General features: G+C 33.2%; 7 protein-coding genes across 9 annotated transcripts; 1 reads left to right on the top strand and 6 right to left on the bottom strand.

Moving 5' to 3' along the window:
* Window positions 1-2,977: 2,977 nt before the first annotated feature.
* On the bottom strand, window positions 2,978-15,937 carry LOC133177013 (UPF0764 protein C16orf89 homolog). Its single transcript, XM_061312092.1, has 7 exons — window positions 15,709-15,937; window positions 13,398-13,565; window positions 11,259-11,409; window positions 10,261-10,378; window positions 9,851-10,010; window positions 9,051-9,176; window positions 2,978-3,259 (listed from the first exon to the last, which is right to left on the bottom strand). Exons 1-7 carry the CDS (start codon window positions 15,905-15,907, stop codon window positions 3,102-3,104), a joined length of 1,080 nt encoding a protein of 359 aa, XP_061168076.1. The 5' UTR covers window positions 15,908-15,937; the 3' UTR covers window positions 2,978-3,101.
* An 11,977-nt stretch (window positions 15,938-27,914) lies between these two features.
* Window positions 27,915-48,726, bottom strand: LOC133177036 (protein rhomboid-like). 2 transcript variants are annotated; one of them, XM_061312121.1, is made up of 7 exons: window positions 48,473-48,726; window positions 33,841-34,065; window positions 32,414-32,556; window positions 29,932-30,044; window positions 29,338-29,438; window positions 29,008-29,062; window positions 27,915-28,169 (listed from the first exon to the last, which is right to left on the bottom strand). In XM_061312121.1, the coding sequence occupies exons 1-7, from the start codon at window positions 48,545-48,547 to the stop codon at window positions 27,937-27,939; spliced, it is 945 nt and encodes a 314-aa protein (XP_061168105.1). In that variant the 5' UTR covers window positions 48,548-48,726; the 3' UTR covers window positions 27,915-27,936. The 2 variants fall into 2 exon arrangements, with proteins under 2 accessions (XP_061168105.1, XP_061168106.1); XM_061312122.1 differs by lacking the exon at window positions 48,473-48,726 and adding an exon at window positions 44,417-44,498.
* A 3,140-nt stretch (window positions 48,727-51,866) lies between these two features.
* On the bottom strand, window positions 51,867-54,621 carry LOC133177027 (Ig-like V-type domain-containing protein FAM187A). The gene is made up of 2 exons (XM_061312111.1): window positions 53,648-54,621; window positions 51,867-52,711 (listed from the first exon to the last, which is right to left on the bottom strand). The coding sequence occupies exons 1-2, from the start codon at window positions 54,619-54,621 to the stop codon at window positions 52,291-52,293; spliced, it is 1,395 nt and encodes a 464-aa protein (XP_061168095.1). The 3' UTR covers window positions 51,867-52,290.
* Window positions 54,622-60,788: 6,167 nt separating this feature from the next.
* Window positions 60,789-76,672, bottom strand: LOC133176991 (sodium/calcium exchanger 3-like). Of its 2 annotated transcripts, XM_061312065.1 has the most exons (10): window positions 75,974-76,672; window positions 69,894-70,129; window positions 69,349-69,551; window positions 68,906-69,138; window positions 68,140-68,372; window positions 67,439-67,459; window positions 63,336-63,441; window positions 62,489-62,667; window positions 61,989-62,318; window positions 60,789-61,125 (listed from the first exon to the last, which is right to left on the bottom strand). In XM_061312065.1, the coding sequence occupies exons 1-10, from the start codon at window positions 76,647-76,649 to the stop codon at window positions 60,883-60,885; spliced, it is 2,460 nt and encodes an 819-aa protein (XP_061168049.1). In that variant the 5' UTR covers window positions 76,650-76,672; the 3' UTR covers window positions 60,789-60,882. The 2 variants fall into 2 exon arrangements, with proteins under 2 accessions (XP_061168049.1, XP_061168050.1); XM_061312066.1 differs by lacking the exon at window positions 67,439-67,459.
* A 10,689-nt stretch (window positions 76,673-87,361) lies between these two features.
* Window positions 87,362-95,178, bottom strand: LOC133176988 (sodium/calcium exchanger 3-like). Its single transcript, XM_061312061.1, has 10 exons — window positions 94,478-95,178; window positions 92,855-92,910; window positions 92,403-92,570; window positions 92,002-92,186; window positions 89,641-89,870; window positions 89,138-89,370; window positions 88,945-89,050; window positions 88,667-88,845; window positions 88,238-88,567; window positions 87,362-87,996 (listed from the first exon to the last, which is right to left on the bottom strand). Exons 1-10 carry the CDS (start codon window positions 95,151-95,153, stop codon window positions 87,757-87,759), a joined length of 2,403 nt encoding a protein of 800 aa, XP_061168045.1. The 5' UTR covers window positions 95,154-95,178; the 3' UTR covers window positions 87,362-87,756.
* A 6,449-nt stretch (window positions 95,179-101,627) lies between these two features.
* On the bottom strand, window positions 101,628-105,670 carry LOC133176983 (NHP2-like protein 1). The gene is made up of 5 exons (XM_061312055.1): window positions 105,539-105,670; window positions 105,153-105,270; window positions 103,576-103,679; window positions 102,439-102,472; window positions 101,628-101,999 (listed from the first exon to the last, which is right to left on the bottom strand). The coding sequence occupies exons 1-5, from the start codon at window positions 105,539-105,541 to the stop codon at window positions 101,875-101,877; spliced, it is 384 nt and encodes a 127-aa protein (XP_061168039.1). The 5' UTR covers window positions 105,542-105,670; the 3' UTR covers window positions 101,628-101,874.
* A 506-nt stretch (window positions 105,671-106,176) lies between these two features.
* Window positions 106,177-112,743, top strand: LOC133177005 (meiotic recombination protein DMC1/LIM15 homolog). Its single transcript, XM_061312085.1, has 13 exons — window positions 106,177-106,249; window positions 106,378-106,422; window positions 106,648-106,698; window positions 106,816-106,911; window positions 107,037-107,119; window positions 108,132-108,226; window positions 110,097-110,169; window positions 110,404-110,495; window positions 110,682-110,755; window positions 110,865-110,979; window positions 112,031-112,091; window positions 112,326-112,442; window positions 112,539-112,743. The coding sequence occupies exons 1-13, from the start codon at window positions 106,196-106,198 to the stop codon at window positions 112,606-112,608; spliced, it is 1,026 nt and encodes a 341-aa protein (XP_061168069.1). The 5' UTR covers window positions 106,177-106,195; the 3' UTR covers window positions 112,609-112,743.
* The last annotated feature ends 15,016 nt before the right edge of the window (window positions 112,744-127,759 follow it).

Raw genomic sequence — 127,759 nt, 5'->3', positions numbered from 1 at the left:
CACAGGGGGTACTCTTTAAGGTTCCTTATACCTAGCTCTCATTTATTCCGATGGTCGGGTGGCCAAATTTCCTCGTATTGTCGGCTGAAAAACATAACCGGCCGACACTGGTATCGGGCGACGCGGAGCAGTCACATTAATTCTTTTAAAAGAACACCGATAATTTTCAAAAATTAAATAATTGTAAGTCGACCAACACTCGTCAGATTATCGTACGCTAAGCCGTAGTTTGATTTTTCACCGTCGGCCGACATTTACGAAAACCCATTTCCTATATGTCGACCGACCGACGACTTACTTTACGAACGGTCTGCCGATGGTCGGACGATGATCGAAGGTTGGTCGACGGACTATTCAACGACTGCTCCAATTGAAGGAATCGGCCACCGATGCAGAAAAAAAAAATTGGTCCGCCCACGAAAAAAGAGGTCAAATCGGGCAAGACAACGGCCGATGAACAGCCGACAGTCGCCCGAAGAATCCTATTCCTCAAAAACTGTCCGCCGTTTGTCGTTTTTGGAAATGTGACTGGGTTTTACCCTTCCTCAGTATTGTTTTTTTTCTGGTGACGAAACAAGGCGAAAAAATAGATGCTTGAAAATCGCACCCGACCCAGGGACTACTTGATGGTATCCTTACAACCCCAGTCTGAGAGTTGGGAATGATAGTACCCTAACACTGCCCCATCATTTTTTTATGCACACTTCAAAGAAAGGGTAATACTAGTCGATCTTTCACTCCTATCTTAAAAATGCCCCTGTATAAGTACCAAAGACCACTCCCAAAGCTGATAAAGGGATACTCCCCAATGTCCCCTACCTTCCCCAGTGTTCGGATTTCTTCTGGTGATAAAAGATTTTGGAGAAATAAATGCTTGAAATATGCCCCTGACCCCCGGCACCACTTAGTTGTACCCTACAACCCTGATTTTTTTATTGTTCCTTTGCATGTCCTGAGCCAGGTCATCGTCGGATACCCATGGGTGATCTCAGACGAATCCAAATGAATGTGAATAAGAGCCTCTGATCATAATCTACCTTTGTTCCAAGTTTGAGCCTCCAGCCACTTTTAATGCAAAGTTATACAGTGGAACATAATTCTATATCTATGACTTTGTTTAAATGACCTGGGTATTACCATATCTTTTTCTAATTTTATTGTCGAATGAGAAATCTCAGCGTTGTTAGCTTGAAACATTATTACTAGTGTTTAAGTTAAACACTGAAAATCTAAGGAATTAAGACAAATTTGGGAAGTTTAGAAATATTTATTCATTAAAACTGAGCATCATTTAGTGTTTCTATCATATTTTTGAAAATGGGGCGTGAAAGAATGCAAAACTGGATCCTCAAAGAAAATGAGTGCTTACAGTAAAATACAACAAAGACAGTTTTGCCAGTATGCATTTTTATTATCGTTATATAGCTGAGAGGTCCCAGCAAAAGTTACAAATCAAACATTTAGATCAATGGTCAAGTTTTTGTTAAATTTTTTTTAGAAATTCACCCTTCCAGAAAATCATCCCTCATTGATATACCTTTGTATTATGGGTAAAAATAGTAACCGATGTGTTCTTTAGGAAGTTCAATATAAGGTGACAGCTGACGTTTTCTGATTCAAGATATTGATTCTAATAATCATTTATTCTTTTATGGTTATGACTGAGAGACTAATATTACCAAGTCCTAAAGCAAATTTGTATTATCTGAACAAATTAGATTATCAAAATGCTGTCTGTTCGCCAGAGAATTCACAGGTTGTTAGGTACCTGTACCAATGCTGCAAATTCTATCAGAGGAACATTTTATTAGTTAGTTATACATGTACTTACCAAAATTTAAAAAAAATACTGAAAAAAAATCTTAAAATATTTCAAAGTTGAATGTTATTATTGTAAGAAGTTTGGATAGCATTTATTGAATCTCTTGTTCACTTTTGCTCTCTACTTACTCGTACCTATATATATTTAATTTTTATTTATGAATTCAAATTCATTAATTGTATAATTACATTTTCATTATGAAATAAAGATGAAAAATGTGGCAAACAATTTCTTTGGCCCTAATAATGAAACATAGACTATGCATTGATGCATCTTCTTATATTTAAGTTAATCTAAGGCATTTTTATCATCTATTGAATGAAATTACAAAATTGTAATTATTATACCTCTGTATAATTTTTTCTAAATAAAATTATGATGAATAAACCAACTATTTTCTCTAAACAACCTCTATCGTGGAATAGTTTTTGTGCTATTTGCCCATGGTTAAATTCTATCTAAAAACTATTCATCTGCAGCATTCCATTTCCCTCGCCTGTTATCTTGGAACTCATCTGGTTTTATCCGGATCGTCATGTGACACAAGTAAAGTCTGCTTTGGTATAATAAAACACCTATTTACTGACTATTCGGACAATAGCAAGTTTATTTTCCCTCTCGACAGCAACTACAGTGGAATCATCAAAATTAGTGGGGGCCAATTTTCGTAGATTGCTTAAATTTGACAGGTTCCTGGAGACATAATTTCGTTATTCACACATATGTACACAAGGAAATACAACTTTGAAATCCTAGTGTATCAATTCGTGGAAGATGTAAATTCGTGGATTATGGGTACCCACAAATTCCACGAATATTGAGCCACCATAAAATCTAATAATTCCACAGTACTTATTTCCCTCGGCTGTGTCTCGGGAAATATATGCAGTCTTGGGGTACAATAAACTTGGTTTTGTCCTCATAGTCAGTAAATAGGTGTATACTATTTATGGGTATTAAAAGCTCTGTGTTTTGTTTCTAAATTAACTTCTTATGCTGAAAAGGTCCATTTTCTTTTATCATATTTTAATATTACATTTTCTGAGAATTTTTTTCTATATACATTGATGGTAATCTGTGTACCAACTGCTGCTAGAGTAAGACTTTACGATTTTGTTGAGTGTGGTATTGCACCGTCTCTGCATAAGGTTATAATATAAGTGTATCATAGTTTTTAATATCATCATGCAAAAATTATAAAATTTGAGCATCTGCAGTTAATTCGCAATTCATGGAGTTTTGAATGATGTTCAGTGGGGTTGACACCATTTAAGTTGTTTCACTGTGGCATGGTCTCCAAGAGTTGGATGTATTCTGAGATGTACCGAACATATTGACCTAACGCAGCCAGGGCAACTGTCGTTCTGTGACACAGGCAACCATGGTCCAGGGGGCGCTCCTCTCGCTTCCGACGATTATTTACTCCAGGACGAAGTTCTAGAAAGAGACGAAGAAAATGCTCAAAAATTGATATATCACATTATTATTTTAATTAGTCCCTTTTCAGTGAAAGCGATTTCCCCTCTGTCTGTCTCTCTGTCAGTCATTTTGTCCCACTTGATTTTCCAGCTTTTCTTCTACACGCTTGCAGATACTGAGCTATTTTTGGGTATGTTAGTCTAATAGAAATTTTGGGTATGTTAGTCTACCTTGATGAGTTAAAGATCAAGTTTGCATTTCGATCCTCTTCATATAAATAAATTGTAATATATATATAAAGGGAAAGCTTAGTGCTAGGTACCAAATCTAAGACAGTCACAGTTTCCTTAACTACCGTTTCGAAACACACTAATTACTCATCAGAGTGGGATTGTTTTCTCCGTCTAAGGAAATTAAAAATTTACATACGCATTTTCGTTTGAGTTCAGTTTGCTTTCATCTAATATTAGTTATAACTAAATATTCGTATCCAAAATCTAAATCCTAGCGGCTTGGCGAACTATAAGTTCAGTAGAACTAAATATCTATCACTTAGCTGCTACAACCTTGAACGCAGGCCAAGGCTGCGTTCAAGGTTGTAGCAGCTAGACTAGCCTCAAGGTTAAATATCTACATGTAGCTCTATTGAACGCATTGTATGAATTCACTATTCGTCCCTTCGCAGTTCCTATGCTATCATTAATTAGCTCTCTGTAGAGCTAAATAGCCGCTACGATCTTTCGTCCTCTAACGGTGAAACCGTGGTGGACTTTAAATAGCATCTACTTCTGTTTCTATCAGTCAGTTTGTTCCACTTAATTGGTTTCCCACCATTTTCCCATGTCTGATAATCAAGATATTCAAGTTTAATTTTTGGTATGTGAGTCTACCTTGAGGTTTGAATTTCGTTTCCCTTCAATGATTACTGACGGAATTATGGCCAATTGAATTTTAAGGATACTAGTATCGGACTATACATGTTGTATTATATACGGACTAGTATTGCTTATGGATAATATCAGAATGCTCGGAAACTTCCCTCACAAGACAAAAATAGTTTAACGAATTGTGAATAAAAAATTTATGGAAAATAAAATTACAAGCAGGTCATGCTGGAAATTAGCATTTATTGCCATCCTTTTCATTTAGAACTACCGATTTAACATAACTTTTATTTTTCTTAAGAAATACTCGATGCCTGTTGTAGTAGTTTACAATATTATTCGTTCTTTTTGAATTATTCAGATAACATGTACCTAATAAATAAGAGTTTAAAAATAAAACGACTGAAAGTACTTGTCTTGTTACACATTCAACTTTTCATCATGAAAAAATTCGCTACAATCGTATTTGATGGTTCGCATAATTATATGCTTTAACATGGGGAGGAAGCTTAACATATATATAAATAATACAAGAGACCAATGGGTCTTACCGATTACCTGAGCATAATACAACAAAATTGACCTATCTATTACATTATTTACTGTAATTAATTATAATGAGTAAATATCATAGGGGAATAAATTCTCTCAGTAGAGTTCCCTGCAATATCAACAGAGCCCTGTCCAGCATCAGAACACTTCAGCCAATGGTCAATAATTTCACAAATCTAGATTAAAAAAACCCACCCTGTTCATTAAAAACTAAGATTTTCAAAGATTTTTCGCATTTTCACTGAATAATCAATAGAGCCCCAACCTAAAACTCTGACCATGGGGCAATGAATTAGCTCAGTCTGGTTCTCTGTCCTTGATTCTAGTCGCTGCGCATGCCACTAAAAATTACAAGGTTTTTCAGGGCGCCCGTTAACCAATATCAGGAAACTAGTGTAGCCATGAATTCACCTATTTTGAAAGAGGATTCATTGTTTATCATAACCATGTACTATAAGTTTATCTGCTTAATACCCAGGAGCATAGAGGAAAATTTTGAATGAAATAATGCATTGTCACTATACTTTCTATACCCCCCACAAGACTAGAACCCCTAACCCTGCGGCCATGAATTTCACAATTTCAGAAGAGGCATCCTTGTTCAATATAACCATGCACTTACTTTGTTTGCTAAGAACCCAGGGGCAGAGAAGAAGATTTTCAACAAAAATGAATTTTCAATATACAATCAATAGAGCTGTTGACCCTAACAAGAGACCCTAATACACAAGAATCCCTAACCTATGGGCCATGAATTTCAAACTTTTGGAAAAGAAATCTTTGCTCATTATAATCATTTACTCACTTTGATTGCTTAATACACAGGAGCAAGATTTTCAAAGAATTTATGCATTCTCCCTAAATAATCAACAGAACCCCGCACTAACACGAGAACCCCTGACCAGGGGGCAATGAATTTCACAATTTCGAAAGAGTCGTCCTTGGAAATCATAATCGTGCACTTAATTTATCTGCTTAATATCCAGGAGCAGAGAAGAAAATTTTTAATTTTCAAGGTTTTCAAGATTGCATCAAATTTGATGGTTTTAGCCCCACTCTTCAGACCCAGAGGGGCGGGGATCATGAAATTCACAAGTTTTGTTCCCCTTTACCCAAAAATGTCATATGCTAAAATTGGCTGAAATTGGTTCAGCGGTTTTTAGAAAAGAAGCTGAAAATTTTCAAATATTAACACACGGCGGACGACTGACGACGCACGACAACGGACAAAAAAAGATTGCAACCTGAGTGACTCAGGTGACCTAATGACTCATGATTTCAATGGGACGCAATTTTTATATAAAAGGACTCCGACAGTAATGTCATTAGTCTTTCACAACAAAGATTAATATCACAAAATGGCAGTGACGTCGGTATCTTTAGATCATTTTGTGTTTAACTGTTTTGAAATGGTTCTTGTGAAATAAGAGCTTAATTCAAAAACTTACAAGATACCGTAGCATAATCATGTTTGTCTTATTCTAACAAATCGGGGTCTTCTAATGAAAGCAGTACCTCATAGCACAAAATCTATAAATGAGTGGAAAATTAAAAACATGAAACGAGAAATATGATATATTGACAACAATGTCTTCTTGGAAAATCATTTGTTGGTCTTTTTTTGCGATTAAGTACCGTAATGATTTCTAATATCAAACCACAGAGATCAAGTTGACAAAAACGTCCCTTGTCTTGTTCTCCATAGAATTTCCACAACTATAAGCGATGATCAGAAAGCACTTATGGACCTAAATACGCACATGAAAACACAGATTAAAAAACAAAAGCACCAAGCTCGATAAATCAAAGTCGAAAAATATGAAGACATGTTTACACCCTGTGCGTTAAGAACTGAACTGCACGAAATATGGTGAACGAAAATTTACACGTTTTGTTTTTCATATTAGATTTGTCATGAAATAACCCAATTATGAATATATTGTCGCGTTTTTAACCAATTCACTCATAAATTATTTATTGCAGAACGTGTCTGGGAAAAATTGTCACACAATATGAAGTGCAGATTTTTCATCTATTATGGCATTTTCCTCGCACATGTGAAAGAATTTAATTTTTTCTAACTTCTTGCATATTCTATCAGAATATATGTCAATTGACGCAAGTTCCTTTAAACTGAAATTATGTGGTAAAACATACAAGATAGCGGAGTTTTTTCTTTTGCCAAACACAAAATAAGAAGTCTCTTCAAAAAAAGTATACTGTTAGTCTTTTTTTTAATATAATAATATAAATGTAGCTATTGGAAATTGATTTTGAATAATATAATTCAATTGATTTTGTGAAAAGACGAAATTAAGATATTTTTATTTTGTGATTCTCTTTTCCCCTTGTATTTCGTTTTTTTTTTTTTTTTTTTTAAATCCATTGATTTTTAATGTTTTTGAGTAAAAAATTATTTTTCACTACACACATTTTTTATTAATATACTACCGCATCTCATATATATGTCCACACAAAGCGATGGTGATCTAGGAAAAATTCTTTCTTAGTTATTCGTTGATGCTATGGGAATAGATCAGACCCTCCAACTTGTTATCAAACAGCCCGATACATGTTACAGAAGTCGAAGCATCTTGACTATCAAGTAGCACTGACTTCTCCAGAAAGGGCACTGTAAGACATGATATGTCACTGCCAAGGAAGCAATACATTCCCAGGATGACCCTATATGAAGTAGCAAGGATTTTATACGATTTTCTTTATCAAATTCCAAGAGTTGAGGGTTCATAACTTGGGCATCGATGCTAATTCTTCCCCAGCTGGAATACCATTGTCAAGTATGATTAAGAGAAAAGGAACTATATAATGTATACAGTGGTCATTGTGGTCAACAAATCGGACCGGAGTATGTCCAGAATAAGGGCAAAATTTCAATTTGTCAATTGAGGTGAAAATGATCACATTGCATTGTTATGTCGTGCAATGATTTAGTTGTGACCGCAGCACCAACATTTCTACTTAAAACATTATTTTGCACATTAACTGCTATATAACCAAGGAGTAAGTTGTTTGCTATGTACCGGGTACTTTCACTGTTAGTTTATCCTTATAGAGAGAGAGAGAGAGAGAGAGAGAGAGAGAACAAAATCGTCTCGTTTATTTGTCGAAGTCTTAATTCAATATTTCGAACAACTATAAACTAGACGTTCCCTTTTACACATTATCTTAAATTCAATTGTATGTCCTCTCCAATTTTGCCTAAATCAAAAATGAAACATCTGATTTTGAAAACAGCCTTTTCAGATGTGAAATTGGAATAATAACAGATTGCGTGCAAAATTATTAATGTATTTTCCTCTAAACGTCAACATGTAGACTGTTATTACCGCTGATTGAAGATCCACGTTAAGCCCTGAAATCATAGAACTTATTTTCTTTGTAACTTCATTAAGAAGGGATTCTTTATAGAGCTAAATACGCATCAAATCCATTAAGGAATCGTTCAATTCTGAAATAGCACGTTAGAAATCTTAATGAAAATCGACATCTTTGACAATCATAGAGTTAGATTTTAAGGATTTTAAGGATTTTTTTTCTTCTATGGATGAACGAGCGATGTTCTTTATCAGGAAATACTTGTAGTACATCTATTTACGGACTTGAGCAGACTCATTGACAAAAAAGATTTATCTATCCAAGTCACCAAACTTAATTATCAATTTAAGTTACTATAAGCGCGTGCTACATGTAATTTGATGAGAAAGGGGGGGGGGGGGGTCAAAAGAATCGGAAAGTTTTTTGACAAATATTTTTTTAAGCTGGTCTACATGATACTGGGGGTATTTTAAAACATAGAAGTTTTAAAATTACATTTCTTTCCATGTACCGATTTACTTGAGGTTAAATACTTGTACATCATATATAACAATACACAAGAAATGAATTTCCTATTACATGTAGTATTTTGGAGAGAAATATGTTTATAATTCGATTTACATTTACTTGCTGGGGGATATTCATTTAAAAAAAAATTGTAGGATTGTTGATGAAACATATAATTCAAAGATTTTATTATTATTATTTTTTGCGTTGAAAACAGTAACGCAAAACAAACACTCTCAGGATATCCTTGCATATCCCGGGGTTTTATGGTTTCTATAATAAAAGTACAGGCATTTTTCCTAACTCAATGCATGCCTCATTAACTCTATTATTGGGCTAAACTGCAGTTTGATTGTATGATTTCATCTAAATCTATATTCTGTGTTTAGACACTCTAAATTTTTAAAACTTATTTACCGGTGGTTAATATTTCAGCCACATTACAATGAGGTCATACTATGTATATCCCTCCCTAAAAACTGTCTATTTTATTTATGTTGTGAAATAAAGGACATTTTAAGTCCACTTACTGACTTCGGACTCGAATACTAATTCTCCTTTATAACATCCGTACAATTCATCCTGCCAACTGAGGATTGGTGTTAACCAATCAGAGGTGAAGAATTCTCTGTATCCAAGGATACCACATAAGGCGGCTGGAAAACATCCAAATGATTTCTTTTCATGGTTTTCAAGATTTATAATATCATTAAAATTGTCATGAGCAATGGCAGAGAAAAAATATTGTCATTAGCAATCCCTTTTTTTTTTTTAATTTCATGCTTCATATTTCACATTGAATACCAAGCAATTATATAGCCATGCATTTTTTTAAGTGAATCGCGAATAATAAATAAATAAATATGTTAAAAAAAACATTAGATGGTGTAAAAGAAAACGAAGTATTAATAATTTCTAAATATACAGTCGAGAAGTAAAAATATGTTGTTGTTTGTTTTTTTTTTCAAATTGGACCTAAAATCGACAGAATACTCATAATTAGTTTGGTCACAGAACTGTTATTTTATTATGCAAATCTGTCCAAGGATTTATTGCCCATAAAATAGCTTTATCCTATGTACTATAAAAATCTCACTTCATCCTTTTTTTATTACATGCTCCCCTATCTCGGAAAAATAAAGAGTATTAGTTTTACCAATATCTGCAGCCTTAAAAGTACTGCCTTGTACAAAGTGCGCCTTACCTAACATGGACCAGTGATTTATAGAACGTTGGACATTCAATTACATGTAGTAGCAACTGTTGCAAAAGTGCGATAGCTTTTTTGTTGATGATGTTTAGAAACAATTTATCAAGTCTGCAATACTACCTTGCTCCATAAAAAGATCTTGTTTTCGTTGTGGAAACCCGTTTTTCGCAATGATAACTGCTTCATTCAACATGTTTTTACAGAATTCTTCCTGTAATTCGTTAATTGGTTTTTGGTGTTTGAGTAAATTTTTCAGCAACATTTGTGCGTAGCACCCAAACTGCAAATTTATAGATATTCATACTCAATAATATTCTTGGAGCTGATTCATTTAAAAGGTCATTAATTTTAAATCAAAGACATTACTTTCCCAATAAATGATCACGATTTTACATGTTAACCATATAAGGTAATCATTCTTCCAATTTGACTTTCTGTACTTTTGCACTTTTACACGTTTAACATATAATGTACATGCAATCATACGTCTTTTAGTTAACACATTAATTCCTTCCAGAGAAGGAAGTTACCTGTCTTCCTATTTCCAGGTAAAGGACCTGATGAGACAGTGAGTAAGAATTGTATCCTGGTGACGTCATAAAATCCCAGCATTCGTCAGATATTCTGCAGTGCTCTTTTGATTTCTTTCTAAAATGCAGAAAAAATGTGAAAAAAGTTATATTTAACACCTAAAAGCTTTTACAATCAAACAGGGAAACTATTTTGTGACACTTTAATAGATTTTGACGACAATTTAATTGGTAGATGGCTTCAATTATCGGAAGCAATCAGCGAATCCAGATTTTATGTTTTGTGGTTTTGGGTCGAATTGGCGACGAAAGCATTTTTAAAAGGATTACGGGTAAACCCTTATTCTTATCCCGAAACGTTTCTGGAATGCCCAAACAGGATAGCGTTGACACGTATTTTGTTATCTCGGATCCCTTGATTTCACTTTATGACCACGAAGGCTGATTTCATTAGCACAAAGAAGCAATACCATAAAAATTAATTGACTTAACGGAAACAGAAGCTTTGCTCATAAAATCACAACACCTCACCAGTCACAGAGTAAAGCAAGGTATTGCTTAAGTATCAGCCTAAAGTTGACAAGGTTTTTGTTAAAATCTTGAGAACGGTGAATCTTTGAAAACAACAAAAGCTGTTAATGCATTAATGTTTCTAAAAATATATGTTGACTGAAAAAGATTACAGAGGTGACTTTACAAGATTTCAAATGCAGTAGAAATAGGCTTTGGTCAAAGAATTACCACCAAACGCCATTAAAAACAGAAATGGCTAGGAAAAACTATAATATTAGTGTAAGTATCAACTGTAATCTTAACAATATATTTTTTGAAAGCTTAAAACTTTTCAAAAGTAAATGACAAAATTTGAGTCTATTGAAATTATCTTTTTTAATTTACCTTTCCGAATGTAACATTTCAAGTGGCTGTTCTGAAACAGCAGATGGACCATCCTAGAAAAATTAAATTCCACACATAATGCCAATTTTGCTTAAACTAACCCTGTTCCAAAGAACTCTGCTAAACAATCATCTGATTTTTGTTCCCTTAGGGATTCTCCTTCTCGATATTGCCAAACTTTAACATCGGGATCAAAATCCCGACTTGGATAGTCCATTTCCCAGAATCCTCCTTGTATAACTGGACCTATCTCTAAAAAGGAATCAGAACAATATCAGCAAGAAAACTTGATGTTGCCATCAATTGAAATTTGAAAGCATAATAAATAAAACTGGTTTTTCTTATTTAGCTATAAATGTAAATGTGTTAAGGCACGGATCAATGTCATCGATGCTCGTCGGATTTTCGGGTACGTTCGGAAGCGTCTGTAGTTGAATATCAAAATATCACTGTTCCACTTTTCCGCGGGGAAAAAATTGCATTCCCGCGACAAAAAAGGAAAACATAATGCTTTTTCGTCGATTTTTTTTTTAAAGTTCCTGTTATGTTAGAAAGATAGAACCTTTTATACCATCGTTACCACAGGGAGAGAAAGAAGAATTTAAACCAGAAAAGGTCTTAACTTTTAGGAGACAATCCGCACAAATGTGACAATTAACGCCATTAAACGTCAATTATATAAATAATTTTCTGTTTAAACAATTCTGAAACTGTTAATTAGAGAAGCAAAATAACAAATGAAAAATCGAAACAAAACATCACACTGAGATGTAATTAGAAATTTGGCAAAGTTAAGGAATTCTACATTTCAAAATTTTGACGGCATATTTTTCTGAAGAGGAATGGTATAATTTGCCATAGATATTGCGTACAAGTAAGTCCTTCAAATATAGGGCCTCGTTTTAAATTCTTCTATTGAAGGAGAATACGAATTAATTGTTGGAATTGATTTTTGTAGCAATCTCACAAAATAGATAATGCATGTATAGATACAATATAGGGAGTTGGCAAGATTCTAGATTGGCCCCCTTGACCACTTACTTTCCTCACATTCGCCTTGGGAAATCTTTCTCTTTAGAAACCATCTATTATCTTTCTGATTCATTCAACGATATATGTTGAAACTATAAAATAGCGATTTTCTGAACTATGAAATGGCACCAAATACCATAAGATTTCATCTGTTTTACTCTTTAGATTCAGTCTGTTAATTTTTTGGTTGCTTTTTTGGCCGATTGATGTGGTTGAAGTTCATAACAAAACTTACTGTACTTCAATATTTTCTTGTAATATAGGTACAGAAATTCCCTATTCAAATGTTAGAGTATTAGTTATTTTTAGGTCGTTATTCTAAATAAAAGTATCCTTATAAAAGGCCATGGGCCACGGCACTCATCTTTTTTAAATGTATTTAAAGACATAATAACGTAAGGTGAATTTATAATGGATAAAAAGAAGCCATAATATTATTGCCAAAAGTTTAACCGGCCGCCACTATTTCTGTTTGTTTATCTACAGCACAATATGACATTTGTACATGTATGACATTTGTACTTGGCGATTCTTCAGTTCACATGCATCTGTACTTTTTTTTTTTAATCTTTTATACCATTACATCCCAACTTCAGATCTCTAGCATGGTATTGCATTGATTAAAACAATTTTTCATTAGGCTATATGGAAAGCAGGCAAACTGCCGTTATAAACTCTCTCAATAGTACAAATGGTACCATATGATGCAGGGGCCAGTTTAAGATTCATATACTAGTGTTCTTCAGTCTTCGTTACATGGAAATATTCTGCACCATTCCATTAAGTTTTAACTTACCTGTAGTAATTAGTAAAACAAGTTGGTAGAGATTTACTGTATATAAGAATCAATGTTCCCCATTATGTCTGTGATTGTGTACATATCTGAAGAGGCTTTAACATGTATGTTTTGTCATTTAGGCTTTCGAGAATTTTTTAAAATTATATTCATTTTATCTTTAATCGTTGACTTGAAATAAAATGAACAAGTGTTCCTCTACTTTGATGTTTTAATTATGTTGATAGACTGATAAGTTTTGAGAAATCGATAATGAAAAAATACAGAATTAAACTTTGATCAGAACGCTCACTACTCGGGTATGTTTAAAAGTACATATGTTCTGAAGAATGTCTTTACTTTGAGAAGTCTCGTTGTATCAAAGTTATGCATATTATATGAAGTAGCGAAATGATATCATATATAGACATACCGTTATAATATTGTGGAGTAAAGGCCGCTATATAGGGCAGCGCTTCTTCACTAACGAGCCCAGCAACCTTCTGCAACCTCTCTATTCTTGCAATCGTTGGGTTCCAAATTTTGTTCGCATCATTTTCGGGTCGGGAATTTAGTTTTTTGAGCAGAACTTTAAATTGTCCTATTTGAAATACAAAAAGAATACAATAATTTTGTTTCATTGCTTACTTTAGCCTACAGTTTTATAAGTCAATTTATAGATAAACATTTTTCGTTTTCACAAGGTTTTTCAATTTTGAATTGAATGGGATGCCTATAAAACCTTATCTTTAGGATTTGAAAACGTTATATATATTATGATTTTTATATGCATGCATCTGAAGCTAAAAGCATTCTGCACGCCTTGTTCACCTATCTCCTTGGTATTTTCAGAGACAATTAATAGATTATGTCTCTGGTATTTTGTATAGCTCCATAAAATATTTTGTCATTGTATCATATTTTTAATATTAGTTTTCAAAGAGCAAGGGCCAGTAGGGCCTTTTTTGGCCGTGTGAGTTTATGAAAAACCGAAACTGCTCAGTTTTGTTTGACAATGCAGTAGGCCTATTTATCCCATGTTTACCCCTTTATCCCGTGGATATGACTCATTGGATAAATTTTTCATAATCCACAGTTGTGACGTCACAATGGTTTTTGAGTTAGCGCGATGAAGTAAAATAAAGTGGAGTCCTATATAAAACAGTGTAAAACATTGGTTGTGAAGTATTAAACATGGGATAAAAAGAATCTCCCATGATTTGTAGTTGGATATGACTTTTGTCCAACTCGTTGTGTGTTTTTATCCCCTCGCCAAGGCTCGGGGATAAAAAACACACAACTCGTTGGATAAAAATCATATCCAACTACAAATCATGGGAGATCCTATATTTATCACTTATCACTATTTATCACCTTGGTGACCGAGTATCTATTGAACATGACGTAATTTTCTCCATAGTCAATACATTATGACGTCATGAAATGCGTCACTTTTTACCATATCCTGTAAATTCCTTAAAAAAAATGGCCAAAAGTTGGAGAATTTTTTCAATATTTCATATAGAGCACAACCTCTGATCCAAAATATGCAATTACATAATGAAAGGTCTGTTTCTTAAGATCATAAAACATGTTTCAATTTTTGGATCGAGGGCTGTGCTCATATTTTAATTCTTTGCTGAATATAGTCAAATATGCCTGTTTTCTGCAAAATTCAAGAACGTAGCATTTTCACAAAGCCTGTTTTCCAATACCTGAATTCTCCAAAAGAAATTTTCATAGGAAATGAGAGCGCTAAGTCTCTTTATTTTGATATATGAAATGGGACAGAAGGCCATAGTCAATTAATTGATACAAGAACAGGGCCATTTTATGCAGAAAGTGAACCTAGCTATTTGCCACGTGCTGTTAATTCTTGCAAAAGCGTTATCGTCATTGGTTGGATATTTCTACCAAAACTACCAAAAATTAAACACTTAATCATATTGGAATGATGTTCAGTAGACGATATTCATAGTTGAACCATTGTGATAGGTATCATCTACAATTTTTAGGCATATTTTCCATTCGTCCTTTGAAATCGCATTTAGCTCTATTAGTATAATTATTATTTTGTCACAGATTAGTTTCTTTTGAGAGTACCGTACAGTAACACGCCATCAAAAATTTACCTGCACACAAATGACTGGTTTACCCTATGATATACAATGTAAATGTCGACAAACAGATTTTTTTTAGAAGAAACAGGAAAATAATATTTATTGTTAATCACTTTCTAAAACAAAGAAAATTCGGAATATTCTTGAGGTAAATTACAGTATTAGAGCATTTTCTATTTTTTTTTTAAATATATTTTTTGAGATCATCGATTCTATTGTCTGTGATCACGGCTCCACCTTAACAAATTCATTAATCTAATGCAAATATTGGATTAAATGGGTTCTTTTAAGTAAGTGAGGTTCGTTTTCAGCAATTTGGTAAAAACTAACCTAAAGCATTTTGAATGACTTACACAAGATCTAACGGATTTCCAATCGACATTTTAAAATACATGTAGATTTATATCGTCTTAACTAGCATTCGTACTGAATGTGATATTTTACTACTATAGAAAATACAGGTAGACTTACATCATTTAGACCGAAGTTTCCAATATGAATATAATTATCTATTTATGTAACAAATATAAACACTTATAAATTAATGTATGTCTTAATAAATTAACAAACATGTCTGGAAAAATATCATATCTGCAAAACAGATCAAAACAAAGATAAACTTACCTTCAACCATTCTTGTTCCAATAACAGCATCTAGATTGAGATTAGGATGCTCCTGGTGAAAATAATTGAGTGCAAACTCTATAGCATCTAGCGTTTTAGTAAGAAGCACCAAGGAATCGTTAGAATTGGAAGCGTGTGCAGCTAAAGACAGTACTGATACCAGTAAAATCCCTGTCAAATAGGAAATCAAATATTTCATCTTATAACTTTTTATCCCCTCTCGAAACTGTTAGTTCTTTGGCCTCTGTTGAAAATCACCGTCATTTTGATTTTAATAACCACAAGAATAGCGTAGGATTTCAAGCGCGCTAAATCATTGGTTGGCTTATTAGCTATGATGCACGCGTTAAATACTAGTTATCTTTACGCACATATACAGGGTTAAGCATATTGTTTCTTCTACTGAATAATTTAGAGCGATTGCGATGATTGCAATGATAGTTGCTTTTTTAAATTATCGGTATTATATCGTTCCTATGCAAAACCAAATAATTTAAGATGGAACTTTAAAAAGACCATTGTGAATTGACATTTATTTAAAAAAAATTATTGAAATTCAAGTAATATAAGTTTGTTTCACAACATGTTACACTATTCATGAATAAGTTCTCTCTCAATCTACGAATTGCCACGTTTAAAAAAAAAAACAAGAAGAAGGAAACATCGTTGGTTCTGATGGAACACGATCCGTAACAATTCTGGCTCAACAAACAGAGAAAAAAAAAAGTTATAGTGGAACACATGAATCATTAAGTATGTGCTTTGGCAAAGCGTTTTATATACTAGGGGATAATGCAATGCAAAACTGGAGGAAATGATAATCAAAATTATTTGCACACACAAATTTCAATACTTATTTCAACCGGATCGACGTTTAATTGCAATTCAAATACCCCCTGTAGTTTAAACTTTGATGACGAAGTTTCTATGATAAATGGAATCGCTGACTATACGTCTAAAACATTTTCATACCAAAATCCTGTAAAATACCATACATGTATTTAATGTTTCTGTTTATTATTTGATATCTTGAATAGTGTCTTTGAAACTTAGCTAAAAATAAATTCGATTTCAAGTTCAAAGGAAAGGCCAAGGTTAAAAATGTCGATGTAGTTGTATAGCTCTCACCAATATATATCAGCATATAAAGTTAAAACATCTTGAATAGTTTCTATGACACTGAGCTTAACACAAATTTGAAAAAAGGGAGGTCAAGGTCAAAGGAAAGGCCAGGGTCAAAAAATGTTGATGCGGTTGAACAGCTCCCATCAATATGGATAACACATAAGGTTTGATAAAAAATATCTTAAGTTTCTTTGAAATTGAGATAATCATTTAAGAAAAGTGAGATTAAAGGAAAAATCAAGGTCAAAATTTGATGCAGTTGAATAGCTCTCATAAAATAATATGCATCAGCGTGTGAAGTTTTATAAAAGTATCTTGAAGAGTTTCATTGAAACTTAGCTGAACACAAATATTAAAAAAAGTGAAGTCAAGGTCAGGCAAAAAGTCAATGTCCAAAAATGTAGATAAATGTTGATAAAGTTGAATGGTTCTCACCAGCATGTATCAGCATACATTGTTTGATAAAAATATAGTACATGATTTCCTTGAAACTGAGCTAAACACTAATTTAAGGAAAGGTCAAAGTCAAAGTAAAGGTCAAGGTCAGAGAATGTTGATTAAGTTGAATAGTTTTCACTAGTCTGTATCAGCATACGAAGTTAGATAAAAATATCTTGAATATTTTTTTTGAAACTGAGCTAAACGCCAAGTGTGACGGACATGACAAACGCTAGTTTCCCCGGCCATATTAATATTTTATTCATTCATAAAAAGAGAGTAAGAAACTCTATAAAATAAAAAATAATAAAAAAAAAAAATAACTACAAATTTTGTTATTGCAAGCAGAGCATAAGTATGTCAACCCGAACTGCCCTTAACGGTGCAATATAGGAGCTGAAAACAGATTTTGCATAATGATAAATTATCAGAAATTATCATTGTATCGACCATAGAACTTACGAAATGATGACTTTAAACGACACTGCTGATATTCTTGTTTCATCAACTTGTTTGTCAATAATTTACCTTGTTTTAGAAATTGTACATACGTAGAGCATGCTCTTGCGTATCGAATCAACTGAGAGATATAAACCCTGTATTTGAAAACAAATTTTCATACCAAAATCCTGTAAAATACCATACATGTATTTAATGTTTCTGTTTATTATTTGATATCTTGAATAGTGTCTTTGAAACTTAGCTAATGATTTTAAAACATCCCTATATGTTATATTAAGCAGAAAACAATGTATAGCGTATAAATATCTTAACTTCCGACGATAGTGTAATGAAATGCAGTACCAATTATGCTCACTGATTGTAAGATCTACGTTAAGAATAAAAGAATTACTAATACTTCAAAATACAAAACATCTCAAACTAAAATATAGAATCTGATCCAATATTCATAGAATACTATGGTAAATACAGTCACGAAACCGGAAGTGACGATCCGGGTAAAGTATGATGGCTACCAAAAGTATACCCTCTTTTTCCCGGTCCTTCTAAACAGAGAACCAAAGAGAATTCTAGAGAACCCTAGAGAAATCAAAGTTATTTTGGTGAATTCAAATAAATATTATGCATAATTGGGTTGCTTTTTACTTTAAAAATCATATTCTATCTATATAGTCAATAATAAAGTTATTTTATGAATGTTTTCCGCCGAAAATAGTTGAAAAACGTAAACAGGATTGATGGCGAAATATTTTTTATGTCATCCCGATCCCGATTGAATTTCAAAAGCGTTTATTGAAATAATAATTTTATCACATAAGTTTACAATTCTTTTTCACATTCTTTTTTATCTAATATTATTTCTGAAGTTATGTATAACTCTTAGTCATTCGCTTTAATGTAAAACATATGAAAAAAATAATTTCTTATTACTTATATCATGAAAGGTATGATAAAAGTCTTCAGAGATTAGTAATCTGTTAAAATTATGCATAAAACGTGTCAAAATGTTTTTGTTTCAAATTTGATTTTGTTTTAGTTTTATATATTGGTTATCTTATACATAAAAATTTCAGTTACAGACCATAAATAATTCAAAATCATTAAGGTTCTCTAGGGTTCTCTATTTAGTAGTACCCTCTTTTTCCTGATATTATTAATCCTACGATCTTACATGAAGCAGCGACAGGTGAAATATGATGATAAAAGCTAACACTACAGTCGCATCTAGAAAAACTGACATATTATTTTCAAAACAAGAGGCCCAAGAGCCTTAACGGTCACCTGAGTATAATACAAGAATTTAGAGGATCCATAGAGTATAAAATGAACTGAAAGGTGAAGCTTTGTTGCCCAAAAGCAAGAGAAATAGGGTGATCAGGATCAACAAAATTATTAGTCTAGTATTCATTAACAGTTCATAAATTAGGTTCTAATCTGTTCCCCATTTATCACTCTCACTAGACAGTATATAAACTAACAATCAGTGCTTCTGTACTCTTTTAATTCCTTGTTGAAATCTCTTACATTGGCCTCTCTTGGTCTTTGATGAACATTTAATAAGACAAGTTATTTTTGTCTCATTTTTATTTATCTATTACTTACAAGTCTACCTGATCATTAAAACTATGAAAGTGCTTTTTGTATTATACAATAAAAATTCTTGCATAATTCTCTTATTCTATCAACCTTTCAAGTACATTATTTACAGTAATTAATTATCACAAGTAAATGGCAAAGGGGAATAACTCCCCTCAGTAGAATACAAATTAATAGAGCCCTGGCCTGGACCAGAACACTTGACCAAATGGTCCTATGTTCAAAAATCTGGTAAAAAATACCCTTCCTTATTAAAACTTTTACTCTTTTTGCCTCTGATATGCCCAGGTGCAGAGAAGATTTTTAAAGCATTAATGCATTTTCACTATATAATAAATAGAGCCCCACCCTAACATCAGAACCTCTGATCCAGGGGTCATGAAATTCACAATTTTGGAAGAGGCATCCTTGCTTATCATAACCATGTATTTGTTTAAATAATACCCAGGAGAAGAGAAGAAGATTTTCAAAGAAATAATGCACTTTCACTATATGATCTATATAGCCCCGCCCTAGCACCAGAACCCCTGACCCTGGGGCTATGAATTTCACAATTTTGGTAGAGTCACCCTTGCTTATCATAACTATGTATTTAATTTGTTTCAATAATACCCAGGAGTAGAGAAGAAGATTTTCAAAGAAATAATGTACTTTCACTATATGATCTATATAGCCCCACCCTAGCACCAGAACCCCTGACCCTGGGGCTATGAATTTCACAATTTTGGTAGAGTCACCCTTGCTTATCATAACTATGTATTTATTTTGTTTAAATAATACCCAGGAGTAGAGAAGAAGATTTTCAAAGAAATAATGTACTTTCATTATATGATCTATATAGCCCCGCCCTAGCACCAGAACCCCTAACCCCGGGGCTATGAATTTCACAATTTTGGTAGAGTCACCCTTGCTTATCATAACTATGTATTCAATTTGTTTTAATAATACCCAGGAGTAGAGAAGAAGATTTTCAAAGAAATAATGCACTTTCACTATACGATCTATATAGCCCCGCCCTAGCACCAGAACCCCTGATCCTGGGGCTATGAATTTCACAATTTTGGTAGAGTCACACTTGCTTATCATAACTATGTATTCAATTTGTTTTAATAATACCCAGGAGTAGAGAAGAAGATTTTCAAAGAAATAATGCACTTTCATTATATGATCTATATAGCCCCACCCTAGCACCAGAACCCCTGACCCTGGGGCTATGAATTTCACAATTTTGGAAGAGTCACCCTTGCTTATCATAACTATGTATTTAATTTGTTTCAATAATACCAGGAGTAGAGAAGAAGATTTTCAAAGAAATAATGCACTTTCACTATATGATCTATATAGCCCCGCCCTAGCACCAGAACCCCTGACCCTGGGGCCATGAATTTCACAATTTTGGTAGACAATGCTTATTACAATCATGCCAACAGTTTGACTGCTTGATGTCCAGGAGCAAAGAAGAAGATTTTTAAAGATTGCATTAATTTTGATGGTTTTGGCCCCACCCCTCAGGCCCCAGGGGGGCCGGGTCACGAATTTCACAATTTTTGTTCCCCTTCACCCATAGATGCTATATGCCAAAATTGGTTGAAATTGGTTTGCTGGTTCCAGAGAAGAAGCTGAAATTGTTCAAAAGTTTACGGACGACGCACGACGACGGACGAAAAGAGATAGCAATAGGTCACCTGAGTGACTCAGGTGACCTAAAAATCGTAAAGGAACAACTTCTTTTCGCAGGCACATGTAGATTTATCAAGAATAAGAACCGGGCGACTACATAATACTACATTTAAAATGAAGTGATATATTACAATATATCGTTGAAAAAAAAACAATTCTTGTCCAGAAACTAGCAACAATTATAGATCGTTTATTTTCGTAGTGCCTCAGTATACGATCATTTACCCAGTGGACGTTGGCCGGGTCAGTTCTGAGCTTAAGAATATCAAAACTCAAAGTCTATTATTCCAGTGATTTTCTAGACAAGCAATGCCCATAGCAAATGACCAGGATATCCTTATCGTGTCATTCTTTGAGTTCGGTGAATTTTAAATAATCAGTTTCTAAATATTCTTGCAGCTTCGCTTTTTGAACATCTGAAACTATCTGCTGTTTTCAGAGAAAATTTTAAGAAGATGAACTAAGAGTTGTGAATATTTTTCAACATGATCTGGAACGATCGTAACCTGACATTTGTGGCTTAAATGTACACAGCTTTCAAGTTACTAGAACGCCTTGTTCTAATCTTGGGTAAAACTGCAACATTTTTTCAACCCTTATGTTGATGTTACTCAAAAAATGTGCTTAATTATGTATTTTATTAGTTATTAATGCAAAATCAATGCTTTTCAAGTGTGAAACAGGAAGTATGTCATATAATTCTGAACATCAATGAAAATTTTTATGCAGAATAGTAGAACACAGGTGGGTTGACAAAGCCCCAAGTCTTCGTTTCTTGGGGAAAAAAATGAAATCCACATATAATACTTCAAACTATGGTTTTCTCTCTCTTTCGTTTTTTCTCTCTCCTCATCTTCTCTGACTGCGGTAATTCGGTTGAATGTTTGTGAAATCGATGATTGCAGATTTAAGCATCTGAAATTTAAAAAAAAAATTGTCTTTCATTATAACTATAACCAAGAGAGTATATATAGCCAGGTTGGAGAAGAATCATGTTAAATATGTCCTGAGAAAAATAAATGTTTCGTGTTTGAAAAGAAAAGAATATCACTTCAGCATGGGCAATGGCATACATTATATTCGTAGAATTTAACAATGCGACACGTGCGTGTTGTCATCCATTGTGGTCACATTTTTCTTGCAGTAATAGAACTGGTGTGTCCTTTGGCACTGTTTCTTCTACGTTAAACTTTTGCATATTGGTATGGAGTAATCAGCTTATTTATTGAATCTTTCCAGAAGAAGATCAACTCCATTCATGACACGTTTGATCAGATGACGCCAAGAAACTACTTGACAGGGAACCCAGATTTCTGGAGATAAACGGATTAATTCAATAAAGTTCGACAAAAGTCTTATTAAACTCCAACTTCATCCATTTCTATGGTCATCCAAGAAACTTTCCTTGAACTGAGATTTGAAACATAATGTTAACACCAGTCTATGCTTAATTGAACGTGAAAAATAAGAAAAACAAGTTTCCAAAATTGAAACAAAAATTAATTAAAAAATACTTTTAATTTTGTTGTCCTTTGGAAACCCTACTTTAAGGATAGTCGCTGAAATCTTAACGTGAAGAAAATTATTGAAATGAATTTCCTCTCTTTATTCGAAAAAAAGCCTTGAAAGTTGCCGATACAGAATGCTTGATATATCTAGCTAGTACATATATTCAAAAATCTCTAACACTGACATTAACAGTCATAGTTTTTGTTTTAAAATGCCTCCTCTTAATTTGTACAGACATTTGCTCTAGAGAATTGCATTTTGAGGAAATGGTTCGATATTTTAAGAATCGTTTAATCGCGAGTCAATGCAAAAATTGATATTATAAATATGATCTAATTCATGGCAAATTTAATTTTTATTGATTAAGTAGAAAGAGAATTTTTAATGCGAATAAAATATATATACATGTAGATTCATAAGCCAGTTTCATGGCTTGTGGGTGTTTGATATTTTTTCATTAATATTTCACCACACTCTCAAAAAAAAAAGTTTGGATTACCAATATACATTCATGATATTCTCCATTTTGATCCGAAGGCAGAGAAGTTATAAAGGGTAGAACATTTTTATATTCACCGGAAATTATCATTCTTTAGTCGACTAAAGAGTCTTTCAAGAACTTCGCTGCACTGTTTGAAGCCTGCACAACTTCAGTTCATCAGCTTCAGTTCATCAGATTTCTTACAAAGCAAAATGACATATCATTGATTTTAGTTAGCTCTCACAGACTAACGTATACACTACAGGTCATCACCCATTAGCAGTAAGACTTACAACCCCCCACCCCCACCCCCCTCCCCCCATTATCTTCGTTTATGGGAATGAAAAAACTTTATGCTTATACGTTATCACGGTTGCTGAAACACTTTTCTATATCCCCATTAATGTGAAATAAGCTTGCTTCATTTTTTAATAAAGAGTCATATAGATGCCAGTATAAGTACATATACTTATAAGTTATAAAATTAGAACACTAGTATATTATTACTATTGGTTACCAAAATAGGCTTATTGTCCCCGCTTTCGCAAAAGCGAGGGGGCATTAATTCTCATTCGTCTGTCAGTCTGTAACAAAACTTTAATCTTGATCATAACTTTTGTATCAGAACTTTTGAGAGAGAAGAGTTAGGGTTTCATATTTCACAAGTACATTACCTGTGAATATAATTTTCCAAATATGCTACGATTGTTGACCCCATGACCTTGATCTTGAAGATTGACCTAATTTTCAAAAAAATTAGCATTACTTTTATCGTGGTCATAACTTTTGATTGAGAAGATACAGGATTTTCATATATCACATGTACATGTACTTACCTATGACGTGATCTTTCCAAATGTACTTTGATTTTTGATCACGTAACCTTGACTTTGAAGTTAGACCTAATTTTCAAAAAGTTAAACATTGTTTATAACTAGGTGGAGCATTCATATTTGACATGTGAATCACATGTGACAAGTCCTTTCTGATCATGCTGTGATATTTGACCCCATGACCTTCACTTTGAATTTTGACCTATTTTTCTAAAATTTTAACATTGGTGATAACTTTTGAATGAGAGAAGATAGGACATTCATATTTTACAAGTACATTACCTGTGACAAGAAGTTTTCGAATTGTTATGATATTTGACCACGTGACCTTGAACTTCAAGTTTGACCTAATTTTCATAAAAATTATCATTATTATTATGAAGGAGAAGATAGGGCATTCATATTTGACATGTGCATTACCTATGTCAAGATTTTCCAAATGTGCTGTGATTTTTAAAACCCCTGACCTTGAAGTTTAACTTAATTTTCAATAAAAAAAATACATTGCTGATAACTTTTGATTGAAAGAAGATTGGACATTTATATTTGACATTTGCATTGCCTGGTTCAAGACCTTTTGGGATAAACTCTTGGGTTTTTTTTTTGTTTTTGTTTTTGTTTTTTGTTTTTGTTTTTTTTTTTTTTTTTGACTCCGTGACTTTGACTTTAAAGTTTAACCTACAATTCTTTCAGTTTTTTTAATTTTATATTTTTTAAATATTTTTTTTAATTATTAATAATTTTTGGATGAGAGAAGATAGGGCTTTCATATTTTACACAACATTACCTATGACAACATCTTTCAGAAATGGCCTTCATCTAAACTTCATGACCTTCACCTAGAAATTTGAAGGGCACACAAACAAGACAGTTGCAATATGCCATAAATAATCGATCCCAACCACCAAGACAGCAAAACCGGGGGACCATAATTCTTTGAATTTGCTTGTTAGCATAAATTTGAACTAAGTCTGCTTGTGAGGTTTTCCATTTAAAATGTTCAGGTTTGTTTCTTGGAGTGTTTTTCTTCACATGTTGGAGCTAAATTGTTACACTTCTTAAAGTTCAAGATCGACTAGTTTCGTATTTCGTAAAGAAGCATAACTGTGTACATCATAAAAAAAAACAACTATAAATTGTTTCCACTCCCCGGGCTCGGGTGATTTACCATGGGAAATAAAATGTTAAATGCATTGGTGTCGTTTTAAAAGTCTGAAGCTGAAAAGGAATTTAATTGATGAGGTATCTGTCCATGGTAAAAGGTTTGTTTTCGTTCAAATATGCATCCTTTTTTTAAAAAATTCTTATTGAAGTACTGGAGAACTCTTAGTAAAATGAGATCGAAATGTGATGGAGAAAAGATAGTTTTTCTTAGATTTTTGTATCGAAGCTTCGAGAGAATGAAATTTACTTCATTCATCAAAGAAAATAAAACTAAATATACAAATAAAAGCAATCAGAAGATAGGAGGGCATTGGATTTACTTACGATAGCGTCTAATTAAGCGATTGATCCTCCTATATCATTACTTTTGTCGTATCAAAGAAAATAGCTTATCCGGTGCTTTGCATGACGACACACATTGAGCGAAAGAGCACGCATTAAAACAGTCATTAGCCAATAGAAACAATTACAACGTTCAAATAAAACGTCTTTTATCTTAATGACATAAACGAGAACTTTATAAAACTTCAACGGAAGAGCGTGCTGCAACGTTAGGTATAGCCCACTAAAAAGGACACCCCAAATCTTTTATGAAAGAGGAATGGTTCCATCAACAAAACAATAACTCTGCGTCTCCATTTTGTATTATGTGGATGGCTAAAAGTTTTGAGGACGTGACAAATATTGAAGTACACAGATCCCTTTTCATTGAAAGGGTAGGCAAAATGGTTTTGTCGAAATTCATAAATTTAGTTGGAATCTGTGTTCTAGAGGCGTCGGTCTTTTTTTTTTTCTTTCTTTCTTTTTCCTTTTTTTTTTTTTTTTTTTTGATAATTAATCAACATCACGATAGAAATTTAAATCAGAACATAAGATATACAGAAGTTTTCATTTCTTGAAACCTTGCACATATTTTATGCCTATTAACATACATATTTATAGCCACTCCCAACTTCTATAGACTTTGTGTCAAGCTCAAAAACACCTTAGAATTTGTTCAAATGTTAGAAAGCTTTTTTTAAAAAAATGAATAGATCATGTTCTACAGTGCAGTGTGGTTCATTAATGCGGGGGGCAAACACAATACATTTGCTTAATTTCATGTAGTCATTATTGTTGAGCATTTTATATTAATCTACTCTGCAAGCAAACATACATGTAAATGTTTTGTGAGTTGTAAAAAGGACGTCAATGGGTGTCGCCTCTAATACAATAAAAAAAAATACATGATTGATTAATAACACAATTGTGACGTCATGCGAAAGTCAATTGTGACGTCACAATAAGCCGCAAGCTTTCAAGAAGCCAAAAAGCGTTTCCACAGCAAACACAATTATCTTGTGTAGTATTTTAATCAGCTTTGTGGGATATGGACAACAGAACAAATTTTAGATCCGCCATAAAACGGTTGATTACTTGTAGCACTTATTGTGAACCCGAACAAGCAGGACAGCAGGAGGACTTCTTTCAGAATAGAGATACCTGCGAGACATTTATCGCCATGGACCCCAGACCTAAGAAAGGGTTCACACATCAACTTAGACAAGTTCAAGACTTCTTTAGACGTGTGTTCCACATCGAGAGGAAAGTGAAGATTTTGAAGAGACCCTCTTCAAAGTTAGAAACTGCCAAACCAGCAATACTGCTGTATGCAACCAATCCATTGGTTAGAAACCCTAACTTTAGACATCTGCACCATGCAATTATGTTTGGAAGGGACGAGCCAGAAATTGAACGCTTTGCTGTTAAATCTCAGCTTCCATCCCATGTGATGCCGAGCAGAGGTAACATATCTTTGAGAAAAACCATCTCTAAAGCACCAATCACGAGTGATTTAAAGATATGTGTTCTCCATGTACCAGAGGAAAATGGCTTCGTAACAGAACTAGATGATGTTGACGAAAATGATGTCATCCATCTTTAGAACTGAGCAGAATCATATTAGAATTTTATCTTTCCGAGACTAGGAAGAAAGAAAATATTTGTTCCTGTTCACTTACATCAGATATAAGATTGGTTAAGTACGATTGTGTATTATGCCAAAATATTAAGCGTTTATAATGAACGTATATGATTTATAATATATCACAGTTTCCTATCAAAGAAAACCATGTATTTCTTAAAAAAAATGAATTAAGACTTTTTAATCATAACAATTGTACTAAACTTGTAAGCCGATAATGTAAGGAAATGTATCATGTAATATACACATTATTAAAAGAAGTCTTAAGTAACGAGTATTTGTATCTGTCTTAGTATTGCATAAGGTAAAGAACCATGACAAGTTTCCTAATGAATTATTCTCATGATCTTTTATCAACGTTGTAATGAAACACGCCACAAATTCTGAGAAATATGTTGTTGTTACCTAATTAATTCGCAGCAAAAATTTTAAATTCAATTGATTTTATAATTGATTCTAAAATATTTTAGCGTATTTTATTCAGGTTAAACTGAAGTACGAAAACATTAATTGACATCAGAGGAAACAAGACATGTCTGTCTCATCAGCGAACAGGAAGATCACATTGTTAGAATGTTTGGTTTACCGATTGATTTACTTGTGTCATATTAATTCATTTCATATTTTGAAGACGAAAGATTAGTTTTCTGATAGAATGTTTCATCTTAAGCACAAAAATACTCACATGACATATAGTGGCTAAAAAATATAAGTGTAGAGAAACTTCAAAGTATCAAAGTTGTCCAACATATTTGCAATGATTAAAAGAATTCATTAATTGAAGCACAAACTGGTTATGGATATATGACAATTTGAACTTAAATTGCTTTGAAGTACCTATCATGAATTGAATCATCGAAGCTAAACGCAATCACCAAGAATTTTCATCTTTATTTTACAATATTAACAAACAACAAAAGAAAAAATATCAAAGATTCAACAATAATTATGGAAACTAAGAGAAACATCACTTGGAATTAGTAATAAAAGATATTCCAGCATACAGCGAAAACTGTCCAACCCATATACACAGCGAAAGCAATCCACCACAAGTATTGTTCGTGTAGCCTCTGGTCAAAGTTCTTGAGCACTAGAAGCCCCACGGTCAGTCCTGCTAAGGACCCCATTAAGTGGGCAGTATAGCTGACCTGGGGGAGTAAATCTTTCTCCAGCAGCCTGTCCCATACTGCAAATCCCACGTCCGCACTGGCTACAACAGGATATAATATTGTCATTTATTAAAGCACTTCATCAGTGTATTTTTTTTTGGCAGTAGATTTATTTGACCTGAGAGGAGTAACTTCTACTTATCTGATTACTTTACGTTTCCATGTTGTATAATGCGTATAGCTAAAAGTTTGGGGGAGTCGACAAATGATATATCTTCATTGACCCCATTTATTATGAGCCTATGAATTTTATTTCTATACTGTCATTTATCTTGTTGATAAAATACTTGCAATTTTTTTTATTGAATTCATTGAATATCTAATCCTAGTTTCGGATAAAATAAACCACTGGATTTCAAGCTGCAAAAGTGATATCGTAATAAAATACTGTAAACCAACTTTTATTCGCGTGCGAGAAATGTTCGCGAGTTTCGCGACCTACTTTAACTAATATTAATCACAGCGAACCATTTATTTTGCTTTGTTTATGTAGAGAATGTTTCCTCATTCGCGAAAATTAATCGTCGCGGATTGATTTCAGACTGACAAATCGCGAATAAAAGATGAAGCGATGAGTCAAATTTGAGTCTAGTAGAATTTAAAACCAATTCATTTTCGCGGTTTTGTATCACCGAAAATCCGATGATGTCTCTTCATTTACATTTAAGAGATAAATGAATTACAATTTTTATCTACAGTGTGTTGATTCTTATAATCAGCTTTAGAAATTATAGTCTCGCTGCTCTTGATGAAGTCTATGCATTGGGGGGAGGGGTGGAACTTGTACATCTATTTTTACAAAAGTCTTTTTTTATACAGAAGAAATCGGACTGGTAGTGGATTTATTTTATAGTGACAATACCACTAAAAAGTCTTTACCTATAATTAAAACAGCACCAAATTTAATGAGCCCGAATTCCATTTCAGAGTAATTCTACAATATACCAAAATAATAAAGATGTATAAAAAATTGTAACAATCTAAATCTGAATTCAACACTTTAAAATATGAACATTTTATGACAAAACAACGTCTTTGTACGTTATTATCTTTGAACATGTAAAAACAAAAAGAAAATGGCATGTTAACGCAAGTTCCTTACGTGATGAAACTAAAACAAATATGATATTTTCTTGCTAATGAGAACAAACTACACATCAATAGAAGATACGTGACAAAGAGAGAAGATCATAATATGTTGTTACAGACCAGCATGATGTTAGCCAGATGAGCAGCAAGTAACGAGTACACTCCCCCTGAGGCCCCCACGAGGTACGCCTTAGTATCAAATACAGAGGTACCCAGGGACCCTGAAACACAATACACAAAACGGATGTGAGGGAAACCACGGGTTATCAGGTACATTAATCTACAATGCATTTAAGAAAATCTTGAATCGTATTCTGCCATGCATAAAGTTTTACTCGATTCACTGTTCGACAATTTGAATGCCAAGGAGTGGAAGCAGTATTAGTTTATCTTTCTGAAGACGTTCAAATTTTCTCATAAAATATCATCATTTTGATTGTGAATTTGTCAAATTATGGTTGCACACGCAAACATTGATTTTTTATTACATTACTGCTAATTTGTTATCGACAACCTTATAACATTCCTGACAAATATCTGCAGTGATATTTCTACACCGTCTCCTAGCACTAAAAATCAAGCAAAATTCTAGGAGAACTTGCAAGAATTATAATATCTCAATTTTTTCATATGCCAATTTCGTTATGTATACAAGGCAATTTGAATTTTGACAAGAAAATTACTTAGTAAATTTTATTTAATTACTTATGATACCTGCTAACACTCCTGTAATGTACACTATCATTACTCTTCCTGACCCGTGCACCATCTCCAGGGGAAGACCTACCAGGATCTGTACCAGCATGTTAAAGAATAAGTGAACCCATCTTCAATAAGAAAAAAAGATTAAATTTTAAATGAGAATAATTTGTTTCTTATGTTTTCTTATCAGTTCCTCACTTGTTTATTTCATGCATTATATTTAAAAAATGTTTCTTCTTTATTTCATGCACTACTCGTATATCTAAAAATGTTCCTTAATTGTTGCCAATTTTTCTCTCCAATGATAGTTTTATGTGTCAGGAAAAATGTATAACTCTATTTTGTCAGGGAAATATTGTAGGACATTCTGAGTAAATTGCAAATTCAATAAAATAAATCAATATTCCTTTCTTGAAATCATTGAGTTTGTTTTGTTTTTCTTCGAAATATTCACAAATCAAAGTGCATAAAAATTTTCATTTATCAAGAATTCATATTAAAAAATTAAAATAAGGCCCCATGACATTTGCCACAATACCTTAGAACAATTGTATAAAAAAAAAAAAATAAAAATAAAAATGAGTGCTATAAGAATATTGTCTTTAAGTTTATGACAATGTCATTATTACATGTATATACTGCATAAAAATAAATAGGCAATTATGAGAATAAAGATTAGAAAATATATTGTTTACCTATTCTTAGACTTGTACCTATACTTAGAAGACTTGTTAAGGACCCTCTATACACTAATGAAAAATGTTAACTGGACAGTTAGACAATTATATTTTGTAAAGGTGCTGATATTGAGTTTATTCATTTCAATTTCAAGATAGGGTACCAGCCATTTACCTTCAAGAAAAATGTTCAAAGACAATTAAGTACTGATGAACATAGCTTTTGCTTACTTAGTGTAGAGAGAGCTCTTAAGCATATAGTACGAACTATATTTTTTTATGCTACAGAAATCTTTGTAACATACAAAGAGTACATATATCTCTATAATCTAACAATAATTTTTTTTAATATATATTTGTACATTAATCACTGCTTGTATACTTATATTAAAATAGGAAGTAAGAAGTGATGTAGAGCGAATATAGATACATGTATATGGATTCACATAAATTATATAATCAAAAATATCATGATGCCTCACTCGCGATCAATAACGGTCTTTCTATGATATTACATTAGATCAAATGATAAGAACTTTCAATTATTGGTTGATTTAATTAGAATTGCACAGCTTTGCACTAATGTGAACATACCTACAAATAATTCAAAAGGAAACCTGCATTTAATATGTACTGAAAGATAAAAATCGAATTCTGATACTCTGTATCTTCTACTGAACCACTCAGCTGGATTTGACACCAGTTTTCTTGGTAGAGAGGATTCGATTTTTTTCTTATGAAAGAATTGGTAATAAGGTGGAGATGCGGAATGGGTTTAAAATTCTAAACTGATTTGCAAACAGTACTTATGATTGTTTAGCGATTGTCCAAGGGATAAAGTTGGACTTCTGCTGGGGTTCAAAAGGGTTTGTAAGAATTATAAAATTATCATCACAAAATCAAAAAGCTACAGTCTGTCACGCTGGGTCAATCAACCATCGGTGTCAGATGTTGTTCAAATCAAGGCGATACTAGGTACAATATTTGATATGAGAGAATATCTTCAAGAACAACAAAATAACTAGTATAAGTTGTCAAATTTATATTTAAAAATAAGAATTTTATCAATGACTCAATATTTGGAGTGCATCCTAAGTGAATACGTAATAGGGGCACAGTATTTTCTGAAAAGGTGACCAATATCGACTTTATCTTAAAGTTTGTAACTTAGTTGATTTTTTTATGCCGACGAATGAATATATTTCTCAATATTTACAATTTCATAAAGATGCTAATTTATGTTTATGAACAATTTTTTTTTTCTACACTGCGTACGTATTCATAATTCACTTCCTCTATTTCACTGAAAATATAGATGCAAAGAAATTTTTGTCTACATGTTAATTCAAATTCGTTTAAAAATTATTTGCTAGTTAGTGAACTTAGATAAAGACCTGAGATGTACCAAAATGCTTTCCCAGTGCATGTTTTTTTCTTCCAAAAATGTAACAAGGTTTGCCTTACTTACAACTGTAAATTGATATCAAAATGAGATATGCTGCATATTTTTCCATATTAGTGTATTTTTAATCTATTGTCAGAATCTTATTCGAAGATCACTTTTATGAGACTTTGTATTCAGAACAATTTATAAAGTAGTTACCCTATAGAGAACATCCTTATAAAATATGCAAGACTGATAGAAATGACATTGAATCTTTCAATTAATGTTTCTATCAGTAGAACAGATGGCAGATGTGGTAAAATTTAAATATTGTGAAACAAAACAATTGTTGTAAAACAAAAAAATAATCCACATCTTTTATCAATAATTAAAACCTTTTTCGATTTTTGCCTGGTAGAGTTATAGTTCTTACCCTGCGTGGATGAGGGTGTACATGATAAATCGCCATAACTGAATTCTTTTATCTGGTCGGTAAATTAGAACACTTTCCACTGGTATTGGTCCGTTTGCAGAAATAACCCCTGCGTCCAGACAATGATACGTGAAGAGGCCGATCTATTTTGATATGAAAATATATAATTTAAACGGTTACATGTTCACTTGAAACAAAATCAAATAGGTAAATTCAATATCCGAAATAAAGAACACTGTATGTTGCATGTAATTTCATGCGAACTGATCCGATATTTTTGCTCTATACGCATAGCAGAAATATATTTTGAAGAAATATAGAGTCCAAGGACAAGGTACTTGCTTTTCTATCTACTAAATATGGTGACTCTCATATTGACTGCCAGGCTTGGGGGGAATTACGACAGTACAAACGCTTTAATTTAATCACATTTTAAGACTTTAAGAGATCCACCGTCTATTTTTCAAATACATTTTTATTTAATATTTACGACCTTTTTTGTACATTATTTAAGAAGGTATGAAGACAAATGTGAACTTAACACTTCTTGTAAAAAAGATATTGAACGCTAAAGTTCTCTAGACTTTTAGTATTTTTTTTTAGTTATAGACTATTCATTAATTATTTAATAAATTCATTTCTTGATTTTCCTTAAAGCCATGAAGAGTCTCTGTCGAGTGAGAAATTCTTCATGTGTAGCCTTTTTCTCTTCTGAGTCTTTGATTCGAAATTGAGAGACTTTCTGTACTAAACTAATATAAACGTGCATTAAAAGAATATACAGTTGTATATACATGTACTAGTAATTATTAATATTGCATTAAGTTATTCTTCAATGAGCAAATTTATTATTTCCTCAGTTTGCTGATAAATTTATGTTAGCAACAAACTCAAATATGATTTAACCCTAATGTGTACATTCTATAAAACTCTGTGTTTTACACTACATTTGACTATTAGGCGTTAAATATGAATAGCTGGTTGAGATTTGGTTTATACTTTTCTTCCTACCCTCAAATATTTTAACCATTTCAATATTTGTTAAATATGCCTCGATAATTTAAGATTTACATTCCTTTTCTTGTCATATGACATTGATAGGTAGAGAAAGATAAGTAGAAGGTGCATGCATTAGACAAAATCTTTTATATATTTCCAGAAAAGAGCAAGCTTAATATATGAACCATTTTCACTCCTAAATCAAAATAAAGACTGATAACAGGTTCATTTCCAGAGGAAATATAGTTGTAAACATATATAAGCATGTGCAGAATTCATGTTTACTGATTCTTAAGTCTATAAATTTACATCTTTTATGTGTGGTGGAAAAATGTCAGGCCTTTTGATTTACTAATTTTTGTCTTCATTCGGTACTACTAAATTCGTGATGTTGAACAATATAAGTCCGGATTTGTATGGAAACTTACCTCTGCCAATGTAATAATAGGTATGAACCACGGAGGGGGACAGCAAGTATATCTGTCAGCATAATATTGTCTGTCACTCTCCTTAGTCAAGAAGCCTTTGGCAACGTAACGCACCATCATCTGAAAACATGGGGATTTCCTGCGCCTGCGGAGGAGACGTGGTCTTAGGTAAGTGGTACTACTGTTGTCTGTAGCTTGGGAGGAGCACGGGGACTCGGCATTCATCTGTAGTGTAAAGCAAGGTAGGAATCGACCACTTTTTAAGTGGATACAGATTGAAAAGTAAGTGTAGAGATTGTCATTCAGTGTATAGTCTTATTATAACAAATGCTAAAAAAGGAGTGTTTAAATTCAAGCATATGCTTTATACTTGTTCATCATTTAAAACCATAATAGGTTTATGGTTTTACATTTTTTTTCGCAATTAGCATTTATCACTTGAGGTATTAATAATACACAAAAATGTAGTTTTCGAATGTTTATTGTAAAAGATCAGGCTTAGCTTTCATACGTCGTGAATTGATAAACAGTGATTATGTGATAAAGGTTGCACCTGTTCAATATCCAAACCCACTTTACAAATTTAAACCAGAATTTAAAAAAAATAAATTGACATACATTTCAATTAGTTTAAGACTTAAGGTCAGACGACATGTTCCTCAGTAATTATAATATATAATTTTTCCCAAGAATTTGTCTATATTGACAGGGTACCGGTGTGATAGGTCACTAAATCTAAGAGGGGCCAGCTATTTATTTGCTGGTATATGCTGGCATGCTGGTATTTAAGTTCATGCATAAGCTTGCAAAGAAAAAAAAGTATCCATAAGTTTGCGATAGAAAAGCATTATCGTAAAGTGAAAATAGTTATATGATTCCTGAACCCTCAAAATTAAAATGAATAATGAAATTGAAATTATTAGAAATAATTATTTATTATTCTATTCAACAATCCCAGATTCGTAACTCGAAGGAGATTTCAGTCTGTCTTTACTGCAATTGCCACTCTACAACTTTATTGCAAGCTCTCTCGAGCACTAACAACTACAATAGTATTTTTTAAAGGAATACGCTTGCTCGAATTCATGGTAGAGCATTCTGGGAAAAGACACCATGTCTGTTTCGTGTTATAATCCGAAAATACAAATATCCGAGGTTTTGTCGACTAACTTGTACAATAAAGTATACCAGTGACTTAGGTTCTATTATGCCAAGACCACAGAGCTCAGTTATTTCAACAATTGATATCAAAAGTCTACCTTTTCTTTACTACCTTCTCGGGTCTTTCTAAACAATGTCTTATACAAGCGTTCATGACAACACCCTGTTCACAACAATTGAAATCCTCTTAAGTTTTCTATATAAAGTCTGAAGCTAAACTTTATTGAATGCAACGTACGAACTATAAACCTAAAATATAGCCATATTGTCCAGCAATATACATAACCAAAATATCAGATCCATACACCTTATGGTTCTCAAGATATATATATATAAGGTAGACGGAAAGAGGGACGGACAGACAGACAGACGCTGGGTAAAGTCACAGGGGTCGGTAACATACTATGCTAGATTTTACTTGATCACAATAGTATATACAAGAGATGTTTGTGAAACACTTATCTCCCCCCCCCCCCAATAATTGGAATTTTTCTCAGTCCAGGGGGCATTACTCTGTCAAAAATTGCTCGATCGTACACTAAACAGAACTTGACTTAGATATTTTTATGATAAATCTGTATACCAAATTTCATTTCAGTATGTGCATCCTCTGCGAAGAAAATAAACGGAAACTGCAAATAATTGCAATTTTTATAAGTCCAAGGGGCATAACTCTGTCAAAAATAAAAAATAAAATTAAAAAAAAATGAAAGATATTGTATTAATTGTCAAACTGTTGTTGAAGATGAACATCATTTTTTATTTGTATGTCCACTTTATGAACAACTAAGAAGTGAATTTTGTACACTTTTTAACAATACATGTATATCTTATGAAATTCTTAATCCAGCAGATGTTAAATCAACAAGAAATATTTGTAACTTCATACGTGATGCATTTAATATAAGAAAATCTGTGTGACTATATATTTGTTTACTGTATGTATGACTTGCGCCACATGTGGTTTTTGTCAAATTGAATAAATAAATAAAAAAAAAAATTGCTCGATCGTAATCAAAACAAAACTTGACCTAAATATTCTTATGATAAATCTGTATACCAAATTTCATTTCAGTATGTGCAACCTCTGCGGAGAAAATAAACGGAAACTGTTGGTGGACCGTCAGACCGACCGACAGACAGCAGCAAAGCAATATACCCTCCCTTCTTCGAAGGGGGGGGGGCATAAATATATATACACTGTAATAAACACATAAAATCGAGCATAGTATGTTACCGGCCCCCTTGGATAAAGTGATCCAAAAGTTTCTGCTCTGTGGGCGACAAAAAAAAAATTTGCACATATTTCGAATGTTCCTTTGTTTAAGATTCTTCGCTGAATTTATATATGTATACAAGGCCGGTCTGTCGCCCGCGTGGAGCAGTGGTTAGAGCGTTTGCTCTAGAGTCGCGGAGTAAGGAGTTGATCCTTACGTCGCGGGTTCGAATCCCACTGAGGCACGTGGAGACCGTATAAACCGGGGTCCCGTGTCGCAGCAGGTGCTGGCACGAAAAAGATCCCTCACTGCTCAATGGCCCTCAGTGCCGAGTATAGGTCAAAATTTGCAGCTCTCCACCGGCAAGTGTTGGCGTCTCCATATGAGTGAAGACGTTAAACAACAAACAAACAAACAAGGCCGGTCTTGTATAGCAGGCTTTCCCCTCTAAAATCTTTTCTCCTGGAAAACTGGCTTTAGAGTAGGATTTCCCCCACGGAAAAATGACTCTAGAGTAGGATTTCCCCTAAGGAAATTCCACAACAGATTCAATTTCCCGGGAGGAAATCCTACTCTGTATAATACTAGTAGTTATAGAGTGCGATTTCCCCCAGAGTCAACCCTCCTCCGATAAAATATCTTGGCTGTATGTTTGGTGGAGGGAGCAACATACAAGTGTCCCTTCTTCAAAATGGCTACCAGTTCCATTGAACATACGAAGTATGAAAATTGAAAATTAAATTTCATTTTTCTCAGTAACTACCCAACCAATTCTTTTGACGCAGTAAAATCTTATTCTTTTGATCAGGTCAAACTGATTACTGAAAAAATATAGGTACAATATAATTGGTTGGACAAATCTTAACTGTATTCATGGAAACAAAAATGGAATTTTATTTCAATTGGATTTTTTTCTACAATTGAATTTCAATCTAAATATTCATAACATTGATGTGCAATTGTCTCTTCGAGATTCTGGTGTTTAAATATCCAAAATAGCTCCCGTTGCCATGGAACTAAATATGGGTCATTCATTTCTAAGAAAAAATTAATTTTGCAAAACTTTAAGAGAGTATTTGCTCTCTGTCGAGGGGACATAGCTTTGGCGTGCAAAAGAAGTGTTTCTTGTATTGTTTTGTTTCTGGTTTTGGCTTTTAAAAAAAGTTTCCCTTTGAAGAACTACTCGATTCAAATACCCATAAATTGGAATATGAAACCTTTCAATAACATAAATTTAAGAATTTTCTCACACACTCTTTGTAAAAAGGATCAATCCATAGATGAAATACTGGGCCTGCAGAGGGCAAACAAATTATCAAATCACTAAAGGTGACCTGATATACATTTTAAAATTCGTGAAAAAAAAACAGGTAGCGTTGTGCCAAGAGAGGGTGTTGAAACATCGAGTTTTACGATTTTTTGAGTGACAGTTGCCTATATGACTTTAAATTTTGGGTTGAGACTCGATGAATTGAACTATATATATTTTAAGATTTCATACTAATTTCGACAATTCTTGGGTCGAAAACACTCATCTTTCCATTAAAAAAAAATCAATTGACTTTCATATAAACTTTTAGTCAGAATATTGTCGATGTGACTCAGCATTGATAAAAGAGGGGAAATCCTACTCTGAGAAAGGAAGAGGGGGAAGTCTGGTTCTATAGTGAGATTTTCCTTCGGGGGGATCCTACTTTAGAGTATAGATTCCAGGGGAGGAGGACTATCTATGGGGGAAATCCTACTCTACAACACCGGTTTTATATTAATTATTTGTTTTTAATTGAATTTTACTATAAAATTCTATATCACACGATACACATTGAGAAAGGAAAGACAGCGAAAAGAGGAAAAAGTTGAGGTTTCAAAAGAAATAGCGGTGAGAGGCGGGTTGAAGTTTCTGCCAAGTGCTGACTGACACTGCATACAGGTGATATTGCCAACTGTATTCTCTTTAACAAAACTGTTTAAAAGTTGAATTTTAGTTTTAAAAAGGGTGAGGATCTCGGAAAGGAAGGGGATATTTCCTCAGGACAAGGAAACTTCTTAACAATAGTCAAAAGTCTGCTTTGCGTGGTTGGACTGAAAGGATAGACTCTATTCTACTAACGACAAAGAAAATTCTGATATATGAAGGGGGCACTCTGAGGTAGAAAGGGGCTAAATAAGATAATCCCTCAAAAAGGTCCTGGTCGCCCGCGTGGCGCAGTGGTTAGAGCATTTATTCAAGAGTCTAAGTTGATCCTAACGTCGCGGGTTCGAATCCCACTGCAGGACGAGGAGACCGGTCCTTCGGTGAGACCGTATAAACCGAGTTCCCGTGTCGCAGTAGGTTTAGTTTATTGTTGACCACAGGACTCTTGTGGCTCATAAGTACACAAATATACACAATACAGGCAAATGACAGAGGATTCGAAACGAACTACAATATATAAATATATGGATATAATGAGTTTGTAACAAAGATAGAATCTAACTAACTGAAATTTGAAACATCATTAATGATATTCAACAAATCAGTGTTTCCTTTTGTTTTGTAGCTTTCAATAAACATTGACAAAGTTTCTGAATAGATTTAAAATTATATGCACTAAAAAGTTGAATGAGTTTGAAAAAGGAAGTTTTTTTTTAATAATAATAAGGCTTAATATATTTTTTTTACGTAAATCAGAAAATGCAGGGCATATCAAAACAAAATGAAATTCATCTTCTACTTCTTTCATCTTACAAAATAAACATTTGCCTTCATTTCGGGGAAGGCTTTTATACCTTCCATTTTCAATATTCAAAGAATGTGCAGAAATTCGATATTTACATAACGCAGACTTTTTTTGTACGTCAATCGCTTCACAAGATATCATTTTAAATCAAATGTGCCAATTATTTTTTATTCAAAATACATTTTGACGAACCTTCAAAAGCACTGTAACAAATTTGTATAAAAGCGTCGGTAATACGCTGTTCTACAAGAAAAGAAAATTGTTTAACATTACTTAAAACCAAATTGTGCATCACTCACAACACTGTTTTCCTCACTCCATGACAACAAACGTTTATTCAAGAAAGATGTGAATAGTTTTGATAGATGACTTATAATTATCTGGGTTATTTTTATCACCCTTTTTTGTAAATAATGCCTTGTGATCAAACAGATGGATAACAACCTTTATTTAATATAAATTAAACAACTTTACCAAAAGAGGCGAAAAAAAATGTAGAAAAGCTTTTGAAAAAAATCATTAATGATAGTATCAAAACCTGGCGACCTATCTGCCTTTGAATCAAAAAATAGCACTAACAATTTCATCAACTGTAACCATAATGTCTTTTTTTGTTTTTGTTTTGTTTTGTTTTTTGTTTTTGTTTCATTGTTTAACGTCTCTCTCGAGAATTTTCACTCATATGGAGACGCCACCACTTGTCGGTGGAGAGCTGCAAATTTTGACCTATACTCGGCACTCAGAGCCATTGAGCAGTGAGGGATCTTTTTCGTATCAGCACCTACTGCGACACGGGACCTCGGTTTATACGGTCTCATCCGAAAGACCGGTCTCCACGTCCCACAGTCCCGCGACGTAAGGATTAACTCCTTACTCTGCGACTCTAGAGCGAACGCTCTAACCACTGCACCACGCGGGCGACGGAATCGGAATGTCAAGTTCCTGGAAAGTCGGCGATTCGGGGATTTCAAATAAGACCTCTTCCTGGTCTGCTTTATCACTCGCGTTTTTTTTTTTTTTTTTTTTTTTTTTTTTTTTTTTTTTTTTTTTTTTTTGAAATCTTCATAAAATTCATTTTTCGTTAGAGTTGTATCAACTTTATTTTTCGGACCTTTGAAAACGCGATAAAATCCTTTTGGGTTGGATAAGCGGAGCAACTCCAGTTGATTTCCCTCGTGTCTTTGATATTGTCTTTTAAGGACAGATGATACAAACAAAAATATGGATGCCTGGATTGGTATATATTTTTTGACCTATTTTGGTTGTAAATGATGTGACTAATAAATTTCTAAAATATTAAGAATTTGTAAACTTTCTTTGATGTTCAAAACTCAACCTTTCTGCAACCATCCTTATTAATTTATACAATTTTTTGTCACTTAGATTCCCATTACTGTGAAACTTTGAATGAAAAATTAAAATCTGTGCGGTTAAACTTATTCATTTTACTCATATAAATATTACTTAGTTTGTTATTTTCAGGATTTTTGATAAAAGTTTGTTTGTATCATCTGTCCTTAAGTCGATTTTCCACTGTTTTATATTTCTTTTCAGCAATAACAAGTTTTTCGTGATTCTCTCGTGTTTTAGATACATGTACCTTGAAAGACGTCAAAAATTTGTCCTGTATTCTTTATATAAACCTCAACACTCATCATCAAACCATGGTTTGTCCTTTGTGTTTTTGTTATGTATTGTTTCTTATTAGGGTTATATGTGATTTCTTTTTCGCAGAATTTTTTAAACGTATCCAATATTGCATCTGAAAAGTGTTTAAATCCTCTGGAGATTCGTCGATATTTTCCAAGGAAGATATTATATTACAGTTGTCTACAAGTATTTAAGTTGCATCAGGATCCCATGATATTTTTGTCGGCTTCATAGAAGGAAAGTGCTGAGTATTGTGGTTCTCTTTTTTTTTTTTGTTTACTTTTGTATTTAATGTAAGATAAATAGGAGCGTGATCCGAATACATATTAAAATCGCCAACACAGAATAGCACAATTCGCCTTGCAAGAAAACATCTTCAACTACGACTTAGTGGTCTATTAAACTAGTTCCTCTCGCACTACAAAATGTTACTTTTCCTGTTTTGTCATCAGAAGACCGACCGTTTAGAATTCTTAGCTGCGTGGATTTACACAAAGAAATGAGGACCCGTCCATGAGAATTAGTACTAAGGTCCTCTGTTTTTCGTTTCGTCATCTGGAATATAACTTAGTACACTTAGATATGATTCTGTAAGGTTTATAGATAATATCCGATTCGATAAAATCCACTGCCGTTCCACATCTACTATTCAAGTCTCCCATAACAATAACATTTTCACGAGATGAATATTTAGCAATACTGACTTCTAGAACATCAAATATTTCAATATCATATACTGCCTTCAGGTGGAATGTAAGTAAAGGTCACTTAAAGATCTATTTCGGAATCGAATAATTGCCTATTTAGTTTTAACCAGATGATACTATCATTAAAAATCTCAGAAATAGACAAAAAAGGTTTTCACCAGTGTTTCGATGTACAAAACAACCCACCGCCTTTACGTTTACTTCTCTGTACAGGTGGGAAAATGTCAAAATCACACAATTCACAATCATTACTTTCTAACCATGCTTCACTTAAAAAAAATCAAATCATTTTCTCTTAAAAGATTTTGGAAATTCTCATCCTTTATCTTTTTTATCTAAAGATCTCTGAACGTTTCAGCTACATATCTTTAAATGACGTTGACATGAACCTTCGCTGCTGGCCTAAACTGTGTTTGGCTTCTTTTCCATGTACATAAAGTTTATTCACCACTAGATTTGCTCGTTGGTTATTTTTCTGGCTTCTTTATGTAAAGGATATATTTTTTTTTCTGGTTTCAAGGACCTCCGTAGGGAACTGTTCCCGGACAAAGAAGTTTGAATGGGGTCGAACAATTTCTTTCTCCTTATGAAAACTAAACTTTACTTCAATTTTCCTATGGTTTTTCTTTTCAACAGGTCCTGATCTATGAACCTTTTCAAAGCTGATTGTTTTGGTCAATTGCCTGTCTACCTTCATGTCATTCTCCGTAAATTCATACAAAATTGCTTCTGTGTCCTCGGGTTTTTCATTTGGCTTTTCGGGAATATTGAAAAATACTGAATTGTCTCGCATTGTTTTGGTTTTCAGATCCAGAAGCTCGTCTTTTGTTTTAGCTAAATCACTTCTGATTGCGTTTGTAGTGCCTTCCAAAGCATCAGAGCTTGATTTACACTTAACTACTTCCTCTGCAAGTCCGTGGACAGTTTGTTCCATATGTGAAAACCTCATTTCTGAGTTATTTAACTTTACTAAAAATTTACCAAGACAGTTCAACTTTAACAACTTAGTATGGATATCTACTAAAATGTTCTGAACAGGGGGAGCAGGAAAATGAGGATACCCTGGCGGGACATAGAATTGGGGATGCTGCTGGAGATTTAGACTGGCAATGGCGGCCTTCGTCTGTTATGGATGTGTTTGCCATTTGATTTGGTGACTGTTGTGTTTGATTTGACTCGGGTCCAACATTTAGAACCTCATTTGAATTAGCAATTATTTCACCTGTGGAGCTTAAGGAAATGCTTTGATGTGGGTTACAATTCATTGGAGAGGGTGTATTATTTTGAGCGTACATGTTGTGTTTTCGTATCGAAAACAACTCAGTCAGTTCCTGTAGACTCACTCTGTAGAACTTCTATCCGAGCGCCTACGCTTGCTACTATCACCTTTATTTATATTTAGTCTTTTCGACACTCGTAATTTTAGTAACGTTTGCCATACACTACCCACACGTGTTATCGTTGTTTACTTCAATGTCACGCTTCAATGATTTGATATTACTTGTGTGAGCTTCAGGTGAATATTGTTGGTTTATATACACTTTACGAAAACAAACTCCAAAGCTTCAAATTTTCAAAATTATCAAAAATACTTGTACATACACCTTCTTATTTGCTGTCCACACTTTTTTGTTCCATTCGGTGGCTCTATATGCCACTACCCGAGTAAACTGCCACTGCCCGAGTAAACTTCCTCAGCCCTTCTGAACAAGTCCGCCATTCGCCATTATTCGTTTAACAGGTCTATACATACACCCATCTCTTCTGTCGCTAAATTACTCCCCCCTCCCATTTCCAAAAAACTTTGAATTATTTTGCTTGTCAGGGACTTTTGGACAATATAATAATCTATAGGCATGAGCAGTTGGTAGTGGCAGTATTTTTAATTGTGCATTAGATAAATGAGTTAATTTAGCTAATTTCTGTTGCTTTTAAATCCTGATATATTGGTCAAAATAAATCTCATAACTTTGAAATATGTAGGGAATAAAAAGTGACAAAATCGAAATTACATGTACTCTCAAAGCTTTGAAATAAGTGACAAGATTAAAATACTTGTAACTACAAACTGTATCTTTTAAATTTTAAACATTATATTTTAAAATTGTAAACAATACACAATTTTTTAGAAGTGAAAGAGGATGGGCGAACAAGGCGAGCGAAATGCCTATGAATCTCAATTATTACAAAATTTTCTTTGATATTTTATCTAACCTTAAAGTATACTTTAGAAAAATCACCTCATTTTGCAAAAATCTCACAAAGATTGAAATTAAGTGTCTTTGAAATAACATACCCACACCAAAGAGGACAAAAAAGGATCAATTTTTCCAAATGAGTGGGTCTTTACTCCATTTTTTGGAAAGTTTATCCTCAAAGTATGCGTAAATATATACATTTTTTGGTAAATAAAAACATGGAGCAAAGACCCACTATACCTTAAAAACACACTTTTATGACACAGCATTCGTATATCTCCGAGAAATACATGTACTGGAAGTCCATATAGTCAAGGGTCATTTAACAAACATGATTTAAATGCCACGATTTAAACCAAATTATTTTTTTAATAATCGAATAATTTTTGCCGATAAAATTTTCCACAGAAAAGTTTTGTCATAATTTCGCAAATTTCAATATTAAAAACTTTACTCTAAATACTAAATTCACAAATTCAATATAACTTTTATATATCTGAAGCTACAGGCATTCTGCTCGCCTTCTTCTCCCATCTTCTTTTACGAAAACAAGAACGTGTGTTTTTCTTCATTCATTTATATCATAATATTATATAATAAGGTGAATATTTTCATGAACTTTACAGTGTTTATTACAGTGTTTATCTATATATTTCAGTGTTGATTTACATTTTGAAATAAAACATGTTATTAATAAGTCTTAATTGTATCTTATCATTCTAAGATAAATTCAATTATCTCACTACAAACTGAAATGAATGACTTCAGGTATACACTGGAAATATAATTATTTCTTTTGTCATGATTTTAAAGAAATTTATATACTGTTTACGTTAAAAAACGCGCAAAATACCCCAATGAAAGTTCTAAGAAGCAGAAAATAGACTTAATGTTTTCATCTGGAAGATGTAAATGTGACTTACATGAGCCTTTCATTTCCTAGTTTGGATGCTACTCCGAATGTTTTCGTTTTCATGATATCCTAAAGATCTGAATATTTCTTGTCGCATAGAAATTGGTTTAAATGTAGTTCTGAAAATTTGATGACATATAGCGTCATTATAGTGGCCGCGTCCATATTGGGTAAATTGCTATAAATATTTGATCACTTCATTTTAGCTCAGTAACAAAGGAAGGTATCTACAACCAGGCATCGCAATGAAATATTAATTATTCAAAAATAATTATACGTTTCTTTTGAAAAAGACAGAATTTAAGGCCCAGAAATATAAAAATGAAATTTGAATCAATTACGATATAATAACTTCACTAAAACAATTCCTTTGGGAAAGTTTTGAAACAATAATAAGAATATGTAAAAGAGAAATATTTTAAGTCACATCATCTCATTTTCGCAGCTTATTAATTTCTTTATGTTTATTTACAAAGATATTCACTGAAGCGAAGTAAACGTCGTGTGCCGACTGTTCAGTTCCGGCTAGCAATGCAACAGCTGCCGAAATTCAATATGTAAATTTTCTGTCTGCCTGTTTGACTTTTTAAGTATTTATACCCACTATACAACAGTCAAAAGGCGATTTAACGTAAAAGCTGTCGTTTAAATCACTCCACTACTTTATTGAAATTCTGTCGAAAACTGCTTAAATCATTATATCATTCAAAAAAAAAAATATTTATAACATAAAAGGTCAAATAAGCAATGTTTCCTTTTTATAAAAGAGGCCTATAGGTCATTTATTTACATTTTGACTGAATTCCTCAACAACTCGCTTTCAATACGAAAAGACACGTTAAATAGCGTCTTGAACACGAATTCGAAAGCTACATTAAATCATGCACTGGGTAGCACAAGTCGTGACAATGTTGAAATTAATTAATTACTACGGTAATCATTATTACCCTACAGATAAAAGTCAGCATGTGTGATGAATCCGTTCAGGGGACTCTAAGGTTACTACCTTCAGTAACAAAAGTAGGTACGAGGAATGGAATACAAACGGTAGTTAAAAAAGTACTGTGGGTAACAACGCTCACCCGAACTCTAACAAATCAAGTCAGAAATATATTCCATGTTTTTCACCAATACATGTACACACTGTATGAAGAAAAGCATCGAGACCTCCATATTGATATTCTAAACAAAAGGAAAACGAAAAGAATTTTAATGCTTATAACATGATTTCTAGAAAAAAAACATGCGATAGTAAATCATGCAGAAAAGTTTGAGGCCGGTGCGTTTGCGAGTCCTTGTAAATTAATCGGGGTGATTTTGATACTTTCATAGACTTTATAAGAAAAAAAAATCTATTTCGGCAACGACCTGTCAAAAAGTGATCATACTAACGGTTTATTTTGTCGAATTTTACTGTCACATTTTAATACGAAAAAAAATCAGATGACATGATTATTAAAGAAGTCGCCAGCTACCGTTAAGTATATAAGTAATATGCATGTTTGTTTTATTTTACCAATATTTTAAAATGTATTGCGAGCTTCTATTCTAATCATGGGAAGACTATGGAACGCCTTATGTGGTTATTTCATGAGAAGATGGTGCTTTTTTATGCTATGCTGTGGTTATTTCATGTGAAGATGGTGCTTTATCATGTTATGCTGAGGTTATTTCATGTGAAGATGGTGCTTTATTATGTTATGCTGTGGTTATTTCATGTGAAGACGGTGCTTTATTATGTTATGCTGTGGTTATTTCATGTGAAGACGGTACTTTATTATGTTATGCTGTGGTTATTTCATGTGAACATGGTGCTTTATTATGTTATGCTGTGGTTATTTCATGTGAAGGTGGTGCTTTATTATGTTATGCTGTGGTTATTTCATGTGATGGTGGTTTTCATGTGAGGGTGGTTTTTTATGTGAAGGTGGTTTTTCATGTGAAGGTGGTTTTTCATGTGATGGTGGTTTTTCATGTGAAGGTGGTTTTTCAAGTGTTGGTGTTTTTTTATGTGAAGGTGTTTTTTTATATTTAATGTGATGGTGGTCACTCGGAAATCCTAATATTTTGAAGACTGAGTTTAACACTGAGTTTAACTGCTATTATCTTGAAATTTTGAAAGTGAAACAAATAGTCAATATAATTAAAATTATTTTAATACACCATTGCTAGTTCCTCTTTTTTCCATAGGCACTTGGTTTCAAAATTGTGTATTTTGTGTATTATGATTTTTTTTTGTAGGTGTGTCTGAATACACTCAAAAACATAAAAATAAAGAAATAATTAGCACGTTTAAAAAATGTCATATTAGTCTATATAGTAAGAGTGTAGGTACAACAGTTGCCATCTTCGGAAAATCTAGGGAGGTCAGAAACCGCGCCAAACTTGTTCTTGTAATTCTGGGACGCCTCTACATTTTGCTTGGTTAAAAATCGTCACTTCCATTGCTTTCACTTTCAGTTCTAGGTATCAGGACGTTTTTGTTTACTGCATACTTTATACGGCAAGTTCGAATTGGCAGAGATTGAAAGGCGTTATTCAATCATTTTTAAATGTAGATTTCACCCGAAACCCTGCCCGAAACTGGTAGGAAGAGTGTAGATCTATATTGATTAAAATCAAGTGTGAACCGAGCCGGGCATCACGTAAAATCGAAGATTGCAACTGTCGTATCTTCACTCTTTTTTATATAAAGTAATATGACGTTTTTAAAACTTGCTTAATTTCAGTGATTTTTTTTATTCTTACTTTAGGTTATCGAGTTTATTCAGACATAGCTAGAAAAAAACATAATACACAAAATACACCATCCTGAAACCAAGCACCTATGGAAAAAAGAGGAACTAGCAATGGCGTATTAATATGATTTTAACTATATTGACTATTTGTTTCACTTTCAAAATTTCAAGATAATAGCAGTTAAACTCAGTGTTAAACTCAGTCTTCAAAAATATTAGGAGTTTCGAGTGACCTCCATCACATTAAATATAAAAAAACCACCTTCACATAAAAAACCACCATCACATGAAATCCACCTTCACATGAAAAACCACCTTCACATGAAAAACCACAGCATAACATAATAAAGCACCACATTCACATGAAATAACCACAGCATAACATAATAAAGCACCACCTTCACATATAATAACCACAGCATAACACAATAAAGCACCATGTTCTCATGAAATAATCACATAAGGCAGCTATGGGTTCCATAGAAGACAGTGTGCGTCCTCGTATTGTGATATATTCAGTTGTATAATTATGTAAGTATCACATACACTGTATGTGGTAAGTTATGGACTCTTGCAGGAGCGGATCTAAATGAGGTGCATATATTGTGGTGAAGCTGGGACCGGCCTAACAGTAAAGAATTATCAACTTCATGAACAGGACCAGATATAATTTTTTTTAAAAATTCTGCATAGCTTCAGTTGATTTATTTTATCGATTTTTTTATGTATTGTTCTAATAAACAGTTTAAAGTTTATTACTATGTGTGTACGACTATAAATTGCATCCATGATAGTTTAGTTCACAGAACAACGAGTGAAAGGGTAATCAAACCTTGGCATTTTGAATCAATAGTGAAAAATAATAATTTTTGAAATTAAACATGGCTTGTTTAAACATTTACTACATGTATATGGTGTCATTTGAATGTTACTGGTAAGGAAGACTCACTGATGTCCACATTTGCTGACTTCTATGATAATAATCACCAAATATCTGTTCAGTTTATCTAGTACTGTAATTGAATTTCCTAATTAATCACCTGTCCGCAAAATGAGGTCATTGAAGTGTAAATTTCATTCATGTTTAATTAAACTTTCCTTAAGAAGCCGATTAATTGTCTGTGGTCGATCTATCTCCTGTTTACCTCTGCCTTATGTGATACGACTGCCAGGTAACAGAATACTTCCCACTTTACTGTTAAAGATTTACCGGAAACAGCAGATTTACAAAAAATATTTAGGCATGTTTCGTGATTAATACCAATGTACAAAGTCCAAATATTGGATTAACAATCGAGTGCAAAAGTGTAAATAAAAATTCCACTTACTGTTGCCACTAGTCTTTGGAATGACTCGTTATGGCTGTCGGAGGCTTCACATTGCATCTGTAGGGTTCCGGCCATTCTTAAATTCCTCAAATTGTGAACAACTGGAGGAAGAAACAATTGAAGTCTTCAATTTGGAACTAGGTCGTTGCCATGAAAATGAAAGATATCGTAGTCTTCGCTTCACACCTCAAAGCAATTCCCTCTCTGGTATACTTTTTTTTTTCGTAAACTTCGCTTTAAACCCATTAACATGAGTTTCAATTATTGACGTTCATCCAATCCACTGCCAAATGTCTTTGTTTAAATTGTTCAACATCATTCCATGCAAGCATCACTTTTCGACGCTATCGAGGACTTTTTTGTGGAATAATTGCATTAAGCAACAACTGACTAAGCCAATAAACGTCATGGGTTACTTCGACATTATTGGTGATGGCTGAAATATCATCAATATTGATAATAATTGAGGATGATTGTTTTGAATTTTCCTCTTTGCTTTGACTAACAATTAAACTGTTAAAAATCGGTAAGAATGTTTTGTTTGGTCAAGCACCTAATGCTATTTAACCCCAGGAATATGACCATGTGCTACTTTATTCTCAACTTTTTCTCTACCATGAAGATTTTTTCCCATTTATTTCTCTGTTTTAAAAGATAATACTTGCTACTGTTTCCAGAATGACTCGTTAATGGTTTTAAAAATATCAGATTACCTTCAAATCCTATGATGATTTTTTTTAAAAAAAATCATCATTTAATTTTTTTGATCACCATGCAAGCGAATAAATATATAATCCAAAGAATCCCTCACTTTTATTATGGTACTATCAATCACCACAATCACGAAAACAAATTTTTACTAACTTCGCTTTCAAAATCAATACAAGAATTTTCAAATTGTAATTACTTTACGTCAAAATAAAATTACCTGTGCCGATACTTATCTTGGATAAATGGGACACCTTATTTATTTTTTTTTTTTTTTTTTATGATTTTCAAACACAGTGTGAAGAAATGCTAATGTATCACACATATTGGTCATGTAGATGCCCAATTTAATTCAATTGAACCAACTGTCCTTGAAGGACACGGTCTATTCTGAGAACAAGATGTGTGGTTTTTTTTTCTCCAAAGGAGAATATCAATACCAGTCCAAGACAAGAATAGAAGACACTTTGCGTGCGAAAGAGAGAGCAGTATAATGAAATTTCACAGGAATTTTGGGGTAATTGAATATTTTCTAGATCGAATTTCTGGAAATGCAGTGGTTAATGGAACAAGATCGAAGTGACATTTCGTAAAAACAATTATTTAATTACACAAAACCCTTATTTTAAACAAAAGACTGTCGTCAAATTACATCTCACCCAATCCCAAACTTCTTCTATAAAGCCCCGCAAATCTGTACAGCATCAATCACATGTATTAGGTTTACAAGTAATACTGAAACTGACACGTTTTCGGGCCGTGTATGTTTACCCATTTCAAACCTCCTGTTCTGTCATTGTCCTAACCTTGAGGAATACTAGAACAGTTTCGAGCCTTCCGATACTGAATGACGTTGTATAACCGTGTTACAGATCGACTTTGAACTTCCATTCTTTTTAACTATTTTTTAGAAAGAGATTTAGTAATTGTAGAATTGCCTGGTACTTGCAGACTTCTATAACTCCATCTTACAACCTCTCAACAGAATTGAAAATTTGGGTAGCAAAAGCAAAAATTAAAAAAAAATATAGTCAAGGCTCCATTTTACCATTTTAAGAACAATTACATGTACAACAATTTTTCATTTATGGAATTACGCCTATGTAGGTATGTACCCTATAACACCCCCCCCCCCCCCCAACACACACTCGCGCACCAACCATAAAATTACTCCATGTCAACAAGTCTTCCAGGAAAGATTCTGTTGTTAACGATGTATTTTAGGGGTTCACATCTAATATAAATGTTGGATTGATAGTTCAGTTTTGACTAACAGGAAGTATTCCCTGAGTGCTTTTTTCTATGAAAACTTTTGAACTTCGTAAAGAACAAGAAAAATATGTCCATTTAATTTTGACACCGTCTTGAGCTTGAATATCTAAAAATAAAAACAACAAGATGTGTTTGTGAAACACCGATGCCCCCGTATTGCAGCTAATGGAGAAGGTCAAAGTTTCTGAAATGCAAGTCAAACTCCAGGTCAAAAGTTGGTACCCCAAGAAAGGCCTTGTCTTAAGGAATATACCTGTGAAATATGAAAGCCCTAACACCAACCGTTGAAAAGTTATGGCGAAGGTTAAAGTTTTTCAAAAGTTAGTTAACATCAAGGTCAAGGTCAAATTGTGCCCAAGGGAAGGTCGCGTCACAAGGAATACACATGTACGTGAAATATGAAAGCCCTAGAACCAAATGTTCAAATGTTATGGCCAAGGTGAAAGTTTTTTTTAAAGAAAGTCAAACTCCAAGGTCAAGGTAAAAATTGTTGGTATCCAAAGGAAGAACTTGTCAAAAGCAATACATGTGAAGAATGAAAGCCTTAGCACCCATTGTTCAAAAGTTATGACCAAGGTTAAAGTTTTTCAAAAGTAGGTCAAACGGTCAAGGTCAAAGGGTAAAAATTGTTGGTATTCAAAGGAAGGTCTTGTCACAAGGAATACACATGTGAAGAATGAAAGCCCTAGCACCAACTGTTCAAAATTATGGCCAAGGTTAACGTTTTTTTCACAGGAGGTCAAACTCCAATGTCAAGGATCAAAGTTGTTGGTATCCATAAAAAGGTCTTGTCATAATGAATACATATGTAAAGTATGAAAACCCTAGCACCAACTGTTCAAAAGGTATGACCAAGGTTAACGTTTTTTCAAAAGTAGGTCAAACTCCAAGGACAAACGGACAAAGTTGTTGGTATCCAAAGAAAGGTCTTGTCACAAGGTATACACATGTGAAGTTTGAAAGCCCTAGCACCAATTATTCAAAAGTTATGGCAAAGGTCAAAGTCTGATAAAATTTAGCAAAAGTGGGTCAAACTCCAAGGTCAAAAGGTCAAATTTGATGGTACCCAAAGAAAGGTCTTGTCACATGGAATACACAATCATGTGAAGTATGAAAGCCATAGCTCCAACCAATCAAAAGTTATGGGCAAGGTTAAAGTTTTTGCAGACAAACAGATAGACAGACAGACGGACGGACAGGGCAAAAACTATATGCCCCCGAGTCTTCGATTACGAGGGCATAAAAATTGTAATTTGCATGCATTATAAACGAATTTAATGAAGCTATAGCATACTGAGCTATACAATTCAATTATTCGTCATAAAGTTACATTTTTATTGGAGTTGTCAAGCTACAAGACCGTTCGGTATAATTGATTAATCGAATTAAATGTATACAAATGACAATTTATCCATTTAATTGTACATGTATTTAATCAGTATAATAAAATAAAAACATTTTATTGACTTCGATTAAAATATCTTAGTCCGTTTCATGCAAATAGCCAACGTAGCGGTGAAATATCATTAGTCAATCAAAAGTATTGTGCTAATAAACCCACTTTTGATTGTCTAAGGTGAATTTTTAATAAAGAGTAGATTAAATATTAAAAAAATACATCTAGATAGCATTTCTACATTGATTGAATATACTTGTACTTGTTTTACATACTTATGCTACTTCATTTTTTTTTTTTTTTTTTTTTTTTTTTTTTTTTGCAAATTCCCAAAACTTAGATATATTTTCTCGTTAAAAAGAATTTTGCAGGAATCAATGGAACTTAAATACTAGTAAAGATATCTATATCTAGTACATGTAGGCCTATCTTTTTTTCAAATTCACTTCTTTCTCTTTTTCTTCTTCCTTCCTTTACAAACAGTACATATCAAAATACATGAAATAGAAAAAATAGTCAGACCAAGCCCGGTAAGAGTGATGTATTCTTTTATCTTTATGTCGTTATAAGCCTCATGGACGATCACTTTAATGGTTGCTAAATGAACAGTTGAGCTCCAGCAGTTGTATGGTGCTGTGTCGGTCATGCGCAGGCGCCGGATGTGCAGTCTGTTTATAGTATCAATGAACACTCGTCCTCTGGTTTGTCGTCTTATTGTCAGGGGATTTAAGACAATTGTGTTATTTTGCCATCGTATCAAAGCCTTGGACTTCTGACTTTTTGGACATTTAAGAATAAGATGTTTGTTTACAGGTTCGTAAAGAACTTTGCGCACGACCATAGGTGGGAGAGTCGGTGGCTTTCTAAAACACCAGAAAAAAATGGAAAACAAATATAGTTGTACTCAAGTCATTCTCTCCACAGCAATCCTTTCTTTATATCACTTAAATTATCGTTTTAAACAGATACAATTTGTTTGCTGATGCTGTTCATCAAGAAATAGAAAGTTTAAGTAAGGATTTTTTTTTCTTTGTAAATAATCAATAATAATACCTTTCATAGTTTTTTTTTTTGTTCTTATTTTAGAATTAATCTTTAAAAAATCAACAGGAATATAAAAATTATCCTAACGGAATATTTTAGAACTTTGGTATACATAAGTACCTGCCGATAATTAATCACATATTGACTGATTATCACACAAGATGCCAATTTTATATCTTTTCTAGCATCTGGCAGACATGCAATGATACAGCTTGTATATTTTTCTAAAGTTATTCAAAATTACGTTGCTTGAAAAGGTGTTTGTATCGAATATGTATTATTTAGAGAACGAGACGGGTTCTGTATCGTAAATGCTGTGATGTAAACCACATTCAATTAGGCCTAAGGTATTTTTCCGAGCTTGCCGGAAAAGCCCGAGAAGTCCGAAATATCTGACGTTTTCCAAGCGTTTTTTACGGTTTTAAAATTTTCCTAGCACGTCAAATAACAAAATCGCAAAAAAGCCTGGAAAACGTCAGTTATTTCGGATTAAAGCCCGAGAAGATGCAATTGTGCAGGCAGCGGAATTTACAAAATATGATGGATTCCTTTCCGATCATGGAAATACGATATTTTTAAAAACTATTTACATGTATTTCAGCGATTTTTTAAAATTCAAATCCATGTATTCAGACAGACAAACATACAATACACAAAATACACCATCAAGAAGCCGAACCCCTATGTACTTAATCACACAGGCGAAAAATATTAGTTTAAGAAATAAAAACTTTGTTTTAAGAAAAATGGCTTACTTGAGTGAGTAAAATCCAGCCTCTACTGTTTCAATAACTTTGCCATTCTTGTCTTTGATGAGAGTATAACCCGGCGTTGTTGGACAATTCTTGTAACAGTCTGCCAAACAGACCTCGCTACGCCTCATTTTGATACGCTTCACTGAAGCCAGATCTTTAGACAGCACGGTTGACCGACAAGGCACACCACTGGGATAAAGGTCGAGTACTGGAAGGTCATAGGGCAAAACAGGAAGATTCTTATCTATTTTATTGACCATGCACAAACCCACCCTCCGTTTGATACTTTTTTTGTTACAATCCTGACAGTCAGTCCATTCAGACCAAGCTGTGAATGTTCTGATGTTGCGATCCTTGAGCCAATATTCTCCAAGAAACTTGTCTTTTCCCTGCGCAATATCTTCGTATTTCGTCGTCTTAAGTCGTTCTTTGAATAACACATCAAGTTGATAGATTTCCTCATATTCTCTGTAGTAGGTGTTTATGCAAAAATACTGACCTGCATCCAGAACATCCACTGCATCAAAGATAAGATCACGAGTACTCTTGTCAATTTTAACTCGTCCATTTTCGTGATCAACGAATACAAAATCGGAGTCTTGCCGTCGAAGTTGTTGCCAGTCTATTATCTGCAGCTTGGCAAAGTCTTGGTCAGGTCGTTGGCACAGATTGCAACTAAGTCTTACACTTTGGCCCTCTAACACTAACAACCCCCGAATCGTATTTTTTCCTTCGTTTCTTTCTTCCTCTCGCTTCTTCAAACATTTTTCGTACTCTTTAAATTGTTCCTCAACCATCTCTTTCTGATTTTTCTTGTGATACACAAATACATTTCTCTTAACCCTAGAATACATTGGTTCTCCTTCAAGTCCATTAATTTTACGCAGTAAATCTTTCAAACCTGGTTCTGTAAAATGCTTTTCTTTAAATGCGTGCACATTCATTAAAATACCCAGAATTATCAAGATATGCATTTTACTACAACTTCGGTGTTTTTATATATACTGGCATGGTAAAAATGACGTCATATTGTGTTACGTCATACATCAATGCTTAATCTGAATGTGTCAGACTATGCCATATACGGATGCTCGACATACTATGTCTACTCTACATTATTGGTCCTAAGGAAAAATATAACTATCTTCCTAGTAGTTAACGATTTCAAATCCACGAGTAGTCTTTCTTGGCATGGCTTACTTTTAATTTATAGAAGGGTATTCTATCATCATGATTGAAAATTTTACTGGGCAGTCAAGCCATGGGTCCAAGTGTTAATGCGATGCTTAGAACTACCTTAGAAAGCCTTTCCTTTTTTTACCTTGTCAGATGATTCCAACCATAGCTCTTCTCGAGTCCCGGGTGGAGCACTATGTACATGTATACTAGAAGCTATGCATATAAAAATGCCCCTCGTTGAAAAAATGTATATTTATTGATAATTTCAAAAATCTAGAGGAGTACTCAGAACTGATACGATTACGTGAAAATATTCTACATTTACGAAATGTAATGATTCTGAATAAATTTTGCTTTTGTGTTGTTCAGATTTTGCTTTTGAAGTTTGTTGTTGTTTTTTGTTTGTTTTTGTTTGTTTGTTTTGTTTTGTTTTTGTTTTTTGCCATCACAAAGGTTTTGATTCATAATTTGTAGTAATTATTTATAAAATGTGAAATTTCAAGTTTTATACATGTAGTTTTCCTCTGTTTAATCCTCTCCATTCTTGTCCTAGTGTATCGAAAAAATAAATTATGCATCCATATATTCTTTGATATGAACTGTTTGTTGTCCCCCGCTTTCACGAAAGCGAGGGGACATTATAAATTTCGTCTGTCAGTCTGTCTGTCACAAAAACTTTAACCTTGGTCATAACTTTTGTATGAGAGGAGGTAGGGCTTTCATATTTCACTTGTATGTTACCTGTAACAAGGCCTTTCCAAATATACTATGATTTTTTTACCCCTTGACCTTGAAGTTTGACCTGCTCATATTTCAAAAATCGTGAAAACCCCGAAATAATCGTTCCACACAAAAATACCTCTTTTATAATGTGTAGTGGGGTATTTTTGTGTGGAACGATTATTTTGGGGTTTTCACGATTTTTTCCTATGGTACACATGATGAATAAGTGCAATAAATATAATTTGTGAAAAAAATGTCTAACAAGCCCCGGTGTTGAACATTGGGGGGGGGGGGGGGCGTCCACAAGTACCTGTGGTTCATATTTGACAAGTGCATTACCTTTGTCAATTTTTTTCCGAATGTGCTTTGAAATATGACCCTGTGACCTTGACCTTAAAGTTTGACATAATTTTCAAACATTTCATCACTGTTGATAAGGTTTGAAGGAGCGAAGATTGGGCATTCCTATTCGACACGTACATTATCTGTGACAAGCATTTCCAAATGTACTAGTATGATTTTTAATTTCATGACCTTGAACTTGAAGTTTGACTTAATTTAAAAAAAGTTAATATTGCTTTTAACTTTTGATTGAGAAAAGATATGGCACTTACATTTGACATATGCATTACCTGTTTCAAGGCTTTTCCGATTGTGTACTCTGGTTTTTGATATATTTTTATATCCCCTGCAAACGAAGTTTGGGGGGGGGGGGGGTTTATATAGGAATCACCTTGTCCGTTTGTCTGTGCAAACGTGTCCGGTCCATATCTTTCTTACGGAGGAACATTAGAATCTCATACTTCACACAAAGGTTGCTTATGACCTGGAGGTGTGTCATGACCTTGACCCAAGGTCATATAGGCAGTTCAAGGTCACTGAAAGAAAACGTTCATAATTCGTGTCCAGTCCATATCTTATTATGCATAAACTTGGTGAGTTCCCATTTTACACAAGATTGTTCATGACCTGAGGGTGTGTCATGACTTTGACCCAAGGTCATTTGGGCAAGTTCAAGGTCACTGAAAAAAAAATTCATAATTTGTGTCCAGTCCATATCTTTCTTACGGATAAACTTGGTGAGTTCACATTTTACACAAAGATTGCTTATGTCCTGAAGGTGTGTCATGACCTTGACCCAAGGTCATTTGGGCAATTTCAAGGTCACTGACAGAAAAAGTTCATAATTCATGTCCGTCTGTATCTTTCTTATGGAGAATAATATTGGGATGTTGGGAGTTTCCACTTCACATAAAGATTGCTTATGACCTGAGGGTGTGTCATGATTTTGACCCAAGGTCATTTGGGCAAGTTCAGGATCACTGACAGAAAAAGTTCATAATTCTTTGCGCGGTCTGTATCTTTCTTATGGAGAATAATGTTGGGATGTTGGGAGTTTCCACTTCGCACAAAGATTGCTTATGACCTGAGGGTGTGTCATGATCTTGACCTATAGTCACTGTAGAAAAAATGGATAAATAATGCATCCATACTTTCCAACAGAGAAATACTTGAAAAATTGTTATTTATTTTTTCAATGTAATAAAAAATGTTATTATAAGTATTGATGTTTTATTAGGCTGCGCCTTAGTTTCATTCATTAAAAAAAAGTTTAATGAGCAATTACCAGTAAATTTTCCCTCTAAATGTTTAAACAAATTGTGAACACCTCTTAGATCCATCAAATACTAGTATTAGTGACTTGGCACCCTCTCTGAAAACCCTGCGGGGGGGGGGGGGGGTATTTGTCCTTTTTGGACAGTTCTAGTTTCACATGTGCATTACTTGTAACAATACCTTTTGGGGGATTTTATTATATTTGACCTCATGACCTTGGTCTTGAAGTTTGATGTAGTTTTGAGAAGCTATACTCTTTGTCATAACCATCACGATAACTGTTATTAATTCAATAATTAATGTCTTTTTTGTATAATGCACAGACAAGACAGGACACACAAACAAGACAGTAACAATATGCCATAAATAATGGCATCCTATCCACTTGACTAAGACACCGAAAGCGGGGGACCACAATTCTTTCAATTTGCTTGTTTATTCTTAATTACTAATTGTGGGATGAATTAATATTTTATTTTTCATTAGTAGTATAGATAAAGAAGTTTAAAAGTCTACGAATATACAGGTAAAAAGTTATTTTTCGTGAACTTGTCAGCACATTTTTTTTTGGGGGGGGGGTAAAAATTTGATTCTCACACCTTAAATTATGTATAGACCTTACATTTAATACAACAGACTGTATGCAGAAAAATTTATAAAAGCATAATTTTTGAAAATCTTATTCATCCATAAAACCATATTCATCATCTTCATTAATTGACATTTTCTGTTTTGCAAGTTTATACAATTTGTACTTCGGTACTTTTTCTACTTTGATTTTTTTCTCGGATTCTTCCTTGTGGAAATACTTTAAAATGCTAAATATCTTTCGCGGCCGATTTGATGCTTTGCATCAATTTAACTTGTTATATTCATGTAGTGTTATAATTGCCTCGGGTTTTTTTCTTTTAACATCGGGTTCGATGTCATCTGAAGTTCTAGAAATTTCCATGACGATATAGATGTATAAAACTAAGATCGGATACTGGCGAAAACGATTTGCACATTTTGGTTTTTAATCAGTAATCATAACTTACTTCTTCTGTATCACTTAAATCAGGTTTTCACTGAGTAATTCATTAATGACCTTTTTTTTAAATAATCAAACGACTGTTGTCGTCAGTTTCAATAAAAATTGCTAGTAACTTAGATCCGCCAACCATAACTACCACCGTACTCTCTGTTTTACTATTTCACGGCTGTTTATCGAAAAAGAAAGTAGACTTTTAACTAAACTTACGAAAATTAGTATGTAAATGGAATCTGAATATAGTTTGTGGACATCATCTCATATCTAGTGGAATAATAGACATGCGCGGATCTAGAGGAAGGGGGGGGGGCTGGACCCCCCCCCCCCCGGAATTTGCAAAGTTATTAAAAGTTTATACTGAAGCAAATAAAAATGACTTGGGACCCCCTCTCCTAGAAAACGTGGAACCCACCCCCCCATTGCCACCACGAAATAGTTTTTTTCTTTTTTTTAAGGAGCATTAAGGGAAGCCACTCATGGCTGAGTAGATTTGAAATAATACATGGACAAGATCCTGATAATATATTATTAAAATTAATAAATGATGATTGTATTTGTGTTGAAACTTTTGAAATGTACTACATTTTGGACAGATGTTTTAGAGTTTTGGCTGTTAGTAATGTTTTAACAAGTTGAAAGTTACACATTCTGAAATTTTATCATCTCCGTGTGGTTCAACGCTTCTGTTAAAGTAAATAAAAAGTGTGGTTTTTTTGTTTTTGTTTTTTTGTTGTTGTTGTTGTTTTTTTTTTTTTTGTTTTGTTGTTTTTTTGTTTGTTTGTTTGTTTGTTTGTTTTTTTTTTGTTTGTTTTTGTTCTGTTTTACTTTTTTTTGTAATAAAGACTGGTATATAATTGATGATTTCTTATATGTCATAAGTTCTTTTTTGTCTAGAGAGAATTTAATTTGTGGAAAAATTCCAAATTCATCAGTGCTATTTCAAAATTTTTAAAGCAGATACAATTTTCCAGAGAAAATTTTGCAAAGTTAGAGCGTCCCTTTTTACCACTGTTACATAAAATTATTGATATTGACTGATAAATAAAATAGATAAATAAAACCTATATATAACCTATATATGAAAGTACTTGTATTAACTTGAAGAATGTGAAGCCTACTGTGTTAATTCCCTGAATAGAATTCAGATAGGCTTACCAGAAATGGAGTTCAAAGATATTTTTAAAGTGTGGTTTCAGAAATCTCCAAATTCCGATGTGCAATGGTTACAGTTTAGAAGTTTACATAAAACACTAGTACTGCCTGTAAATCTACCCTAACAAAATGTGTATGACAAGTATGAATTGGATAACATAAAATATAACAATCTGAAATCCATAGTCAAAATACTTTGATTTACCATTGTAAAATTTTTGATACAATAGTAAACTATAGTTTACTATCATAAACAGAAGTTACAAATGTACCTATTAATAGATAGTATTTTTCTGTTAAAGACCATCTTAAAAAAGAGAAAAGAAAGCGACAATTATCCTTTTTGTAACAATGAATGTGAAACTATTTTGTATGTATTTTTCACAAGCAAAGATGTATCGCATACACATGTATATAGAATGAACTATATATTTCTAATACTACGTTTTAATGTTCAAAATGTAATTATTGGAGAGTTTCCACCTCTTAATTCAAACTTTGCCATAAATTTTAGGATTTCATATGCTAAACGGTATACTTTCAACTGTTTAAAAATGTGCTAAAATGGCAAACTAGCGAGTTGAAATGTATTTTAACGTTGAAAATACTGTTTTAAAATTAACTGGGGAGGTTGAGTCTCAATCTCCGTGGGTACAGTGGAAACACGTTGGAAGTCAATTTTGTACATTTTCTGGTCCCCGATAATTCTCTCTCGATATTCGCTTAAGAATTATCAAATTTATTTAGGTTGATGATATGCATCGCTGGACCTCCTTCCAAGAATTTTCAGACCAATGAACTATAGATCTTCAACTAGGACTTGTAGAACCTGCTTATGTCTTGAACATTAAATCCATTGCAAGATTATAAACCTCGTACGTATAAATTGGAGTACGTTTAAATTGACCTTAAGTTCATTGCAAGTTTATATACCGCTTATGTAGAAACTGAACCTTAAATTCATTGCAAGTTTATGAACCGAATACATATAAATTGAACCTTAAATTCATTGCAAGATTATAGATGCTAAGTGTACAACCCTGACCTACGATATATTGTCTTAGGCTGGAAAAAAATCAATTCTTATCATCAGAATCACATGGTACATCGCTTTAATGATTAGTGTATGCAAATATTTTAACAAAAAACGGACAACTCATCATAGCATTTCCCATATTTCTAATGATCGATAATCGTTTCTGCAATTCTAACCTGTATATTGATTGTAGCTAGGGATATAAAATATGGATATCGGTTTCTGTAAAATGATTTACTTTGGCTTATATGTCGAAATGGATTAATATTCACTTTATCGCTAGTAGAGAAGTCGTTCTAGGTCTAAAACGTTGAATAGATTATCACACATTGACAAAAATGTCCCCTAAAACATGGAGAATTGAAAAGCAAAAAGATGTAATATTATTTATATGAGAAAAAAAATAACATGAATAGCAAGAGCCAACAAAAACAACAACGTATCACAGATTTAGACGAAAAATGTATCACAGCCTACAAATGGCGGACACAACCATTATTATATGTTAATGTCTATAACTTTATATGCTTGTAGCGATGACATTATAACATAAAAGAACCACAAAGTCACTAGAAATAATCCAGACGCTATCTTCAAACCCTTTGGTCCGCCTAGTTCACCGTTTCCAAAGGCAGCAACCTTCCGCCGAACCAGCAAAACCAAAATGGCTAAAATTGCACAGGAAGAGTACAAGATCACACTAAATACCAAGGTGTCAGCAGGTACCGTAAAGCTTTCCCCCTGTAAAAGAAAAAGGTGTAAAACGTCATACTGAATGATTACAAAGGATCAGTTGGTTCAATTTTTTAATCATTATGTGATATGATTGTTAAGAGTGCAGGTATGCAAATGAAGCTTCTACAGTCCTTGAACGTTTAAAGCCTTGAAGATAATAACTGCACAAAGGAAGTACTTTTTCGCGGACCATTATGAATGACGACATCTTTTTATTACATTTTTGGTGAATATCGTTTTTAATTCAATTTCTTTTGGTTTAAATGACAGGATAAAACCAAGCAGAACTCTCTTTAACTTTTATTGGGTTATTTATGTCTCCTAATAAGTAAAATATTTCAAATTTCTTCTGTGATTTTGTTAAACACTCAATAAATTGAATGTTGATAAATCGGGGAGATACTCCAGCTTTATTTATTTCAGGGCGTCGGTGCCATTTCATCGCATGATCTGCTAAATGTGAGCAAAATATAGTGATTTCGGTTGAGAATCAAGCTGTCATATCAAGCTGACCATAAATTTTGATATAGAAAGTCCCCTCCCCCTTACCCCCGAAATACACGCACAAAAATGACCCTTTTGCTTTAAAGTTTATGTCAATAATTTTTACCTAAAGCCACAGAGTTTTGGGGGGAGGGATTTCGTTTTAATGATATATATCATGATTGACATGTTGTCTAGCATCCTCACAACATCAGGGGTCCTGAGTCAACACGTTGCCGTTGCAGCGTGTTGACCCAGGGCCCCTGACGTTGTGAGGGTGGTTGTCTAGACAAACCACAGAGGTTCAAAAGTGAAGTTTTTTTTAGCCGAAGGTCTGTAGCTCACTAGTCTAAAACATGGGTGAACACCAGACGAAATTCACAAACCTTGACTTCCCAATATATGGAGGCAATCAGCCATGGGAGCCCCAGGCCGAGGAAGACGTTCACAGCGTTACTTCCGTTGATGTTGCCAATGGAACTGTCGGCGTATTTTTCGTTGATTGCCGCCGTCTTGCTGGCAAATGTATCGGGCATACTGGTGCCCAAGGCAACAAATGTGATAGCGACTACAGTCTTTTCTAACCCAATTAAACATCCGAATATGCTTGCTAAGTCGGATATTAAAGCTGTCATGAGACCAATCAACGCTAGAGACCCAAAAAAGGTGAGATAACCACCAGCAATGGAGGGCGGAGGAATAAAGGCAAACAAAACCTAGAGAAATACAAAGGAAATAGTGTAAGTCGTTTTTCATGTAATGATCATGATATGAATGATTCAATGTTCAAATTTATAAAAGGTATCTATTTTGTAAATCAGAAAACTTAAACGATAAATTGGGAGAGTCGTTATTAAAGTGTGTTTACATTTATAACGTGATTTACCTTCCAGAAAAATGAGATGAAATGTAATACGTAGTCAATGAGTGTGGCGTTCTCAATGTCCCCGCCATTTACATTCATTGCTTCATTAAACTGCTCTTTCCACGAGGTCGTATCTAATCGTAACCCATCCAGATTTTTCTTTGTTTGATTTGCAATTCTCGATACAAGACCATCAAATTCTAAAAGGAAAACACTGAAAATCAAATTCACGAAAAGAAAACTGAAAGGAGTAAATTCGCTCCAGCTATACATGACATTGGGTAAAATGAAGGTGTGTTCCTATTTCGCTTTAACTGCGAAATACAGGTAAGAAAAGGTAAAAAAAAAAAAAAAAAGCACTAAGGTGAAATGGGAATTTTATAACAAGAATATTGTAAAATCAAACCTTGAAAATTAATGAGATGTTTTTATATGCAAAATGAAAAGCACATTTCACAGTTGACATGGCATTCTTGCTGTCCAATTTTAGTTTGAATCAGAAGTACATGTAATTTGACTTCTGAGAAAAAAATGGTCATAAATATATCGTGATAGAAAATTCTTAACATTCTAAAAATCATAAAAATTCAGGTTCAACCGCACCAGACCTTTCAGGTGAACATTTGATTTTTTTAATTGTACCAAAATTGATTGGGAACTTCCAAATTAATACGATTGGTTATGTTTATTTTTGTTGTCCAATCTTGCTGCTTTTGTCAAAACCCTACTCTTCGGGTAGCTAAATCAGCGTATTGCCCTTAAAAAAGAATAATTGTGTAATATTGTCTAACAGATTCTTGATATCCAATGCTAAAGAATTCACAACCGTCACTACTACCACTCTCTCCCAGAAATATTAATTACTCACCGGTGTCATTGACGAGGGTGACTATCGCCTTGCTGATCTTTCCTAGGGAAGAACCGGTTGACGGCGAAAATAGCTCTACCTGGAAACTGTGATCCCTTTCCAACACCTGTACAAGTAGGTGAAATAATAGTGACCTACATCGTTTTTCTATAAATTAAAAACAAATTTAGAAACAAATTTTATTGTGTGTTAGTTTTTATTTTTCTTTCTTTCTGCTGTGTGTACATGGAAATGTCCATAATGGTAATCTCTGTATAAAGGCAAAAAACAAAGGACAAAGCAATTCATGGAACAACAAATCCTGCTTACCTGTAACCTTAGTTAAACCATCATAAGTCAAGTTCATTTTTAAACTGTAAGGTTTGGCTTCTATGCACAAATGATGACAAAAACTTAAGACAATGGATTAAAATTTGTATTCAGAAACCAAACTTTACAATTGAAAAGAAAATTCAGTGCTTACTACATTCAGTGCTTGCTACAAAATCCTAAGTTGTACATGGGTTGTTATGTAAATTCTAAACGAATGGTATTTACATTGTACAACATTAAAATATTTAAAATGCTACGCTAAATTTCTATTAATTAATTCTATCATAATTTTCTTTAAATATATTTACAAAGCAGCAGATATGTATTCAAGTGGTATTGTTTTTATCCTGGTCGGTTGACTTGTTACTGGCTAGATCAGTGCTCTTAGATCACCAGTACTAGAAGTACAGTTACTATTAACAGTAGTTGAATAGGACTGTGGTTTGTATACAACTTGTTACCTTAACGAAAAACTATATCTAAAATCAAACATGGGACTTTTTCTTTGTTTAGTTGAAAGAAGAAATTTCGGTATGAATAAAAAAAGTGAAAATAATAGCTTTAAAAAGAAGTACCTTTGTCTTGGACAACAATTGGAAATATTCTGATGGCATAGTTAGAAATGCATTAGTTATTCTGTAACCAAAATACATGCATTACACATCATGAGATCTGAGGTTTGATTTATTTTAATTTTAAAAATCACATCACTTGAAACATACATATTGTTAAGCCATTATTTACACACTGTCAGGCCATTCCAAGTTTTTTCTATGTTTAGCGTCCGCGTGCGCCTTGGTTTTTGACACCACATATCACAAAAAACAAACAAAGTCATGAGTCCTCAAATTGAATATTCTGGTCAAAATCACTGAATTCTGTCAATTTCTCAAAATATTTGTCTACAATATGTCAAATTAGGATATTGTAAGCATTGAATACCTTGATTTTGCTGAAGAATAGGTTTTTTTCTGCGAGAAAAATAGAATAATGAAATCAAATCCTTTGAGCGACGTTATTTTTATGACTACTAGACTTTGACACATTCATGTTGTAAGGTACTTTTGAAATAAACAATGAATGTGAATATAATTCTGGGGGTTTTTTTGTTTGTGTTTTGTTTTGTTTGTTTGGTTTTTTTTTTTCAAAATTTTTCAAAATTGTTGCGTAACGGCGTAGCGCAGAATGGATTTGATCCCCAGTTAGCTATAAATCAAGTCTTGAGTTCGAATCACGCCGGAGCTTACATAAATTTCACCTTTCCAAACAAATTTAATAAAAGAAATTATGGATATTTATTGAAAATATGACATCAACAAAGAGTTGAGCACTGCTGATACATATCAAGCAAAGTAATGAAAATGAAGAAATGTACTAAGCTGGTATTTTTACACAATCAGTTATTAAACTTACGGTGTAAAAAAATTTGTAACAATTTTAACACTGCAGGTCTCAGCTTGTTCAAAATATGACCTCAACAATAAAAGACTTAAGCACTACTAATACATATACTTTATATATACACAGGTAATAGACATGTATATAATCTGTAAAAGCAGAAATGAAAATGGACAAATGTGGTACACTGGTATTTTTACACAATTTAGCAGATGTGAAGCAGAACAGATTATCTTGCAAATACCCCCCCGCCCCCCCAAAAAAACATACTGGTTGTTCAAGAGATCATAATAAAAATTATGAATATCAAATGTACTTTATATATGATATAAGAAAATGCTCTCAAGACTGTCTGTTTTGATAAAAGTTAATGTAATATCCTTGAATTAGTACATAGAAAAAGTAATAAAAATAGAAGCTTAATTGAGAAAAAATAAAAACAAAATTGGTAATCTTCAAGTACCAATGATGTTTAAAATATATAAAACAAAAACAGTACTCTTCCGATTTATCAGTATTAAAGGCCAAAATTCAAGTCTATAATTTTAATATAGTAGTTATTGTAATTTTTGGCGGAAAAAGAATGCCTACTTCACTAAGATGTGATTCTAGCTGGAGTTGTAACCCCCCCCCCTTCCTCTCAAAAAAGCATAAAAGAAAGGAAGGATAAAATAAAATCGGGTAGTTTCATTAATATTGCTCATACGATCATGAGTTTTTTGCCTCCGTTGAGATGGCCAGAGACATAAATAACATATAATAAATGTGTCTCCGAGATGGCGAATGATTACCCACGTGGCCACAATATCACATTTACATGGATAAACTCAGAAACGATAATACAAATACGTGTAAATTTTCATTGGAAATTTGCTATATTTCTGTTCATATATATTTATAATTTCTTATTAGAGAAATCATAAAATAACAAATATATATCTACTTAGTATTTACTTTCGTCTTCTCTGATTTGAGCACCGTGATTTAGCGTGAATGTAATGTGCAATCGCAAGATTGTAAAATCCAAAAAATCCAGATGATTTCCGGAATTTTTTGAGGAATTTTCGTTGATTATTAATTAGCGAAGCTTAATTGAGAAAAAATAAAAACAAATTGGTAATCTTCAAGTACCAATGATGTTTAAAATATATAAAACAAAAGACAGTGCTCTTCCGATTTATCGGTATTAAAGGCCAAAAATTCAAATCTATAATTTTAATATAGTAGTATAGATAAAGTTTGTGTTTTATTTTTTGGTTTGTGTGTTTTTTGCGAATAGGTAGATAGGTTTTTGAAAGATGGGTAGACGCTAAACAGAGAAAAAAAAACTTGCCAATGGAATGGCCTGACTTGTCTACGGATTTTTCGTTTGCCCGATCATGACAATAAGCACACGCCTGCATTCGGCAAACCTCGGCTGATTCCGTCACCTTCATCAAACATCGGCTGTACTAGGAAACTTGATATGCGTCTCCGCTTAACATTTGTGATAAGGCTGCCTGTTTACCGCTTAGGGAAAACGTAACGCTTTGAAAACGATAATAAACATGCATCTGATATACGATGAAAATTTTCAAAAGCATACAGGTTACACTAAGAATAACACTTACCAAGAAAAATGCACTTAGTTTCTTTACATAATCACATGTTTGTTAACGGATCGAATTCAGCACTGTGCACGTGTAAATGTAGGGCGCAGCCATATTGCGTATAAAGTAGCTCCGGCTCAATGGAGGTTTACATGATACAGCCGAGGTTTGATGAGGTACGAATCGGCCGAGGTGTGCCGAGTGCACACGCCTGGTGTGACCGGTGGACAGGGGATGCTTACTTCCCCATGGCACCTGGTCCCACCTCTGATATTTTTAAAGGTCCTTTTTTGCTCTGCTCCAAATTTGTATTATTTCAATGGACTTTTTAAGCTTGAATACCTTTCGTTTTCTACATATTTCATTACTAATCTTCAACTTTCAGATTCCCTTTCATTGTTTTATTCTGTTTAAGTAAAGAGTAACTAGATTGACTCTTTTTTTCTGGTATACTGCCGTCTTTATTTGGTTGCCGTTTTATTGCGCCATGGTGTACAAGTCTTTGAAACCATTTAACGCGGCACGAATTCTTCCATGGTATTTTCAACACATTGATGTGGTTTCAGTAGATATATTAAAACTTCACTGTCTACTTGGTGTCTATTGAACGATAATAACAAGGTTTTTTTTGTTCAGCTTGGCGTGGGAATTGGTTGCTGTATTAGGGGATAATAAACTTGATAATATTCTCGAAACAGGTAGTAACTTGGATCTGACAACTGGAGTCCAGTCGGATACAATACCACATGATTTCATATCGGTAGCTCACACAAAATATATTTCGGAAGTGACGTCATATGTTACCTGTTCTTTTCCGTCATGAATCTGATTGAATTAGAATAATAACCCACATTAAGATAATTTAAAAATATCAGGAAAAAAAAGAAGTGAAGTGAATTCAAAAATACTTATTTTTGTTTAAATTTTATTCATCTATATATTGAATAAAAATATATAGCGAATTTTAAAATATTATAAACTTCAATTCCAATATGCGATTTCAGGATAATAATACACATTGTATTTTAGTTAACCTGTAAACTTCAAAAGTTATTTATACTTTCAATTAAGACAGAAGCTCAAGATTGAGTCCCATGAAGCCACTAATGAACCACTGAAACGACTCCTGTGATTAATCGAAGCCCCGTGTTTGTTACGTTCGCAATAAACTACTCAACTTTGAAAATCAATCGATATCTGTGATGTGTAAAACTCACCATTCATAGAGTAATAATCTATATTACATTTAACATTAGAAAAATTGATTCTAGATGAATATGAGATTTACTTTGAAACTGATCATGATATTAGTTGTTGCAATTGCTTGTAGAATGCGAGCGATGCCATCTATGATATTTGCATATGGATACTTAATAGGGTAATAAAAACATGATAAAATATAAATTGTTTGGATTATTGAAATAAGAAATAAACCTTAAAAGGCGATCAGTTGTCATTTATAGGGACCACAAAATTTTACATTTTCAAACGTAAAAAAAACTTACATCAGTCTCGAGGATTTTTAGATTGATGGTTTTGCTTGTCTCCCCATGTTCAAAAGTTAGCGTTCCTTCTCCTCCTGTATAGTCTTTGTTGTGAACCGCTGTAAGATCTTTGGTGCGCCACCTAACGGTGACTGTACCGTCTGCTCCGTTCACTCGGTTGACAAAAATTTGAGCACATTCGTTGCTTTCCCGGATAATATAGCTGGGTTTTGAAAATTCTATTTTACCCGGTTCTACAAGAAAGACAAAAACAGTCAAAAAAATTACGCTCAATATTGGAGAAGAGTATTTTCCCTTTAAAATCGTTTCCTTTATAACGCTTTACCAATGTTTTACTGATGTTGGAGCGCTCGGTAAGATGATGAACCGCTATGACATTCCTTACGTCAGAGTAGGCGGAATCAGCTATATCTTGTTTGCATTTTGCGGGTAAACGAAATATACATCACTTTTATATTGGCCTTTCCTAATCTTTGAAGAGCATTTAATGCACTAAGATAAAGTATTTTTCTTTAATTTTTATTCATCTATTATTTATAAATTTACCTTGCCATAACATGGTATTCATCGCAAAAATGGAAGCTAGTGCAGGATACGTTATGATAAAAAGTAAAAGGTATTACATAACAATTATTGACTTTGGTTTGGGTAACATGCATTTTGCCGAATCCTCGAACCTAGGGACTTGATTTGTTCTTTGGTCCGATAAAAGGCATTCTGCCCTCAATGTATATTGTATAGTGATTACTATTTTTGTAATATTTACCATCATCATTTATAATGGTAATTTGGTTAATTGCCATTTTTCCTATCACGACATCTTTTTGTTCGTGAGGTAAACTCAGCTTGACAAAGAAGATTTCATCTGGTTCCCATTCGTCGTCATCTATGATTTCAATGTAGACCTCGCGTAACCTCTCATTGACGGCGAACGTAATATCTTCTTTCAAAGGCTTGTAATCGCTTCCCTCCTCGGCACTTCCGTCGATTGTTTCTACTCTGTTGACGAAAAGTGCATAATTATTGACATAAAAGTTATTATCTTATATTTGATGTCAAAGATCGTATAATATACACTGTACAATTATACGCTCAAGCACACATATATTGGAACGTCTTGGTGTTTTTTTTTTCTTCTATAAAATGAATCCTTTTGATATGATTTGTTCAAAATAAAATCAGTGAATACTTTATGACAAAATGACGTACCTGACTGTGACAGGGATGTCCACTTTGCCGTATCGCCTTATACCCACTCGGACTTTCCCCTCATTCTCCAATACTGCAACAGAGGAAGCCGTAAATTCCACCACAGCCCGCGTTCCACTCTCGCTTAGATCCACCGTGGATACATCCATATTTTCGTTCATGTGTTGTTCCATTTCTTTTTGTCTATTTATTTTTTCATAGAGCTGAAAAAAAATTATTTAGCTGTATTATAAGTATGTTAGATAAGTATGTTAAATATATTTTAAATATCGGTATCCTCTATGACACAACACAACTAAAGAGCTAATTAGCATTTTTTTTTAATCTAGTCAAGGAATTTTATCACATTTTAATTTTTGTATTTGCCATTTTCTGGGAAGATAGACTTCCGTATCAAAATTGATATTCCTACTGCACATGTAGTACAAAGGCCTACTGTATTTTTCGTCAGTGAAGGAAATGATACATTTCACTGCTTAGTTTTTTTTAATGGGCAATGTTTTTTTTTATGTTTGTTTTTTGGTTGCTTTCCACTACATATGTACCTCTTTCAAAGTGTGGTTAATCTTGGGAAGAAGTCGGTGGCCGCCAGTAAGGCCCCTGACGGCGTGTACCCGGTACCACCCCGCGTTGTGGTGGTGGTGTTCCTGTAACTGTTTAGTCAGTAGAAGTGTTGCCTCGTCCTCCGTCAGTTCTTTATGGTTCCTGCTCAGATCCTTCGCCATGTGAATGATGTCTACCGTGGCTTCCGATTCGTCGTCTGCATCAATCTTGCTAAATTCTAAAATAAAGGGTAAAAGTTGTTCCAAATTTTCTTGCATTATAGATAAAATTGTAAATTTCGACTTGTGTCACATTGAAGGCCTTTCTGTCTATACTGCATCTGTTGATTATGCTTGATTTGCATATAGGATAACACTTGGCAAATGTTCAAAAAACCAAAAAGTAAAATCTAGTACTGTATTGATTTAAAGGTTCGATTGATGTATAAAAATAAGGAAAACCTTGATAATGGAATCGACATTAAATATTTATTTGCAAATGATAAAACGAAAGACAATAGTGGACCAAATGGTACATAAAAGATTATATCAGGAAACGTGATCGATGCTCATTTGTCTTTCTCAAATAGTTCATACACTTTTAGCATGGTGTTGCTGTTAGCTATACTAATATCTGTCTATGGGACATGATAGATTTACATATTAATATTTAACATGTTTATACAACTAAAATATGAGAATGCTTTTATGAAAAGTAACACATTAAGTAAAAATGACAAAAATAAAGTTCATGGTGGCCAGATATAGTCTCCAAAGCAAAATATATTGTTTTTCTTATATTTACAATGAATTTTTCGTTGACATTCTGGTATTTAAACTTCAATTTCCCGTGCTTCATAATACAGGTAGTTAGAATTTAAACAGTACTCTACACTGAACAATATCCACCGAAAACTTTAAGAACCATTTCTATGACCTAAACCACAATTTAGTAAAAGTATATTACAATTTATTAAGACTTGCTTGCTTTGCTTTGAATGTGCTTATGGATCGCGCAATGTTGAGAAATCCCAACACCCAAATAAGTAGCTTTCAGTGTCAGTAAATGTGTTGGAATTAACTTTCTTTAGTGACAAATTACTCTCTCTCAAATCTCATGAGAATATAGAAACTGTATGGCTCGTTAAATATTTCACTGACGTCGCCATGTTAATTCTAATTAGGTAACATATTGTAGACATTGGCAGTGTCCTTTGGGAAATTTGGAATTAAAGTTCAATTAATTTAAATTATTTAGAATTCAAAAAACGTATCCTTTCAAGATTAGAGGTAGCTCAAAAATTGATAGTTGCTTTGTTTAAGTGGTATAAATTCTAGCATGTCTAAATGAAAACTACGTAGGAAAGGGGGACATCACATGAAATACATTTTATATAGTTGAACTTTTATGATCTTTCCTATTCAAAGTAAAATTCATGGTCATGTAACATCTAATATAATATATTTATGAATACTAAGCACCATCCAAACGTCCTTAGTACTTTGTCGAATTAGAGAAAATGAGTACTAACCCGCCTCGATAACCACCCCCCCCCCCAAATCATCTAAAATTACTATTATTATTATACAGTTAAAGTATATCATTGAGGGAGTTAGCAAGATTCCAGTTCTCCAAGGCCAGGACTATTTCCCGAGGCGAAGCCGAGGGAAATAGTCCTGGTCGAGGTGAACTGGAATTTTAACTGTTTTATTATGCCGATACAAACGTAAAATTTAGAAGATTCAGATAGCGTGATATCATAACAGGGATTAGCTCACTGAACTTACACACGGAGATTAGTCCATTCACATATCATACCAATGTAAAAGTAAATCTAGAGGATTACGGATAATCTGGAATTAGCTTTTGGTGCAGGGATTAGCTCACTTGACTAACGCACGGAGATTATTCATAGTCCATTCATAACGATTTCTAGGGAATTGGTCACATCTAACGATCTAATGTTATACAGGGAAAATTCAGTAGAGGTATAATAAATAAAACTAACATCTAAACTACAGAATACGCATTTATTAAGCTGAATAAAGACCATCACAAATAACAAAACAATCATCTTTAATATAACATTTGCTTCATATGTTAGGATTTTTTCCCCCAACTGCTATGAATAACGTTAAATCTTATAAACCAATCAAATTAAAATAAGTATTTGATTCCTGAATCAAGGAACGGAACAGACATATCCCTTTCTCAGACACTCCTTTCAAAACTTTAATGTAAGCCCCGCAGACCATAATATTGACCTATACTATACGAAGACAATTTGATTTCTTTTGTCTTTTTAGAAAAAAAAAATTTCTTTGTCGACGAAATCGGATATAGTGATTCGTCTGCCTCCTGGTGTATATCTCCGCCATCTTTGCCCTTCCTCATATTTTATACAAAGACGCCATAATTGGTTAGGTAGTAACACAGTAGCGTAGCAAAGAGTGTTAAGAACTGGACTTAAAGTCACTTGAACAAGATCACAGACTGGAACAATAAAATTCTTGTCTGGTACATAATTTTGTAATGGAGAAATTTTCAAGGCTCACACTTTACACAAAGTAAGCTTATGATCTGAGGGTATGATGTGACCTTGACCTAAGATCGATTTATAAGGTAATCTCATCGAGATATGTTGGCCTACCTTTTAACTTTGAAATTGGTTGATTAATTATTTGTTATTTTAGGTCCCCTCCAATATTATTTCACTCCTATGAGATGTCACAGGATTCCGGCGAAGGGCCTTAATTTACTAGGCATTCAACATTTTGGTTTCATTATTATACCAACGTCCTCTCAATTTTAGAGGTCTCATCCGAAAGACCCGCAACTTACACTTCAACAGTGCCGTGCGCAATTTTGTAATGGATAAACATTACTACCTCATGTTTGGTACAAGGAAAGTACTAGTGTATGATTAGAGGGTATGTCGGGACGATGACTTAAGGCCATTTGATTGGACGGGATCAAGAGCACATGAATTGGAAGCATTAAATTCATACCTGGTCCAGAATTTTGTTATTAAGCAATTTTAAGTGGCGTAACAGTTAATCGAATCACTCTCGTTTCTCAAGCTGATATTAAATATGACTTAGATCAAGTTAATCGTATTTAAATATTTTCAAGAATCGAATGAAATGAACTTATATTGACTTATATGAAATGAACTTATATTGACTCCAGAGTGGGGAAAAAGTGACTCAAAAGACCGAAAACAAAACTAGGCGAACGGTGTTGGAACGAATTGTCATGTCACCTAAAACGGCAGATACATATATAGTTTCTATGGTCTCAATTATGGTCTCAATTTCAGGCAGCTAGATACATGTGGGGAATGTTTTGTTGTAAGGTACTAGAACAAAATGTTAATTTCACACGTTAAGTAACATTTTAGATTGTAGCTTAAAAATACAGAGATAACCTCGAACCAACGTCAGTGTGTGTGTGTGTGAGGGTGTGTGTGTGTGTGTGTGTGTGTGCAATCTATACTATTAAATTAATTAAACTTTGCAAATAAGCTCCGAAACGCCTGCATCAGAGTTCATACTTACTCCTCTAAGAATACACTAGGTAGGAGGTGATGTCCGTAAACTATATTTGGATTTCACTTGCATAGTAATTATCGTAAATTTAATTAAAAGTCTACGTTCTTTTTCGATAAACAGCTCAGAAATAGCAAAAAAGAGAGTACGGTGGTGGTTACGGTTGGCGGATCTAAGTTACCTGCGATTTAATGAAACTGACAACAAGCAATCGTGTATTTATTTCATAAAACGTCATTACTGAATTATCCGATCAAAACTTGAATTAAGTGATATAAACTAAATAAGGTGTGATAACTGATAAAAAAGCAAAAATGTGCAAATCGTTTTCGTTATTCACCGATCTTAATCTTGACGGAAGTTTCTAGAACATCATATGACATCGAGCCCGATGTTGAAAGATAAAACGAGGCGATTATGAATATACAAAAAAGCTTTGGTGTAAATGGGCGTGGAAATAATGGTAAAGCAATTGAAAACACTATATAAGTTGTGAATATATTTATGTATCGAAAGATTATTGGTAGGATATACTAATAAATTTATCAGTAAAATGTGCATATTCGCCACTGAGAGCATCATGGCAACGAACCCGAAGTACAGTTTGTATTTCTTAATAAACTTAATTACATGTAAAGAGAAAATGTCAGTTAATAAATATGGTATTGTTTAAATATAACTTAAGCTGTTAAAAGTTTTTGCTCTAATCAATACATTTCAGCGGGTTTTTTTTTCTTTCTGCAAACAGTCTGTTTCAAATACTAGGCCTATACCTAAGGTGTTAAAAGCTAATTTTTACAAAAAATGTGCTGAAAAAGTCTTTATCAGTTCTTATGATTTCTAGCTCTATCAACAAATGTCCATTTTCAGCATATGCTGATTATGATACAACACTCGCTGTTATTATATTGAAAACCTAGTTTAGTACTTGCAGAAGCTTTCCGGAAGTTTTGGAGTCGTTCGTGCGATATTGGTAATCGGATGAAAAATCAGTCTTCATAACAGGAAGGATTGGTAAAAAAAATCCAGAGCGTTGACCAAGAAAACCTCGTTAGTCATCCTTACAGCAGGCGCGTAATGTTGTTAATGTTCTGTCATAACGTCTAACAGGCCAATAGACAATTAAGTATCCAATATGATGGCGCTAAGATTAAGTGTTCTATCAATTTAGTCAATATTAACTACACTGTTACACGACAATTTCAAAATTGGATTATCTTATGCACATGTAAACAAAATGACTTTCTTTGTTTTTTTTTTTCTTTTCCAGTTTACAAAATGGAATCATATAAATTTAATCATCGATTTTTTTGTGTTGACCTTCATCGATTCTAAAAAACAATACCACTCGAATCATTTGTTTCCAACATAAATTTGATGGTGAAATAAATATTTAATCTTGTTTATCTTCCGTAAATATATCACTCATTAGTAAAGTGCGTCAATCATGTTCAATTATATGAAACCTGCTCCTGTTCTCTTAAGTAATATTCGAGCCTTAAAGTTTTGATACAGCTATTCTTTGACGTAATTTAAGATGCACCATCCTTTTATTTCCGACGTTATCGTATTACGTCAGGTGGTCGAGTGAGCACGATTAAGGTTGTGGTCTAACTAATAACAAAGAAATTATTTCTAAACAATCGACAGAAGAGATTCGATTATTCTGATAGCAACCAAAATCGAGACCATGCTAAATCATGATATCTGAGCTTCAATTAGCTACAGATTTGTAGCTCGCTGGTCTAAAAAAAAATATGGGATGCACGACAGAAAGCTACGGTGCCAACCATAGAAAAAAATGTATATTTATCGCGCACAAAAAAGTTGTGCTCAGTTCTGGATTTATACCTCAACCACACCACACAAAAGCTCAGTTTCAAGATAATCCTTAGACCTCTGTCAGCTTGTCTGTAGTCGAAATCTGCATGAAGAGCGTTGGGCAGAACTGTTGGTTATAGGAAATGTTTTGATGTGGAAATAGTGAGAGATATGTAAGGAACATACGATTAGTAATTTTTTGAGATTGTAGTTTAAATACACGAGAAATAAATCGAGAAATAGCGCACTTTTTGTGCGCAATAAATATGTACTTTTACAATGGTAGGCACTGTAGCTCTCTAGTCGTCCATCCCATTTTTTTTTATTAGACCAGCGAGCTGCATATCTGCCAGGCCCTTAGAACGCAGGGGGGAGGGCAGGGAGGCACGGCCCTCAATTTTTTCTGAGTAAGTTATTTTGCTATAGTAAACTTTCATTTAGATGCTGGTTGCCCCCTCCCTACTTTCTGTTGCTGTAAGGTCGAGCACTGGCAAATTACAGGATTTGGGCAGTTATTTTTTAGGGGGGGAGGTCCCCCTCCCACTTTTGAAAATGTTGCTACGGGTCTATCTGCAGACAAGCCTCAACAGACAAACGGATAACACTTACTTTGACATGTATACCTATTTCGCTTACATAAAGACCTATTCCGCTTACTTTGACTTACCTATTCCGTGTATCATGATATACTTATTCCGCTTACTTTGACTTACCTATGCCTATTTCCAGTTCTGAGGAGGTTTTATTTCTCCGCTTGCACCAACAACCTTTGTCCACACCAAACGCTGTCATAAGAAGAATGGGGAACATACAAAACGTTATCACGCTCTCAAATATATCAACAACGCCCGGTGTCACCCACTTTAAAACCACTACCATCCAAATATAGGCACACATACTAAAGCAAGTACACGTGATATATACAGGCATGCTTTTAATTTTGCGAATTTCTCCATCTGGAATGCAAATGACACAAATTCCTGTAATAACTAGAAGATTAAATGCTGCTGAACCGACAATAGTTCCAGGACCAAGTTCCCCTGCTTTGAATTCGTTTCCGACTATTTCTATAACAGACAATAAAATCTCTGGAGCACTTGTACCAAAAGCCATCAGACTCAGATTGGCCACTGTATCGTTCCAGACTTTGACTTCTAACATTTTATCTTCTTTTTTCTCGGCATTTGGAATGCGAATAATTTTTGTTTTACTGGTTATTTTCTCGATTCCACACATGAAAGAGTCTGCAACTATTGATGTGCCCATGAAGCACCAGAACATCGCTATAAGATAGAGGAAGATCCGCACCCCTATCGGCCACGTGTATTCACTCATAACCGGAAGTAGAAGTCCCTCGTAGGAACACGTGTAGTTGTAGAGGTTTACCATGTTTACCCTCTCTTTTTTTCAATTGACAACTACCTGAAAATAAGGAGTAAAATAACAATTAGCTAAAAATGCATCAATCACAAGTTCGGGGTGTATCGCGTCATACGAGCCGATTTAATCAATTATCTAGTGTATTTTTTTTTTACTTGGCAACACTGATACAAACTTAAAAGATTCTGATGGAGAAAGCAAACTTGCTGTTTCATTGTACAGGAAACCGAAATGCCATTATGGAACCGAATTTAACACAGGAAAAAATGAATGTCTGAATGTGTCATCAAAGAAATTAGAACAAACGCATAAAATTTCTAATTTAAGCTTCTGTACGACAAATTCTTTAAACTGAATTTCAAAGTAAGGTAAATCCGTTCGATATCAGAGCTGCAGAGAAAACTTCTAGACAGACTGCTTGACATCAATTCTAATCGCGTAAATTAACACCATAAATAAATGAAGCATTGATTACCCGTCTATTTGAAATAAAAAGTGATGACCAAATCATTAATAATAATATTTATATAGCCCAAATGCTTAATTTCAGGCTCATTTAAATAAGTAATACTCATGCTTTGTTGAAATGCAATGAACAATATCAATTGTCAATTCAATTCTTCTATATGTCTTTTACATGTATTCATACTTTTAAAACTCTAAAACGTAAACATGAATAATGATTATAAAAAGTAAACATTTCTATTTATACTGGACCGATTTTGTTGCACTATCGTTTTGTCCTTTCGATTATTTTGCAGTTTTCTCTTTCAATTGGAACACAATTTTCATTGCTATCTTTTTTTTTAAATGATGTTTTTTCTTCTCTTTCCTATATCAAAAATATATAAATTTGAAAGTATTGAGGAAAAATCAAAACGTACAAACCGTGGATTTTTGGGAATCATAATCCATTAATTCTTGTATGTATAGATATTTTACAGTATACTTGTACAATTTATATAAAAAACGATATTCTTCTAAAAATGACCGGACACCTAAAATGTCCTCGCAATTAAAGCGACGTGTGTTACGAAATAATCCAAGGATTACTATAAACCATATTTCAATAACGTGTCAAACTGAACAATAGTGTGACATAATTGTTGATTTAAACTTCATAAAAATATGATTTCTCCTGCATTGACCATTGTTTTCCAGCTCAGTAGAAAATGCCCTATTGAAAAAGAGAGTCCGAAACGTAGCACTGTCCAGGGAAATATGGAATTATGCAATACCTAGTAAATAACATGGAAATATATATAGAAGCAAAATCAAGTTTTAATAATTATTCTTTTAAATTTTAAACATTTTAGATTTATATTACACAAAGTAAGACAAATATTTCTATATGCATTTAAAGGACAAATACTACATTCGAAATTGGATTGGATGATCTTCTCTCCTTTATGTTATATACGCCTTTCATTATTTATTAGCTTTTCTGTTAAAAATCTTCAGCGGTGTTGAAATACTGATTCAAATTTCTTAAATGATTTATATTTTGATATCATTTATATTTATAATTTTATTGCGCACATGTCTTATTGTTTTACTATTAATGTACTAATTTCAGCCAAAAGCTCATTATAAATAGCTTGTGTTGTCTTTTGACTGCCATACTAACTTTAAATAAAGCTTATCTTGCGGGTACACGATGCGTTTTGGACAGCAATTCTGGAGGGTCGGGGAATAAAACAAATCAAATTTATGTGCCTTCAAGTAATATTTCTTCAACAAGAAAAACAAAGAAACGACAAAAAAAAACTATATTTGGCCTATCCATGCATAAACGATTGATTCCTATTAATAAGAAACTGAATTTGTTTAAATCCCACTTTCCCATTCACCGCGAAAGTTAATCCTTCAAGAGTCACACAGTGTGTGTCATTCAAAGACTGTTGATTTGAGATGAACATTCTTTTTTTAATCTTATGAATTTCATACTAATTCTAAAGTTTGGCTTGTCATAATTTCAGATTATATTGACACAACTATTACATTAGAATATTTTCATTATTGAAAAATCTGATTGAAAATGCATGGGATTAAGAAAGATCTCGCAGACCATAAAAAAAAACACCTTGAGAGACATACTTCATAAAAACCAGAAGTAATTGCACTAAGTCACATTGCATCGGACATTATCATCAAGGAACCTCGGGGATTTCCGGGAAATCAGTAATTTAGATTGAAAATCATATGTCATCGCATTGAAATCAAAACAGCTTTTTTTTTAAAGTTGATTTTTGTGCCATTATCTTTAGCAAAAGAGAATTACAAACCTCTTTTTGAACATATCTGTGCTTCCTAAAGTAATTACTTTGTTTAATATACTTTGTTGCGTTTTCTATCATTTTCAGTTTTGAGTGATACAGTCACTATAAGAAAGGAAAATAAGCATGCATAAAACTAATACAATGTATGTGTATTTATTCATTCTTAACCGCATTACATAAATAGCTGAACTTTTAGGATATTTCTTATTAAAGAAATGTACTAACGTGTATTCTTAGGTGAGAGGAAAGCTCTTTTTACAGTGTAGTATATGATTTTTTACTAGACTTGCTTCTTTTATCCATGTTGGTTTATTGCTTTCTGTGTATTTTTTCTTTAAAATTAAATTGGAAAAAATTATGACGCTAGCATATTTACTTACGCCAACTCTCTGAACAAAATGACCTATAATGCAATCACAGACACCTTTCTCTTCATAAAAAAATTACCCTTATATTTAGGGGAAAAAAATGGAAAAATAAACTTTGAACTAGCCATGAAACTAATTATGGGATGGGGAGATGAATTCGCGCCTTCCGTTTGTATCATGCCTTTCCCATCTACAGCAAAAAGATAGTCATGCGAGGATTGTGTGGAATATAATACATAAAATAAGATTTACAACGGTTTTGATTTGAAAAAAGTTATTTACAAAAGACATGGATACTTTGACATGTTTTGCAGACTCTAGCAATAAAATTATAGAACATACGAAAAAAAAAATATTCGCAAGATTACGATCATTTAGTCACAACGCACATAACATAGTCAAGTAATCTCTCCATTATCATTAAAAGATAACAAATAATAATACGTGCATCATTTTCTATCTCAAGACATTTCAAAAAATAAGAAAATGACATTCTGGTTCGATTAACAATAAATATAAGCCTACGACGGTGATGTGTTGCCGAGGAATTCACCAAGAACCCGCGTGATAACATTAAAAACACCGGATTCTTTCTGCTGGAAATTGAAGCGAACACGAATCTTGATTTTTTTTTTATTTTATGCTATTCAATCTTTTTTATTTTACATCTTAGCGTTGGTATCAAATGACCTTGGAAACACAATAAATTACAATGTTTGTGATTATGATAGTTCGATATCGAAACAATTAAGTTTTATTTTTGTTTATCGATAGCGAGAGTATTTCTTAGAATAGATGGTAATGGAATATATCATTTAACAAACTAAAGCACAGTTAATCAATGGCAGGAATTTGGTTTTGGTCGTTGACAAATGTCGATAGCAGCTCTTTACGACTTCTGCTCTGGGCAATGAATGGCTAATTTCTGACACGGAGACAAATGTGTTAAATAAATAAATTCGGTCACAGTATACCCAAAAGCAAATTCACAGAGAAATATTTTTTTAAAGAAAGTAATTTCGAATTTTTACTCAATATTTTTTTTTGGTGGGGGGGGGGGGGGGATTTAAAGAAAAAAAATATGAGGGAAAAAAAACTGAATAAATAATTTATCTATATCAGATATTATGTTTCATCTATACATGTATTTTTAATTTAAGAAAGAAAAAAATAATAACCACAAACAAACAAACAAACAAACCAATAAGCAGACACAAAACAAAAAAAATCTTACCTTAAAGTAGGTTTTGTTTGTTATACCCATGATCCAAGAAGTTTGAATCCTCGCCACGTCAAGCTTTCAATGAGTACATGAATCTTTAATCGTTCCGTCTTTCACTGCGGGCCAATGTTAACAGTTTCAAATAAAAATTTAAATGATGCAGAAGGTATTATGCATAATGTTGATGGACTAACCATAGCGACTGATTTCAGTGAAAGTAGCAGATCGCTGTTCATCGTTCCACGCAGATCGATGAGAAGTACCCGGTTTCAGCATATTGCCCTTACTTACTTCGTACAAATATTTGATCATTGGCCGAGGAGCCTCCACCAGGTTATTTCGTCATATCAAAAGATGGCCAACTTTGATACAGAGGCGATTTGCAAATGGTATCACCTAATCAACAATCGATTAGGATCCCAAACACTATTATCGATCAAATGAAACAGAATAAATGGCAGAGGTGACTTGAAGAATTTAGTATTGACAGCCATTTGAGAACCTCAGTTTGCAAATTGATTGATTTGAATCGTTTTAAAGCCGGTTATATCTTAAAAGATAAAGATGTGGATGTTCAATATTCTTTTAATATAAAGCCCCATGAGAAGTACCGTAAACATCTGAAGAGGTTGTAACCTTGGAAAAACATAAACCAAAGAGAGCACCAGATTTCCGGTAGATGGTTATTAAAAGGCCATAATTCTATTAGAAGTCACAGCAGATATTGGCAGATCGCAAAAATATTCCTAAATTAAAGAGATTAATGTACACTATGTTTATTGAAATGGAAACAAAAATTCTAGTATTATAAATCATGAATAATTTGTTACAGTTTGTATGTTGTTTAATTAACGTCCCTCTCGAGAATTTTTCACTCATTTGGAGACTCCACCACTTGCCCATGGAGGGCTGCAAAGAACCACGCACCCTAACTCTCGATTCCCGCCTACATTTTACATCCATTTAATTCAATATAAATGGCAATTTGGCCATGAAAACTTAATTGAATGGAAAGAAGAGTTCATTATTAATTGATTAATAATTTTAAAACTAGTGTCAAACACTTAATTGCTCTTATTTACGACTCTTTTCATAAAACTTTAGCTAATGTAAGAAAAAAATTACCTGGGCAATTATTATTCCCACATACCTAATGTAATTAAATTCATGGAACTAATGTCAACTAAAAACGAAAAAATGCTGAAAAAACTATGTATGTTTATCTTAAAAATTTATGATGCTGTCTGTCCTCCTTGATATATTTTTCCCTCTCTTATTTATTTATTTTCTTTTTCAATCATCTGTCATGTTTTTTGTTTTGTATATGTACCTCTGACCAGATTGTATATAATGTATATATGTTATTAATGAATCCCATGTACCAATATTTTGGTTTGGGTGAATAAATTGAACTTGAACTTGAACATAAGGGGGGTTGAAAAACGCAATTTCTACCAAAATATAAGAGTTATATCTCTTTTTCCCAAATAAGTTATGTTTTATGAAAATTCACAAAAATATCTATATAAATATGAAAAAAATCATTCAAATATGTTAACTTTTCTTTTGAAATTTGACTTGGAGGTAGGCGGCACTTGTGGACAGACCCCCCCCCCCCCTCCGATATTGAACTGCAGGGCTTGTTGGACATTTTTTCATAAATTATATTTATTGCACTTATTCGTCATGTGTACCATAGGAAAAAATCGTGAAAACGCCAAAATGATTGTTCCACACAAAAATACCCCACTTTACAATGTACGATATACATTTTGGGGTTTTCACGATTTTTTCCTATATATGGCAAAAAAATATGTTCGTTTTCCGGGGGTCCTGTTCGTTTTCCGGGGGTCCTGTCCACAAGTACCTGTGGTTGATCTGTAGTGATCGTTGACAAAAATCCAACATCATATACATGTAATGTAAATCACTTTTTTATTCATGAGTACTTTATATGTACTTTATGCCATGTTCGACATTATAAGAAACATAGGTAATCAGAGATTACAGAGCTCACCTCAACGAATGTTGTCTTTAACTAAGGCAAAGTCTCACTCTAAACTTATACATGTAATCTAGTAGTGTGCATCCCTAGATGCAACATTTATGCAATTTTGGTCTTGCAGTTACTTGGGAATGGACTTATCTAAAAATTTTAAACGAGTCACTCATCCAGAAAATGTAAGTCAAAATTTAGGTCAGATCCAGCATCCGAAGCAAGTCCAGTAGTGTGCATCCTTAGGTGTATCATCCATGAAAGTTTGGTCAACATAGGACTTATAGTTACTTGGAAACAAGATCTGCTCCAAAAACTTTACCCTGTTCCAAACACATCAACCTGGTCATTCTTTAGCTGAAATTGCAGCATCTGAAACCTTGACTGGTACAATGAAACAAGCTAGAAGCATCATCCATGCACCTCTGATTGATATAGGGCATAGAAATATTTGAAAAGAAATCTGCTCCCAAAACTTCAACCTGGGACGCCGAGGGTATTACATAAGCTCCCCCAACTTCACTGAGGTGAGCTAAAAATTAGGCAATTTAAATTACCACTTGTCTGCCAGTTCGATCTATTCGATAAATTTAAAAATCATGAAAAAATCTATGTTTGTTTATTTTTAAAATTTATGATACTGTCTGTCCTCCTTGATAAATTTCCTCCTTTCTTTTTTCTTCTTCTTTATATCTTTATATTTTCTGTAATCTTTTTGTATTGTACATGTATCTCTGAGCAATTTGTATAAAATGTTGTATATATATTATTAATGTACCCCATGTACCAATATCTTGGTTTGGGTGAATAAATTGAACTTGAACTTGATTTTTGTGTAATTATGCGAGACGTCTGCTCTCGAAAGTTTCAGGTTTTTTTTGTTTTTTGTTTTTTTTGTTTTTGATTTTGTTTTGTTTTGTTTTGTTTTTTTTTTTAGTATTTCTATAATTAAAGATTATATACAGCAATAAAAGAAATTCGTGAAAATTTCGTCTTGCTCATTAATACAAAATCGCTATTTAACGAAAATAAGGTTTGGGGAAATTTTGATTACCGGGTATCTGCAGTGGGGCAATAATTGTAAACCATTCTGAAAGCAGTATTTTGTTTCTTAAGCATGTTTTGAGCAAAAGGGAATTATGAAAATTATTTTCTTTTATAAATAAGACACAGGAGAAGGGGTGCTGTAAAAATCGGAAGAGGTTGTAACTCTTTATTTAAAAAAAAGGAGGGGCACCTACAAGTATTTTCCAAAGACTCGTTTAGTGAAGACCAGAAGAGTCACGTCTCGTTACACATCGTAGTGTATACATATTTCCTATCTCTAACGAAAATGCAAATCTACCATACATTATTAAACGTGTGCAGTCAGAATTGTAAAAGCCGAAGTGAAGATGAATCGAATTTACAAAAATACCAGAAAAAGTTCCTTTACATGAAACGTTTTTCAGATCCTGAAACCATACATCCGTGATAAAATAGGACTCTAATGTTTGAAGGACACAACCTGTGGAAAATCGTTCGTACTTCGGTACTTTTAATTAAGGGTCAATTATATATTTCGCAAATGTGAAATAAATGGGAAAGCACAAAAGAAATTGTCTTATTTTGTTCATTATCATGATTGAAATGACATTATGTCTGTAGATACAGATGACTAGCCATCGTTAACCCCAAACTCTGAATTTATAAATTTATTTATTCTGCAGCTGGAAGAAAAAAAACTAGGTTATACGTGAATTTTTCAAAATCTAAATATTAAAGTCTGTTCATTGTTTATTAAATGTAATAAAATCCCATATGTTACTTTACACTTAACTCAGTATATGAGTTCTTTTAGTAAATCACTTTCCAACCCACTGTTGATAAAGAATCAGGGAGCAAAATTGTTAAATTCATATGTTTTAGCAGTAGCAAAAAGTAGAAGTATCATTGTTTATTTTTTTTTTTTGTTTCTACTAAAGATTTCTGAAAGAGCTTCATCGAAGTTTCAGGTCAAAATATGCACGAATTGAAGCTGATAAAGGAAACTTAGGAACAAGGAATGGAGGCCACAGCATGATAAGATCTATTTGTGCAAAAAAGCACAACTTGTCATGACACTGACTTTTCAAATACTAAAATATATGTAAATCTTCAGGCATGTTCACGAAGATATCTTAGGGCTGTGATATGTCCTAAGAACGTGTTAGGAAATATCTTAGTCTCAAGTCAGATTCTCGAAGCTTTCCTAAATCTAGGACCTCGTCATAAGTTCGCCCTAACTTTAGGACAACATAAATTATATCCTAAGATCATCCTAAGTTTGTGGTGATGCTTATTTTTCTGAGTATCGCAAGTATAAGCGACAACTTCGTGTTCCTCAACATGGCCATAGGAACTGGGGGGGGGGGGGGGCTGTGCCCCCTCCAAATAATTTTGCCGATATATAGAATACTATAGAAAGCATAGATACTATATGCTTGTGCCCCTCAATAATAACGTCTGATGACTTTTTTGGCCTCTCAAGGAATTTTTGGAAGATGATAGTGTCCCCCCAACTGAAAATATATGGTTGTGCCCCCCCCCCCCCCAAAAAAAAAAAAAAACTGAAATTGCTTCCTACGGGTCTGGCTGAGGAATTACAAAAAAAAAAAAAAAATTGATGTTACATTGACTAGATCTACACTTCTGGAAATTATATTTTTTAGTGCAATTATTCTGGATTTGCTTGCTCTTCCTTTTTGGAAAATGATATATGTTTTACTAATGTGGCTGGCAATGCAAAGAAAATGGAAATGATAAAAACTTAAGATTTTATAATACACAATGTACAATGAAGCGCATTGAAGTGGTAAAATTTTCAGTTTGAATGGAACGTTTTGGGCTTTCTTTAGAAAGTAAAAAAACGGTCAAATGCTTCATTCGAATACCTGTGAAAAAGGTATTCTGTAAATACAATATCCAATCAAATTGACAGTCAACACAAACTCCGAGTAAACACGTGTTCGACCGAAACATGTGTTGTGGCAACTCCATTAAACGATAAATTCATAATTATGTACATATCCGTTACAATACGTGTTTTACAAAAACGGGAAGTCTCTAACTCTCTTCCCCAACTTCACAAAATCTCCATTTTAGTGTGTGGGTGTGACATTATGTAAAAATTGACGTTCGATAGGGAAGACCGAAACATTCCATTCAAACGTAAAATTTTACCATTTCAATGCGCTTCATTGTAGCGTCGCATGAATAGTGCATTTATATATTATTATACATTATTCTGTGAAAACTATATTTAAAAAAAAAAAAAACGAAACTAACACATATTTCCAAAAATAAAAGCAAACAAACAAAACCAAAAAATATGCTTTACAGGGTTCGCCCTGCTGCTGATAGACACCCCCCCCCCCCCTCCCCGTAGAGCACATCGCAGTCAAAGTCAATCTGTTCAAAAGTATGCAAGATGTTTGAAAGAAATATATTGACTTTAAGTATATCCAACAAACACATCTTTAAAAATATTTTCAAGTTCCAATGATGAATTGATCGTCTTAACAAGACCAAGTTGATGTATACTGTTAAGAACTGAAAATTTAACAATTATCTACCAAATAGAAGATTAAAAAAATCATCGCTGGTTTCACCTACCTGAAAACAACCATTCTGAAATTTGTCCACAGAATAAAGAAAGACAACTCTGAATAATATATACTCTAGGTATCTTTTCTTTGATTTTGTGCTTTACAGGAAGTGAACACGACTCGAATCAATGACGCCAGTTGATACATATCAGCGAAAAGCAAAATAGGTTTATACTAACCAAGACTTACAAGTAATGGAGCAAATCTGTTATCCCTATTCCCCTTTATATTCCACATTTAAAAAGAAAAAAACCGGAATATTAGGATTTCTGAAAAATTCTGAAATTTTAAATCCAATTACATTAACGTAAATATTGGCAAGAAAACAAATAATACACAGAGTCATACTTATTTCTAAAAGCTGGATTATATCTATTTAACTAATTTTTTTTATAAATCAGATACAAATATTTAAGATTAGATTTTCTATTTTAATCATAATTTATATAACCCACTCCTTTCATTGAATTTTAGTCCGAGTTCTTGAATAATCATTATCTAGTCTGTGTTATTGATAAATTGTGAGTTTGACATTTGATTTGCAAATATTCAGGCTGGGAAGGCAAAATTTCCACTCTTCATAATGGTGCCGGTTCTGACATTTTCCTGGCACATCAAATATCAAAATCGTGAAAAACGCCTGGAAAACGTCGGATTAATTGAATTCTTGAATCTGCAGTCAGTCAAACATATCCATGTCTAACAATTTTATTTAAAAAATGTCCACAATTTAACAGCACGTGCTTAATATATACATTCTGGATGGTCAGGACTCTTAACTGTTAAGCAGCTTCATAACCCCCCCCCCCTTCGGGAAAACAGTATAAAAAAATCAACTTCAAACTTCAGAAGTCTTTATTTCTCTTTTCAAAAAAGCGAGAATTTCTCTAGAACTTTCGTGTCTGTAATAAAAAATGAGAAATAAAATTATAGTTTAAACTCTAAAGTGCAGACTCTTCTATTTCAAATCACGAAAGAAATGTTGAAGTTGTAAACAGCACTTATAACAAATACACTAATACATACAGGAATATCGTTTTGAAACATTCAATATTTTTCAGTGAACTACATGCATCAAAATAAATAGTTTTAAGCTTTCTTTCTAAATCGCGAAACGAAATGTTGGAGGTACATGTAAGTTGTCAACAGTACTAATCATACAATTTTTTTAAAAATGAAATCTTGTATACAACAAATTACATTAATATCTCAGTATTTTGTTCGTGTTGCATTCTAAGAACGATGAATGTGCAATTAAGTTTCAAATAACACTTCTAACAAGTCATGATTTCTATAAAAGTACGAATACTTAAGGCACTATCACAGAGAAGTTTATCACGTGTTGAACTAAGCACTATAATATCAAATATCTACATGTAGTTTCCGGAAGTTAAAAAAAATCGCATATATCAATCTACTCAAACATTTACACATCTCGCATAACGAAAACCTTCCTCCCAAAAACATATTCTCGGATGCCAAGACGACCAAATATGTTTACCATTTCCTCACGTAATAAAGGTCATCTTATAAATAAGACATTTGGAGTATTCAATAAGTACAGCCTAGTAATAAAAATACAATAATATACCTGTATAACAGACGCCATTTTATACAAAAATATCCTAAAATCCTTCAATATACTCATAAGTTTGTAATGATGCAAGAAGAACATATATAAGCCAAAAAAAGATCATAGTGCCCCCAGAAATAATTTTTGGAATTTTAGGTCCTCCTAATTCGGCATTGCCAAACACTCCCACGTATCTCCTGATGACAATTAGAACTAGAGTCACCACAGCCAGAACGGCAAACACCACAACACTGAAACCGAGGCTGCCTGCTGGGACCTCGAACGACACGCCCTGAAATATGGTTAAACAGAAAGATAACTACTTTACTCATCAATTCATTTTTACATCTCTCTGTAAAGGATACCAATGCTAACTTAAATTAAAACTGTTAGCGATATGTACCTCAAGATTTTTTTTTACTGTTCGATGATGTATATTCAAAACTAGAAAAAAAGGAGTTCGTCAAAAGTGTTGCACTACACCACAGACTTTCTAAGTAGACCAAAGATAAGAATAACGTTGGAATGCTTACCTTGGCAGTCCAATAAGCTGAAGCAACAACCCAGGCCAATCCCAAACCTAAAAATACGTTCACCGAGTTACTTCCGGTCACATTACCAATAGCAGAATCCGCATGTTTCTCCATGGTAGCCGCTGTTTTACTAGCAAAGAGATCGGGTAAACTGGTTCCCAGAGCAACAAATGTTATAGCTGTTACTTCTGACTCTAATCCGATAAGGCAGCCAAAAATGTTCGCCAGATCGGCAACTATTGCAGTTAAGAGACCAATACAGCCAAGAGAGACGAAGAAACAGAGCCATCCGCCCCATATTGTAGGTGGCGGAACAAGTGCAAAAATACTCTGTAAAAGAAATATTTTTTTAACATAATGTGCTGGATTAAAACAAAACGTAATTTAAAATGTTGAGGGATTCTAGATTCATAAACTTCATATACTTGCCTTAAATCCAAAAGTCATAAAATGAAGAACGTATGAGAATGCAGTTGCAGTTTCTAAATCTCCTCCATTTACATTTAAGGCTTCTTGAATCTGATCTGCCCATGACTGTTTGCCAACTCTCATGGAATCCAGATTGGCGTTTGTCAGATCTGCTAGCCTGTCCACGAATCCGGCAAACTCTGTAAAAACATAGGACAATTTAATGAATATGACAGTAACCAAAGTTTTCATATAAATGTTAAACAATAGTCAGGAATTTAAAAAGATTTGTTTCGTACCGTCATCATTAACAATGGTAACAACACAACGTTTCAGTTTTCCGATTTTGGCACCTCCGTCGACTTCAACGAGATCTACTTCGAAATTTTCATCTTTTTCAAATTCCTAAATTACAATTTTAGCAAAACAAAATTATTATTATCAAACATTCAAAACAAGAATCAACTGAGCTCTGTCAAAGTCTTGGCTTACCAAATCGTCTTTTATGTTGATCTCAATCATTTTCGTCAATTCTCCGTGTTCAAAAACAATTTCACCGGATGTGTTTTCGTAATCGCGCCCACCCACAGCGGTGATATCTTTTGTCTTCCATTTGGCGACAATTCTTCCATCACATCCATTTGATCGGTCGACTTTAATCTGTGCTGTCCCAACGCTCTCTTTGAACAAGAAACTAGGATTGGCGAACTGTATGGTACCGGGTACTAGGGAAAAAAAGACACATACATCATTAAGAATTCAATTACAAAGCTATACCAGTATAAATAACAAACCTTTAGTAATTCAGTATGTCTTTTACGAAAATCTGCAAAGTGCACGGTGCTCTTTTTCCTCGAATCTAACCAATATGGATGTAAAACGTATAAAAAGTACACACAATGTATTTATCATAGATAAAATGTTTTATCCGGCATTCAGTTTTTACTGGACCACAGGTTTATGTCAGAAGTTACTATTTCCATTTTTTTCCTCACCATCATCGTTGAGGATAGTGACTTGTGTGACCGGATGTTTTCCTAACACCGCTTCCTGTTCCGGTTCTATCGTTAAACGGACAAAGAACACCTCATCTGGTTCCCAAACATTATCGTCGATTATCTCGATATCGATGTACAACAGGGTCTCATTTGGTTCAAAAACCATTGTCTTTTTGACTGGTTTGTAGTCTGACGTCGCTTCCGCTGTCCCGTCAACCGTTTCCAGTCTGAAAATCAACAACACAATTCAAAATGAAAGTCTCAGTGTTATGAAAATGAATGTGTGTGAGGTATAAAACTTTAAGACTAGATAAAAATTACTAGTGCTGCCATAATTAATTACATACACAAGTACTATATATACTTTGGAGGAATAAGGATTTATTAACTTTCAGCCAAAACTTTGGTTAATAAATATTCTGAATGAATATTGCAGTTAGAGATACATATTGCCGGATAACTTGTTTCTATTACATAATACTTGTACTTTGTTTTCATTTTTTTTTTAGCTGGAAATGCTTAAGGGGGTGGATCCTGCTTTCAAAAGTCTTAAGAATTTTATAATTTTAGTATCTACACACATAGCTTAATTAAAAATCAAAAACAAAAAATGGGGGTCAATACGCTTCTTTTGGCGCTACAGTACATTTAATATGACCTTTTTGCACTGAAAGTGTGTCTTAAATATAAACTTGCTGTAAATTCTTCGAAAGAGAAATAATGATCATGTTCTTCCGAATCGAATAAATTTTTACCTCTACTCTAGTTAGTCGCAAACAGTTGAATGTTTCATGTATTCAGCTGCAACACTAAGCAGTACAGATTGCTTATATGCATTCTTTTTAGTTCAAATTTATCAGGTATGATATATGAATACTTGTAATCGAGAGAACCTGTCTACTTTGAGTGACAATTTTGGCGATTTTTTTTCATAAAATCGTTTGTAATATTCTGTCAAAGAAAAATATGGTAGGAAAGATCAATAAAAGAACAATATCAATTTTGTGTAAGGTGTGTTTGTTATAATATAACAACCAAAAAAAATTATTCCATCCACAATATTTATCTATATTCTGTATCATAGCGATGTACCCCTAAAAATTTAAGCCATTATTTTTTGTAAATGTCATGGGATATGTGATAATTAATGAAATGGTGAGCATATATATAAACAATAGGTTATTGTCATATTGAATACACTTCACTTTAGTCAGATTCATTTGTTCAGAAGATTGACCTCGTCACAGTGACCTTGACCCAGACAAAGATTCGCAAAATGACCTACATTTTTGCAGGTTCCATGTGCATGAAGTTCTTTACAGATCTAAACATTACTATGCAATGTAGACTAAAATATATACTGACAGAAACACTAATCAAAAGGTAAAAAAAACTAATTTGTTCCCAACATGTATATAAAAAATATCAATAAAAAATATTCAACCCCCCCCCCCTTTCTAAACGGTAAACTTATGTAAAAAATAAATTAATGAATGTAAATAAAATAACAAAAATCACCCTAACCCAACCCAGTATAAATCATTTATTCTCATATCTAATATTAATTTTTTTTCTTTAATGTTGTAAACATATTTACATTCTATTTTTTACTGATATATTTTTTACTGATATATTTTTTACTGATATATTTTGAACATCTCAGATATATTACGTATGGACATTTGAACGTCACTTATAAATTGCAGATTCTACAATGCACGCAATGCTACCTATTACGTACATTTTCCCCCTCAAACGATTTGTTGATACTGAGAGAATCACAAGAAATCGCGATGCGAATGTAAAGTTTTGAAGAAAGGTATACTTCGTTCGTTCTTCGAAAATGGTGCTATTTTTAGAGGTTGGAAAAACCCATGAAGTGTGTATTTGAAGGTATCATCGTTTTGACTGCATATTTTGTCTAACAAAATATATTAACGTGTTTTCTACGTAATATCATATTTATTCTCTCCTCCGCTAAGTTATATTCCTTTTCTTTGGTGTATGTTTTATGTTAGCGTCCTAGGCCGTCTTGACGACACGCCATTTTTGTTTACGAAGTACAGTGTTCCGAAAACTGCCGATGTCAGACACCTCGGTAAATGCCGTCATTTTTACCGGAAACGTATTACACCTCTAATACCGGAATGAATCTTTAACAAGTAGAACAGGGGTCTCATTATGCTTATTTAAACTTTCTATTCGCATGCTTTGTTTTTAACGGCGCACATTTTTATCAGTAAAGTGGTATACGTTTTTATGCTTTTTATCTAAAATAATTAGTGACATTTTTATTAAAATCCATAAATACTGGAATCAAGCATAGATGATATCACTCTGGGGCAAAGATAACTCTACCTGAAGATAACTCTTCGGTGGAGGTTGCCATGTCGAATAATGTTGAGCCTTACTCGTCCTTCTTTCTCGAGGACGGCGGTGCTCGGGGATTCGAACTCGACAATAGCCTTCTTGCCTCCCTCGCTGAGATGGACAAAGTCTGGGTCCCCTCCAGCCTCTTCCGCGATCAACAAAGTCTCCAACAACTAATTTATGGAAAGTTTAATTTATACAGTAGAAAATTCAAAATAAATTTTCATACATTGATACTGTTCCATCTGCAGTATTTAACTTTTAATAATAATTCTCTTAAAACTTTTTAATTTCTACTATTTTTAATCTATTTCGTTATTAATTTATTTCATTGTTCATTTATCAATTTTTGCAAGAAAAACAGCTTAGTTTTCTCTGATATATCTTACCTCGCTGGATTTGTCTGTAAGTTTCGTAGTTAAGGGCGCTCCCCCCGTCATCGTCCTAATGGCATTGATTCTGTACCACGCTCTGTTGTGGGGCTGATTTTGTTCCATTAAGTGGGCCGTCAGACGAGCAATTTCTTTCTCGTCCGCATCCGGGTTGGATTTTAGTCTCTGTGAAATATGATAGATTTGATTCAATTACTTGAATTTTAGCTGCAATAAAGTAGCCCTCTTCCCCCGATACTTTCCCAAAAATATCTGATTAAAGAAAATAGGGAGAGTGCTACATTATTGTAGCTACCCCAAAACATGAGAAAAAAATCGGAGAGGGCTACATTGTTGCAGCTAAGAATTAATCAGCATTAATATTGGACCATATATGTATTCTTTAAATACAATAACCTGTGCTTTATTTTTTTTTTCTATATTAGAAGTTGATTGGTTTGAAAACTTACCCGCAGCATTTCAACAATAACTTGTTTATCAGCATGGTCTTGTGATAAAAGGTTGTCTGTAAAACAAAACGCATTTATATGAAAATTGAAAAGGTTTTCAAAAATTAAATTGAAAAAAAAAACCGTTTCGATTAATCAAAATTTAGAGTTTGAATCAGAATTGTTTAACAAATATCTTAAAAAGCAAATTTACTATTTTTTTATTTTAAGTTTCATCTACAACTCTGTATAATGTAAAGTTAAAACTAGAACTAAACAACCACAACAACTTGGTATGAAATCTACTATAACTAGTTACCAAAACACTAATTGAATTTGCCACATTTACTGAAATTTTTGGAAGAATTTCATACCAAAGGTAAGTCTCTATTGAAAGATATGTCTGTTAATGTACTGCAGTACGAGTGTAATCATGTTTTTCAAGCGTAAAACATGAATGAATATCTAAAACTGTGCCATATTAGTTTAAGCAATTTATCTTTTACAACAGTGATACATTTAAACATTGCTTCGATCTCTCCAGCTAAAATCGAATCGCACATTTTTTCATCAATAAAAAGATAAAAGAGGGCTACTATAATTGAATAAAATGTTACATATCAAAAACCTTTTGACAGGCAAAAAACAAAACAAAAAACAAAAAAACAAAAAAAGGTTACTTGACTACAGAATCGAAACCATTTCGCAGATGAAGGTGGGGAGAGGTCAAGAACTAATATGGTGATGTAAACCAAATACAAGGTAAAAAAAAAAATCACTGTTTATTTAGTTTCATTACACTATTTTCTTTAATATTAGAATAGTTTTGGAATTTTAGACATAAATGGTCGAGAGTGAAACACAGAGATGACACAGTAAATGGTGTGGAGTTAAAAAGAAGAGACAGAAAACTAGAACACAGGGATATTTAACCTCTGTCTGCCCTGGTGACTGGAATATGTAAAAGAGTGTTAACTGGATAATAATTAACTAAATGTGTAGTTCAGAAGTTTTGTAAACTTAATTACCTGATCCAACTACCGACAAAATAAAATACACAACAATATCAAATGTGGCAAATACATATACATGTATATGTAAATACATGCACAATGACGTCATAATATTAGGAATGTAAGTAAAAACAAAATAATAGAACTCACAGTACTTTAGATTTCTTATACAAGTCTTTAAAAGATATCAGTACAGCAATAAATTCTGGATTTTTGCGCCTTTTTTATCTTTACTCTTTATCCCTTGGGATAAATCCTTTCCAGTAATTTTTACAGCTTATCAGTTCAAGATTTGGTGTTGATGATGATAAGAAATATGTATATCGTATCGCGTTTTCTAATTATAGTGTTTAACCCCAATATTAGTGTCATTAAAGTATGTGACGGTTTTATCAGGCCAAATGACAGCATGACAAACAGAATATTGTATATCTATGGTATCTATTTAGAGTAAAAAATTATTGATAAATCTTTTTAAAATCTCCAAGAAGTGTGTCTCTGATAAAAGATATTTCTCAAAAAAACACAAAACAACTACCCGGGTTCAAATTGCTCGTCTTTTTTAAAACGATTTATAAGTTATTTAATATACTGCAAGCTTTCCCTTTTGAAAACAGAAGTATGGACTTACCAACTTCTAATCCTGCTTCGTCGTCTACTGTAGCAGAACCAAAGTAATCTTTGTCTAGAATGTAAGCCAGAATGACTAAAATAGGGAAAAGAAAGAGCGTAACAATGGCCTCCCACAGGTCCACAAAGTCCGGGGTATTCACCATTAGAATTATTATGAGCCAGATGTACGCCAACACAGAGAACACAGCGGTGATGGCAAACACCTTTAATTTTTTGATCCGCCTCGTTTCATTTGCGGGGATCGCAAAGACACACACTCCACAGATGACCATGAGGTTAAATGCTGCTGACCCCACGACAGTACTTGGCCCTAACTCTCCAGCTTTAAAATCATTAAAAACAATTTCTATCATCGAAAGTAGAATTTCCGGAGCGCTAGAGCCGAGGGCCATAAGAGTAAGATTGGCAACAGTTCCATTCCATCGCTTCACTTCTACCGTTTTGTAACCAGTTTCACTATCGTCTGGAACTTTCACTTCCTGTGTAAAGCTTGTAATCGTTGCAATGGCTGCCATAAAAATGTCTGCTATGATAGAAATCGCCATAAAGCTCCATAGTAGTCCCACTAAGTATACAGTGGCCCGGGCACCAATGGGCCATGTGGCCTCACTCACAATGGGTAAAAGTAGCCCTTCATCTGAGCATGTGTAGGACGTGGGGCAACCACTCGACATTGTTGCTAATTGTTGTGTGTAAAATCACCAACTATAATAGAAACAAAATCATTGTCAGATCAACATTCCTTCTTGCCAATGAATTGATGTAAGCTAAGCGTTCTTGTGAAATTCTTTTAGATTAATCAACTCTTCAATTCAACTCTTCAATATTCACATATGTTTACTAGTAGAGAATGTATTGTGAAACCGGAGGGCACTATAGGTTTCCTCTGAGTCTGTCCGTCCGTCTGTCTGTCTGTCTGTCCATCTGTCTGTCTGTCCCTCTGTCTGTCCATCTGTCTGTCTGTCCCTCTGTTTGTCTGTCAGTCTGTCCCACTTGGTTTTCCGCACTTTTTTTTACAAACGCGTGCAGATATTGAGCTGATTTTTGGTATATGAGTGTGTCTTGATGAGATACAGATCAAATTTGCATTTCGTTCCGCTTCAATGATTTTTTGACGGAATTACGACCTTTTCAATTTTCAGGGTTTTCCGCAATTTTTCTCTAAACGCTTGCAGATATTGAGGTGAATTTTGGTATGTGACTGTGTCTTGATGAGTAATAGATCAAGTTTGCATTTCGTTCCGCTTCACTGATTTTTGATGGATTTATGACATTTTTAATTTTTAACGGGAACCAGATTACACTTGCCGGTAGGGGACTAGTATTGCTAATGCAATACTCTCAGAATGCTTGTTGTTTTTATTTTTTATTCTTTTTATTTATTGAATGATATTTACTTGTATTATTATTTTTCTTTATCTATTATCCTTTTCTTTAATGTATTGATTGATTATTTTTCCCTATACTAGTACTAGTATTACATGTGTATTAGTATTATTATTTTGTATAAAATGATTTAGTTGAAAAGGTGTAACATTTCACTTAGCAAGCGACTAAAAATAGAATTGCAAGGACAAAGATGAAGTTGTAAAGGTACCTTTAGTCCTTTAATTTACAATTCTTTTGCAGCTCTTAAGTTTATCAATGATCTACAGATTTTATTCGAGTGCAGATCAAATATGTAATGGCATGAGCTTAGCTAAAATGATCTCATTTTGATGTTTTCCAATGTAAAAAAAATAAGCAATCTTTATTTCATGCATATTTTTTTTTATATTAATTATTAATATTTTCTAATATGACAAACCAAAGAGTGCGTTTGCTTAATCATCTCTCAATTTATTATAAATCAAAGAAGTTGTGCGAACGAGGCGAGCGAAAGGCCTATGGCGCGACAAATATGAAGGTGAAAAATTAAATCTCAATCATAAAAGATTCTGTGATATTTCATCTAACATTAAAGTATACTTTATGTAAAATCTCTACAATTTTCAAAAATTGAAATCATTTGCCTATGGAATACATGTAGCATACACATACCAAAGACGGCGAAAAGGATTATTTTCTCATATTATAACAACATTTATTCTATGAGTGGGACTTCGCTCCATTTTTTGAAAGTTCATCCTCAAAGTTTGCCCAAAAATAATCATTTTTTGGTTAACAAAACTATGGAGTAAAGACCCACAATACCTTAAAAATACATCTTTATGACACAACATTTGTATCTTTCCGATAATAATAATTTTTGCCAAGAAAATTTTCCTCAGAAAAGTTTTGTTTGTCATAATTTCATAAACAATAATGAGAACTTTACTCTAAATACTAAATTCACAAACCGAATATGATTTTTATATCTCTGAAGCTACAGGCATTCTGCACGCCTTGTTCGTGCATCTCCTTGGAGATACACTGAAATCCACTTCTGTCATTTGTTTAAAATACCAAAATTGTTTTATCTGACTTTTTTCAAATACATGTACGTATTCAAGCCAATATTCATGATTATTTTTTCTTTTTCTTTGCTTCGCTGCAACACTGGGAAATTAGTATGCAGATAAGTAATTTATAACTTGAAACGTTAATACAAGAAACTTAGATTAATTTACTTTACATGTTATTAGCCTTTAAATTACCGGCCGGTAGGATTTAAAAAGGTCTCGCGGTTAGTGCATAATTCATTGTCTGGGCTTGTATATTATGACAAACTAAATAAACTAAGATTTTGAAATAAAATCTTAACATTCCTCCCTCGCCGTTAGATTTTTAAATAGGAGTTTGACCTATATTCGATTTATTTTCAGCGGTGTCATGGAGCGAAGCAATAATCGACGATTTTACGTCACCAATACACAGCAGTTTTAAAAGCGTTCACGTCACCCATGTTGTATTTTAAATGCATTCATAATAAAATAGGTATTTTGCAACAAGGCTCCTTTCACACTGTAGAAATCTTTTGTATACTAAGTCTTTGAATGCCCGTTCAATAAGTATGGATTTTCTATAACCATTGACCGATCTACTCTCTCTCTTTTGATATCTACGGGACTGATTTGAGTAGTAACTGAAACTGAGACAACATTCTATATAAAGATGCTTGCAATATTAGGTAATAAAATATTGTTAATGAAACATCGAAAAAGGCTGAGCCTTTTACATAAGAAATTAATGAACAGTGATTCGTACCCAATGAAACTTAATAATTTATAATACCAGTACAAAGATCTTTACACTCTTATTTCCATTTAATCATAAGCAAACAGTACACGTCCAAATATCCCCTTTTAAGCAATAGCAATACACTTTTATCCAAGCATTAGCTTAAATGATGTGTAGATCATTCTGTTGTATACAGCAGGTTTTCTTATGTTGAATAATTTATCGTAATATCGTCAATAAATCCAGCAGTCTGAGCAAAAATGACAATCTGGTCATGAAATAATCAAAATATAATTAGGCTTAGGCATCAATGGAAATGAGCTTACGTTGAATAATAACCTCTCTGAATTCTTACAAGACTCGCTTTAGAAAAGAATCCATTGAGTTTGGAGTGCTAAAATATTGATTTCAATGTTTTAATTACCTAGCTCTGAATAGAATATCTAAAAACAATGTCCAAGATATTGCTCAGTTCAACAGAGTTCAGATATATATACATAATCTTACAGTAATTTTAAAGCTACAGGGCTAATTCTTTCAGATTTATGCATCATATAACAAAAAAAATATTCAATTTAAGAGCAACAGAGTACATAAGATCAACCTGAATGTTTTTTATAGATAAATTGAATCATAAATGTGTATTGTAAATGCACACGATAGAAATATTAACTGCACGATATAAAATTATCAAACCCTTTAACTCCTCTTCAGAATTATGAAGAATACCCTGCAACTTCCCTGTAAGTGTTCAAAAATTAATTCCGATGAATAATAAATTTTACTCCCCTCTAAGTTTGTATTTTTAAGCTCCTACCTTTATTTAACCGCTGTACTGTGATCACGCATAGCACTTTTCTCGCCTGATCGTAGCCATAGATCTTCTAAACAAGGTTCAAGGCGTGTTGACTTGTTGCTAACGCAGTGCTTTACACGCGCTTACTCGGACGAAACATACAAACAAACCGGGTAGCTAATAAAAGGAGACAACTCGTATCGATAAAAACCATTGTGTATTGATCTTTATCAACCACAAATTGCTCTTTTGCATTTTCTTGTTTGAATTCATTTCCGCTTCCAACATGAATATTGTGTACTGCAACGCAAACAGCCTGCAATGCAATACTAGAATATTAAAATACACTGTAAAGAATCATTAATTGCACGTATTTCTGGTTTGAATATAAGCATAATTAATACATTAAATAAATTTCCAGTTTATTGATTTTCTTATACTGCCTTAGGCATAGGCTTTACTCTTTTTGCACATCTAGGATATCACTCATCTTTTCATAGTACGAAAGCCTATTAGGATCAATTTGGGGGAAAAAAATTAAAGAGAGTTACATATATATATACGACGCAAAATGAAATGTAAAGTGTAATAACGCGAAAGAGGGTGTATTTTAACGCCAAAAAGGTGTAATAACGCGAAAAAAGGTGTAGTAACGCAAAGTGAAAAGACGTTATTACGCCTTCTGAAAAAGGCGCAGTGAAAAGGCATTTTCATGCCTTTCGAAAAGGCTTAACTACACCTTTTGAAAAAGGCGTAATATAGCAAAAAAAATAAAAAAAATAAAATAAATAATAATAATAATAACTAAAAAAAAATAATGGAAAGGCTTAACAACGCAAAGCTGTTATTATACGATGAAGTTTATACGAAGGATGGGGTCGAAGTCATCCTAATTCATGCAATATTTCAAAATAGCTTTTTATACTCCTGCACATCCAGCAGACATCTGTTTGCATGAGAATTAATTAAGAGAGATTGACACTCGTAAAATTCCGAAAACAGGCAAACTATTTGTAAGAGTATAACAAGCACGTAGTAACTTTCTATTAAATTTGTGAATTCATGACCCTTGGTCCATGTATCTTGCATCAGAGATCGAGGGACTAAGTTGGATAAACATTGAAAATATGTACTCTTTATTCCTGGATATCCAGCTATAAAATTATTTTATGAGCAATTAGCCCTATACCATATTGTGAAATTCATGACCCACGGGTAAAGGGTTCAGTCCCCGACATGGGGCTAAGTCATATTTAGTCAGGTATTGAAAATAGCAAAATACATCTTTGAAAAATTTTATTTAGTCATGTCAATCTAGCAAGCAAATTGTTTGCCTGATTTAAATGGGTGCTTATCTCCCTTATAAAAATGAAAGCCATGTGCTCTTGGTACATACCCAAGAAAAGGACAGTATTGGTTATAGATAGAAAGTTCATATACATGTACTTTTGAAGATCTTATTTAAGAATGTTTTTAGGTTTGTGTGAGTTATTGGTGTGTAAATCACACAGACTTGTCAGCATATTGATGTAAACATCCGACCCCCCTGTAACGGGAACTGGGTACGTCGGCCCGGTATAGCTCAGTGGTTAGAGCACCCGCACTGTTAGCGGGTGGTCCCGGGTTCGAGTCCCAGTCTGGCCGACATTTTTCCCCGCCTGTTACACCCCTTTAGCGATTGCTCGGATTGTTGAAGCAGTGGATCGAGTTTGACAGGATATTTTTACTATTTGCAAGTGTGTTGCGCCCTTTTGGTTGCACTGTCCGTAAGTTGAGACCTCGAAAGACTGACCACAGAAAGAATACGGTTACAGGGAATTTATTTCACGGAGTTTGAGACGAAAATACAAGTTGATGTGACCGACCTAGAAAAAATCAAGATGACGGCGATGTGTACCTTGTGAATTATTAGGTAGGGTATATATATATATATATATATATATATATATATATATATATATATATATATATATATATATATATATATATATATATATATATATATATATATATATATATTAAAAGAAAAATAAGTAACGTCAGGTGCCTGTGGCGTGAGTATACACGAAAATGGCATTCAAATCAGTTTCACATTTGGCTTACTAGAAAAATACAGCAAACGTAAATACTTAAACATGGACATAGAAACTGTATGCATAAAGACAATAAGCTACGAGTTCTAATCTGCCATAAACAATCTTTTCATATCGAGTTATTATGCCTTTTTCGCGTTAGTACACCTTTTCACGTTATAAAACGCCTTATTTTTTCCCACAGATTAATCCTAATAGGCTTTCGTATCATAGTTAATCTGACATGAGGATTAAATATTCAAAATCACCCAGAAGTTCTTAATGCGTTCGGTTATGATGCATAACAAAATCTAGTGTTGTTGCACGTTAATAACAATGTAATGATAGTTTGGTCCTGGAGCTCCAGTCATTACTTGGTTTTCTGGTTAATCTAAGCTTTACATGGCCGACATATAGTTAGATGGAATTTGATGCATATTTCTGATTTAATTTAATTAACATGGAGATAAGGTGTCATTTGATAATTAAACATAAAATTAATGTTATTTGAAACAAACAGCACTATACATACTAGTAAATTCTTCACAGGAACTAGTATTATATTTGTTTAACACCTAGATTATAGCCACAAATATGAAATCAAAATTAATAAAGGTGAATCAGAGATTAGCAGCGCAAAAATATTGGTTAGGAACAACATCCTTGCGAGGAGAAAACAGAACAACAAAATGCTTGCACGATCTAGTTTCAAACCGTCTCCAACCTGAGTTGATTTTTGATACTTGCAAACCGAATTAAATGCCGAACTCACAACTTACCAATAGCATAATGTTTTTAGAACTCAATAATATCGCTTAAAGAAAATATCACTCCGCATTTCGATGCAGGTATTGCAAGATTTCAAAATGCACGAAATGAAAGCAAACCTAAACAGTCTGATAAAATGTTTTCACCAGACTGTTCACTTACATGACTTTCCTTACCATTTTACATGGGTCCGTGTTTCCGTAGGGGTGGGGGGGGGGGGGTGGTAGTCCAAGGTAATTTTTTCGTTACTTTATACAGAAATTTTACTTTCAAAAGTATGTTTCTTCTAACAACTTATTTGACTTGTGCTTGTAATCAGACACTAGCCTGGACATAAAATAATTAAGCAAGTATTATGTAATATCTTTTTTATTAAAATGGTAAATAAAACTTCATAAAATTGTTTCCCATGATTTGACAACAAAATGAACACAAAAATTGATAAATGATTTTGTTAATTCTATGTCTGTTAATTCTAACATACTCTTACAACTAGAGAAGAATATTTTGGTAGATAAATTCATTAGCTGACCAGGACTTCCAAAGATGCATGGCATTGCATGCATATTTCAATGTCAACGGCCTTGTCCTGTAGATGAATTAGATGAGGAGTTTTTCAATGTTCTGCTGAATAGTCTGGATCTTAGGTCGGAGTTGAGATCCTTCGTTGACTGTGACAGAACAAGCAATGACTGCCCTGGACACACCACAGGCTCTTCCCAAGGCTACAAAGGGAAAATATCATATATGATATGATGGTTGTCTTTACCGCTATATAAATTACACAGTATGAGAAATATCAAATGGTGCCTACTTTTAGGAAGCAGATGGTCTTACATGGCCATCTGTTTAAGGTAAATTTTTCCAAGTCACATTATCTTTTTTTCTCATTTCCAACTCATTTTACTATTCAAAAGCCCTAACAGAGCCCCTTTATCCTTAAAGGGTAATGAAGTGAGCAAATTTAAGTTTCTACACTGCATGAAGACACTTTCCTATTAATTTGACAACAAAACATGCAGATAATCTACCAATTCTTTAGTAATAGGTGTTTGTCCAATTTCAATTTAATACAAAACAAATCTCATCATGGCAAACAACTTTGCTAATTCAGTTTAATGTTTTTATATGGATACATGTATATAATGATCTTGGATTCTTTACCTTGTTTTGATCTCACAAACACATAAGGAACATTCTACAAAATAGAAAATACAAATACTTGTAAATTAATATTTATATCTTATTTAAAGAATTACATTAAAGTGCTTGTCCCCTGTTTTATTTCTCTCCCTTGCTTCCCTTCCTCTTTACTCCCCTCCTAATGCTCATTCTTCTGAAGCTTGTAGGCAAAGCTTGAACATTTTAACAACATCAGAAGAAGATAGTGGTGTTCCAATCATCGATTATAATCGAAAATCAGTCGATGGCTGGCATAATCCAAGCGCTCAATAACAAAATTTTTATTCCAATTAATCGGGTTATTTATTTTAATTTACAAGCGTAATAGTTTTTAAGCTGAATATTCCAGCCGTGACTTGTCTATTAACTTATTTGTGTATCGTAATGGCGCAGACGAACAGACATTGTATTCATACCCGGGTTACAACGCTCATTTCCGGGTATGGACATACTTTGGATTCTACAAAATGAAAGAAGAACCAGCTGGACTAGGTAGAACCTTCTATCTTAAAATGATATTGTCCCAAGGACTAGGGCTTGTCCTGAGACACAGTTAGATTATTCTAACTACAGCTGGACCACCACAGAAAGTAGTTATTCACCCATTCTTAACATTTAATTAAACTTAATTGATAGACTTTGTAAATGTCCAATTATAATTGATAATTAGTTAGTTACAGTAGTCGATCATCAATTATGAAATTCTTACCAATTCCCATCACTAGAAGAAGAATTAAGAGCTGAAGTATGACTGGCTAGTTTTAAAAAGATTTGACTTGCTGCTACTTTTGAAACAAAAGTTCAGTGTGGTCCCTGATGTGATGTTATTAGATCCTTTGTGTAGTGAGTTATGAGAATTTCAAAGATCTTTCATTTATTTGTTTACAATTTTTTTTTTTCAATGAAGTTAGCAAAATGGGTACAATGTATCTGAAAGTTTTTTTTTTTATTTTCAGCATTACTTTTTGCTTTATAGTTGTTCAACAAGGAGATGCAAAAATATTCATAACTGAAATCAATTTAATTGTTTTATATTTACAAAAGGTAAAAAAAAAATCTTTAAAAAATCAGTGTATGGTTCTTAACTTATCCCAGTTCACAGTATGAAAGATGACTTACCTTGTCCTCGCACAACAGAGGTAAATGTAACAATATCTCAAGTGGCTCTGCATCAGCCGCCATAACAATAAATTCAGATATCCCCCTGTTCAGTGTTTTTGTTGCTGGAAGTAAAGAACATACAAAAGAGTTCAGAATCATGTCCAAATTGTGATTGATGATCACAACGAACATTGGAGATTAAACAGGTCTGGGCGGCCTCCGTTTTTGGAGGATAGCTAAATTTAATATGGCGGCCAAAATTTTTACCATATATGGAAACCGCGTTGCATTGTGGGATAGTTTATCCTCCGATTTCAGAGGATAACACAGGTAATTTTCAAACACCTCATGCCTACCTTTACTCAAAAAGTGCAAAGGACTTTAGTATTTCTTTTATATTTTCTTTTAATTCAAAAAAGGGAAACAAAATGAAACACATTTTAAGCGTATTTAAAATGCAAAATATACTCTGCCTTATAATTTAAGTAATTAAAAGTATAAATGGATTGAATGAATAATTATAAAAATAAATAAATAATTTGAATAGCATAAGTAAATAAAATAAATAATTTGACATGTTTACTAAGAAATTAACATATATTCAAACAGCCATGTGTATACATAAACAAATAAAATATTACAAAGTGATGTGCTAAAGAATTATTAAATGAAAGAAATAACAATTAATAAATGATTAAACTTAATTTTTCAAAAAAAATTGTTTATCAAAATTTCTGAACTGCTTATCACATAATTACGGTACTGGAAAATCAGCGTGGTTATAATTAACCTCAGTCACAAGCAGGTATACCAAATAACTGATTGACGGCAATTACAAAAATATAGTTATATTGATTTAATATCTGGAATTATCCATCATCATATGAAATTACACCTTTTATTTGTTTTGATTTTGAAATCAGCGTATGGTTCATAAATGCAAGAGTTGCTGTTATTTGTTTGGTTAAGAGTTAACTGCCCTTAGTTTTGAAAATTCTGGTAGGTGGCAAGACCACTATCCTCTGTTTTCAGAGGATAAAATCTATCCTCCAAAAACAGAAGCCGCCTAGACCTGTTAAAGGGTACTAAAAAATAATGAAGTTTGACTGTATATGTAAAATTAACAAAATCCTTTGATGGGGAAAGATAAAGATACAGGGTATCCTTTAGTTGATCTGACATACTGTATACAGGAAAAATCCCCCCCCCCCCTGTTTTATTTTCGCTCCTTTCGTCCTAATCACAGGTGAGCGAATTTAAAACAGGGTGTATTCAAAGAACACAGTTTAATTTCTTTAATAGGACTGTGACTGGGCAATTTAAAACGGGGCAAAATTGTTAGCAAGTGCGAAAAATAACATGGTGCAAAAATAACCCTACATACAGTATACATATTAAAATAGTTTCTTAGTCCAACCATAAAACCAAACACATATATTCTTTTTTTAATTAAACAAATATGTTCACAAAAAGAGTCATGCTGTACAAAAACAAACATACAAAATTATCCAGTTGATGATTGAAGTGGAATCCATTTTTATGATACATTTTACCAGGGATGAATTTGTCCATGTTTTACTAATTAGATTACAAACCCTCATTGGCTCCTTTTTTTAGCTGCTTATAGTGTGAAGCTTGTTGAACCAAATCCAGAATTTCCTGTGTCAGCTGTGCATCAGCCAAAGGATATGCCTTGGGGTTTACTTCATCAGTCTGTTGGTAAATGAATGCCAGACTATAATCAGTATTATACATTAAAAATAAAATGTAATTATAAGCTAAACTGAAAAACTTAATAATTAATAAAAAGTTTTGCTTATCACAGAAAACTTACTTTCCTGAGCTATGCCATAGGCATAGAACTTAAAAGTAATTATGTACGACTACAACCCGGGAACTATATAGGTCCCTGCTACAACAGACAACTATACAAGTAAATAATCTCTGCCTCGGGTCAGACTATAGACACAGGAAAACTTACCATTTTTGCAATTTATCAGTAGCAAAATTTTACAAAAAAGAATAAAAACGCCGTCCTCTCTGCGAATTTCGCTTCACCGAGGACCTCGTGGTTAAAACGCTGTTTGTTTATTGATGTCGGTTCAAGTCTTTAAAGTAGGATGGCTTTGTGTGCTGGGACAAACGTTTAAGTGACCGTAAAAATCGCGCACTGTTCAGGAAAAGATAACTCTTAAAATTATAATGCATTCAAACAAAGAGAAGATAATCCTTTGAGCAGACGATTTCTTTACTGAGGTATGTCCCATCACGATCACTTATTCCTTTTCCAGTTTGAATTTATGGTTCACAGTTAAAAGAAAGAAACACAAAGAAATACAGTATTTATTATTGAATAGGCTCACATTTTTAGTTAGGGAGGTTTGGACGGGGTGGGGGGGGGGGGGTGTCAAGCATTGAACATAAACAAACATTGAACATATAGAGGCCTAAATGAGTTAAAATATTTGATATTTCATTTGAATGTTTGATCTTAAACATACAAAATACGTGGAAAAAAGCCGTCAGAAAATCGAACGAGGTAAGGTCTAAATTATTCATGCAATTAAATATATGAAATTTGATTTTAACTCTTAATGGTGACTTGCTGTTCATACTCAGGTGAGACTGAAAACGCATTATGGAAGCAGAGGACCAAGTTGTAGCTGGAGAAGTGGTCAGTGACGATGAAGAAGTAAGACCGGTTTCTAAAAATAATTCTTATTTCATGCCAATGTAAAAAGGAAAAAATTCAAAATGAAAATATCTACTGTGTTGACTCTTTTTTTTTCTTCTTATACTAGTATTTTTATCTAAATTTAGGAATCTCTATATCAAGACATAGATCTGCTCCAGAACCATGGTATAGTGAGTATATGAAAAATCTTAATCAGTATTTCATTTGTCATCAATTTGTAAATTTGTAGGTCTTATTTAAGAAAGAATGATAGGATAAAGTATTGATACGTGATCCATTCTATGTTAAAAGCGAACAAATTTTAAGCCAATAATGGGTAAATTTTTTGGACATGTTTTCTTAAATACCCCTAAAATTTTTTAGTATCTAGTGTTTTTATCTACATGTATTTGTAGAATGTTGCCGACATAAAAAAGTTAAAACAGTCTGGAATATGTACAATCAAGGTGAGACTACAATATGATGAACTGTGCACACGTGTAGTTTAAACAGTACTTGTGTATTGTTATACAAACTGAAAAATATACATCAATAAAAATTACTGTTTGTTTCTATGAATTAAGGGTGTTCAAATGACAACAAAGAAAAAATTGTGCACAATTAAAGGAATTTCGGAGGCCAAAATGGAAAAGATCAAGGAGGCATGCAATAAGCTTGCTGTAAGTAACAGCCGAGAAATTATGATCGCAACTTTTTTTTAAATTCAAATTTTTAGCATTTTCTCTATTTAAACAAAGATACATCCATTGCATATCAACAAAAAAGAGTATAATTCATTGTACAGGATCCAGGTTTTCTGACCGCTCTTGAGTATGCCGATAGAAGAAAGCAGGTTTTTCGTCTGACCACAGGAAGTCAAGAACTGGAGTAAGTAACAATGGGGACATGGATACTTCCGATTTCTGAATTATTTATCATCCAATCCTGTATGTGATCTCTTGTATAAAATTTTCACTTTGATAATTAAATAACCTGATTCTCTCAAGTCAAGTATAAGAGTGATAAAAAATATATATGCTTTTAGCCTTTAATATAAACAACAAATATCCTATCATTAGTAATGAACAAAATAGAGAAAAGTGCAGCTGCACCTTTCCCTTCCCTTAATCGTTAGAAAGGGTGAGTTCAGGACCCATTTATGTAGGATGAAAGTGGCGTTATGACCCGTTGTGTAGAGTGAAACAGAGAATAATATGCAGCGAATATTTATGTTCATATCAGGCACGTAGTATCGTTTTTGAAAGTAGGGAGGGGGTGGTAGCTATATCAAAAAAATATTTGACTGAAAAAAAACTTTGACAATCAAGATTAAAGAAGGAAAATTTAACAAATTCCAACTTCCATTTTAGTTGTGTGTGTGTATGTGTGTGTGTGTGGTGGAAGGGGGGGGGGGGGGCTTTCAATGAACATTTTCAACAATAAAAAGTTTTTCACTACCAACATTTATCAATACACATAACTATACCACAACAAGAAGTGGGGGGAGGGACGACCGGCCTTACAATAAACATAAATTTTCAACATTTAAAGTTAACTTATGTTTGGAAAAAAAGGGCACCCATGCTCCCCCTCCCATACTATGTGCCTGCATATGTATCGTACTTATGGCTTAAAGATACCTGGTAGCATTTCTGCTATCTTTACATCTTTTCATGTGAATACAACTATTTCCATACCCTCTTTGTCAACGAACAACTTTAAATTTTTTGAGTATCATTGATTAGATTCAGTATTTTCTGGTCTAGATATTTTAGCAGGATGAACTCATAGTAACATTAACTGTATACCTTTGTAGGAAACTGCTGGTAGCAGTTTTAAAGGTGTTTATAATCATTTTCTATTACATAACTACTTAGATTTTTTTTGAATTTCTATTTAGCAAATTACTTGGCGGTGGTATAGAAAGTATGGCGATAACAGAAGCATTTGGTGAATTCAGAACGGGAAAAACTCAGTTGTCACACACTTTATGTGGTATGTAAGCACGTAGTATCCCCCCCCCCCCCAAACACTTTCTGCCATAACAATCTTTTACTGTTAATTTGGTATAAAAGTTAAGGTCAGAGACTAAAATATAAAACCATAACGCTACAGTTCTGCAGCTAAGTATAAAAATGTTCATTGAAAGGCTGGTTGTACCCCCTTTCCACATTTTGTTGCAGTATAGTCAAATCCTTACATGTTAATGTATTCAAAGTTTGTCTTGAATATTTAGAGTTTTTGACAATTCTTTTTTCTTTCTTTCTCCCTTTTATTATACCCCCGCTCCGAAGGAGAGGGGGGTATACTGTTTTACCCTTGTGTGTCTGTCTGTCCGTCTGTGTGTCTGTCTGTCTGTCTCTCCGTAACAAGTTTTGGTCGCAGTTTTCTCAGCAACTACTCATTGCAGAAGCTTGAAATCTTAGCACAATCTTTGTTTAGGCATGCCATATGGTGGGATTTATCTTTGTACGAATTCAGTGTCAACTTCCTGTTTATCCGTGCGTCTGTCCGTACCATACATAACAAATTTTGGTCGTAGTTTTCTCAGCAACTACTCATCGCAGATGCTTGAATTTTTAGCACAATCTTTGTTGATGCATGCCATATGGTGGGATTCGTTTTTGTACGAATTCGATGTCAACTTCCTGTTTATCCGTGCGTCTGTCCGTACCATACATAACAAATTTTGGTCGTAGTTTTCTCAGCAACTACTCATCGCAGATGCTTGAAATTTAAGCACAATCTTTGTTGATGCATGCCATATGGTGGGATTCATCTTTGTACTAATCTGATGTCAACTTCCTGTTTATCCGTGTGTCTGTCCGTACCATACATAACAAACTTTGGTCACAGTTTTCTCAGCAACTACTCATTGCAGATGCTTGAAATTTTAACACACTCTTTGTTTAGGCATGCCATATGGTGGGATTCATTTTTGTACGAATTCGATGTCAACTTCCTGTTTATCCGTGCGTCTGTCCGTACCATACATAACAAATTTTGGTCGTAGTTTTCTCAGCAACTACTCATCGCAGATGCTTGAAATTTAAGCACAATCTTTGTTGATGCATGCCATATGGTGGGATTCATCTTTGTACTAATCTGATGTCAACTTCCTGTTTATCCGTGTGTCTGTCCGTACCATACATAACAAACTTTGGTCACAGTTTTCTCAGCAACTACTCATTGCAGATGCTTGAAATTTTAACACACTCTTTGTTTAGGCATGCCATATGGTGGGATTCATTTTTGTACGAATCTGATGTAAACTTCCTGTTTATCCGTGCGTCTGTCCGTACCATACATAACAAATTTTTGTCGTAGTTTTCTCGGCAACTACTCATCGCAGATGCTTGAAATTTTAGCACAATCTTGTTAAGGCATGCCATATAATGGGATTCATTTTGGTACAAATCCAATGTCAACTTCCTGTTTATCCCTGCATCTGTCTGTACCATACATAACAAATTTTGGTCGCAGTTTTCTCAGCAACTACTCATTGCAGGTGCTTGAAATCTTAACACAATGTTTGTTTAGGCATGCCATATGTTGGGATTCATTTTTTTTACTAATCCAGTGTCAATTTCCTGATTATCACTGTGTTTGTCCATAACTGAACTTGTGTATTCACATCAGAGCGGGGGTATTATTAGTGAGCATTGGCTCGCAGACTTCTTGTTTTCGTTTGTTTGTTTTTCAAAGATTTTTGTCAGGTAAGTTGTCAATTATTCCGGCCACCAGCCTTCAAAAAATGATGCCAGTACCTCTTTTGTGCTATATTTTCTTTCATACAACTATTTCACTTATGATATGCTGAGTTGCTGATGGTTGTGATGATGTTTGGTTTTTTTTTTTCTTTCAGTGACTACGCAATTACCGGGCAATAACGGTTATACAGGAGGCAAAGTTGTCTTCATTGACACAGAAAACACATTGTATCCTTTAGCGATAACTTTTATGTTGAAAGGCGGTAGAATTCAGGTAGAGGGAGAGATATTTATATGTAACTTTGCCAAAATTATCACTGCATGTAGTAAGCATACATGTACTTGACAAAATATCCAAAATAATAAATGTCTCCAATACAACACAATATCAAGTTATTATTCAAAAGGGGGTGGGTCAAATATATAATGAATGCAGTGTCTCTCTTTATCAACATTAAATAGTCGTCCTGACCGACTGAGAGCTATTGCTGACCGTTTTAATTTGGACCAAAATGCCGTATTAGACAATGTTTTGTATGCCAGGGCATATACAAGTGAGTAATTCTACAATTTACAGTCAATATATTTAATTTTATGAAGACTTAAATGATTTATTTCAAAATCTTGTAAATGTGATCAGAAAAAAAAATGAAAGGGAGTAAAAAAAGCAACCCAAAAACATGTTTACTGAGTCAATTTTCTAATACATGTATTGCAAAGTTTCTAATCTTGTTCTTAAGGCGAGCATCAATATGAATTACTAGACTTTGTGGCTGCAAAATTTTATGAGGAATCTGGGGTTTTTAAACTTCTGGTAAGTTCCACTTGATTTTTTTTTTCTAAAAGTAAATATAAGATTTGTCCAACATTTTATGCTTTTATAGTTTAACAATTTGTCTAAGTTACCTTCTCATCAAATACAGATAGTGGATTCCATTATGGCACTCTTTCGCGTCGATTTTAGCGGTCGTGGAGAGTTAGCAGATCGGCAGCAAAAACTTGCACAGATGTTGTCCAGACTTCAGAAAATAGCTGAAGGTAAATCATTTGAAATAATTTTTACTATCTTTTTCCTCTGTAACCAAATTGGTGTCGGATAGGTCAGATATCATTTTGAATGGGGTGCAAATGGGACACTTACATGCGTCAAATTTGGTATATAGTGATTTTGTGCGTATCAAGGCGTCTTTTTCGATAGAGAATAATACTTTACGGATCAGTGCATTTTTCCTTCGCACCAAAAATTATGGCAAATCTGAAAATTGCACAAAAATGCCTTAAAGTTAGTGATAAAATGGAAATCAAGTTAATGAAAACGCAGTTTGTCGACCTCTTCATGCAGCTTTAACACCAATGCTTGATTATTAGGACAAATACCAGTAAATTTCAGGTGTAGGTATGAATAGAATTAAATCAGACGAAGCAATACAAACTTTGTTGTCCATAAAGTTTCATCTATTTGTCGAAATGGTTTCAAGCTTAGCTGTAGATCTGCAGCTCACTTGTCTGACAGATCATCCATTCCAGATTTTCTGACAACCGAGCTGCAGATCTGTAGCTAGTTTTCGAGGTCTTCGGACAATTCATGAAAGGTGCTTTGTAATACAGTTATCTCGATAAAACGCAGTGACAATTTTTTGAGAAAGTAAATTTTGAATAAACTCGAACTACATATTTTTCAGTTACACATCATGATCCAAAAATGTAAAACCACGGACCGTATCATTGTAAGATTGAATTTTTAAAAAATCCTGGACCTAAAGTACGGCGTGGGTAATGCCACAATAACAAATGGTTCCTACATAAAGATCAATTACATGTACAAATATTACGCATAGAGAAGATGACTCTCCCAGAGAAGAATGTTTAGGAAGGGCAGTTAATGTGCTTTCAACAATCTTGGTGTACAAATGATCATATTGATTTGAGGAAAGTTAATGCACATGATTAACATGAAATGAAATATGAAGATGAAAAGTAATCTTGCTTAAACGTCCGTTGAAACAATACAGATTTGGAGCAGAGCAAACACGGAAAAATTTATTTATTTAAACATTTATTAAAACAATATTTTAATATTATTTTTCAGAATACAACGTTGCTGTTTTTGTAACAAACCAAATGACAGCAGATCCTGGGGCAACAATGTCGTATGTATACCCACTGAACATTTCATTACTTTATTTTCCCCCATTATTGCTACAAAACTCTTCTAAGATACAAATTCAATAATGTGGTGTGTTACAACTCAAAACCGACATACTAGAAACTTTCCCTTTGGTTTCTTGTGTGAGAATTTTGAACTAAATATTCTATCAGTTTTGAGGATGGAATATGTAACATTTTCTTTTACATAACAATACTTTTTTTTCTCATTTAACTAGTTTTCAAGCAGATCCTAAGAAACCAATTGGTGGAAACATTCTTGCACACGCCTCTACTACGAGACTCAGTCTACGCAAAGGGAGAGGAGAAACCAGAATTGCTAAAATATATGATAGGTATTACAATGAACTAGGTTCAGATACGATATTTATAGGGGGAAAATCATTGTAATTTTTGTTCTATATATTAATCTTTTTGGGTAACTTTTATAGCCCTGACCTTCCAGAAAGTGAGGCAACATTTGCAATAACTGGCGGGGGAATCAATGACGCAAAGGAATGAACAAGAATATGGTCAAAATATTCCGTGGACTGAGGAGAAATAGCATAATATAAATTAAATATTTATATATTGATTATATATATTTCTGAATTACTTCATTTTTTCTGTATTTAGAATGCAATTATGACATAAATCATTATGATAAATATACTAAATAAATTATTTTTGGGCACTTATGGTATATGTCAGGGATGGGGTAATTGAAAAAAGTAATTGTAATTGACTGTAATTAATTACATTTTTTTAAGTAATTGGAAGTAATTTGTAATTGAACATTTTTTCAATTACTTGTAATTGTAATTTAATTAATTACACTGAAAAAATACCATGTAATTTCAATTACTTTTTCAATTACATTCAATTACTTTATATAATACACATTCATGATATATTCACGATATATCGTCACCACTACCTCCCCATTTTACTGGTTTTTATTTTATTGTTAAACATATCCTCAATCAGGCTCTCAATTCTCTTATATTTGGGGCCATTCAAAGGCCCGGTTCCCAATTCAAAAAGGGTACATTTTTTCCCAATTGAATGTGTTAATTTTCCCAATCTGTCACTTCCTCTAATATTAAAGAACATTTAGTAAGATATGTTGTTACTAAACTTGTAATTCATATTTCTCTATATTACAAAACAGAAATTTAGTTGATAACAACCACCAGAAACTCAATATATCATGAATATAGCGTATAATGTCTATAATTATGATTTTCCCAAAATTCCCCAAAAGGTCGATAATTTTCCCAATTTTTACGGCCCCGGCCCCAGTCCCAAAAAGTGGTGTGAGAGCCCTGTCAATCCTTCAATTATACAATATCTTAGGTTAATGCTTACAAAAAAATAATTAAATGATTGGCTTGATAATAAAACTAGTTTCTTTCTAATCATTATGTAAATTTTAAATTTTTTGATCGATGTTTATAAATATGAATTTTGAACCACGCTTCTTAGGTCTATTCAGCAATGAAACACACATACATTTATTATATTTCAATCTTTGTTGTTTGATCAATAATAAAGAAAAAGAAGGTATGTGTCATTAATTAAGTTCTCTCTTGTTGGGAAGAGATAATTGCCCTCCAGATCACAGCTTTAAATTGCAATCAAAACAAATCAACTCCTCTAAAGAGATATTCCATGATTTAGAAGACAAAGCCAATGGAGATAATTATTTCAATTTAAAATGCTCTGCTAGCTTTAGAAAAGAAAAACTCTCAATTTGATAATTATCTAGACAGATTTTTATGAATGAATTTTCTATCTGTACAATTCTGATTTATGAAGTAAAGTTGTTCAACATAAATAGCAATTTAGGATGTTCAGGTTACTTTCAAAGGAAATATTTAATTTGAGGGGTTACAGCTGTACAGTTGCGACTCATTTCACTCTATTAAAATACTCACTTTAAATCAAACATCATAAGCCATGCAATTTGTGTACATGTCTTAGAAAGCCTGTAATTTAATTGTAATTTAATTGAAGAAAAAGTCAAAGTAATTGTAATTTAATTAATTACTTTTTAAAGTAATTGACCCCATCCCTGGTATATGTTAAAGTAACGTAGCTTGCAGGTCCCAGGATTACGAAGCAGTCTTAGACTTAAGTCAGAATTTGTATAGTGTCCAATAAGTTTATTACAGAAAACACATAAATATGAAATGTTATTAAAATTGTTTCCTTTTCAAGTTTTCAAAGAAGATGGTTGAACATGGCAAGCGAAACGTGAAGGTTAACAACTAAATCTCAATTATAACAAAATTTTCTTTGATATTTCATCAAACATTAAAAGTATACTTTATGTATAATCTCCACAATTTGCAAAAATCTCACAAGAATTGAAATTATCTGCCTATGAAATTGCATACACACACTAACACCCCTACTAATGTGTTTGGAACATTTTATTTTTCGGTGTTCTGCAAATTATAAAATCCGAGGAGTTCCCAGTAGCTCTCACAGAAGCCTGGTTCCCTGGCTCATCCTTGCCTAGTGACGCGGAGTACACGAAGCAAAACAGGGACAGGGAACCATGCTACTCTCACAGTAGCTCTGGCGAGATCTAGCGAGACTACAACGAGATAAGGTAAATTATTCACGGAAATGTGGCTAGGAAGTGACTAGCACGTGGAGACATGGTAAACAGAAAAGCTATCTTGCGTTTCTTTTTTCACCACTGAATAACATATGTAAAAATGTATTTCAATCTCTCTTGAATTCATTCAAACGTCAATAAGTATTCTTCATTGCATTATTTTCTGCACTCATGTATTAAAATTTCTTTTTGGACAAACATGCTTGCATGTGAAATGGGACTATATTTTTTGGCGTCAGAGTACATGTAGCAAATGGGGTACCAATATAGCTTAATCTGAATGAGTTGAATTGCTTTGTGGGTTACTACGGATACTACAGGAATTTTACGTTTGAAAAAAAAACCAAGGCGATCGAAAAGGCACATAGGACATCTGCATGCTTTTCTATGCTGTCCATTTTTATTCTATTGTCAGGTGAGTTCCCTGACCAAAACAGATGATCACGGGTATTGTAATATGAAAAAAAGAGTTGAACCACGTGTTCGAAGTGAAAAACAAAATTGGGGTCTCTAAGTAACTCTTCTTACGTTATAAAATCTTTTCAGTGTAATTCATGTTACTAGTCGCAGAGAGTGGGGTTACCTAAAGCATTAAGACGAATATTTCTTACTCATTTCTAAAGAAATAGGCGTGTTATTCTGTAGCAGGGTTCTCCATGGGCCGTCTAACGTGGCGACTCCGCCACCGTTAAATTCCCTAGCGCCACAGTTAAAAAATCAGCGCCATAGTTCCGCCACAATCAAAATTTTAGCACCAGAGAAAGATCATTGTATTCAGTAAGATAAATATAACAAATTATATATCAAATGAACATCCAAATTATGTACCGATTTTCAGTTTTTAATGCTTAACCGTTAATTTACTCTAATTATAGTCCATTGTTTGGCTTGCGCAATCAATTATCTTCTAGATCTCGATGGACACAAGAATGAAAAGAGACCAGCCATTTTTTCACACTTCATGATAATTACAAATGATTTTTTTAATATCAATTTATAATTCATGTTTTAATAGTTCTACAGATAACCACATTCTTAAATTGCATTGGCACTGCGAATCAAACATCGTACGTGTATCGTAATCGGTATTTTTGTAATGTTGAAAAATTAACAAGACAAGTAGATTCACTAAAATATGATAAATTTTTCTAATCTGCTTAAGTGTTACTATACAGTCTTCAGACCAATAATTGTTAATATATAGATGTTAGCGTGATTGTATGACCTACATGTACAAGAATTTTTTCTGTCCTTTAATAAACACTGTTAAGTGTATACATGTAATTTACATTTTGTAAACAAAATTATTTTTTTTAAAAATATGGTTAAATGCTTAAAACGTGTTATTACTGGTACTATTATTTTCATATTATGTATGGTAATATTTGTTTATTTATCAGTACAAATGTGTTAGGGGGTCTTTTTTACAGTATGCATATATTTTGGAAACATCCTAATTTTTGTTTTACACTATGCTTAATCGATATCGATTAATTGTTTTTAGTATTAAATTTATTTATCAATTTGCCAAATAATTAAGGCCATTTGTATATTAAACTATTAATTCATAGGGGCTGTGTGTTTTCAATTTATCTCGGGATTCTTCCCGAATTCGGTCGAAAAATGACCGCAAATATAAGCACATTGCGTAACTTTTGCGCCACAGTTAAATTTAAAATGATGGAGAATCCTGCTGTAGCAATTGACGTCCGATAAGAAACGCCCAAACTTTCCACTCAAACGAAAAATTTTACCACTTCAATGCGCTTCATTGTAGATTGAGTTGAAACACGTGTTCGAAGTGAAATGTAACCATATAGGTGTAAAGTTAACGTTGCTATTCAGGCAATGATTGGTCAATTGTTGGTGGTTAGATCCTCTTTGTGCATTAATAACATATAAGGTATACAAAGGTTTGTCATATACATTTTTTTCTACCAGTGCATTGGACGATTTTGAAAAAAGTAATAATAATAAGGCTAACCGTTATTTACTCAGACTTTAACACATGGTCATTTGTGAATGTCTCCCTAACGTCTTATATATAAAATACAAGCCTGTTACTCGTTAATATTGCTTAAACATTTACATAATATAAAGCAGAAATCAATGATCATTTTATCTACGTTGTTCAAAGGGACATAATATGAGTTATCGAACTTTGAAACAAAACTTACATTATGCAAATTTCCAAATAAACATTCAATCACAAGAACAAATTGTATATAAAAGCTGTCTTTGGAGGGTGGATGGTGGGGAATATTTCTAATACATTGGAAAGTAAAATAATTGCACTTGTTTAAATACAAGTAGAATTGCACCATACTGCACTCTGCTGCAATATAATGCATCGTGATGCCTGCCAAATTGTCCAATCAAAATTAACTTAATCAATTTATTTTCTTAATTGAATTAAAAAAACTGATTGAATGCATACACTTTTTTCATTTTATGCTTTGAAAAAAAAAACGGTTTCAAATACAGACTAGAGAGCATTTCTTTTATTCTCACATTCTTAAATATTTGACTGGCGTCATGAGAAAAGGGCCCTTATCTTTCGACGTCACAATTCACAGAAAACGACGTCAAAGTTCGTGAACTTAAATCTTCAATATCGCGGCAACGTAAACCCGGAAGTTATATTGTCGGCTGCGTTTGTTTACATCCTGGATGCGTTGTTTACAAATTCATCACATGACAGTTCTAATATAAAGGCTTGAAATAGACTTTCAAATGGATTTACAGGTAAAAATTGCTTAGAATAATTCATTTCACAAAACGGGTTACAAGAAAATTTGCCGTTTTGTCAATTGTTTTTTAAAAATGCTTTTATTCAGCACCGTTATGCACAGTCTTTGTATGTACGTTGTACATGTACAGTATCTATTCAGATTAAAACATTCTAGATCATTTATTCACAATTATATGAATGTACAATAAATACGTACATGTTGTTTTTGAAATTCAATATATTTATAACTTGAAGAAAAACAACAACACGTATTGTAATTTAATTTACAAATATGCATACATGTAGAGTACATAAAACAATATGTATGATCCCCCTTCTTTTCTCGAGATTTTTTTTTTTTTTTTTTTTTTAGTTGGCCTATTAATTTTATTTCATATTATTATTTCATCTCAGGGCCGGTTGGTTCCTGTTTTTCGTCGAAAAGAGAGAGGACCCCCCCCCCTTCAAACAATCACAGTGACACATTTTTTTCATCTATTAGTCCCCCCTCTATTACTCCCCCTTTTTAATGAAAAAATTAAGCTGCAGTTACTAAGTCCCTGAATATATTTCATGAATGTTGTGATTCTGTAATATTTGTAAAAAAAAAAAAAAAAAAAGAAAAAAAAAATTGAAACTGAACAGGATTAAGTCCATGATGAAGAAACAAAATATTTGATCGTAACGGTCTTAATATTTGTGCACGATAATACATACATGTACAATCATTTTATTGAAATACCCTTGCTAACGTAAGAATTTTAAAAAAAAATACCCACAGTACATATTAAATAATTTAAGCACATAAACATATTACATGGAAATACTTTTTTACATAAAATCATATAACCTATTTTTAGAATGTTTAGGTGTTACCATGTTAGCACAGTTATTAAAAAGTACAAAATAGAATTTGACAGTCTCATATTTTCCGGAATGTTCTTAGGAACTTGATGAAGTAATACGAGAATTCTTTCCGAGGTCGGAACACAAAGTTAATAATGACACTTAGGCAGTTAATGAAGAGCCCCCTTTTTCTGAACCTATAGAATCAGACCAAGAAATGATTAGTAGACTTTCTTCCAACTATTCGCAAGATCAGGGATGTGTTGTATTTGAGGAGGATCCTTGTTTGGACAATTTAAGAGATACAATTTCACTTGGTTGTTCTTGCCATTTGAAATGTTTTGATAAATTTCAATGTGAAGAGATTAAAGAACACATACTTACAATGCGCGAACTTTCACGTGACGAAAAAGACATGTACCTAATGGGAAAATTGAGAAGTAAGGGTACCGGAATCGACGCAAGTGACAGAAAACGGCAAAGGTACATGTACAACTACGACGATAGGGAGGTATGTAAAGAAGCTTTTCTTGTAATGCATGACATCGGCGAGAAGTATTTAAAAACTTTGATAAAACACATGAAACTTAATGGACCAGTGCCCAGGTCCCATGGAAACAAAGGTAGAAAACCTAAACACGCCCTGTCGTTTCTGGACATCAAAAGAGTAGTGAATTTTATCGTGCTCTACAGTGAGGAGTGCGGGTTGCCCCTCCCCGCTATGCCCCATGGCAATGACGCTGTCCAAACACCCGTTCTTTTACCAGCTTCCTCAACAAAGGTTGAAATTCACTCAAGATACAAGTCGGTCTGTGAGGAGAGCAATGAAAGGTCTGTCATGTCTTTAAAATTTAGCTGATTAAAACTGGTCATGTGTTATATTAAAGAATTTATCAATTTAAACTTAACTATATTAATTTTTCCGAGTGTTGGTTTCGTCGTTATACTTTAATCTCTATAAATTAATATACAGTGAATATTAACTTAAAAAAAAAAAATAATAAAAACTATACGTAGGTCGGTGGAACTGTCAACATTTAAGAGCATCTGGCTGCAGTGTGTTCCTCACATCAAAATCGCCTCTCCCAGATCTGATGTTTGTCTAAAATGTGAAACGCTTAGATGCCGCGCGATGGGTGCAGTCTCAGAGGAGGAAAAATTAATCGCTCTGCATGATTATAAGCAACATATTGAAATTTCTCAAGGTACATAAAGGCTTAAACATAAAAGTTTACCTGGTTTTCATAAAATTCACTGAAGATTTTTTTTACCAGCGGGGGGGGGGGGGGGGGGGTCTTAACTCAAGAAAGATAGTCTGTGAAAATTCCATTGAGTGGGGTGAGTCCGGGCCACAAGCAATGGGAAACTTTACAAACAAACACAAGAAACGATAAAATTATCTACGTTTTGTTTGTTTTTTTTTTTGTGTTTTGGGGGGTGGGGGGGTTTAGTTCTTACATTCCTAGATATTCAATTATACTTTACAAGAAATTATTTTTTCAAGAATCCAAGGTTAATTATATAACTACGAAAATTTCGTGGCACTCAAGCCCCACCCCCACCCCATTAAGAATGCATCAACACCAGAAAAACATTTTCTTTTGTTTTATTTACTGATACATATCATCACAGAAGTCTAGATATAAATTCATATGCAGGAGACTTCCGCAGACCTTGGCTGAAGGTTAATATTATTTGACTTTAGATCTGATTCTTTAAAAAAAATAAATGCAATGAACTTATAACTTAAAACACTATACCTTTTTGACAGGTGGACTTTCTTCGGAAAGACTCCAGTATCTCTACAAACACGTGAGGCCTTTTGTAAAGAGCCATGCCAGAGAGGCGACATGTCCCACTCCCACTGAGGAATAAATGACTCAGACGATGATGGCTATAGCCTTTTTTATTTATTTATTTATTTATTTATTCCTGTGTGTAATTATTGGTTGATTGTGAGTTATATATTTAAACGTATGTAGAAGAACAAGGAAATCTGAGTTTGCACTGGAATTTGATTCATTAATATGTTGTTGAACTTCTGTGAAAATGAACAACTGTACAGACCTTACAGAATTGATGAAAAATGGTGCATGACCATTTTCTTTTAACATGTGTAATAAAAATATAAACAAGTATAAAGTTTTCACGGTTCTAAAACAAATAAACAAATGTTTTAAACTACATTTACAACGAAAAGATGCAAAGGGCACATAATAAGAATCGACACAATGTTTGACGTCGATTGACGTTCCGTTGACGTTATGATTTTCTAAAATGGACGTTATCAATATTTTTATATATGCGTCGCAAAAAAATGTCATAAAAACGTTATTTTACGTGATACGAGCAAAAGTTTGGTATTTTCATAAACAGAAAATGATGGAGACTTCATTTCAAGAAAAAAATAAAAATGTGAAATTTTGACGTTAAGGGCCCTTTTCTCATGACGCCAGTCATTTGTTTCTTTGATATGAATCAAAATTTACAATCAGTAATTAAGTCGAAGGACTTTTGCAAAGTTACGTGTTGCTGTTTTTTTTTATCGAATGACTAGTTTGGGTATGCGCAAGTAGAATTGCACCATACTGCACACTGCTGCAATACAGTGTGATACATTGTGATGCCTGCCAAATTGTCCAATCAAAATTAACTTAGTCAATTTTTTTTCTTAATTGAATTTAAAAACTGATTGAATACACACACTTTTTTTCATTTTATGCTTTGAAAAAAAAAAAAAAGGTTTCAGAAACAGACTAGAGAGCATTTCTTTTATTCTCACATTCTTAAATATGTGTTTTCTTTGATCTGAATCAAAATTAACAATCAGTAATTAAGTCGAAGGACTTTCGCAAAGTTACGTGTTGCTGTTTTTTTTGTTGTTTTTTTTTTTATCGAATGACTAGTTTGGGTATGCGCAAAAGATCTAAAAGAAATGAACATTCCTTTTTGACCGATGAGTGGATTTTTTTTTTTTGCAAGAGAATTTATACTGTTTATCATAATTAAAATTTAACTTCATTTTATTGCACTGCACTACAATGCAATGTCAATCAATAAAATGAAGTCCATTTTTGTTTTACATTATGGTATTGAAAATAGGGTGTAAATCAACATATTTTCTAATATATTTTTATTTTTGAAAAAGTTTTGAAAAACAGGCTGGATGGAATATTTTCATTCACATTTTCTTATATGATTCTTCTCTTTCATATGAATCTAAATTAACAATGCAGAAATAATGTCGAAGGATTTTTGGACAATTTTTTTCATTGCTGTTTATTATTTTATGCAATGCCTAGTTTGGGTATATGAAAGATTGAAAAAGAAAGAAATCTCATGTTTGACTGATGAGTGTAAATTTTGAGAGTGATGCAGATAAGCAGCAGGAAGGATAAACAGAATATATTCTGATAACAGTACTCAGAGCGAAGTTCTCATCAAAGAACAGTTACTTTTGCTGATTTTTTTTGTATTGAAAGACTGATGTGGATATATGCAAAACATCCCGAGGAAAATTGGAGTGTCGAGTGAAGTTCTTTAATTGCAAGCTAATTAATTTTGCTTTTAAATAAGAATATAACTGTCCTACAATACATTGGATTGTAATGCTTGATGTACTGTCTAATTAAAACATACTTGGTCAATTTTTAATAATAAGACCAACCAGTGAAAAAATATAAACTTTCCTGTTTGACTGATGAGTGAATATTTTGAGACTCAAACAAAGCGCCGATGACTTTGTAGAACAATCAAAGACGCTTTTCAATACTGCTTAGCAGTACTTGTTTAGTGAGATAAGCTCACACTAAGTCCTTTACACGCGACATTACCGTTATTTACTCAGACTTTAACACATGGTCATTTGTGAATGTCTCCCTAACGTCTTATATATAGTACACAAGCCTGTTACTCGTTAGCATTACTTAAACATTTACATAATATAAAGGAGAAATCAATGATCGTTTTGTCTACGTTGTTCAAAGGGACATAATTTGAGTTATCGAACTTTGAAACAAAACTTACATTATGCAAATTTCCAAAGAAACATTGAATCACAAGGACAAATTGTATATAAAAGCTGTCTTTGGAGGGTGGATGGTGGGGAATATTTCTAATACATTGACAAGTAAAATAATTGTACTTGTTTAAAAACAAGTAGAATTGCACCATACTGCACTCTGCTGCAATACAATGCAGTACATTGTGATGCCTGCCAAATTGTCCAATCAGAATTAACTTAGTCAATTTATTTTCTTAATTGAATTTAAAAACTGATTGAATGCATACACTTTTTTTCATTTTATGCTTTGAAAAAAAAAAACGGTTTCAAATACAGACTAGAGAGCATTTCTTTTATTCTCACATTCTTAAATATTTGTTTCTTTGATATGAATCAAAATTTACAATCAGTAATTAAGTCGAAGGACTTTTGCAAAGTTACGTGTTGCTGTTTTTTTTATCGAATGACTAGTTTGGGTATGCGCAAGTAGAATTGCACCATACTGCACACTGCTGCAATACAGTGTGATACATTGTGATGCCTGCCAAATTGTCCAATCAAAATTAACTTAGTCAATTTTTTTTCTTAATTGAATTTAAAAACTGATTGAATACACACACTTTTTTTCATTTTATGCTTTGAAAAAAAAAAAAGGTTTCAAAAACAGACTAGAGAGCATTTCTTTTATTCTCACATTCTTAAATATGTGTTTTCTTTGATCTGAATCAAAATTAACAATCAGTAATTAAGTCGAAGGACTTTCGCAAAGTTACGTGTTGCTGTTTTTTTTGTTGTTTTTTTTTTATCGAATGACTAGTTTGGGTATGCGCAAAAGATCTAAAAGAAATGAACATTCCTTTTTGACCGATGAGTGGATTTTTTTTTTTGCAAGAGAATTTATACTGTTTATCATAATTAAAATTTAACTTCATTTTATTGCACTGCACTACAATGCAATGTCAATCAATAAAATGAAGTCCATTTTTGTTTTACATTATGGTATTGAAAATAGGGTGTAAATCAACATATTTTCTAATATATTTTTATTTTTGAAAAAGTTTTGAAAAACAGGCTGGATGGAATATTTTCATTCACATTTTCTTATATGATTCTTCTCTTTCATATGAATCTAAATTAACAATGCAGAAATAATGTCGAAGGATTTTTGGACAATTTTTTTCATTGCTGTTTATTATTTTATGCAATGCCTAGTTTGGGTATATGAAAGATTGAAAAAGAAAGAAATCTCATGTTTGACTGATGAGTGTAAATTTTGAGAGTGATGCAGATAAGCAGCAGGAAGGATAAACAGAATATATTCTGATAACAGTACTCAGAGCGAAGTTCTCATCAAAGAACAGTTACTTTTGCTGATTTTTTTTGTATTGAAAGACTGATGTGGATATATGCGAAACATCCCAAGGAAAATTGGAGTGTCGAGTGAAGTTCTTTAATTGCAAGCTAATTAATTTTGCTTTTAAATAAGAATATAACTGTCCTACAATACATTGGATTGTAATGCTTGATGTACTGTCTAATTAAAACATACTTGGTCAATTTTTAATAATAAGACCAACCAGTGAAAAAATATAAACTTTCCTGTTTGACTGATGAGTGAATATTTTGAGACTCAAACAAAGCGCCGATGACTTTGTAGAACAATCAAAGACGCTTTTCAATACTGCTTAGCAGTACTTGTTTAGTGAGATAAGCTCACACTAAGTCCTTTACACGCGACATTACCGTTATTTACTCAGACTTTAACACATGGTCATTTGTGAATGTCTCCCTAACGTCTTATATATAGTACACAAGCCTGTTACTCGTTAGCATTACTTAAACATTTACATAATATAAAGGAGAAATCAATGATCGTTTTGTCTACGTTGTTCAAAGGGACATAATTTGAGTTATCGAACTTTGAAACAAAACTTACATTATGCAAATTTCCAAAGAAACATTGAATCACAAGGACAAATTGTATATAAAAGCTGTCTTTGGAGGGTGGATGGTGGGGAATATTTCTAATACATTGACAAGTAAAATAATTGTACTTGTTTAAAAACAAGTAGAATTGCACCATACTGCACTCTGCTGCAATACAATGCAGTACATTGTGATGCCTGCCAAATTGTCCAATCAGAATTAACTTAGTCAATTTATTTTCTTAATTGAATTTAAAAACTGATTGAATGCATACACTTTTTTTCATTTTATGCTTTGAAAAAAAAAAACGGTTTCAAATACAGACTAGAGAGCATTTCTTTTATTCTCACATTCTTAAATATTTGTTTCTTTGATATGAATCAAAATTTACAATCAGTAATTAAGTCGAAGGACTTTTGCAAAGTTACGTGTTGCTGTTTTTTTTATCGAATGACTAGTTTGGGTATGCGCAAGTAGAATTGCACCATACTGCACACTGCTGCAATACAGTGTGATACATTGTGATGCCTGCCAAATTGTCCAATCAAAATTAACTTAGTCAATTTTTTTTCTTAATTGAATTTAAAAACTGATTGAATACACACACTTTTTTTCATTTTATGCTTTGAAAAAAAAAAAAGGTTTCAAAAACAGACTAGAGAGCATTTCTTTTATTCTCACATTCTTAAATATGTGTTTTCTTTGATCTGAATCAAAATTAACAATCAGTAATTAAGTCGAAGGACTTTCGCAAAGTTACGTGTTGCTGTTTTTTTTGTTGTTTTTTTTTTTATTGAATGACTAGTTTGGGTATGCGCAAAAGATCTAAAAGAAATGAACATTCCTTTTTGACCGATGAGTGGATTTTTTTTTTTGCAAGAGAATTTATACTGTTTATCATAATTAAAATTTAACTTCATTTTATTGCACTGCACTACAATGCAATGTCAATCAATAAAATGAAGTCCATTTTTGTTTTACATTATGGTATTGAAAATAGGGTGTAAATCAACATATTTTCTAATATATTTTTATTTTTGAAAAAGTTTTGAAAAACAGGCTGGATGGAATATTTTCATTCACATTTTCTTATATGATTCTTCTCTTTCATATGAATCTAAATTAACTATGCAGAAATAATGTCGAAGGATTTTTGGACAATTTTTTTCATTGCTGTTTATTATTTTATGCAATGCCTAGTTTGGGTATATGAAAGATTGAAAAAGAAAGAAATCTCTTGTTTGACTGATGAGTGTAAATTTTGAGAGTGATGCAGATAAGCAGCAGGAAGGATAAACAGAATATATTCTGATAACAGTACTCAGAGCGAAGTTCTCATCAAAGAACAGTTACTTTTGCTGATTTTTTTTGTATTGAAAGACTTATGTGGATATATGCGAAACATCCCAAGGAAAATTGGAGTGTCGAGTGAAGTTCTTTAATTGCAAGCTAATTAATTTTGCTTTTAAATAAGAATATAACTGTCCTACAATACATTGGATTGTAATGCTTGATGTACTGTCTAATTAAAACATACTTGGTCAATTTTTAATAATAAGACCAACCAGTGAAAAAATATAAACTTTCCTGTTTGACTGATGAGTGAATATTTTGAGACTCAAACAAAGCGCCGATGACTTTGTAGAACAATCAAAGACGCTTTTCAATACTGCTTAGCAGTACTTGTTTAGTGAGATAAGCTCACACTAAGTCCTTTACACGCGACATTACCGTTATTTACTCAGACTTTAACACATGGTCATTTGTGAATGTCTCCCTAACGTCTTATATATAGTACACAAGCCTGTTACTCGTTAGCATTACTTAAACATTTACATAATATAAAGGAGAAATCAATGATCGTTTTGTCTACGTTGTTCAAAGGGACATAATTTGAGTTATCGAACTTTGAAACAAAACTTACATTATGCAAATTTCCAAAGAAACATTGAATCACAAGGACAAATTGTATATAAAAGCTGTCTTTGGAGGGTGGATGGTGGGGAATATTTCTAATACATTGACAAGTAAAATAATTGTACTTGTTTAAAAACAAGTAGAATTGCACCATACTGCACTCTGCTGCAATACAATGCAGTACATTGTGATGCCTGCCAAATTGTCCAATCAGAATTAACTTAGTCAATTTATTTTCTTAATTGAATTTAAAAACTGATTGAATGCATACACTTTTTTTCATTTTATGCTTTGAAAAAAAAAAAAAGGTTTCAAATACAGACTAGAGAGCATTTCTTTTATTCTCACATTCTTAAATATTTGTTTCTTTGATATGAATCAAAATTTACAATCAGTAATTAAGTCGAAGGACTTTTGCAAAGTTACGTGTTGCTGTTTTTTTTATCGAATGACTAGTTTGGGTATGCGCAAGTAGAATTGCACCATACTGCACACTGCTGCAATACAGTGTGATACATTGTGATGCCTGCCAAATTGTCCAATCAAAATTAACTTAGTCAATTTTTTTTCTTAATTGAATTTAAAAACTGATTGAATACACACACTTTTTTTCATTTTATGCTTTGAAAAAAAAAAAACGGTTTCAAAAACAGACTAGAGAGCATTTCTTTTATTCTCACATTCTTAAATATGTGTTTTCTTTGATCTGAATCAAAATTAACAATCAGTAATTAAGTCGAAGGACTTTCGCAAAGTTACGTGTTGCTGTTTTTTTTGTTGTTTTTTTTTTTATCGAATGACTAGTTTGGGTATGCGCAAAAGATCTAAAAGAAATGAACATTCCTTTTTGACCGATGAGTGGATTTTTTTTTTTGCAAGAGAATTTATACTGTTTATCATAATTAAAATTTAACTTCATTTTATTGCACTGCACTACAATGCAATGTCAATCAATAAAATGAAGTCCATTTTTGTTTTACATTATGGTATTGAAAATAGGGTGTAAATCAACATATTTTCTAATATATTTTTATTTTTGAAAAAGTTTTGAAAAACAGGCTGGATGGAATATTTTCATTCACATTTTCTTATATGAATCTTCTCTTTCATATGAATCTAAATTAACAATGCAGAAATAATGTCGAAGGATTTTTGGACAATTTTTTTCATTGCTGTTTATTATTTTATGCAATGCCTAGTTTGGGTATATGAAAGATTGAAAAAGAAAGAAATCTCATGTTTGACTGATGAGTGTAAATTTTGAGAGTGATGCAGATAAGCAGCAGGAAGGATAAACAGAATATATTCTGATAACAGTACTCAGAGCGAAGTTCTCATCAAAGAACAGTTACTTTTGCTGATTTTTTTTGTATTGAAAGACTTATGTGGATATATGCGAAACATCCCGAGGAAAATTGGAGTGTCGAGTGAAGTTCTTTAATTGCAAGCTAATTAATTTTGCTTTTAAATAAGAATACAACTGTCCTACAATACATTGGATTGTAATGCTTGATGTACTGTCTAATTAAAACATACTTGGTCAATTTTTAATAATAAGACCAACCAGTGAAAAAATATAAACTTTCCTGTTTGACTGATGAGTGAATATTTTGAGACTCAAACA

This window comes from Saccostrea echinata, unplaced genomic scaffold (assembly GCF_033153115.1).
Source record: "Saccostrea echinata isolate AGI-Se365-2 ecotype Australia unplaced genomic scaffold, CSIRO_AGI_Sech_v1 ptg000086l, whole genome shotgun sequence".
Classification (NCBI taxonomy): domain Eukaryota; kingdom Metazoa; phylum Mollusca; class Bivalvia; order Ostreida; family Ostreidae; genus Saccostrea; species Saccostrea echinata.
Note: the sequence above shows the minus strand (reverse complement) of the source record. Positions and strands in the feature narration are given on the sequence as shown.

Bases quoted from the DNA above. Each gene is read 5' to 3' on its own strand.
- LOC133177013 (XM_061312092.1), bottom strand. From the start codon at position 15,907: ATGAAATATTTGATTTCCTATTTGACAGGGATTTTACTGGTATCAGTA. The intron at 10,379-11,258 runs GTTAGTTTAAGC...TCTGCATTTTAG, and splicing joins GCAGAGTTCTTTGGAACAGG to AAAGAAATCAAAAGAGCACT. The intron at 9,177-9,850 runs GTAGTATTGCAG...GATGTTTTCCAG, and splicing joins AGATCTTTTTATGGAGCAAG to CCGCCTTATGTGGTATCCTT.
- LOC133177036 (XM_061312121.1), bottom strand. From the start codon at position 48,547: ATGGCCGGAACCCTACAGATGCAATGTGAAGCCTCCGACAGCCATAAC. The intron at 29,439-29,931 runs GTATCATAAGTA...ATTGTGTTTCAG, and splicing joins CATTACAGGAGTGTTAGCAG to GGTCCCTGGGTACCTCTGTA. The intron at 28,170-29,007 runs GTAAAGACTTTT...ATCCTGTTGTAG, and splicing joins TGGTGCTGTTTTAATTATAG to CCAGTGCGGACGTGGGATTT.
- LOC133177027 (XM_061312111.1), bottom strand. From the start codon at position 54,621: ATGCATATCTTGATAATTCTGGGTATTTTAATGAATGTGCACGCATTT. The intron at 52,712-53,647 runs GTAAGCCATTTT...CTGGTGTTTTAG, and splicing joins GCTGGATTTTACTCACTCAA to AAAGCCACCGACTCTCCCAC.
- LOC133176991 (XM_061312065.1), bottom strand. From the start codon at position 76,649: ATGGTAAACCTCTACAACTACACGTGTTCCTACGAGGGACTTCTACTT. The intron at 70,130-75,973 runs GTAAGTCAAAGT...CCTTTATTTTAG, and splicing joins AGAACTGGAAATAGGCATAG to AATTTAGCAAGATTGATGCA. The intron at 68,373-68,905 runs GTAAATATTACA...TCTTTCTTGTAG, and splicing joins TACCATTATAAATGATGATG to AACCGGGTAAAATAGAATTT.
- LOC133176988 (XM_061312061.1), bottom strand. From the start codon at position 95,153: ATGTCGAGTGGTTGCCCCACGTCCTACACATGCTCAGATGAAGGGCTA. The intron at 89,051-89,137 runs GTAAGCCAAGAC...ATTGTAATTTAG, and splicing joins TCAACATAAAAGACGATTTG to GAATTTGAAAAAGATGAAAA. The intron at 88,846-88,944 runs GTACGAAACAAA...ATGTTTTTACAG, and splicing joins TACCATTGTTAATGATGACG to AGTTTGCCGGATTCGTGGAC.
- LOC133176983 (XM_061312055.1), bottom strand. The intron at 103,680-105,152 runs GTTTGTAATCTA...CTTTACTTCCAG, and splicing joins AAAAAAAGGAGCCAATGAGG to CAACAAAAACACTGAACAGG. The intron at 102,473-103,575 runs GTAAGTCATCTT...TCTATTTTGTAG, and splicing joins CTCTGTTGTGCGAGGACAAG to AATGTTCCTTATGTGTTTGT.
- LOC133177005 (XM_061312085.1), top strand. From the start codon at position 106,196: ATGGAAGCAGAGGACCAAGTTGTAGCTGGAGAAGTGGTCAGTGACGAT. The intron at 108,227-110,096 runs GTATGTAAGCAC...TTTTTCTTTCAG, and splicing joins GTTGTCACACACTTTATGTG to TGACTACGCAATTACCGGGC. The intron at 110,496-110,681 runs GTGAGTAATTCT...CTTGTTCTTAAG, and splicing joins GTATGCCAGGGCATATACAA to GCGAGCATCAATATGAATTA.